The following is a 144,179-nucleotide window of genomic DNA, read 5'->3' on the forward strand; positions in this document are numbered from 1 at the left end:
TGTTACTGTATGCCTGCCATCCCATGACTTCCTCACACACAGAAGCCCTTGAGTATAAAATTGGAATCTCTGAAGGATGAGTATGTAGTTAAGTCAAAGTTAAGAGCTCAAAAAGTAATCAAGTGCATATGAAAAGATAAATTCAAATGCCTTCATTTCATTCAAAGGCATGAATTAAAGTATTTTTTAAATTAAATATTCACTGTGATATCCAACATCGAATGACCTCTGTCTCCAGCTGGTGTCAGCAATCAACTCTTTATTACCTTGAAATAAACTACAGCACTTCTGTACCTCTTACTCATTCTACTACCTAGACCTGGAACTTAAAGTGGGAAAAGTTGGAGGCTAAGACATGGCCTAAAAGGAATGGGCCCTGCCTTCCTAATGCAACCTAGAGCCAAATATAAACAATGGTGAATTGTTCCTTTATTGGGATATGGTAGCCTGCCAATCATTGCCTCCCACCAACCCCGCCTTCTTAAGAGGCTGTTTAGACAAGTCCGAGACCACCCATCGTACATATACCCCTTCATCCCAGCAACAGCTGGGTGGATACATGACTCAGTATTGGCCAAACAGACTCTAATTTAAAAATTTGGAATTCAGAGGCTTGGAGACCAAGACAGTTATTTAAAGTAAAGGTCAGGTAGTATTACGTCGTACCAAGTCAAAGCCATTTGGCAAGCAGTAAATTTGAGAATCTGAAAAGCCAGAGAGCAAGCAAGAAAGCCAGTCTGCAGGTCAGGGCAAGAGAACAGCAGGGCCGCAATGAGAAAAGCAAAAATTCACACCACATGAGAAACGGGGGAACGGTGCACCTTCCTGATCTTCCCGCTCCCATCCCCACGTGGCCTGCACATCCTTGGCTACCCATGGCATTTCTCCATATCTTTTCAGTGATGCCAGTTTTATGTGAGTTCACTTGAGAGGGCTTCTGTTGGGAAAATAGAATAGTTTGGTCAGGACCCTCGCAGCAGTCCCGTTGGGTGTGGTTAAGCACATCCATTGTAAGCAAATTGTGACTGTGATTGTGATTGTGTGTGTGTGTGTGGAGTTAGTGCACATGTGCACAAATGTATCTTTTTAGTTTTGTTGCTATTCTTGTGTTCTGTGTGAGAGTGTGAGAGAGAGAGAGAGAGGGAGAGGGAGAGAGAGAGAGAGTAGAGGTAGTTTTTAGTGAAGCAGGTGGGTGGGCATCCGCCTCGGGCATCCTCCCAGCGCAGCCATGCTTTCCAACCTGCAGCTTCCAAGGACCTTTTGGCCAGTTACCTAGCTCATAGATCTGTGTGAAGGGGTCTGGTGACCCAGCCTGGCATGTGGAGGATCTGGGTTTGTGGTCCTGTCTGTGAACAGGCTTGAGGGGTCTGGGAGCTCCAGACCCAGCCTTAGCTTGACAATCGGCCCAGTCAGTGCAGGATTAATGGCAGGTAAAAGAGCCTGACAACTAGCACAGTCGCCTAGCTTTACAATTGGCGTCACGAACAGGACTAAGAGCTAGACAACTGGCGCTGTGAGCAGGGTTGCAGACACTAGCAGTAGCCAGACAGCTTCTTTCCATTTCACTACAGCCAAATGGTCCCAAAGACATAGTATTTCTCCTCCCCGTTTCTCCTTTTAGAAAAGGTGACTGAAAAATATATCTTCCTATAAGGTCTTGAAGAAGCCAAGAGCTCACAGCACCATTGACGGTTTGAAAGTTGTCATAAAAACAAACCATTGCAAACTTCCTTGAAAAGCCAAATCCCAAAAGGCAGCCATGAGTGAGAAGTTGAATTATCTCAAATGTTAACAGTTAAGTATAACAGACGATATACTTTTTTTAAAAAATTCTATAGTACGGGGAAAACATACAAACAAAAACTTCCCACTGCTTTTTTTGAAGAAGAAAATCTACCAGGCTCTCAGGCTGTTTTAATGCTGTTTGAAGAGAACTACAGGACAAGGTCAGCCTGGTTCATGACAGTTCAAAATTACGAAATAATCCTCCAAGAATTAAGCTTTATTGGTTTCAAACACATAACATACAAACAGGCACCCAGTTAAATACATAAAGAAATCAAGCTAGAATAATAAGTCTAGAAATTGCTGGAGGCAGAGGAATAGAGATCCTTTCTGCTGAAAGCATCTTACTTCATACTGCGAAAAGGAGGACAAAAGTCAAAAATTGAATTAAAATATGAATTAGACAGTCCCTGCCCTCAAAGAATCCCTAGTCTAGCCAAGGAGATAGGCACCCCCACAAAAGAGCTCAAATCCAGGGCAGATAGTGACAGACGCTAATTGGAAGTCTCAGCGAAGTGTAATGGGATCATGGAGGCAGAAGCAATTAATCACAGGCGAGGCAGGCAACACTTAGCCCCGACTCCTACGGGCTGTCATTTCAAAAGTAAATCCACTCTCACAGTTATCATGAAATTGCATCCATGATCTTTGAGTCCTATCAGTCCATACCTTTAATCTGATTAATCAAAATCCCTCCCTTTTCCAGGGAAAAACATCTGTTTATCATTCCCTCCAAGAGTTCTTAATATGACAAAATGACCTTGGATTATCCTTTATCTCTAGAAAATATCCTCCCTCTGAAAAGGCAACAAAAAATGAAGATAATACTCCCAAAAAGTTCAAGACCATAAATGAAAATAACCAAATTGCTTGCTTTCTATCCCATAACTCAGCTACAGAACTCCACATTCCACTCAACTGTTTGCTGTGTTAAAAACAGTCAGGCGAACTGAGCTATGCTAAAAACCATGTGTCTGTAAAATATTTATTATAGCCTTAGTCAGAGTTTCTCCTGCCCATCAAAAGAGACTGGTTAAATTTTACACTAAGTCCTATAAAAATAAAAAGTGCATACAAAAACTGGTGAAACTCCAGTATGGACTGTAGTTTTGTAAATTGTAGTGTGCCCATATCCATACCCTGGTTTTGATAATGCACTATAGTTAAGATGTCGTCACTGGGGGAAGCTGAGTGATAGGTACACAGATCCTTTCTGTAGTATTTTGCAGTTTCTTGTAAGTCTATAATTATTTCAAAATGAAAAGATTTTTTTTTAAAAAAACAAATACTGGACAGACCTCGTGGCTCACTCGGGAGAGTGCAGCGCTGGTAGCGCCGAGGCCGCGGGTTCGGGTCCTATATAAGGATGGCGGGTGCACTCACTGGCTGAACGTCGTGCAGACCACATCATGCCAAGGGTTGAGATCCCCTTACCGGTCAGAAAAAAAATTAAAATAAAAAATAAAAACAAACACTCATGGCATTCATCACTTTGTAAGGCTTTGACAACATCCGGCAGTTTTCTTTTCCTCCTGAATCCTAACGTGTACTTTGAAATGGAGCCTCAAAAAAGTTGCAGATACAATTCAAACACATTACTCCAGTCCTGGGAGGAGCAGCCAGCAAGAGGGTATTTCCACCAGAGCCCAGGAAAGTCAACGTCCTCAGTCAACCCCTCCATGGACCAGCTCCCAACAGAACTCCTAGCTCTGTTCTTTGATGCCCCTTTCCCCAGGTCACCGTCTCATCAACACACACACAACGCAGATGAGAATTTAAACAAAACTTTAAGAAAAGCAAAGCCAAATCACTAGAATCTCTACCACAAAACTCACCTCCTCCTTCCCAAGACTTTAACAAACCTCAACCATTTTTGCTACAAAAAAAAAAAGCCTAAAGAACTGGGCTCCTGTGAAATTAGAAACACAAGATGTACTCAAAGAGCTTGTAGTCATCCTAAATTCTTCTTGAATATCCACAAACATGCAAGCCCCTTGGAGATCACAGCCTTAGTAGGTCTTTATATAGCTCATTCCCCACCCCCATCCCACCTCAAAGTGTCAGGTAACACAAATTGAGTCCCATGACTTAAGATTAAACTTTCAAGAAAATTTTTTTCACCCCAATACTATTTCCAAGGCAATATCCAGGCATCGTTATAATTTATTAAACTTTTCAGATCCTTGGTACTGAGTATATAGGGCTATGATTCAAAACAAAGATGTGATGCTAGAAGGGTCAATGCATATTCCACTATTTATTACCCGAATAACCTTAGGCAAGTAACTTAAACTTTCTGTGCACAGTTTCTGTCTATAAAATGGAGACAATACTAGGATTAGGACCCTACCTCATAGGATTCTCATAAGGATTAAATAAGTTAACTCATGTAAAGGTTCAGAACAGTGCCTGCCATATAGCAGGCACCCTTAAAGTGCTGTCTATTATTATTATTGATGAAATAAACTTATCTATTCTTATGAATGCCTTAAACTTTTATTGAGCACTCAGGTCCCAAACTCTATGAATGCAAGAAAAAAGAGGGCACAGCCATTATGCTGGAAGAATCTACATGCTACTAAATATAAGAGCAGGGAAGGATCAGACCATGCTGGTGTCCCCAGCTCAAAGGAGCTTTCAGCCTGAGTGTTACAGGAAGAACTTATGAGTCACAGATAGTGAAGCCCAAAGATTGAGAAATCTAAAGGTTTGGACAAAACCCCAACAAGGCAGACATGTGAAATGTCAGTGGTATGTATCGCCCTGCCCCTCCCGTGTTCACCTTTCAACTTAAAAATCAGCAAATCCCCAAATACAGTGCACTGTCTCACACAAAGCCCATGCTGTCAGACAAGTTTTTCACGTTCTGCAGATAATTCTATTAAAACACCAGCCACTTCAGTAACACCGAAACTACTGGCCACAACCAACCTCTGTTCCTCTTCCCCAGGACACTTTCACGGTCACCCACCACAGGCATCCCTGGAAAAGAGAGAGGGAGTCCCAGGAAAGCAACAGCTCTTATGGAGAGGCAGAGTTCCATCCCATACAGACAGGTTCACACAACACATCTCTGAGAAGCAGGGATCCTTGTGGTTTCTGAAATGTTGCCAGTGACACAAAGAAAGCCTGATGTGTGGTTTTCAAGCCGGTTTTATAAAACAATTCCAAACCCCTAAGTGTGTGAAACCATAATCGTAAACACTGCTAAAATCCCTGGTGGTGTTTAATATTATTTATTATGATTCCTCTCGGCACCCCCAAAAGTCTCTCATCCTGGGCTTGCGGAGCATTTCATTAATTTACACACCATCTGTGGGGTGTGCAGATGGTGGGACCCAAACACAAAGAAGTCTGAAAGACCTGGCCAAAATCCCAACAACTTGTAAATAAACGTAGCTCTAAAGGACCCAGAATTCTTGACCTTCTGTCCCAAGCACTATTGCTGCCACTGGTGCTGAGGCAGAACTGGACAGACAGCCTGGTTAAATCAGAAAGAAAGTCAATGGCTCGAACCACTGGGAGCAGGCTCCAATTCTAAGGGCAAGATTTTCAATATTCTCCTTTTCAAATGAGTTGCTTGCTCTTAAATTCATCCTTACAAGAATTTTTAAGAAATCAATGAAGAACTGGCCTGCCTAATTTGAACACACAGAAGTACTTAAGAACAATTGTGAAATTTACACGTTTGCATTTGTTTCTTTTTCTCTTTTAACTGTAACATAACTGTGCATATCTAGGGGGTACAGCATTAGGCACGTTTGCATGTGTAAAGGCTCCCTGAAGTTTGGATGTATCTCCCCCTTCCACACACAGAGTAAATCTTAACTTAGGGCAAAGACATCAGCTCTGTTAAAAACCTAGGGTTTAGTTCCAGATCATTCAGAATATTCTTGAAGCATATAGTTATACTGTTTATTATGTGTCTGTCTGGCATTCTTTTGTTTATATTTTATTTATTTTTACATTTGTGGCCAAAATCTCGTATCAAGTATCAGCTTCAAGCAGAAAGAAAAAGAAGAAATGAGGGTTTGTCAACTGAAAATTTAGGCCAATGACATCAAATGGCCACCTTGATATTGAGGACAAACCTGGATGGTGGAAGAAGAGAGCCACTCAGGCCCTTGAATTATCTTCTTTTGTAAATAAAAATCCAAATGAGGGATTCTCTTTACTGAGTCAGCTAAAATTCAAAATTACACAGAGCCAAACTCAGTTTTGAAACACTCTTCCTGTTTATAGTGAATAAATTCCCAAAATGCAGAGGAATTAGTTTTTAATGAAAGTCTCTACTATCACATTATTGCTCAATAGCATTTTGGCTAGACTAGTTTAACCCTTTATAGAAAGTACAAAACTCTGACACAGTAATCAATATGATGGGGATCAAATTCCTGTTCATAACATATAATCAACTTTATTTTTCATCTGCTTACCCTATCTTAGTTTAGTTCTATTTTGAGGACATTATGGGCTTCACAGTTCGTCTCCTTTACACTAGGCCAGTGGTTCTCCAAGTATGGTCCCCAGAACAACATTAGCCTCACCTGGGAACATGTTAGAAAAGCTAATTTTCAGGCCCCGACGGAAACCTAATAAATCAGAAACCCTAGGGGTGGGGTGATCTGTGGTTTAAAAAAGCTTCCAGGTGAGACTGATGTGTTCTAAATTTTGAGCACCACTGCCATTGGAACAACATCCTCTGTGTCACTCAGATGTCCCTGTGGATTCACCAGTGTACACATCGCTCCCCCCACCCATGCCCATCACCCACTTCCCCAAGAGGCAGAAACTCAGACTGGCTGCTTTCTTGGATCTCTCTGGAAGTCTCAAAATTGAGACATCTCACAGGCTGCACCCCTTGGCCCCAGCTACTGCTCCCCACATCTCTCTATCTAGGTTGATGTCATACAGTCCACTGTTGCTCTGTGCCCTGACCTCATGCTACTCAGGTGCTGACACGCTGGTCCTCCACTCTCAGCTCCACCCATGGGTCCCCACCACCCCGCCCTGAGCCCCATGAGGACATGCACGCCACAGTCCCCACTTCCCAAGCACCACTGTGCCCCTCCCTCCTGCAGCCACACCCCTGCTCCTCTCCACCTCTGATCCAAAGGCCCGGCTACTTTCTCCTGGCTTTAGGAAACACCAATCTCCTCCCCAGCGCCTCCTTCTTTGGTTGGGAGAGGCCCAGTTGGTCTCCTTAGGCTAAAAGCTATAAGCCTGGTCCCAGAAGCAATGAGAGCCAGGTGAGGGGGTGAAGCTTCAGAAAGACATTCTTTTTGTTTTTTGTTTTAAGCAGGATTTACAAAGGCTGGTGGTTCCTGTGAAAGAGAACAGGAGATCCAAGTTTTCTCCACCACTACACAAGACAGCCAGGGAAATGAAAGAACATCCTGTCCTGGGAATTGACTGAAGCAGAGTCATTACATCGGTGGAAGGCAGCACTTGTGTGTGTGTGTGTGTGTGTGTGTGTGTGTGTGCGTGCGTGTGTGTGTGTGTGTGTGCATGTGTGTGTGTGTTAGAGAGAGAGAGAGAGAGAGAATGGAGAGACACAAAGAGAGTATGTGTTAGAGAAAGTGAATTTTGAGAGAGAGGGAGGAAGGAGAGAGATAAAGGAGAGAGAAGAGAAAGAGAGAAGAGAAAGAATGAGGAGACAGAAAGAGGAAAGAGAGAATGTGTGTTAGAGAGTGTGTGTGTCAGAAAGTGTGTGTGTGTATTAGAGTGTTTATGTGTTGAGAGAGAGAGGGAGGGAGGGAGAAGAGAAACAGAATAGAGAGAGAGAGAGAGAGAGAGAGAGAGAGGAAAGAGAGAGGAGAGAGACACCAGTCAAAGTGAGTTCTTTATGTCACCGGCAGGCAGAAAAATTATCCAACAATTTCCCGTGTCTGATAGCAACTAAAATGAGGTGCACAAAAGCATGAAGGCAGCTGGCGTACCAAGCACTAAGGACCACCCCATCACTGGGAGATGTTACAAAAATCCCCTGAAAAACTTTAAACTATGGACAAAACCAAAAACCTGTAAACGGTTCTCAAAGCGCATATGCACCTGCCATTGAGGGTGGGGCTGTCCCTCGGGCTGGGGACTATCTAGAACTTCTCTCCCCTTCCCCCAAACCAGTGCTAACTCAGTCATACAAGCCCCCAGCTCAAAATTCCAAATGTGCTCAAGAGGAAAGCAGCAGCCCACTGGGAAATCCAAGGGCGAAGAGGAGAGTCACAAGGAGGGCTGTGGGTTTAATTTAAAATAATAATAATAACAAGCAGCAAATATTAAAAACTAGAGATTTTAAATAAAGGGGATGTCCCAGATCTCACTGTCTGGATAAAGGTGACTACAGAGCAAAGGCCAGCAAACTTTCCATAAGAGGTCAGAGAGGAAACACTCAGGCTTTGGGAGCATTCAGTCTCTCAGCTGTGCCACTGTAGCCCACAAGCAGCCATGGAGAAGAAACAGATAGGTGCGCTCCAATAAACTCTACTTCCAAAAACAGGTGACCAGACTTGGCCCGCAAGCTGCAGTTTGCCAACCGCTGGGTACCAAGTATCAGTACCTAACAGGGGCTCGGATGGTACCAGACAGTGCGTTTCACCAGCTCTTTTAAAGAAACGAGATGATAATCAATACAGTAATATTCCTTTCTCGGCAGCTTTTTTTTAATTTATTTTTTCTTTTCTTTTTTAAAATTTTTACTTTATTAATATTATTTTTTTATGCTGTTGCGGAGCAATTGGGGGGATGGGAAGGGAAAGAGGGAGGGAAATAAGGTGGGAGGAGGAAGATGGAGGGTAGGGCCTGGTCGAGGTCTGTGGCACCCCCCTCATTCCAGCAGGGGAGATCGGGGGATTCCAGTGGCAGCTTGGTCATTGCTGAGCTGGAGGCAGATGTCAGGGTCTCAGCTGCTTGTGTTTCTGGACGGGAAGGTCTCTCCATATACGCTAATTTGTATCTCCCCCTCCCCTGTCTTGTGCACCTCTTCCTGTTTCTACACATCTCCCCCCACTCTTGCCCCTGAGAAAGACATATAATAAAATTGATTATCATCCTCCTTTATCAAAAAAGCAGATGAAATGTACTGTCTAGCACTGGCCAGTCCCCACATCTCATACATGCTTCTATTTGATACCAGCTCCGGATCACAGTTTTGGGGAAGCTTCCAGCCGAGAACATGCAAAGAGACAAACTCTGTGTCATCTCCAGCCACAGGGGTCCTGCCTCTAAATGAGATTCAATCCCCAAGTTCTGAGCGTGACTCAGCCAGCCCCCCTACAACACCAGCTGGGGTTACGTCACCTGCACAAGTTCAACATCTGGAAACCCACAGAGCAACCTGGGGGATGGGGGAAATGCTTGGGAAGCATTCTTCCAAGTTCATGGTGACTGCAACCATGACATTCGGCAGATGGCAAAGGCCTAAAAGAAGACTTGATTTGGCTCCTCCATTCTGCACTTCATCCCCCATCAGCAGATCTCTCCAGAGCAAAGCTCTAGGGAGCCCATAGATTTTGCCACTCTGAAAGCACAAGAAAGAAAATTCCAGAACTGCAGAGAAAAAATGCTGACAAGCCTCACAAATGGTCAGAACTCATTTTCTTTGTAACATAGGATGCACAAGCTAAAGGTCCCAGTGCAAATGTTTGTATCTTCATATGGATTTCCTTAACGGAGAAGTAGTCAAGTGTCCAGAAGAACAGCATAAATATACAGCATTTGTATCAATGTCTCCTGCAGATGGTTTTCATCAGACTTAAAAGAGAAGCTGTCCGTTCTCTTCCCAACTCTAACAATGAAGAATCCCAAAGGAAAGGAAAAGCCCTCAGAATGAATCGACCACAAATGGGAAAAGCTTACTAACAGGGCCAATTGGAGGGGCCAGTTGCAGATGAAGGTGGGAGAAACAGCCCTTCCTATGTGTCCAGGGCAGCTGAGGACCTGTCTCAAGTCCAACGTGATGACTTCCAGAACAGGAATGTAAAAAAACCTCTGCATCAGGAAGTGATACAACCCGAACAGTAAGAGCCTCTGAGGGACAGGTGTCTGGGCGGTTGGACCTGGACCACAGAAAAGAGAAATTCTCTCTTCTGTTGCCACCAGTGCAGATGGATGGATCTGATGATCATCTCCTCAGCAGGCAAAAACCCAGAAAAGAGGAACTGGGAAAAGGTCAAGTCCAAATAAATAGATCAACCAAATTCAGAGTCCCAGAAGGCAAAGGCAGACACACACCACCCAACGAGAAGGAGAAAGCCACCACTGATTTGAAATAGCCAAGCACTCTGAGGAACATTCCTGCAAATGGCCCCTAAGAAAGTCCTAGGTGGTCAGAATGCCATGAAGGCAAGAAGCCACTAGCAAGGGTGTAACCCTCACAGATGGTCAATGTCTGTGTGACTCTTCCAATGCTGAGTCTCCCACCACCTGTAAGACTAAGGCTAAAGTTTAGCACTCCGTACAAAACAACGGTAGAGCCTTGGTCATAAAGGGTCTTCTCACCCTTCAGATGTCTTTCCAAAGTGCTTAGCACAAGGCCAGGAATTCTTAGTAAAGATAGCCAGAATTCATAATAATGTTATTGATTATCTTATTAACAACATTAATAATATTCATGGCTGCCAATGAAGCATATGTTCCCTGCAGGATGAAAACTAAATTGCCATCGAAGCAAAACTTTTGAGTTAGTTAACAAGCCACTTCCTGGAAATCACAGCTATTCAAAATATTCTTTCAAAGTCCAGTACACCCATGGGTAAAACCTCACAGTGGGTGCCCCTCCATCCCCTCCCATCTCTAATCCCGGCATCAGGGACAAGAGTGATCCCTTGTGATTGATGCCAATAACCAATGTCCTCAATGCAACTAAAACACAACACCTTGCTTTTCCCAGGTTGCCTTTCCCTGTCACCAAGATTTTCCTCATTTCCTTCACTCCTCCATGACATGATGGAATGATGGGACTACTGTTGCCTCTTTGGGTTTTAACATTCTCAGCATCCACTCCCTTTTCTTCATAGCACTTTCTTTTCAAGGACCCCATTTTACTGGCCAGAGAAGGGAATTTAGTCTTTTGAGCTCCTGAGTGATTTGGGGAGAAAACTGGCCTCTTGTTCATTTTTGGCCATGACCCAACAGAATACCTTCTTCACACTGTCTTTTCCATCACGGTCTCTTGGCCACTGCCCAGGTCAAGCTCATCTCTAACCTAGTTTATGGCCACAGGCTGCTAACTGGCCCCCCCGTCTTCCAATCAGCTTACCCAATACTACCCAAGGGATTTCTCGAAAAGACAGGTCATAGGTGTCATTCTTCCCTAGGAAAAGACTTTCAGTGCTTTTTCATTTTCTCCTAGTAAAATTCAAGCCCCTTAGTGTTACCTTTAAAGAGTCCTCCATAACATGACCCCAAGTGGATTTTCTCTTTTGCCTTCCCACAGAATCCTCACAAATCCTACATGCCAGCCCCACAGGACAACTCCTCTTGCATCGTGTCCTGCACCTTCACACTCCACCATTTCTCTTCATGCCTTCCCCACCCCATGCCCGCCAATTCTTGCTAAACTTCTACTTACCCCACAGAATCTGATTTAAGTGCTGTGCATTCATTCCACAAAGTGAAATTTAATCCCTGGACAAAAGGGATGCCCTTGCTCATGGCTCTCATGTATTCTGCTTACACACTGACATATATTAAGGCTTATGTTATAACCACTGGTTATCACATCTCCCTTCTCCAGCAAGCTATAAGCTCCCCAAAGACAGTGACCATCACAATACTCCAGCTGCTTCACATGCAGGAAGTAATCAATGAATACACACGGAAGTCGGAAATGAGTAAATTCAAACCAAACACTGGGAGAGAGGACTGAATCCAAATGTACCCTCAATTCCACCTTGCTGATCAGACCCAGCTTTAAACAGCTGCTTGAAGTATATTACGGTTGATATCATAGCTAGCAACCTGCCCCCTGGGATTCATAAGATGTTCTCATTCTATATGAAACCTAGGCCCCAAACCAAGGAGTATTAACCTTCTGTTGGTTTGTGAGGCCTAAATATTTTCTAAAGCCAAGATAAACTTAGAGATTTATTTAATACATGTGTTTCAACACAACCCATCGCTAGTTGGAGATTTAAATTCTACAAACAGGCTTAACAGCCTGAGAGCGCCTCACGACTTGAATCGCAGGGCTCTTCTGACACTACTGCAATTTGCGGGACTCCTTAAACTATTTCAGGACACCTTGTGGTGGCCTCTAAAGTGAATCAAATTAATATCTAATATGACCCCAGCAAAGATCTTGGTCTGGAGCTGAATCGCCATAAGTCACAAGAATGAAATGCATGGTCTCTAAGAAGGATTCTGCTCTAATATCCAAGAAGGAAGATCCTGCCACCAGGGACAGCAGAGAATAGATGTGCACATTCCAGAACATTCTAGAACACATACGGGTCAGTTCATACCTACAGTTGCTTATGGCTACATTCTACCTACAGAGTCCAGGACGTGGAGGTTTTCAACAGGACGACCAGGGACAGCCTCACTGAAAAAGAGACAATACAGAAACCGCACCTAAGGGGGTACACCGTGTACCTACCTGGGGAAGAGTGCTCCAGGTAGAGGACAGCAAGGACAAGAGCTCTGAGGCAGGCATTTGCCTGGAATGTCTGAGCAAGGAGGACAATAGTAGAAGGGAGGGGGCAGCTCCTGTCGCCTAGAAACCACTGTGAGCACTTTGGTTTTAATGCTAGGAGGTTTGAAAAGCACAGGAAGGTACTGAGCAGAGTGACACTATCTCGCTTAACAGGTGCTCTCTGGCCACTGTTTTGAGATAGAATGGTGACAGGGCAAGACAAACCAGAGGGGCCAGTTCAGAGGCAAGAGTAAAACATGGACAAAACAGCTGCTGTCCATAGTTAGGGTTTCCGCACCAGCTGCCAATATGGATTTGAGGAAATTGCCAGAAAAGCCCAGCAGCTGCGGACACAAAGCAAGAGAGAACACACGACTCCAGATGAAAGGCACGCTCTCCACAGCTTTGCAGGCCAACTGCAGGGCAGCTATTATCAGAAAGGTTAGCAATAGCATGGCCCAGAGTTAGAGGGGTCACCCCAAATGAAAAGGAAACTAAGAAACAATCTTCTCTTGGGAGCTTCCCTGGAAGCACGGAGGAAAACACACATGGCCAAAGAAGAAAGGCGCCCAGCAAACACAGACTGCTCCAGACTGCACAGAACTCACTCTCAGAGAGTGGCCCTTTGGAACTAGCAGGGTGGCGAGGGCTTTTAGAACTAACTAACCTTTCTTTTACTGCAGACAAAGGAAAGAAAAGGGAGTCAAGGTCACACACTCAGGTGGCTTTGAAGCCCAGCCCCCCACCAAGTGGTCTAGCCCAGTAATCCCAGTCTGGAAGTGTGTGCAAACTGCTCTTCTCCACTCTTCCCACGGCTTCCACTAGCCGTGGCTGGACAGACCACGGTTGGCCAGTGCCCCCTTGGCATCCTGGAAGAGCATCAACTCTGGAATCAGCTCAGTCAGCATTGTCCATGTCTGAGACCTTGGCAATGAAACTCCTCCAGCCTCCTCAGCCTCCTCATTCCACCTCTGTAAAATGGGGAGTCAGTGAGATCATGCATGAAAAACATTCAGTGCAAACATGGCACTCAATAAAGGGGAGTTGTTCTTGTGATCATTACTGCTAATTCTCTTAACCTGCTCATGAATGCATGAGAAATTCATTTAAAGTAAAATAATGGAAACATTCACTGGTACAATAGCAACAGATGCATCATCATTAAACAATAGAGTGATATAAATAGGATGGTGACACATCTTGCATATTGATGTGCCATTTTAAACATGTATTCAAAGAAGACCTACCTCAAGTTAAACTCCACCCTTCTCAAGATCACGATCTGTCACAAACACAAAATCCTCAGCAGTATTTACAAGTGAACTGTTAAGACTAGTACATTCAGACACTGACATGACAGCACCTAAAACACTTTCTGTACTCTAATTCAGCAATAATATACATTAGAAGCATCTAAAAGTTTATACTCTTCACCCAGTAAATCTGCATCTGGAAATTTTAATCTAAGGATAAAATAAAAGATGCTAAGAATTACATTCAGTAAAGTTCATAGGCCCCACAAGTAGCAAAACAAAAACCAAAAAAGAAATATTGAGCCAAAAGAAACAGTTACATAAACTACATTACATCTCTATGGAAACTACTATGCAATGTTTTTTAAAAAGTGACTTTTGGAAAAATATCTGTCAGGAGAATCTGAGCTACCTGAGAATCTGGCACATGAGCAATCTTGGATTAGAAGCAAATTCCTGATTTTGTCACATAGTAATATGTCATGGTATTGAAAACAAGCCTTAAAATGGAGAAAACACCTTCGGCCACATCAGCCACCAAGCCTGTAGAAAACACCATGGGCCAGAGCCTCCCACTTTCCTGATATCTCCTCCGGATGCTGGTGAATACAAACCCTGCGAAATCTCCAGGAACTAATACGAAGAACCAGCTGACCATTCCAGAGGCTTAATTAAGAAAATTTGTGAAAGAATTTTTCAGCATCCCAGACACATATCAACTAGTAACCCTAAAGAGTCTAAAGGTAAGTAAATTTAACAAAGTCCCTCAGCAAGGCATGCAAGACCATCCAAAATGATGGAACAATTCAGAATTCATTGAAATGACCACCTGGCTTGTTTTGTTGTGGTGGTGGTAGTTGTTATTGTCAGAGGTGCTTTTGACCATGTATATACTTCTTAAATCTTTTTTCAAAAAAGTAAAACTGGCTTCAGAACTCAAACATCTAGACAGTGGGTCAAATAGTGTCCCCCCCAAAATTCATGTCCACCTGGAACCTCAGAATGTGACTTAATTTGGAAATAGGATCTTTGTAAATGTAATTAAGATTAATTCATTCTGAATTAGAGTAGGCACTAAATCCAATGACTGGTGGCCTTATAAGAAGAGAGAACACACAGAGAAGAAGCCAATGTGAACAGAGAGGCAGAGACTGGATGTTGCAGCCGCAAGACAAGGAATGCCAGGGATTCCCAGTGGCCACCAGAAGCTAGAAGTGGCCAGGAAGGATTCTTCCCTAACCCTTTCAGAGGGATCGTGCCCCCTGCCCACACCTGATCTCGGACTTCTGGCTGACAGAGAACTGTGAGAGAATAAATTTCTATGGTTTGAAGCCACCATGTTGGTGGTAATTTGTTCTGGCCACCCTAGAAAACTAATACAATCTACAAACAAATGTAAAGACAAGATAAACACACAAAAGATTATCAGGAGGCGAGTATATTAAGCACACGTTCCTCTACACCTTCATCTTAGGCTGTGTGTCAGGGATGGGGGATGCTTATAAAGGAAAACTGAAAGATGAAATTAATTTTAAGATTTTATTCGCAGTTCTCTTGTTTCTCAGAGCAGTAGTTCCTAAGCATTGGCATGCATAAGCATTACCTGGCAAGACCATTAGACTGCAGATTCCCAAGCTCCTTACCCCAGACCCTGATGCAATAGATGTTGTTTTTCACAAGTACCCACAGATTCTGGTTACGCTGGCCTCCTGATCACACAAGACCTCTGTTGGGAGTTCAACACATATATATCTCCCTGTCCAGTAACCCCAGACCACACAACCCCTCATGCCTGAGCTCATACCATCATGATTCCTGCACCTCCACCTCCAGCCCGCCTTTGCCTGGCTACCCCTGCATCAGTAGCCCAGGCCTGTGATCTCAAGGAAATCTCCTCAACCACCAGTCACTGGCCCATACATTCACCACCTACAAGGAGCCTCCTAAGAACTAAAGTCTTGGTACTAGCAATATAACAGTAAACAAGAAGAAATAAAGGGCATCCAGATTGGAAAAGATGAAGTCAAACTTTCTCTATTTGCAGATGACATGATACTATATACAGAAAAACCTAAAGACTCTATCAAAAAACTCCTAAAACTGGTTAATAACTTCAGTAATGTTGCACAATACAAAATAAATGCCCCAAATCAGTAACATTTATATACTCAAATAATGAATTAACAGAAAGAGAAACAAAGAAAATAAACCCGTTTATAATTGTCACAAAAAAATAAGATACCTAGGGATCAACTTAACCAAGGAGGTGAAAGACCCCTACAATTAAAACTACAAATCACTTCTGAAAGAAAATAAAGACACAAAAAGATGGAAAGATATTCCATGCTCCTGGATTGGAAAAATTAACATTGTGAAAATGTCTATACTACCCAAAGCGATCTACAGATTCAATGCAATCCCCATCAAAATACCAATGACATTCTTCACAGAAATAGAAAAAACAATCTTATCTTTCATATGGAAAAACAAAAGACCCCAAATAGCCAAAGCAATCCTGAGCAAAAAAAATAAAGCCAGAGGCATAACACTACTGGACTTCAAATTATACTACAAAGCTATTGTAACCAAAACAGCATTGTACTGGTATAAAAATATACATTCAGACCAGTGGAAAGGAATAGAGAACCCAGAAATCACTCCTCAGGCTTATAGCCATCTGATATTAGACAAAGGCAACAAAAATCTACATTGGGGAAAAGACCGCCTCTTCAACAAGTGGTGCTGGGAAAACTGGATATCCATATGCAGAAGAATGAAACTAGATATGCGTCTCTCACCATACACTAAAATCAACTCAAAATGGATTAAAGATTTAAGTATAAGACATGAAGCTGTAAAATTACTAAGTGAAAATATAGGTGAAACACTTCAGCAATTAAGTCTGGGCACAGGCTTTATGAACATGAGCCTGAAAGCACAAACAGCAAAAGAAAAAATAAACAAATGGGACTATATCAAACTAAAAAGCTTCTGCACAGCAAAGGAAACAATCAACAGAGTGAAAAGACAACCTACAGAGTGGGAGAAAATTTTTGCCAACTATGCATCCGACAAGGGATTAATATCCAGAATATACATAGAATTCAAGCAATTATATGGTAAAAAAAAAAAAAAAAAAAAAAAATGACCCAATTAAAAAATGGGCAAAGGAGCTGAATAGACATTTTTCAAAGGAAGACATACAAATGGCCAAAAGATACATAAAAAAATGTTCAGCATCACTAGTCATCAGGGAAATGCAAATTAAAACCACACTGAGATACCTCCTCACTCCAGTTAGACTGGCTATAATCAAAAAGATGGTGAATAACAAATGCTGGCAAGGGTGTAGAGAGAAGGGAATACTCCTGCACTGTTGGTGGGACTGTAAATTAGTAAAACCACTACAGAAAACAGTATGGAGGTTTCTCAAACAACCACAGATAGATCTTCCATATGATCCAGCAATCCCTCTTCTGGGTATATACCCAGAGGAATGGAAATCAGCATGTCAAAGAGATACCTACACTCTAATGTTTATTGCAGCTCAGTTTACAATACCCAAGATATGGAACCAACCTAAATGTCCATCGATGGATGATTGGATAAGGAAACTGTGGTATATATATACACTATGGAATACTACTCTGCCATAAAAAAGAATGAAATACTGCCATTTGCAACAACATGGATGAAATTGGAGAAACTTATGTTGAGTGAAATAAGCAAAGCACAGAGGGATAAATACTGCAGGTGCTTCCTCATATGTGGGAGCTAAGAGAGAAAGCAAGAGAGGAAAGAAGGACCACAATACTGTGGTGGTCTTAAAGAGGGAGGGAACATTCTTAGGGCTACAAAGCAGAGTGTGGGGGAGAGGGGGAGGGGAAGGAAGGTTGGGGGATAATTGGATTGGAACACAGGGTACAAAAGTAATTTCTGGTAATCGGTACACCCCCAGTATGAATCTGGCCCTCACATCATGGGCACGAGGGGTGACAATTAACTTTGTATCTCATGAATATTCTTAATAAACTTAAAAAAAAAAAACAGTGAACAAGAGAGACAACGTCCACAGAGTTTACATTCTTGTAGTTTTAGACACAATAAACACACAACATAATGGCTAGGAGCTGTACTCTAGTCTTGAATCCTAGACAAGCTGCGCAAACACTCCTGAGGCTGTTGCCAGGATTCAATGAGTTAACACACGGAAGTGCAAAAGGAGATCTTCATTACTAAATCAACAGGTTAATTTCATATCCTAACATGTTCTGGGAGAGAAATAATGATACCACACGATGGAGTAATTTGGTGAAGGAGGATTATTTAGCACAGACCTTGAAGGAGCTGTATTATGAGGCTTGGCCAATCCCAGGGATCCAACAAAGCCGTTTCAGTTCCCAGATGACAAAATCTCAGGTGTTACAGAGCTATTTTCCAGCATTCCTGCATGCATCCTACTCCTTGGCATGGACATGGGTCTTCTCATTATAAAAGTTTCAAAAAAACAGACCTTTGAGCAGCTCCTAGAGCAACAGGCTGACCAAGGGGAGCCACAGCCAGAGAGGAAGGACAAGGCAGATGCTCTCGGTGGCTGTGACCAACTGTGATCAACCTCAGCTACATCTGATACAATCCTTTGGCAATCTGTAGAAATTCTAAAGGAGTCACTACAGGCAAATAAGAGTTCCACAGGTCCAGACAGGAGCAAGGATGGGACCATTCATTATCAGTGCCAATGTGACTTCTTTGAATCTACATGCTGGTGAGGCCTGCTAACATTGGGACTGTAAGTGTGCACCTTTGTGACTACATTGTGAACTACTGGAGAATGGGAATACATCTGTTCTGAATGCACAGGGAAGAGAACTAGGAACACACAATAAATGAATGTAATGTTGGATGAATAAAGGAAATGAAACTACAAATGGGACTTGATAGTAATGCATCCAAACATAACGTGATGCTCTTACCACAAAAAAAAAAGGTAACTGTGAAAATATGGGTACATTAATTTGCTTGACTGTAGTAATCATTTCATTATGTGTATGTATATCTAAACAGAGTGTTGTACACCTTAAATACAGACAATAGAAATAAATAAATAACATGACATGACAATCAGATTGCCTGGGAATGATCACAGCTGGACCTTGCATGCCATGACATTTTTGGCCACCTTGTAAAGTCCTAGTATCAAGGTGGTTGATATATGATGAAATAGGCCCTAAAGCTGAGGGACATTTCCACGGCCTCCATTCTATTTTCCAGGCAGTATAGAATGACAGTTAATACCCCAAAATGGCAGCTCATGCCATCCTTCTGTACCTGTAAGCTTGGGCCTAGAGCTGCTAGTTCCAGTCAATTCCTTCCTGCCCATCTCCCACCTTCTTGTGTTTCTGTGTCCCAGTGAATGTAAAAGAACTGCCTGATGTGTAGTGACTTCATCACTCTGCTGCTTTAAAGAGCTCTGTTGCCGTCAGTATTGATACTACAGGGGAGATAACCTTTTCCAGAAGATTCTGGTGCCCTCTAGGTGGGCTTTCAGAGAAACATGCCCCCTCTACTCCCACTCACAGTGAATCGCAGTTAGAAGGGAGGTTCCACTGACTTCCTCAGGTGGGAGTAGGGCTACTCGGAATGAAAGGCTGAAAATCTGAAGTCTATAGGTAAAGTTTCTAACTTGTACTTTAAGACACTTGACAAACTGGAACCAACCTGCCCTTCCAGCCTCCTTCCTGTCACTGTTCCCCACTCTACAGCCATGCTAGGCTCCTCGATGCCCCACCACCCATGAACCCACTGAGTATCTTCATACCTTTGTTTGTGACCTCTACTCAGAAGTTCCTTTCCCCAAATGCACATATTGGCTTCCTAAAGAAATTTCACTCTTCTTTCAAAATCCCAATTAAGAATCCTCGCTCAATCCCTAAAGATTTCCTTGAATGCACCCGTATCACACTGGACCAGCACTCAGCACAGAATGTGGGCTGACCCATGACAGAGTGAGCTCCTTAGGAACACAGACCTAGTCTCATTGTTTACTGTGTCATTGTCACCTGGCAGGCATTTAATAAACATTGATTGAAGGGATTTCCTGATTAGAGATCTGTGAACAGCACTATCTTAAAAATGTGAAATAAAAATCAGAGAAGCATCCCCCCTCCTCCCATGTCATACACTTTCAGAGTATCCAAGTTTTCTCTGTTGTAGAAATTAGCACATATATGATTAATATTGGTCAAGGGTTTGGACCCCTGTACAGACCAGCCGCCAAAAAAAAAAAAAAAATTGGTGTAATAATTCACTTAACACCCATTTTCCCCACAAGACTGTGAGCTCTTTGCAGCCAGGGGCTGTGTCTGATATTTCCTGCTGTGTCTCTAGGCCCCAGCACTATAGCTGGCTCACAGTGATAAATGAATCCCCCACATGACTTCACTAGATGTCCTAGAAACTTGTAAAACAACCTTGAAAACATTATGCTAAGTCAAAAAAGCCAGTTACAAAAGACCACACATTTTGTCATCCCATTTACATGAAATGTCCAGAATAGGCAAATCCACAGGGAAAGAAAGTAGATTAGTGAATGTCCGTGGTGGAGAGGGGAAAGTCTGGAAGGAAATGGTGAGTGATTATTGATGGATATGGGGTTTCTTTTTGGGGTGATGAAAATGTTCTAATTGATTGGGCTGATCATCGCACACCTCTGAGAATGTACTAAAAGAACACTGAATCACACTAAGTGGTGAATTGCGCAGTATGTGAATCATATCTCAACTAAACCATTGAAGTTGTAGAAGCTCTGCTGTTACAGAGATTTGAAAATTAGGTCTGCTCAAGAAAGATAAATAGTGTAATTGGGAAAAACCATGGAAATCTCTTAGAAGACATATGATTATCTTTTTTTTAATAGACGCAGATTTGATTTTATTTAGTATCCTCGCTAAATGCTAGGGATCATCTGGTCTAAGCTTCTTATTTTTAACAAAATGCAAGCTGTGACCAAGAAGTTCAGTGAATTGTCTAAGATCCCACAACCAGTTGTGGCAGCTTAAGAATCAAATGCAATCACAGCAGCATTGTTCACAATAGCAGAAGGGTGGATTTGTACAAGGTACCCAGTGTCCATCGACACATGAATGAACAAACAAAATGTGGCATGTACATTCAATGGAATATTATTCAGTTTTAAAAAGGAAGGAAATTCTGACATATGCCACAACATGGATGAACCTTGAGGATACTGTGCTAGGTAAACTAAGCCAGACAGAAAAAGAGAAATTCTGTGTGAGTCCACTTACATGAGGTACCTAGAGTAGTCAAATTCATAGAGATAGAAAGCAGAATGGTGGTTGCCAGGGGCTGAGGAATGGGGCATAGGGGGTTATTATTTAGTAAACACAGAGTTTGTTTTACAAGACAAAAAGTTCTGGAGACGGATTACAATGTAATGTAAATGTACTTAACCCTACTGAACTCTACACTTAAAAATGGTTAAATGATGGATTTTATGTGTATTTTATAAAAAAAATAAATTTTAAAAAAAATTCAGACTCTTAGTGGTGGATCACTAAGAAAAAAAAAAAAAGAAATCCAAACTCAAGTCTCCTAATTCCTATCCTGAGTACTCTCTCACGGCGGCCCTTCCCAGACCCAAGCGAAAGCACAGACAAAAAGGAGAACAGCTCTGCTGGGTGAGACTTCACAAAGGAAAACTCAGAGGGGCCCATGTCACTGCTTCCAAGGAATTCGAGAATTTTAACAAATCTCAACAGGTGCAGTCAGTACGCAGATCAACAAAATGGAGGCCACTCCACAGGTCTGAGTCTCCCCCAAACAAAGCCCTGGCAGAAGGTAAGCAGGCAGTTGCAATAGGTACGCGGTGTTGGGTGCAGAGTAGGTTGGACAGCTTGTCAGACTTAAATGAGCCTAGGACTACACCAGGGATCTGGTGTAAATGCAGATTGTGGTTGAGTTGGTTTGGGTGAGGCCTGAGATTCTGCATTTCTACCAAGCTCCCAGGAGATGCTGGTCCTAGGGACCAATATATGACACTGAGGAGCCAGGATAGAGATGGAACTCCACACCCCATTCCGCCGCCCAAATGAGAAGCTGCCCTCACAGGCTTGGGGCTGTAGGGAATCATTCCATTTTCAGTAGCAGTAAGTACACAATCACAAGCCAATAAATTTCAACTCATTTTAGGTTGAGTTAGAAAACATACATGTTTAAAGTTCATGGTTTATGAAAATGTAAGCTTGATTTATGTTAAAAGTGGGTCTGTGGATTGGTTGCTCGACTATGGAGGAAGGAAAGAAACCAACTGCAGTTTCTTTCTAAAGGGAATATTAAATATGATGTAAAACCCAAAAGTCAGTGGAATTTGGTCTAATAACTGATTCATAAACTCATTCAAGTCCCTTGGTAAGCCATACTGTGAAAAGCCACAACAGAGAGAGAGAGCCCAAACATTCTGCTTTGCATTGAGTCATAGACAACATGGTTTTTTAAACTTGGTTCTTGGGAAGTTTTGGTTTGAATATCAGTTCCTAGTAAAAATTAACTAGGAATGAAAGTCATCAGAACAGTAAGAGAAAGGTTCGTGGGCCGGCCTGTGGCTCACTCAGGAGAGTGTGGTGCTGATAACACCAAGGCCACGGGTTCGGATCCCACATAGGGATGGCCAGTTGCTCATTGGGTGAGCATGGTGCTGACAACACCAAGTCAAGGGTTAAGATCCCCTTACCGGTCATCTTTAAAAAGAAAAAAAAGAAAGGTTTGTAAGGTCAGAGCCTGCAATCAAAAGGACAGATGTTAGAGAAAAAGACAAGCACCCATAAGAAACTGAAATGACACATTATGTTTTTAAGATTAGAGGTCACTAATTAAAATCCAAAGTAGTCTTCTTGTAGGGAGGGAGGAAAACTTTTTTAAAAGAGAAAGTGAATAATTGGCTCCTTTCAATCAAAACTATACCAAAATCCTTTATAAGAACTGAGTATGGTGATGGAGGGCTCTGCACCAAACGAGCTTTTAACTTTCACTGCAGTTGTTAATAGCCCTTCCTATTAACTAATAAGCCCTTCCAGCTAATTAGCCCTCTTATTTTATAGCTATTATGATTAGTAAGTCCCCACAACAGGAGAAGGTAGTGTGCCCACTTATCATATCTATTAAGTGATTCTCTCAAGGTTCAAAGCATATACCTTCCACCACCAGTCTTCGTTTGTTACAAAGTCAATTTAATTAAACACACACACACACACACACACCCTTGTAGAACAGAAATCTAATGGAAACCTCAAGATGTAAAAGGACAGAGGATACAGTGCTCAGTACTGGCCTCGGTGCGGTCAAGAGAAGACACTTCATACCCTACTCCAGTGGTGGAACTGATACAACCTACCTTTGTAGAAAGTAAGTTGGCAACATGTAAGGACTCTCAAAAATGTTCAGTCCCTTTGACCCAATAATTCTCTTCTGAGGATCTATCTATCCTAAGGAAATGATCTCAAATTTAGAAAAAGTGCCACAGGCAAATAAAGACATCCACTGTAGTATTTCCTAACAAGAGAATAAAAACGAACGCCCTGGGGGTTATGCCCTGTCACTGTCGCTAAGCAGGAACTACGTCTCCCTGAATTCCCTCTTCTGAACAGTAGGGGGTTAGAGACGGCGCAGGGAGGGGTTTGCCCAAGATTTGAAGGCAGAAGTGGAGACGCAGGTCGGGTGGAGTTAGGGTGGGGAGCCCACCTAAGGCTGCAGCTATCCACAGCTCTTCCAGCTCCCCAGCCAGTCACGTGTGCAGCCCCTAGGGAAAGGGCGTGGGGTCATCTGCCGTCACCCCCAGCCATCCTGGCAGGAGGTAGGTGACACAGCTGCAGGCTCCAGCGTGTCCTGCTCTCCTGCTCCACCTGCACTTTTCTTCCTGACTCCTGGACCAGCCAGAGGCAGAGACAACAGCCTTCCACAGACTTCTTCCAGCTCCCAGGGTGTCACAGGATCGAATCGCATGATAAATCCCTCTTCCATGTCCCTCTCCAAACCCTAGCTGATGCATCTCCATGCATGCAGATAAGAGTCCAGTAAGCCCCAGTGCTGTACTGCATGGAATGGGGTGTTTGCAAACTATTTAAGAACATCTGCAACAGAAACATTTTAACCATTAAACAGGTGGAAATACCTAGCTAAAATTTAAATGTATGCATTATACATAATAAATTTAAAAACAAAGAAAAAAAAAAAAAGACATAAAGTACACCTGAAAGGTAAACAATAGTTCAATCTAGGTTGAACTGAGTTAGCTTTTGTTTCTTCATTTTTTCTCTATTCTTAAAATTTTCTGTAGATTTTCAGTATGAATTTTTTTTAATTAAAATTCTTTAAGAATTCTAAGTATTATAAATTTGTAAGAATTAAATTCTAAATTCTTCATTTTTTTCTCCACTTTCAGTTTAGGTTTTGAATATATCATTATGATATATTCATATATCATATATAGTCATATATATTCAATGATATATCATATATATCATTATATAACTACCTAATTTTTTAAAGGCAGTGTATTTTTGTGTGTGTATAGTCAACAGAATTGCAAATCTGATATTACTTCACTTCACTGCTAAAAAAAAACATACAAAAACTTTTGGTTATTAACCAGGAAAAAAAGGCAAACTTCTTGGCATGATCCGGCCACTAATCTTGCCAGCTTAGCTCATCTTATGACCCTGACATAAGGATAACGGTAATAACAAAGACATAATGACAGTAATGATCATGGTGGCCCCCAGAGGTGACCAAGCCCTTGGACTGTTCCGCACTTTTGCACGTGTGTTTCTCTTGTCCTGAAATGCTCTCCCCTTCTCCCCCTCCCCCACCTAAAGAACAACCACTCACCACTGAAGACTTGATTTGAAACTGACTCGCCTTCTTGACTACCTCTCAGACTGCTGGGGCCCACACCAAGTTTCAGATTCAGCAGGTCTGGGGTGGGGTCTGAAATGTGCATTTCTAACAAGCTCCCAGGTGATGCTGATGTTGCTGGTGTGGGGACCACAGTAGAAGAATCACTAAGCTAGATTATGAGACCCTTGAAGTTGGGAACTATGTTTTTATTCATCATTGCATCCCAAGGCCAAAGAACAGTACCTGGCACTTAGTTGGTGCTCAAGATTGGTTACGGATCATTTTATTTATTTATAAATTTTATCTATTTCACTGTTTTAAATAAACAAATCCTTTGCCACACATAGAGCTAACATCACCTGAATGCAACATAACGTTATGTGCCGAGTTACATGCAGCAATCTGACACCTATTTATTTCCTTTGTTAAATCTGAAACCTTAATAAATACAGGGTGAAAATGTCAAAAATCTCAGTCTTTTTTTGCACACACACTCTTTGTGAAAAGCTCTTCAGAATACACGTTACCATTGTACTTTCTCTGTTGCTCCAGGCAAAGGGAAATAAAGCCAGAAATAGGAGGAGATGTACAGAAAACACTTGGATGTTTTTTCACTCCAACTTCTCAATGGTAAAGCCTAGACCATTTTCCCAAATGTCCTTCTATATTCTTTATTCTGTGTCTCCTCTTCTACCTCCACAATTATTGTGGGCAGACAGTGCCAAACCCAGAAGCAGGACCCAGGTAATCTGACCATCAGGTTTGTAAATTACCTTCCTCAAAACAGTGAGCATCACCTTCCCAGACACACCCTCCAGTCAGTTTGTGAGAAAGCCATAGGAATCCAGACAAGAAAAGAAGCAATTCCACTTGCAGAGGACGGTAAGATGTCCCAACACGCACGATTTGGGAGGGGAGGGCACAGGGAGGAAGATTTTCCAGGAAAACAGTACAAGCAAATGCAGAAATGTTAAACCCTAAAACATCAAGAAGTTTGCACTGTACCTGAAATGTAATGTGATGGGAGATAGGACTGGAAAAGATTTTGAGGTCAGACTGTAGAAGGTCTCAAATGCCATATCACAAAGATGAGACTTTAATCCGTATGCAGTAACTCCTGTCAAAGAGGAGTAAAATGATCAGACTTACATGTTGGAAAACCAACTCTGGTAGCTGAATGAGTGATAAAGAGGGCTTGGAGGAAGCTTTTGCTACTTTACTTATAAAGAAATGCTCGCTGAAACTGCAAGAGAAATGTAGCAAACTAAAATGTATGTGGGTATGTCTTTATCCACATTAAAGTAAAGATCTTTAATTTTCTCTGTTCATTCTATCACACCTTGTTTCCCAAACAACATAAGGTAGGAAAATAAGCAATTAAAGCAGTGAAGACTAGAGGAATTAACAGCCAGATCTCTTCAGAGCAAGAGAGTCAAGCAAATTTTCCCAGATTTGATCCTGGCCTTTAAAAAATAAGAAAGACTTCACCAGGATGAACGATGCCATTTATATTGATATCATTAGGCACTAAGCACAAGAGCTAAATTTAGCTTGCTCTTTAAAACCAAAAACTTCTAAAATGCTCCTTAATTCCAAATTAACAACAATCAGGTGATTTGATTAAGCAACCAGGGTGTAAACAGAATGAAAGCAAATACATCAGTTATGCCATTTGCAAATACAACCTCTAAAAATAGAGCAGTAATCTGAATTATACTTCAGCTGCAATTAAGTGTTATAGCCCATTCCTTTAGTTGGAAAATTGGGCAATGCATACCAAACTCTAGAAACTCAAGCCTTTCTTTTAGAACAATTTCCCAGAACATATGAAAAAGAGGCAGCTAATAAAGAAAGAATAATCCCCTGATGGCTGAGAAGACAGATTTTAATTATGCTTTAAGATGAGGGTGATAATTGATTTATATTCTGAAACATCTTAACTCAGAGCTCATACACAGACAGGACTTAATGATCAAAGATTGTCAGGAAATATGCTGTTCCACATGTGTGAATTTACCACATAAATGAAGCTTAGTATTTCTAAATGTCCAAACATTTTTTAAAATTTCTTAAAATCCATTTTTAAAGGGAAAAAAAGCATTTGAAAATACATTACAGAACTTCCACATCCAACCAAGATGAAATAACAGGGGCCAGATTTATACTCCCACCTCAAACGATTTTTAAAACAAAATATACAAAACAATGGTTTTCAAACATTGGACCATGGGTAGCACAGCACACTGACCCCCAACAGACTGAAAACACATGAGATGAACCCTTCGATTGCCCTAGTGTCCTATCTGCCAGGCGTTGACACAGGGAGAGGGAACCCAGGTGGAACTCTGCGGTGTCCCAGAGTTGAGCAGTCAGAGCTAAAACAGATGACACGTCACCCTGCCATTTGAAATAAGCATGCTAAAGAGTTTACTGAACACAGCGTCATTTGTTTCTTTTACCATTGAGAAGTTGGGAGTGAAAGAACATCCAAGTCTTTTCTGTCCGTCTCCTCCTATTTCTGGCTTTATTTCCCTTTGCCTGGAGCAACAGAGAAAGTACAACGGTAATGTGTAATGCAAAGAGCTTTTCACAAAGAGTGTGAATGCAAAAAGGGACTCTCAAATTTTTGACATTTTCACCCCATATTTATTAAGGTTTTCAGATTTCACAAAGGAAATAAATAGTCATCAGATTGCTGCACGTAACTCTGTACATCATGTCATGTTGCATTCTGGTGATATTAGCTACATCTGTGAGAAAGGATTTTGTTTATTTAAACTAGTGAAATAAATCAAATTTATAAATAAATAAAATGATCTGTTACTAATCTCGAGCACCAGCTAAGTGCCAGGTATTGTTCTTGGGCCTTGGGATGCAACGATTAATAAAACATAGTCCCCCCCCCCCTTCAAGAGTCTCCTGGTCTAGCTTAGTGGTTCTCCTACTGTGGTCCCCATACCAGAAACATCAGCATCACCTGGGAACTTGTTAATTATGTCATGCTCTCATACTGTGAGGACCATGGCTAAGAGCTGGAAAGTTTTCTTCTCCATACTGTTAAACTTTTAAATTCAGGCATGTTCTTATAATGAATTTTGATTTCCTCTCTTCCTAACAGGCTGTCACCACATCTAACTGCAGCAGTAGTGTCATCAGTTATAGTTCATTACATCTTAGTTTCTTCCGTTTCCCAAATGCAGCAGCACTGTTTGAGTGGAGAGGCTCTAGGTAGGACCCACAGTGACTCTCCAGAGTGAAGCCAAGAGCACTAGTACAGGGACTGTTGTGACATCTTGTCTCTGTGATGTTCCAGGGCACAGAACTTGCAGCCTCTGGCCAGGCACACAGTAGGCATGCAATGAACAACCACTGAATTAATTAATTTGTTACTTAGTAAATGAATAAAGATCATATTATATGAACAATTAAGATCATATTATATAGAGAGTTCCTGATCTATTTTATTTCTATCCCACATCCTAAACATAAAGTATTATGGTTAAAAGTCTCAGGCAACGTGTATCTTCTTTTCTAATTTCATGAGCTACTCAAGTTTGGATCAACCTAAACAGATCAGGTAGATGCCCTTTGGTACCGAGCAGATTCTCAGTAGATTCCTTCACTAAGAGAGATCCCCAAGGTTCTCACCAAGAACTTTGTGGAAACGGGCCACAACTCCTTTGCCTGTGTGTAGAGAAACAATGGAATCCACATTCCACAACAGCAATTTCAAACTTAAAACAGCCTTCCTGTCTTTAAAGCCGACATCCAACTTCATTCAAGTTAGTCTTTGGAAGGCCCTTCATCTTAAGAGTATAAAGCAATAGGTAAAGCAATGAGGTAAAAGGGTTTCTTTAACACACCCAGGAATTTAAAGTTGCTCTAAAGATAAGTGCCTATAAGGTTACAAAATGCCTTGTCAGTGGATGCAAACAAGATTTTATTTAATTCAGGGAAACTGATTGATCTAATTGTTACATACAGGTTGAGTATCTCTTATCCAAAATGCTTGGGACCAGAAGTGTTTTGGATTTCTAATTTTTTCAGATTTTGAATATTTACACAACACATACTGATTGAGCATCTGAAAGTCCAAAATCCGAAATGCACCAATGAGCATTTCCTTTGAGCATGATGTTGGTGCTCAAAACATTTCAAATTCTGGAGAACTTCAAATTTCAGATTTTTTAATTAAGGATGCTAACCTGTAAAAAGTGTCAGGGGAAAATGAGCCTTGGGTCTCTCACACACTTCTGCTGCATGTAGCATTAGTGATGATAACTTTGATTTTCATAGCAGTTCATAGATTACATGACAACACTGAGCAGGCAGCTCCCATTCACAGTTCAAGAAGCAACTGAAAGACTGGCCTGCTGTTCCTCAGCCCTTCTTTGCTTCATACACTTCAATTCTGCCATCAAGATCTTTCTCACATGCCACCTCTTCAGTAAAGCCTTCCTTCATATCTGTAAACAGACTTTGCTATTCATCCTCTGTGGTCCTGTAGAACTTTACTACCATCTCTATCGCAATTCTTTCTGCACAGTGGTGGAATCAATCTATTCATGTATCAGCCTCCCCTATTGACTGAGGCCCCTCTAGGATAATAACCATGTAATACACACGTGTATTAATCTATTTCTGTTGCTTATAAAAGAAATACCTAAAACTGGATAATTTATAAAGAAATAAAATTTATTCCTTACAGTTTCAGAGGCTGGGAAGTCCAAAGTCCAGGGAACACATCTGGTGAGGGCCTTGCTGATGGCTGGTGACTTTTCACAGCTATACAGGGTGTCACATGGTAAATGGCATGAGCAAGAGAGACTAACCTCCTTGCTCACTCTCCTTATAAAGGCATCAGAACCATGCCCATTACTCCATGAATCAATCAATCCATTCACAGTGGCACAGTCCTCACAATCTAATCACTTCTTAAAGGCCCTGCCTTTCAGTTCACATAATAGGATATCCTACTCTCTTAACACTGTCACAGTGGGAATTAAGTTTCTATTACATGAAACTTTGGGGGACATATTTGACCCATATCAACATGTATCCCTGAATCACCAGCATCCACCGCTTTCCCTGGCACATAGCAGCCACTTGATAAACAAATGACCCTTGTCCCCAAAAGATAAATCCATTTGTTGCAAACATGGAAACTTCACCACTGTAGCAAACTCTGAAATATTTACATTTTTCTCATTTTGAAAGTAAGCTGTCTTCATTAAAGAAAATTTAGAAAATATATCAAAGTACAGAAAAAAGTCTTCCACTATTGAAACTGTAAGCTTTCCAGTATATTTTGATGTAAATATATCAAAGTTAAGATCATATTATGTATAGTTATTGATCTAACTTATTTTACATCCCATATCCTAAATATACTCCCATATAACCCCAAAATTCTTTAAATTATGTTGTATAGATATTCCATAATTTACTTAACCATTTCTTTGTTTTGGAACAGTTAGATTACTTCCAATAGCTTGGAACGGACATTAGTGGATAGATCTTTGTCAAAATCTCAGCTTGCTTTCTTATTCAAAGGATAACCTTTCAGAGTGAAGGTGCAGGAACTTACGAGTGGAGCAGCTACTCTCGTCAGCTACTCTCTACTAACTCCATTAAGCATCAGCCAACAGTAGGGTCCAAGAAGTGACTGTGTTACTAAGACATATGTAATTGTATATTTGTGATCTTTTCCATGAGTTGACACTCTATGCCGTGTTTGTCAAACAGGGCACTGAAGAGAATTAATAGATCTGTGCACAGACTACCTTAAGCTGCTGGTTAAACTGTAACCCCTTTCTCTCTTTTTCTTCCAGGTATCCTGCTCTCTCCCTCAATTCCTCTCCGTATCCCACTTCTTACTCCCAACTAACTGGTAAGAAGCCTTCCGGAGATCAAATAAGCATTTCTCAGTCTTGGCACTATTGACATTTTGGGCTGAATGGTCCATTGTGATAGTGGAAGGGGGGCTGTGCCATTCATTGCAGGATGTTTACCAGATTCCTGGCCTCCATCCTCTAGATGTCAGTAGGAAGCCCACTCCCACCCCATCATGACAAGCAAAAATAATTCCAGATATTGCCAAATGTCCATCTCTTGCAGGGTTATTTTATTCCCAGTTGAGAAACACTGATCTAAATTGATCATTTATGTATTTGACAATATAAATACAATAAGGCAAAGATATGGTCCACTAGAGGTGAGAATTAAGTTTCAACTTACATGCTAACTATAACCCACTGGTAGTTTTCACCTGACGTCATGTCCAAGGAAAAGTGCTACAGTTGACTGGTGATGTCTCCCACTGGTTGGAGAATGGTAGTTTGCCATCTCCGTTAACTCACCAGAAGCAGCAGGATAGAAGTAGGGGCTTGGCACAATGATTAAAACTGGACCTGATGCCAAAGACACCCAATACCATCTTCCCTTGACTCCACAGAAGAGTAATAGAAACCTTAAAAGCATTCTATTCTTTATAATGCATTTGACTAATAACATTCTATGAAATAATCCCCAAAGAAATTATAGTTGACCAGTTATTAATATGTATAGAAGGGCCGAGCCCGTGGCGCACTCGGGAGAGTGCGGCGCTGGGAGCACGGTGACGCTCCCGCCGCGGGTTCGGATCCTATATAGGAATGGCCGGTGCACTCACTGGCTGAGTGCCGGTCATGAAAAAGACAAAAAAAAAAAAAAAAAAAAAAAAATGTATAGAAGCTTTCTATTCTATCTAAGAAATAAGAAATAGAACTGACTTTACCCACATCCTCAAAAAGCCAACAGCACTGAGTACTAACCCAGAAACCATAATTATATGAAAGAAAATGGAACCACTTTCTTCTGAACCATGTAATTTATATGTAAAAAAGGTGCAGGGAGGGGGTTCTCTCCAAAAACCACTGGTTGTCCAAGAACACAACAGCTAAGGCAGAACAATTCTAACCAAGATGAAACAAAACCATTGGTTACTTATTATGTTTCTGACTGTCAACAGGGTCTTTTCTTTTCTTTTTTTTTTTTTTTTTGGCTGCTGGCCAGTATGGGGATCCAAACTTGTGACCTTGGTGTTATAAGACTGTACCTAACCAACCGAGCAAACCAGCCAGCCCCCAACAGGGTCTTGGTCACCCACAATGTAACTGTGAAGTTACTTAACCTCTCTATGCCTCAGTTTCCCTCATCTGGTAAAACAGGGATAAAACAGTATTCACACCTCCCAGTGTTAGGATGAAGAAATAAGATAGTAACAAAGGACATATGCAGTAAGTATTCTATAAATGTTAGCTAATATTGTTTGATGTCGAATTGTGCTCAGTCTAGGAAGCATCCATCAGCCTATGTTGTATTCGCCAGTAACTTAGCACAGTATGAAGAAATTAGAGGCTAAAAAAGAGTCTCATTCAAAGACTCTGTACTCACAATCTAGTTTTTCCCTTACAACTGCCATTTGCTCAAACCACTCTCATGCAAGGCCAAACATTTCTTCTTAGTAGAATTAAGGAAAACAAAGTGAAGAAAAGATGGAAAGGAACGGGTTACAAAAGTGCCCAACGTGGGACATGGCCAGGCCTGTCGGATTCCCCAACTGCTTTTGGTCATCGGGAATAATTAAACGCTCTAGTAACAGGCAAGAAATAATGAATAGGCATTTCAGGGCCAGCTCCCTAGAAATTATAAAACCATGGAAAGTTGGGGGAGGCAACTTCTTCCCACAAGACAGTTACCTTAGGGAGCCAGAGGTGCTACCACAGCCCAAACTGCTCTTTGGAATTGGACTCAGTTTCTCTGGGCCATTCTGCTATATATCCTCACTGGTGTAATTCTTTCCCTTTGAGGAAGAATCCGATTTTTTTAAAACGGTTTTTAAAAAGTAATCATGCAGAGCTAAGTGTTAACATTCCTTCCATGCATTCTCCTGCCTCTTAACCTCTTTTCCCTTCCTCAAGTATCCGCCTGGTGAAGCCCTCCTTACCATCAAGAGCCAGTTTAAATGCCCTCATGGGAGAAATCTCACCTGACCCACCATCATCTAGATAAAACCCCCAGATACCAGACTCCTGTGGTCCATCAGTTGTGAATCTTTCAGCTTCTGAAATATAACTGCTGAGGTTTATTAGGAACAAAAAGAATCATATTTTAAAGCTATGGTTTCTATAATAAGCCCTTTAACGACTGTGGTTTTCCAAGTTTTCATTCTCAAGTAGGCTAACAGCATCTCTATCCCTCTTGCAAATTCTGAAAAACTGGGATTTGAAATTCATTGTATGCAACATAAATCTGACTGGTTACATAATATAAAACATCAGACAGAGCTGGCTCCCATGCAAGTCATTTAGAACATATTTCATAAAAGCTGGACCTCATGGGATGCAGCCTCCCAAAAGCCAAAGAGAAACCAAAGCAAAGCCGCAGTCTCAGTAAACTGTTCATCCTTGGACCCTCCTCGGTCTCAAATTAAATTAGCCAGGAGGATAGAAATTGATGAGATTTCATTAAGTGAAAAATTTCATGAAAATCAACTCTAACCTCTGTAGCTCCCAGCTGCAGAGCTTGTGTTTATATGAACAGTGTTAAAGATAAGCTGTCCCTCAGAAATTACAACAGCAGTTATTAAACAACTTTAATACACTCTTAAGTGGAGGCACTAAAATTCAAAATTTGTACTGGCATTTCTGTCATCCACAGTGTAGCGCTGAGTCAGCCTATATCCACACAATAAAACAGCAATTGAGGAATACACCTTCCTGTTTTACAAATAAATCAATAAATTTCTACTGACAATGCCTACAAAATTCCTTATGGCATTATATTTCAAAGGAAAAGTGAGATATGTAGAATACCACAACAGTTTTAAAGCGTAAGGGGTCTGGTCTGATGAATTTCATGCTTGTGCTCTGGGAATTTACAAGGAAAAAATAGGGGATAGATATTAATTACAGTATTAATTAATTGCAATATTAATTTTACAGTTACATTCTCCATAAAGCATTGAAGCAAAATATGGCAGCTGGAGGAAAATGAGACCGGACTATTTTTCAGGACCTCAGCAAATAATGATCCAATATCCAAATCAACTGGAGGCTACCTTTATACATTTAACAAATAATAAAAAAATAAATCAGCAACCTTTTCTAAGAAATAGGAGAATGCAAAAACAAGTACTGCTTTTGTGATAGGCAATTTTATGATCAGTAATAAGTGGATAAGTTTTCTGTGGGATGTCACCTAGCATATTGGATGTAACGACGACTGTCACAGGCTAATGTGGGAAACTGTCTGTGGTGATGAGTGAATCCTGACTTTCAGCAAGACACTTAAACTCCAAGGCCTTGGGATTTTTTTAATCTATACAATGAACAATCTAGGGCTGGCCGGGTGGCTCAGTTGGTTAAAGTGTGATGCTGAAAACACCAAGGTCAAGGTTCAGATCCCTTAACAGGCTAGCTATCAAAAAAAAGAAGAAGAACCTAGACTCATTACTATGCCCATGCCAGCTTTCACATTCTGTAATGCTATGGCAAAGTCATTACTCTGTTTAGTACAAGTGAGTTCTAGAATGTTCTTTAATCATAGTTCTTTTATATAACATTTTCACTAGTTTTGCTGAAGGAAGGGCAGTGCTCATCCCAAAAGACTCCTTTACGTAAGGTGCAAACTTCGTGGAAAGTAATCTAGTAAACCCAGGAGATTGTAAGCTTCTTCTTGCCTTTCTGGATGTTGTCTGTAATTCCAATTAAAAGAGAAACAGACCTTTAGTGACTTTATAGAATTCTGACTATCATTTCAAATGCTGCCCTGCCCATGCCTACCTGGCTGAAATCTCTGGCATTCAAACTCCTGGCAACACACGCTGGCTTGTTCTCTTCATAAGGAGGTCTAGATATCCCAGATCCCTGTAAAAGCCAAGAAGTAATTTAAGACTATCGTCCATTACTTCCTCAGTTGGAACATATCCATTAAAATGTGAACAGCCCTCTCCGACCCAGGGAGATGAATGCAGTCAGAACGAGGAGGGAAAACAAACAGGAGACTGGGGTTTTGTTGGTTGTATTTTTGGTTTGGGTTTTTGGGAGGCTGATCTCATGGTTTTGTTTTTTGTTTGTTTTTTTAGCCCCACCAGAGCTGAAATTTCTGCAGCTGAAAAAGATAAGCAACCTCGAGCTACTTTTTATTGAAGGAAGATACATATAAGTTCTGGCTATACCATGCCTCATGACCCGGACACCCATTCTAGGGGCACGGGCAGCATGCATAACTCCATCTGTCCCGTGCTAAGACTCACTGGTGGTCACCATCAGAGAGCGCACTGAGCCTCCAATGAAACCTTACAACTCACTTGCAAGGTGAACTAGGACTGCAAGATCAATGTTTACGAGCATTACTGAGTGAAGACCAGGGTGTGATGAAGTGTGAACAAGAAAGATACAGAGACGGCAAAGGAAACAGGCAAGAAAGACAGAGCACTCCCAGCATACCAATGGGAGATATTCATTCACCACAAACGAAAAAAGGACAAGAAACACATTTTGCCACAGTGACGAGCTCCACAGCAGCAGCTGGGCCACCCTCAGCCGGCCCACCAAAGCCTTTTTAGAACAAATGTTATAGACGTTTATACAGTTTGGATATGTTTGTCCACTTAAGCTCACGTTGAAATCTGATCCCTGATGTGGCAGTGTTGGGAGGTGTTTGGGTCATGGGGTAGGATCCCTCATGAGTAGATTAACGTCCTTCCTGGGCTGGGAGGTGATTAGAGAGTGAGTTCTCCCTCTTCTAGTTCCCATAAGAGCTGGTTGTTAAAGGAGCCTAACACCTCCTTTCTCTCTCCTGCTTCCTCTTACCAAGTGATCTTGCACCTGCCGCTGCCTGCCACTTTTCACCACGAGTAGAAGCAGCCTGAGGCCCAGGTCAGATGCAGCTGTCCCAGAATCGTGAGCCTCTTTTCCCTACAAATTACCCAGTCTCAGGTATTCTGTTATAGCAACACAAAAATGGACCAATACAGATGTGCTGCACATCTTTGATGGGAACAAATGCTAAATGCAAACAAGTTGCAAATCTTACAGTAAAATTAATGCAAAGCAGTAAAGTTCAAAAAGAAATACTGAATTCATCTTTAAAACTAGTACTTAAAAAAAAAGATTTAATTTGAAGAAAATAGGTGGCTGAAGACATTCTTAGAAATTCTAGAGTACGCATGAGAGACCAGTGACCCTGTCTGTTATGAACAATTTCATGTAAAGACCAATAACATCAATATTACTCTCACCCTTATGAACCATAATTATTAGGGCTATTCTGGACCCCAAATAGGATAATAAGAAGGACAGAAAAGCAAAGGAAAGGGAAAAATGAAGAGAAAATGGTTGAAGAAAGCAGAAAGGATGGGGAAAGCAATAGAAAGAGGAAAGAAACTTTCCTAACATCATTGAATAAGAATCGGAAAAGAAGGAAGAATGTGAGAATGAGCTGTCTGCATTACAAACTGAGCTGTAAGTTCAAAGATAAACGGGGAAAGAAAGCAATGGAAGTGAAGAGACTGCAGCTCAAATGCTTCCCTGCAACACCCCTGGGAACATCGGTCAGATGACTGCTCACCTGAGAAATAAGGAGAGGCACAGTGGCCCAGGCCAAGCACTTTACTACAGAAACAAAACCTATATATATTCATGTTCCTCAGCTCACAATGGGGTTACATCCTGGTCAACCTGTCAAAGTTGAAAATATTGCAACTCAAAAGCGCATCTAACACACCTAACCTACCAAACATCATAGCTTAGCCTAGCCTACCTTAAATATGCTCAGAACACTTACATTTGCCCACAGTTGGGCAAAATCACTAACAAAAACTGTATTTTATATTAAAGTGCTGAATATCTTATGTAACGTATTCTACTAAAAGCATATTGCCTTCATATCACTGTAAAGTTGAAAAATCGTCAGAGACCATTTGTATACATAAAAACATACATTCATAACACACATATATATATAGTTATGCACCACATAATGACATTTCAGTCAATGTCAGACCACATATATAACAGTGGTCACATAAGACTATAATGGCTATACCATATAGCCTAGGTGTGCAGTAGGCTATACCGTCTAGGTTTGTGTAAATACACCATGATATTTGCACAATGACTAAATTGCCTGACAATGCATTTCTCAGAACATATCGCCATCATTAAGTGACACATTACTATATGTAAACATAAAGAGTTTATAAGGAATTTATTTACGCAGTTATGGTGGCTGACGTGACATGTCCAAAGATCTGCAGTTGGCAACTGGAGAGCCAGGAGAGTGAAGGTGTGGTTCCAGTACCAGGCCGAAGGCAGAGGGAATACAATGCCCCAGCTCCAAAGGCAGTCAGACAGCAGAAATTCCCCCTTATTCAAGGGGAAGGGCAACCTTCCGTTCTATTCAGGCCTTCAGTTGACTGGATGAGCCCACCCACACTAGAAAGGGTAATCTGCTCTACACTGTCTATCAATTAAAATGTTAATCTCATCCAAAACCCTTACAGAAAAACCCACAATGTTTGATCAAATACCTGGGAACCCCATGGCCCAGTCAAGTTGACACATAAAATTAACTCTCACAGCACTGTGTCATAGGCCCCAACAGAAACAAAAGAGAGGCACTGGTCACTCCTAAAACATCTATACTGGCCAAGATTAGAGGACAGAGTGTAAGTTAGAAGTGCAACTTGGAGAAGCCCAAGGAATGAGCCAACCGTGGTAGTTCATTTCTGACTCCATAGGCCTTAAGCTACAACTTCCCTGTCACTCAGGACTTCACATTAAGAACTGGGACAGCTCTCAGAAGGCATGAACAACCTCTGCAAGACAGGCTGGCAAATCCCCAAATTCTGGTCATGGGTTTTGGGATCAGAGTGTCTATCTCTACCAAGTTGAGTACCCTGGCCTCTACCACTGAAGGTCCTGTGACCAAGGTACTGACCTCTCCCAGCCTCAGTTTCCCCATTTACAATAGCAAGTATGATAACAGCACCCATCTACTACGAGTGTTCTGGGGAGTAAATGAAACAATGGATATAATGGAACTAGCCCAATGCCAGGCATATAGCAGGTGCTCATAAAAATAGTAGCTGTTGTTTTGCTTTTAAATTAACTGCTAGTTCCCTCCACAAAGTGCCCACTCAGAAAAATACCAGCTGCTTCCACAGAAAAATCTGCCTGGCAATTGCCACACTCCCTTTTCTTTCTTGGGTAGGGCTGGGTTTGGAGTCAGGCAATCTACTATGTAAAGTACCAGGAGAACTCCCTGCAGACTGACCAAGACTATGGAAAAAATATTCACACCTAGGCATAATTGAATTTGGCAGAAAAGCAAATATCTGGTGAGCTGAAAGAAAGGAGGGCCAGCAGGGCTTGCGGACTTCTTTGGTCAGCCAGTGTGTCATCAGCCAGCAACCACACCCCTGGTGTTGCCTCTTCCCTCCCCACAAACAACAGAGGTGACGGAAGGAACTGCTTGCGAATAACACAGCTGCAGAAAACAGGACTACCTGGCCCCTGAGAGCACTGCTACCCTTTTCCCCACTTGCTGTTATTAGACAAAGGCAGAACTCAATTTCACTTCTTCCCAGAATATCCAAAGACAACTCTGCTTCTTATCATGATTAGAATCTCCATAAATGACCTCTTTACAAAGGGACCCAACTTTTCTATCATTAACAATGGTGTCCCCGCCTATTCCAAAGAGAAACAAATTCAAGATGCTTCTCTGAAATGCTTCCTTGACTTTCTATGGAACCACAGCTCCTCCAGTAGCTCAACTGCTAGGAAGTGTAGCCCCTTCTCCAAGATCTAAGTTTGTTCAAGGCAAAACAAGTGCTTTCTCTCTGCATATTGTTTTCCAAGGCTTGGGAAAGTGCAGAGCACATGGAGGGCACCCAAAAGGCCCTGATGAAGAGCAGAGTTGATCCACAGAGGAGCCAGGAGGAAAAGGTGGCCTCTTCCCTCCTTCGGAGTCCATCAAAACAGTCCTTGCAGGCTTCAGACATCATTAAACAATACCTAATCCATCCAGCAGTCAATTAAGCTAAGAAGCCAAACTGAGAATTTCAGAGAAAAAAAGTTCACTCAAGATGGATATGACCAAGGCCACATATGCTAGGACAGGCCTCATCTTCTGCGTCATACCATGGAGTGATTTGTAGCTCTGAGGTGAGCATAAATCAGGCTCAGAGCAGCAGGCGCAGCCAGTCAACTGGTCCACAGGCACTCTGGCGCTGGCCATCCATCACTCCTGCTAATATCCTAGATGCCCAACCACAGGCAGAGCCAGCCAAAGGGACAAGAGGACTCGATGACTCAGACTGCCAAAGAGCAGCATGTTTCATTTAGTCTACCATATCCTTCTCATGAATTTTTTTAATTCAGATAATTCACCCAACACTACTTAAAAAAATATATACACTGTCTGTAGGGAAGTTAGCCACGTCAGCATATGGCTAAGTAATCCAAGTCAAGTGATCTTGATGATTCCAACATGAAGAAAAGCACCAGGTCTAAGCGGGCCAGAGTCTGGCATTCAGAGAAAGGAGTAAACATGGAGGCTTGGGAGGGGTGGGGGAAATGTTGAAGATATTCCTGGAAGGGCAGACAAGCTCAAAACCAACACTGCAGAAATGCAGCAGTGAAGCAATTGGCTCACGGGGAACAAGTGGGACAATTGAGCGCACATCAGTATCTGGGGAAGTTCAATGCCAGAGTGAGTGAAAGTGTGTGCATGAGTGTGTGCACGTGTGTGTGTGTGCACGTGTGTGTGACAGAGACAGCAAGAGATATAAAAACCATCAAAGGATATCTCAAGGAAAATCTTTGAGTACTTAATAAGAGAAAAGTTAATGAAAATTACAAAGAAAAAGAGGTGTTAATGCTAATCCTCAGACTAAAAATGTGCTGGCTGGAAGACTGGTGGTAACACTAATGGACATCAGGAAGCTGGGAAAGGGAAAAGGGTAAGCTCTGGTTTCAGGTTGAATTTGCCATATCAGAGGGCCGTCCTGCAGAGGGCGCACCCTAAGGGAACCCCTAATGAGCCAGCCCTTGTATAACCCCTCCCTTGAATATGGACAGGGCCTTGACTTGATTTTAACCATGAGATCATGTCAAAGATGATGAGGTATCCATGAATTATATTTCATTACATAAGACTCCATCTCCGCAGACTGAGCCTGGACAAAGCAAGCTGCCATGCTGGGAACTGCCCATGGCTGTGAGGCAGGAACTTCGGGTGGCCTCTAGGTGCTGAGGGTAACCACCAGCTGACAGCCAGTAAGAAGCCAGGGCCCTCCTCTCAGTCCCATACCTGCAAGGAAGTGAATTCTGTCAACAAGCCAAAGGAGCTTAGAGGCATTTTCTTCCCCAGACCAGCCTCCAGAAGAGAAAGCAGCCTGGCCAACTCCTTGATTGTAGCCTTGCAAGATCTGCTAAGCTGTGCTCAGACTCCTGACTCGTGGAACTATCAGACAATAAGTATGTGTTGTTTTAAGATGCTAAGTTTGTGGCAATGTGTTATGAGTCAATAGAAAATTAATACTCATTTCTTAGAAACTGGAGCAACTAGGCTGAGGCCCAGGAGAGGGGTCAGATATGGACAGGTGTCCATCATATACGGGATGAGAGCCCACATGCCTGAGCTCCACAACCTGGGATTGAGACCCAGCACTTCCTAGTTGTGTGACAGTGGTACCTCAGTTTCTTCATTCATAAAATGGGAGAAATAATAGTACCTATCACCTCATGTTGCCATTGCTGATTAAATTAGTTAGCAACTACAATCATGCATCACTTAACAAGGATACATTCTGAGAAATGTGTAGTTAGGTGATTTCATCATTGTGTCAACCTCACAGAGTGCACTTACACAAACCCAGGTGGTATAGCCAAATACATACCTAGGTTACATGGTATAGCCATCATAACCTCATGGGACCACCATCTTATGTGTAGACCGTCATCAACTGTACTTAGCACTTAGAAAAATACCTGATCCAGAGAAAGGAGAGAGTGAGCAGGAATGGGGGGGGATGGCAGGTCATGTTCTCAAAGGCAGAATGTGCTGAGAAAGGTGGGGGAAAAAAGACAACACCAACAGCAACTGAGGAAAGACAATAAGCAGGGGAAAGCTGAAGAACAGTCAGATAGAAGGTGCCCAGGACAAGGAGCAAAATCATTCCCAGGTCTTGCTCATCAAGGCAAGAGAGAACTTAGATGGGGGGTGGCAAGAAAGAGCAAGAAAGAGCAAGAAAGGCTGGGACCTGGGAAAGTCATCAATGAAAGTGCAGTAGAATAAAGACATTTCCATGGGTTACAAAGAAAATGGCAAAAAAAAAAGTGGGGGGGGGATTAAATGTGCTACAAATACCATCATGACCTGGCCCATCTTACCTTGCTGAACCATCTATATGCTCCCCCTTGTCACCCTGGTCCAGCCACACTGGTCTCCTTTCTGTTGCCCCCTCTCCGGGCTCTTGGCACTGGCTGGCATTACCTCTTCCCAGAATGTTCTTCCCCCATATCCACATTTCCTTCCAGTGTTTGCCCAGAAGCCCCTTCTCATGGAAGCCTATCCTGACAAATGTATTTTAAATTGTAGTCCAGCTATACTTTTACCTACAGTATTCATCATCTTCTACCATGCTATAAGATTTACTATTTATTATGTTTATTGTTTTTCTGTCTCCCCTCACTAGAACACAAGCTCCACAAAGATTTTTGTCTGTATTTTCTTGCGGATAAATTCCAAGACTTTAGAACAATACACTGCCCATAACAGGCACTCAGTAAAATATTTATTCAATGGCTCACGCAGTCCTTAAGAAATGAGATGGGTATGTGTATGCTACTGCACTAAGTTGCCCATGAGACTTCATAAGTTAAAAAGAAAAAAAGCATGTCAGAAAACAACACATGTAGTGTGATGATTAATTTAGGTGTCAACTTGTCTAGATTAAAAAATACCTGGAAACCTGGTAAAGCATTATCTTGGGGTGTCTGTGAGAGTGTTTCCAGAGATACTAGCATGTGAGTCTGACTGGACTAGGTGGGAAAGATCTGCCCTCATTATGAGTGGGACCCAGAGAGAACAAAAATGGGAAAAAGCACATCTCTCTTTCTCTTCACTGGAGCTGGGATACACTCTGCTCTCCTGTCAGTAGACACAGAACTCCAGGCTCCGTAGACTTTGGGTTCCAGAACTTACACCAGCAGCACCTCTGGGCTCCTAGGCCTTTGGCCTTGGACTAAGAATCATACCAGCAACCTCTCTGGTTCTGAGGCTTCCAGACTTGGACTGAGCCTCACTAACAGCATCCCAGGGTCTCCAGTTAACAGTTTATGGTGGGACTTCTCAGCCTGCACAATTGTATGAGCCGATTCTCCTAAAAAATCCCCTCTCAAATATCTACCTACATATCCTAGAGGTTCTGTCTCTCTGGAGAACCCTGACTTAATACATGTTATATGATCCTTTTTATGTATGTATAAAAGAAAAAATCTTCCTCCTCCCCAAACGATCCAGTCCTAAAGCCTTAAGGTGGAGCAGAGCAAGGTAGGCACTCACATGGCAGGGGGAGGCCATGGTATCAGAGTGGGTGTCAGACCCTGAGCCAGCAGGGTAAGGCAGGGGGCATGTGGAGTGGAGCCTAGCATGGCATGTTAGAGTCCATGGAGGACAAGGAAAGCACCCACCAGGGAGAAGCTAGAGTCAGGAAAGACCAATTGGTTACATGCATGTGAATTGATCAAGTAAGTAAAGATATTAAGGATAACAAGCACTAGAATTCTCCTTGCTGGAGAAGGCACTTAGATATAGAAAGAGAGAAAACTAGAATGAATTCTGTGGTGCTGAACCAGAATGGAAGGCACTGAAGTGAGCCCACGGATGTAAATATATAACTACCTAGTGAGAGGCTTAGGACAGTGACACCTCAATAGCAATGAGCACATCTAATGCCCAGATTCTGGCTTCTACATCTCAGTCTCTATTAAAAGAAACCATGACCTCTTGGAAAAATAGCCGGTTCTCCTGCAGGGCAAGGAAAGTATAAGATGAGCCTAGGGAATCTTGTTTATACCTAAAGTACTGAAGAATGACAGCACAGAGAAGCCAGCTGGAAGGGGCTCCTCCTGGCCAAACTAGTGACAATATGATTACTAAAATAATGACAGTAGTAATGAAATGTGGCCCATTGCAAGAAACAGTAAACTATGAGTCAGCAGGAGGACAGTTCAAAATCAAATAACATAGCATCAGTTCTGTGATATTACTGCCAAAGATGGGGAACCCAATTCTAATCATGAGAAAGTGTCAGGAAAACCCAAATTGAGGAATATTCTAGAAAATAATGGCCTATAATGTTCAAAAGTGTTAAGGAAAATCTTGAGAGTTAAGGAAAAATTGAGGAACTTTTCTAAATTGAAGGAAACTAAAGAAACATGACAACTAAATGTAACACAAGATTCTGAACCAGATCCTATTGCTTATGGGAACAAAAGGAGGAATTTGATTGCAGTTTGAGGATCGTGTGTCAGTGTGTCATTGTTAATTTCCTGATATTGATGGTCATCTTGTGATTACGTAGAAGAATGTTCCTGGTTGTAGGAAATACACACTAAGAAGGCCAGGGTAGCAAAGTATTAATAGGTTACTTACTCTCTATTGGTTCCAGAAAGGAGTTGTGGGGGGGCGAGAGAAATTTCTACGACTTTATTATTATTATTATTATTATTATTATCAAAAAAAAGTTTGACATGATTGGCAGTAACAGCATAAGACTGAAAAGACACTCATGCCCATTATAAAGGGTTACTTCTAAAGAAAGCAATGAAATTGACAGGAGGGAAGACAGAAGAAGAAAGACTGTAACTTTTACTCTGCACGGTTTTTAAATGTGTCTTCATTGTAGATTACTTAAAGACCAAAAATATTTGTGGAAAAAAAATAAGTTGGTCCACAGATCATTTCTGAGAGGAGCAAAAGGGAGGCAGGATGCTCAGGAAGACCTTACGTGTCAACTTCCCAGGGACACTGCAGGTTCTCTACTGGCACAGAGAGGGTCATACCTGGAAGGAACCAGCAGCCAAATGCACGCAGAGAGGCAGCCTCCCTGCTGCCTGGCAAGGACAAGCTTCCTCAATTCCTGTTCCCACATCCGCCCGTCACTCAGGGCAAAGGGACTTTGCCAGGAAAACGGAAGCATCTGCTGGGCTTGGAAGATTCTCTTTAAGATAAGACTTAAAAGTTGGCAAATTTCTCACCGTTTCTTTATTTCTTTCCAATTGCAAAGAAGTTTATGATTTATTGCAGTTGATCAACTTTCAATTTTTTAAAACTTTTCACTACATAAATTTTTTTCGATGGGGGCATAATCCCCAGGTACCCACAATCCAGCTTCAACCATTCGATTCTGTTTCAATCCACTTCCCCTACCACACTGGATTATTTAATTTGAAGGAAATCTCAAGCATCATATTATTTCAACCATAAAGACATCAATATGTATTTTTAAAACAGAAGGACCATTTTATTAAACATTACTCCCCACCCCCAAAAAATCCTCAATACCACCAATTAATCATTGTTTTTAATGTCCCTGATTTTGTCTACCTCTCTCTCCCTCTTTCACAGTTGTTCTGTTCAAATAAGGATCCAAACAAGCTCCGATATTGCACATGGTTGACTGGGTTCTTCAGTTCCTTTATCTAGGGATTCCCTCTTCTCCTATTTCCCCCCTTCACAATGTCTTTCACACACAGTTTCTCTTTTCCAGTTAAATGCCTGTGCGGTTTAAGGTACTACTCTCTCCCTCCTTTTCTCTGATTCCCCTGGTCTCCTCCATGATCATCTTTTTGAAAAACTTTTTGTTAGCAAATCCTCAATGAGCCCAGAATAGTGGCACTTTATGTTCAGGCTCCAGCAGGGAGTTCAGTGGGGGAGGCAGAGAGCTCTGCTAATCCCAGCATCAATCTTCACAGAAAACTAAAGCACCAGAAAATTCCCCAGAAACACCCAGACAGTCACTGCGCTACCTACCATTAACCATGACTTGGGAGAACTACCGTCCCTCTTTGAACCTTGCTTTCCTCATCTTTAAAGTAAAGGGGTTTTACAAGATGATGATGATGATGACCACAGTGACGACATTAATAGGACATTTACTATTTGCCCAAAGATTCCTCAAGATTCCTTCCAGCCAAGACCTTCTCTCACACTTAATGTGTTAGAACAACATCCTTACTAGTTAGGAGGAAACATATTCCATAAATGGCAAAGGGGAAATAGAAACAATGATGACAAAGAAACTGAGACCACAGATGTAGATCACAAAACAAAACTTCAGTCATCAACGTATCTAAATTTGAATAACATGCTATGTTTCAAAGCGCTTTCTTATACATTAGCAAATCTTATCCCCCTGAACAGATAAATGATAAAGAATGATATAAAAGGTTAATGGTAGAATCTTAAATATATAGATGTTTCACTAAACCAGTGGTTCTCAACCAGGGAGATTTTACATTCTCCCACCCCCCAACCCTCCTGGGGATATCTGGCAATGTTTGGAGATATTTTGGTTGTCACAGCTGTGGAGGTGTACTGGGATCTACTGGGCTAAGAATGAGGTTAAACATCCTACAATACTCAGGACAGCCTATTCCACAAAGAATTATCCAGCCCAAAATGTCAGTAGTTCTGAGACTGGGAGGCCCTGATATAGGCAAGTCCCCTTATCACCCAAGTGACACAGTACTGTGATGGGGGGACTGGGGTGGCTACTGAGGTCAAAACCACAGGAAGCCAGATACCCTGTGTTATAAAAGCCTCCACACTGTGGACCACTCCAACACATGAACTTTAATCAGGAAACTGTCTTGGTTTGTTTTGGTTACCAAGATAGATCACAACATATATTTCTGCATCTGAACTCTTCCCTCAATGTAGTCATCTTGGGAAACTGTGCTTACCAGACACTATTCAATGGAAGAATTTACCCTGCTGAGCAGACCTGTCTTAGAACGAGAAATCCCATGCTGCCTCGGGTAATGGGCACCTGTGTTTCTGGGAACCCTTCAACTCTAATGGTAGGGACCGACAATGAACACGCCATTGAGAGAGTTCCAGAGGCTGCAAGTGCTATGATGGGACTAGAGCAGTGTAAGAGATGGATGACGGAGGGGCGGTGGGGTGGGCCGTGGCGGGGCTGCTACTTCAGACTTGGTGCTCAGAGAGGTGGTCTGGGGAGGCCACATCTGAGCTGAGACCTGAAGGGAGCAGATGGCTGGCCAGGCAGATTGGCCTGCAGCAGGTAGGTCTGAGGCTGGTTGTGTTCCAGTCCCAGAAAGAAGTGCCCTAAATTAGGAGATTCAGTGAGAGAGAGGTGGGGCCAAATCACAAGAGAGGCCTTGCAGCCCCAGCAGGAAGTCTGGTTTTCAAAGCAGCAGTAATGCGGAGCCACTGGAAGTTCCAAGCGGAGGAGTAAAGAAATTTGAATGGCATTTAGATCCTTCAGCCTCTCTGTGGACAAGGACATCATGCAGACAAGAATGAAGTAGAAAACCAACTGTAAGGCAACTGCATTAGGAATTTCACCAAAAATCAAAACGACCCAGAAAGACAAAGACTTGCCATTGACAAAGACAGTCCAAAGAAGAGGCCCCAAATGTTTAAGCAGTAGTACTTTCTTTCAAATATGTGCACTGGGAGTACAGCCCCACCCCACCCCCCACGTCTCCTCCCAGGAGAAACCCTCCTGTGGCAGCCTCTTCAGTCACACAGAACCGACTTCCCCCAGCAGAGGGCGATAAGGAGCAGCCACCACCACCATCACCTTTCAGAGGCGCCTGTACCCAGGGAGTGGCCGGCAAGGAACCCTTGAACCAAAGGAATAGTGAATACAAGTTCAGATCCGCCTGGTGTATTCCCTCCCAGGACTTTTATTTGTGTTCTTGGGTGTTCTGGTCTCCCCATCTTCAAGGATCCAATTGGAGCCAGGGGCAGGGGGATTATGGGGAAATTGAGGCTCAAGCTCTAAGCCTGGGAGTCCACATTCTCATCCCCTCTTTTTCCACATGGTGCTTTTCCTTTTCCTTGGGCTCATTAATACTGGCCATCAGAGCAATAACAACCACTAGGACAGGTTAGGGTGTGGGTCTGGAAAATGAGCCAAAGAGGCTCCTTAGCTGGTTTTAAGCAACAAGCCCCAGGCCAACCTGACACCTGGGCAAAAAGGCAAAAAGGAGCCTCCACTGGTCTTCTCCACTACCCAGGAAATTACCCTGTGGTCTGGAGTAAAGCCACTGCCTATGTTAAGGAGTTTATACTCTCCTCTCTTCCCTTACATACCTGGGGCAGTAGTAGGTAGCTGGTCAAGTACTGGAAGATCCCACATCCTAGCCCTTCTTTTATGATCTCTCTCTGACCACCAAAAAAAAAAAAAAAAACCAACAAGGCGGGCAACAAGACCCTACAATCTATGCACAGATTCACAAGTGCTACTATTAGAACTAACTCAGACATTACCATTACCACCTCCTAAGAAATCCCCTCTCTGCTCAAACTTAAGCTTCACACTTCAAAGAAAGATTGTTAATTGCACATTATGATATCAATTATATCCAAATGCATTATGAAACAGAATCTTTGCTAAGCAATTTTACTGTTTTAATTCTTTTCTTCTACCATTTTTAATAATTACACTCTGGTTTTTATTACATTAAGATGCAATTAAGAAAAAAAAGTTCTTTATATTTTAAATCTATCTCAATTTTTTTTTACATAAAGAATTCCATAGCCATCCATAATAATGTAACACACAATATAGGCAAAAGACTAAAGGAATGGCCTAGATAAAACACGACGAGTTGTGCTTGGGGGAAAAAAATACAAGCCAACTTATTCTGAAAACCCTTAGCATAAGACATTCTCTAAAAGGATGGAGAATTCCTAATCAAAGAGAAAACAAAACACATACCAGCACACTCATATGGATCAGAAAGCTTTTATACTATGTAAGAAGGAGGTATGGCAAATCAGATCTCAAAATGCTGAATTTCAAGATTGCTAGCATTCAGCCATCTACAAAGTAAAATGAAAACAGTATTTAATATGAAGCCGCCCTTGCCGAATTGCATTTCATCTAACATGTTGGAGAATGAACAAGAGAAACAATTATTTTAATAATTTTAAGTCACAATTTGTGAGCTACAAACTTCACAGTCACACATAGTAAGGCTGACCAGTATTTCAAGGATGTGGAATATCTTTGCTCAATACATACACTACTAGCCTTATTCATCCTCTGCTTAACTTCTAACCCAAAGGTCAGCAAATGCTTTTTTGGTAAAAAGCCGAATAGTAAATATTTCTTCCTTTGCAAACCAGTGCATTCTCTGTCACAACTGTACAACTACTGCTACTGTTGCAGCAAGACAGCAGCCACGGGTGTGGCTGTGTGTTCCAATAAAACTTTATTTACAAAACTGGCCCAAGAGCTGTAATTTGCTGACCCCTGCTCTAGTCCCCAGAGTGCTAGGAAGGAGAGGTGAAGTACAAACACACTTAGGACACTACTATAACAATACAGCATGCATAAGCAAGAAGATCCAGTTTATCTGAATCTGTCTACCAAGACATTGGGCATCACACCCACGAGTATTCTTCTAAGACCAAAACTAAGTCTCAATGCACCAGGTAGGTATCATTTCTCAACAACCATTATTCTTAAGATACAAGTGCTTCTCCCTCATGACACAGCCGAGTCAAAAGAGGTTACTGATCCACCAGGGAATCAACCTGCCCAAGAACTCATAAACTCCTCAAGACTGAAGAGCTCAGTAGATCAACCTTCTCACCCCCAGCTTTGAACTCCTACCTGCCAAGTGGCCAGGAAGAGCCCAGGGATCCTGGAGCAGCTAAGATTCACCACTGTCACCTATCGTCCCCCAAATACTTGTGGCTGTTCCCTCTCCTGGGCACCTTTTCTGCTCATACTACCCACCCACGCAGAGAAAATTCTGTCAACTCTATCTTCAGAATCTGCTTTTCACCAGCTCCAGCACCCTAGTCAATGTCACCTCTAATTGGTCTCCCTAATTTTGCCCTTGACCCACCCTCCGCACACACACACACAGAGTATATTCTCATGTTAACAAAGAAAATCATGTCCATCCAATGGCCCCCAAAGTCATTACAATGGCCTGCAAAGCCCTACGCAATCTGGATGCCGACGTAGCCCCCCAAGACATTGCTTCCCTAATCACCACTTAGTCTTCTCCTGCTCATTCACACGGGAACAGCCACAACAATGCCAGGTACATCTGGAATCCAGGGCCTTTGCACTTCTCTTCCCTGGGCCTGGAAGTTTCTTCCTCCAGAACAACACTTGTCTAGCTCTCTCACCTCCTGGTCTTTGCTCCAATGTCTCCTTGGAGAGGACCTCTATTAAATCACCCTATTAAAGTCTCAACCCTACCCCCCAACATCATCCCAGGGCTCTCTACTGCCCTTCCTTGCTTTGTTTTTGTCCACAGCACAAATCTCCATTTACACTACACATTTCACACAGCTGCTTATGCATCTCGTCTTCACACACACTAGAATGCAAACTCCACAAGGGCAGGAATTTTGTCTTCGTGCCTAAAACAGAGACAGGCATGGAGCAGGTGGTAGACAAGCACTTCATGAATAAATTAATTCCCTCACACTCATAGCCCTGGAGTAGCTCAAAGCATTCTCCTTTTTTTTTTTTTCTCTTATTATTTAGCACAGTTTACTTTGTCCTACTTCTATCCTCTTTCAATTATGATTGTGGACTTCTGTTCTCTTCCTTTCCATTTCACATCTTCTCTTCCCTCTCTTCTCTCACTATCTAAAAACAATTATTAAGTAGAATTTAGACATCTAAAAAAAGAGGCTGTTTTTTATTACTAAGTTTCTACCAAATCTTAACCCCAATATCAAATATGTTAAAAATCCAAGAGTTCATAACAATATTTTTTTTAAAAACTCATTGATCATCCTTGAAGGATGCTACGGAACCGACACATTATTCTGATAAATAAAAGGAAAGAATCAAGCTGTTATTCTGCCTTTTATATACAAATTATACATCAACGTAATCAAAAAAAATAAAAATATAAAAGGCTGAAGTAATGTTCGTTATAGAGGAAGAGATGACAGAATTAGAATATCATCTTTTTGTAAGCCCTAAAGAAAGAACAGATCTAGACATATCCATTAGGGATCATCAATGGCTACTAAAACCATTTTTTAAAAAAGCTGATGGGGACCCTAATAATGGATGGATCAAACTGACAACACCTGCCAATGTTAACATTTCAAAAAGAGACAGAATGTGCCACCTGACGAAAGTTACAACCATCATCTAAAATATTTCTGCCCCAAAATTTGAAGGTCAGTCTGATCAAGTCTTTAGTTTATAGGAAATTTAGGGGACAATCAAACATGTTAAATGACAATACAGGGCAGCAAGATCTACACTTTTGGGAACTCACAGGACAAAAGATCCAGCTTCTTTGACCAAAAATATTGCAAGAGAGAAAAACAGAAGGACAAGGAACATACATGTTAGAAGAGACTCAAGAGTCGTATCGAGCAAATATGTGTGGACTTTGTTTAGATCCTTTGATTACCCTGAGGTAGTTTTAACCATCTGTGAAACAATATTAATGAGACAGTCAGGGAAATATGATCATAAATATTCAGTGATATTAAGAAATGAATTATTGTTCATTTTTTATGTGCGGTAATAGTATCATGTTGATGTTTAACAAGAAGAACCTTTATCTTTTTTAGACAGTCATACTGAAATATTTACTAACGAATCTGATTTTCTTCTTCATTCCTCAGCCTACTATTTTTCATGCAAACATACAAATTGATCCTGCAGAAGTCACTGCTTTTCCAATATATGAAAGAGATGGTGAAGAAAAAATAAGGGGTGAAAAATTAAAAATCAGCAGGCCCATATTTGAGGCCATATGATATACAAATAAACAAAAAATCAAATTTATTTATATACCTTGATGCACCAAAAAAGTCCCTTCAAGCATATGACAGGGAGTACAGGAGAGTATAAACTGCTCACCACATGGGGAGGTCAGACTTCTGACAGTGTAAACATCTGGAACACAGCCATCAACCTGAAAGTTAAAAAAAAAAAAAAGAGAGAGACCTCTGAGTGACAAACAGCTTTTAAAGCCCGTGCATTTTATTCCATAGAAGAAAAAGCAGCATGTCATTTATAAAACTGTATCAGAGGAGACATCAACAAGTGCTAAGAGCAGAGGAAAGAAACAAAGGATGTTGAATTAGAAGCACTCAGAATAAAGACAGAGAGTCCACACAGAGTCAACCCCAGGGCATCACCCTCATTCAGACTCTACAATAACAATATCCCCAAGTCAGCAACACCACCTCAACCAGGCACAGGATCCTGTTAAAGAAAGCAGGAAGAGCAATACAGATGCATTTTTATTAAGGTGGTTAAAAATTAAAAAGCTAATATACAGTGTTCTCTTAACAAGGGAACACTTTTCAAGGAAAGGCAGAATTAAGATGAATGAATAAAAGTTAAGGCACATTTCAGGCTTGAGATCAAGGCAGGGCTTCTTAACAATGAGAACCAGCTTGCACCGGGTCTGACCCTACCCCTAACCTTTGTAGTGAGTAGTGAGCATAGCTTTTGATATTGGGTGAGGGTTGGACCAGAGATTCTTGAGGATCTCAAACAATACCAAGGTTTTATGATGGGTAACATTAAAGAAAAAAATTATCCTAACACTTCTCAAAAACAGTAAGGCAGACTTTATTCAGCACTACTGCAATAGGTAAGTGTCAAGGCTATTGCATAGGGAGAACGACCAAACTCAACTCTGAATACAGCAAAGACAGGTGGGGATTTACTGCCAAAGAACAGAATAAGGGGGGTCAGTGGAAGGAAAAGCCCTAAGAGGAGATGTCATGGTTAAGGGGATTCTTGCTAAATCAACTTAACAGGACTCTTGCTGAAGGCAGGTCAAGGACAACAAAGGTGGGGGATGAGTAACTTGATCAGATGCAAAGGTGATCGGATATTAAGTGTTATTAAGTGTTGGGGATTCTCTCTAAACTAATCTAGCAGGATTCTTGCTTAAACCAGGCTGGGCAGGCCAACCAGAGGACAGGGCCAAAGTCAAGGCCTAGATAAGAGGGATCCAAAAGCCTGACTCAAGTTTGGTCAGGGAGAGAGGCTTTGTCAGTAATAAATAGTAACTCCAGCGTACAAACTGAGGGTCCTGATACCTAAAGAGGGTGCCCACGGTCACAGAGAAGTTCGATCAGGAGGTAGGAGAGAATGCAGACCTCCCCACCCTGAGCTCAGTGCTGTCAGTTACACCCGGTGCCTCACAATACCCTGTACTGCTTAACACTTATTAATTTCTCAAACGTTTCCCCACAGATAATTTCCCTATTTTGCAAAATCTAGAAAAGCCCATTTCTATACATCAAGCAACCACGTGATCGGGGAAAACCACTTTTGAACATAATGCCATGTGAGCAATTTACATACAATTCTCTGTGATACTGAGGCAGACTGGCTCATCACATGAGGTGTAATGAGGCCTTTGCAGGTGGACTTGTAAAATGACAGGCATAGAAATAAAATGGGGAGAATAAAAAAAAATCTAAGAGGCTGGATTTAAAAGCATCTGACAAAAACCAGGGAGTTTCAATCATTTACACAAATCGCAAAACTCCCCCAGCACAAGCTAAGCAATTGCCCATTATGCCCAAATCCCATGGTGGGCCATCTTAGGATGAGCAAGCTGCCTTTCTTACTCTCAGAAGTGCCATCTACTTATTGCATAGAAGTTGTTTAAGAATCTAGAAAGGCATGTGCTAGATAGTCTGTTTGCCCTTCAGGTTACTTTCCGTCTCTTTCCTCTGTGATCTGTGCCCTGAAAGCCTAACTCCCCTTGCCATTTGGCCCCTCTGGAGGTAACAGCAGAAGCGAAGAAAGTAGGAAAAGGGTGAAGAAGGGTCACCTGCGGGGTCCCTTCATCACAGGTCCCGGCTTCTCTCAGGCCACCCTCTCTTTCCGTCTCCAGTTCTAGGGGAAGGAGGGACTTCCTCCTGTTACCCAGGTCTCTCACTCGCTCTTCCTGCTTTTCTTACCCCTGCAGCTGCACTCAACTCTCTTCTGTCACCTCTTTGAGTGTGCCATGTATTTTCCTGCCAATCCTCCAGCGCACAACGACAGAGAGAGAAGGGGCGCAGACAATGCAAAATTCAATTTTCCGTCCTCACCCTGCATGGAGAGGGAAAAAACAGAGAACCCAATTTTTAAGCTAGATTTCATGGTTTCATGGTCTGGGGGGGCCAAGACAGGAGGGTTGTGCAAAGAGGCTCTGAATGGAGGGGTGTCAATGAAAACCCAGAATTTCTATACAGAATTTTGTGTATGTCTGTATTTTTCTGAAAAGAGAAATCCAGAAAGAAAAAGATCAAAAATGCCATTGGCTTCTCAAAAGGTTACCAAAATATGTTAAAAGGTTATGCTGCAAGAGACACATGGCACAGGAACGACCACTGTCCCCCCAGGAGAAGAAAGATGGACAGGCAGACGGTGGGCACCTATGGCAGCCACATGGGCAAGAACAAAACCTCTTCCCTCACCAAGGGCACCTGGGGCTGGAGGAGGAACCAGAACCCACTCACCCACCCCCAGGGGACAGCTGGGATGGTGTGTTCCTGCCAATCGCTCACAGCTCCCTCCCAACAGTCAAGTGACATTTGAAAAGCTCATCAGCTCAGCAGGTGCTCGGATGCACAAGCAATAGCAAAAACCATTCCGGGGCTGAGGAAAATCTCATCCTGTCGTTCTGAAAACATCTAGGTTGCCAGAGAGCATCCACACAGCAAACCAAGAGGGGAAAAATACTCCAGAGACAGCAAAATAGCAGAGCTGACCCTACAGGAAATGTCCAGGTGGCAAAACTAAGCCCAGGAATTGCAGCAGGTGACCTCGCCTCAGGTGGCAGTCAGCCCTATGGATATGTGGCCCCAGAGCCCAGGTCTGCCCCTCCCATACAGTGTGACCAAGGATAAGGGGCTCACCTCACGGCCCCAGTCTCTCCCTCGGCAACAGGAGCTGATCATTCAGTAGGAACTTCATAGAGCTGTTGTGGGGACAATGAGAAAAGATGCCTCGTCCATCACCAAGACCCAGCAAATGCCCTCCCAGGTCTGCTTTCTGATTCACATCAGAGCTCTCCTCTGTTTCCTTTGCTACTGGGGTGGTCATGGGTACAAACAAACAGAAGGTGACAAGAGACTGATGAAACCAACCTCCCAATTCCACACCAGGGGAGCAACGTGGGCAATGGTACCTGAGAAGAGCCAGAGCCTCCAACTTATGTGGAGCCCTGTGATTGTGTCTGTTTCCCCTGCCACTGTCCTTTCCCAGTGCTATCAGGGGCCTTAGCTCAGAGGCAGAAGGCCATTGTGGTTAAGAGCCTGGCTTGGGAGTCTTGGTTGACACTTGGTCTTGACATGTACTGACTGGGTGGTGGTGGGCAAGTTTTATTACCCCTCTGTGACTCAGTTTCCTCATCTATAAATCAGGTATAATCATAATTAGGGTACCTTTTTGTAAGGATGAAATAAATTCTTGCAAAGTTATTAGAATAATGTGTGGTGCACATTAATAACTCAATAAGTTTTGGCTTTCATACTGCCCACATTTCAGCCAGTTAAGGGCCATTTAACAAAGAAGCCTCTGTGCTCCAAAGAACAGCCAAATACTGGTACCACCAGCCCACAAGCCAACTACCACCATGTCCTTGCTTCTAAGATGTGTTTCATATTTTCATGGCCCTAAAATTCCAGTAGACATGCACATCTAACATGGATCTTCTCACCTGTTAAACCAGGATAAAAACAGCACCTAGCTAATGGGATTGGTGGCGTTAAGGATTAATACGTGCAAAATGCCTTGAACAGGGCTTGGCATGGAAGACATCAGAAACTGTTCTCCACAGGTATTTCCATCATCATTATAGTAATTCAGCTGACGTGCTGCAGGCCTTCCCATTCCAACCACATGTGAAAATTCTTCCTCATCCCTCACTTGATCCAGCGATCACCTGACCCTGGTACTAAAGACACTATGGTTTGGCGCTGCTGAGTGGATGGCCAAGGCCTTGGTAAATACAAAGATGCTGCAGAGTTTCAGGCATTTGCTGGAGCTTCACCATTCTGTCGGCTTCCCAGAACCAGTTACTTAGAGAACATTGTTTAGAAGTTGCTGAGTTGCCTCATATCGGACGGACCCGGGTTTACTGACGGTTAATTTTTCTCACCCATGGAGTAACTTGCAGATCACTCTTGGCTTCTTGCTGGCCCCTGGAGAACAGGTAGCCTCCTGTCAGTCTCAGAGGGCCCCATGGAAGAAAAACCTTCAGCAAGGGCACACAAAGAAGCCAACCAGAAGTAGAGAAAAGGTGGCAGGAAGGGCATCCCAGCAGAGCCAAAGGTCAATGAATAAGCCAAGAATTGAGGCAATTAATAAATCAATGGCCTCCACTGTCCATACAAAGTCTGAACTAAGTTCCATAAAAACCACCATTTCCCTTTCCTCTGTCATATTAGCTGCCTCCTTGCTGCATTGGAGGCTTGGGGAATATTAAACAAAGTACATTCAAATAAAGGTAGACCCCTAAGAACGTGAGCACTGGGTGAAACTACCTGGATTCATATCCTGATTCCTCCAACTATTAGTCATGTGACTGTAGGCCAGTCCCCAACCACTCTGTGCCTCAGTTTCCTCATCTGTAAGATGAGGATGGCAATAGCTAATAGGCGAGTAAGAATTAAATGAATTAAAATACGTGAAGCTCATGGAGAAGTGTCAGGTATGCAACAAGCACCCACAAACCTTCAGCCACTGTTATCCTATAGCACCTGCACCCCAGGAGCTCTGCAGGGGAAACCTGTTTCAGTTGAAACTGTGTGTGGCTACAAAGGTTGGGAGGAGGGGTCTTTTCCAGCTTCCAGGAGCCACTGAAATGGGAAGACAACTGGAAACCAACAGAACAGGATACGAATTGCAGCCACTCCACACACAAGCTGTGTGTCTGTCCACTAGTTGCTATGGTCTCTGAACCTCATCTTCCTTCCCAGCTATATGGGGCTTTAGCTACTACAAGGATTGTGGTGAGAAATGAGAACACATCATGTAGGCATTAAATGAATGTGACTTTTTATCATCTCTTCCCCTCCCAGGGGTGTAAAGAAGGCAACAAAAGTAAAAACTGGATTCTTACAATTCTCAGGAAAGTTCGTTGCCCACCCAGATCAAAGCCCCCGGATATCTAGAGATGCCACAGCCAGCCATTACTGGTGATGTTGTCCAACCAACAAGGCCTATGCCACTTTGTGGGGTATGCTCAGTAGCCTGTCTCCCAACACTAAGATCATCATTTTCCACCACAGGTCCAGACAGCAGCAGTCACAGTCAATGAAACCCAAAAGAAAAGGGAAAAAAGGCTTAAGTGTTAGAGTCCTCCTCAGCCAAGATGGACTCTACCCAGTAGTAATGGGAATATTTGACAGCTACCTCATGAGGTCGTATCTGAATCATCAGCAAGAAAGGCTAGGGAAGGTCGTTCTTGTATAAACATCTGAGGGATAACGAGTGTAGATAAATGTCAAAAACAATGCCTAAAACGGCTGCAGACTGCTTGCTTACACAGCTTTTTCCTTCTTCAGACAAATGATAAAACATCAGCACTTCTGAATATAAATCATCTTCAATTAAGACATTTCTGTTGGAAAGCACTTTTGGCAGGACAAGTGAAATATTTGCCACTGTTCTCCAACTTGGATCTTTCAAGGTTGGCAGGGCAATTTATTTTTGTTGATTAAACAAAATACAAATGGAAAGGGCCTAAGAATTGATTAGCCAATTAAACTCAATGATTCTCAACAATGAAATGTGCGTTATTAGCCTTGCCAAAGTTATAAAAATGCCTCCTAATGTTACTGCCATTTTGGGGATTTACACCATTGATATTTGTGCTGACAGAAAGATTAAGGACTGGATTATGCAAAATTTGTCTTCTCTTTTACTGGAATGGAAGGAAAAGAAACTATTAAGGGTTTGGTCCCTCTCAGGAGGAACACATGCACTGCATTCATAATTCTTGAAAGAATGACTTGGGCTGACAAGGGAACTGTTGTCACTGGCTTTGTGTGTACTTGTTCTCTAGCAAATTACAGATTCACTAATCGGCACCAATTTATTGAGATAACAACAATCATAAATATCCAGATTCTTCATTTTCTCTTTTCATTTTCCAAGGAGATGAGTGTCCAGACAGGCAGACAAACAAACAATAGGCTCAGATGCTTTTGCAAAATGGATCGATGCACCATAAGCTACCACAAGGTCAAGACTACAAGTGCAACAAATTCACTTACAATAGCCATAAACCCAGGGTGGCAGAATGCAGACACTTTTCGGTGGTCAGAGCATGAGTCTTGCAGGCTGCTATGCATTTTTAAACTTGATTGTACATAATTGTAAATCACTGACCCATTCTCCAACCCTCCTGGGCTGGAACATGTTGCTAGGCAACCAATTTTGCTCTAGATACTTTCTGCAAGCTAGGGAGGCAACAACCAAGTGTCAAATAAGTAAACACTAACCATGAGAGACAGGTCCAAATAAACAAGGGATGCCCAGCGTCTTTTTTTTTTTTTTTTGTCTTTTTCGTGACCGGCACTCGCCAGTGAGCGCACCGGCCATTCCTATATAGGATCCGAACCTGCGGCGGGAGCGTCGCTGCGCACCCAGCGCTGCACTCTCCCGAGTGCGCCACGGGCTCGGCCCATGCCTAGCGTCTTTAAAGGACATCCATCTCATGATCTTTCCTAAAGTAGACACGTATTTCCCATGCCTTACAACTTAGCAAATAAACTATCTTGGGTTGAACTGGATGGAATTGCCCTTTTGGTAGCTCAATTTGGCCATTCATACAGCTCAGCCTAATAACTTAATAGAGGAAGGTTTCCACAGACTACAAAATTGGGAACTATTTTCCTCCACTCAAGAAATCACAATTGTGCTTTGCATCAGTAACATATCATTTACCTAGTCCACGCATTTCCTGAAATTCTTTTTATAAGAGACAGTTGGGAGAGGAAACCTGCTTGCAAATGGCTGAGTAAGAAGTCACATTTATTTTTCCATTTTAGACTATTACAAACTGATTCGACTATTTCCTGTACAATATCCACACATTCCCTGCCTTTTCAAATGCTCAGAGCCACAGGGAACAGCACTAAATTTATTGCTCCTAATTTGAGATCAAGAGCACCAGAGGACATCCTGAAGATGAGGACAGAATTGTCAAGTGCGTGAAAGAAGTTCATTTCGGGGGAAAGAGGAGGGAAGGCAGGACAGCCACAATGATGGAACATAATGCTGTTCCTGGGAAGCAAAGGAAATCTAATGACTCCCTATGTCTCAGGCAGCAGAGAGCCCCTCAGTCATGAAGTACGAAAGAAACATAATGGCCCTATGTTAGTTCATGGAATATCTCCAGGAGGTTTTTCAAATCTCTGTTGCAAGTCCTGAGTAATGAAAGGCTTAGACAGTTATACACATAGATGATTTAACCTCATTAAGAAAGAATTGGTAAAAATTATCAGGTAAAGAGAGAATTCACAGTGAAGTCCAAGTTTAGATTTCTGGCCTTGTTGAGCAGGTTTGAATACCTATGCAACTATAATTTTCTAGCAACCAAAAATTAATTGTATCTAAGAGTATTAAGTAACAATTTATAAACTAGATACATGTAAACTTTACACTGGGCAAGTGGTAAACTGTCTTAAGAAGACAAAAGAAAGCATATCGCCCATGCCCCTGATGAGTCCTATTAAAATACAACCAGGCTTTCTAAGTCTGGATTTGCTTTATTATATACTTGTAACTTAAAAAAAATTTTTTTTAAATCAGACAATATAGAAACATATAGAGTTTAAAGTAAAAGTTTTCTCTTAACTTCACAGTCACCCTTATTTTCAATCCCCATAGGTAACCTCCAATTTGTTTGCTTCCTGCCTACTTTTTACACAAGTAGCACCCTAATACGTATCCTGGCAACTTGCTTTTTTCACTCAGTGTTACAACCTGGAGGCTTTTTACATGGAGTCTTCTGGAGCATTCAATGTTCACAAGCTGGTCTGTCTACAGTCTCAAAGTAAAGCTTCTTAGAGAGTAAGTATAACCTTCCCACTCTCTGAGTTTACAACAATAGAAATACCACCAAAAGCACGATCAATTATTCATCTCCCCAAAAGCTCCAAGGCACACTGCTTTGGAAAGAAAGAGGAAAAAATGCTCAAACCCACGGTTTGTCCGAGGACATGGGCTGACCCAATACAAATGTGGTGCCCAAAAGGCGGCAGGCAAGTGAGGACCACAAATGGGTGGCTTCCTCTGGAGTCCCAACAGAGAGATGTCTATATCATCCAAAAATAAAAATGAGATACATGGAATCCAGAAACACCAAAGACTAAACAAATATCAAGAGCCAACTGCTAAATTAGATTCTGAAGCTCACTGCTACGTGCTGGGAGCAGAATATTATTTCAACAGGGACAGTCTGAACTACCTGTGAAGGAAATTGTGACCCTGCTGGGACCCAGCAACTGTTGAGATGGGGAACAGCAAAAACACCGTCATGAGCATTAGGACTCTCACAGAAAAGCAAGGACTAGCAGAACCGTGCTGCGAGCAACTTGGGGTCCCCATTGCTCCAGCTCGGGAATACCACGCCATATCAGAGGCTGTGTTGTCTTTACTCCAGGCACGCAGCTGCAGACTCGAATTCTGAAGACCACAGTCCTAACCTCAATACAACAAACAGACTTTAAGAAAGTTACTTCCCGCCTCTAGACATCAGTTTTCTTATCTATAAAACAAGGGGAATTGGCAGAGTGAACTCTAAAATCTGTAATATGATTTATTCCTGTGATTCTGTTTGGTTAAAACTATGTAGGTGGGGGATGGATGGATTGATCAATCAATCGATGAATGAGGCACTGGTCTGCTAGAGTGAGATTGCACAGGTTTGTGACCAATCGTCATAGTTTTAGGAATTTTGAGGAACAGTTGGATAACTTGGAATTAGCCATCATAGAAAAATTTACACTATGGAAATCGGCAGACACTACAAATCAGGCCTTTTTATTCACCTGGGAAAGCGAATTTACCAATACAACCTGATGGAAGAGAAAAAGGAAGGATAAGAAAGGGAGAAAGGGACAAAGGGATAATACCTGCAAGCACAAAGTCCTCCTGGCGGACTATCCTCCCACATCTCCATGTTGATACACTTGATATATGTTCTCTGCTTGAAACACCATTCCCCACTGGGACTCCTTGCCCAAACACATCACCTCTTTCAGGTAAGCCCCAATGTCTTCCCTCCATCTGTGAGAGACTGATCTCACAGCATGCTGTAAATACCACTTCTGCCCTCTTAGGTAACCCTACAATACAGTGTGGTCATCGTCCATGTATTCAGCCCCACTAAATCGTCAGCTAATTCAGGACAGCAACTACACATTTTAGCTCTTGGTGTCTAATGCCCAGCACAAAGACAGGCACATAGTTGCCATCCAATCAATATATTTTGAATTAAAGCCACGGGTTTAACTGCAAGGCAGAGTAAAAATGTTTGCTGATAAAAGGTTCAGCCTCAAAGAGCGGCACTTATTCAATCGCAGTCCTAATAGGGCAGTAAGAGATTTTTCAAGAGCTTAGGCTTTTCAAGTCCACATTCCCTTAGATTCTGGCTTTCCATTAAATCAGTTAACCTACATTTGTCACAAAAGAGTGCAGTATGTCACTGACCCACTTTGTTTCATTTCTTTGCTACTCAATGACATCCACACGTCAGTATGAATTGCATCTGTAAATAAGGTATTAAATATATTTGTCCTGGATTTACCCAAGCAAGCTCTGAGAGCACTGGGATTCACCCTCGGGTTCCACTGCTAATCCACTAAAGTGACTTTGAGCAAGCTGCTTAAGCGTTCTCATCCTCAGCTACCCAGTCCATTAAATAAAGACAGAAGACTAGGAACAGCACAGACAAGAAGCCACTACTCTGCCCCATGCCAGAGTAAAGGCAGGTTCACCAGCCTTGACCTCCACAGTGGCCAACATTACTGCAAACGGAGCTGCACATGGCTATCAACTTTGGAAGGAAAGAATGAAGGTGTCTTAGTATCCTTGGGCTACCATAACAAAATACCATGGACGGGGTGGCTTAAACAATAGACATTTATTTTCTCATAGTCCTGGAGGCTAGAAGTTCATGATCAAGATGTTGTCAGGGTTGGTTTCAGGTGAGGCCTTTCTTCTTGGCTAGAAGAGAACCACCTTCTCTCTGTGTCCTCACATGGCCTTTCTTCTGTGCACAGTCAGAGAGAGAGAGACAGAGCTCGGGTGGCTCTACCTCTCCTTAAAAAGACACCAGCCTAATTGGATTGGGGCCCCACCTCAATGACCTCATTTAACCTTAATTATCTCCTTACAGGCCCTATCTCCAAATACAGTGACATTTAAGGGTTAGTTAGGGCTTTAACATATGAATTTGGTGGGGGGGGGGGGGGTGCACAATTCAGTCCCTAACAGAAGGAAACTAGTGAGCGCCTACTGGGCACTAACACATATTCCTAACAAGAGAAGGAATTTTGCTCCACATTCCTGGAAGGAAATGTATAGAAGGAAAAAAATTAGACCTCTGTTATGGGTTGAATTATGCCCCTCAAAATTCATGTTGAAGTCCTAATCCTCAGTACCTCAGAATGTGACCTTATTTGGAAATAGGATTGTTGCAGGTGTAATGAGTTAAGATGAGGTAATACCGGAGTAGCATGGGCCCCTATCCAATATGAATAGCGTCCTTATAAAAAGAGGAAACTTGGACACAAACATGCACCCGGGAGAATGTGTTATAAAGATGAAGACAGGGATCAGGGTAATGTGTCTACAAGCCAACGAATGTCAGAGATTGCCAGCAAAGCGCCAGAAGCCAGGGGAGAGGCCTGGAATGGATTCTCCTTCACAGTCTGCAGAAGGAATCTATCTTGACCTGCTGACACCTTGACTTTGGACTTCTGGCCTCCAATACTGTGAGACAATAAATTCCTATTCTTTAAGCCACCCAGTTTGTGGTACTCTGTTGTGACAGCCCCAGCAAACTAACATGGGGAAACTTCAACAAGTCCTTGGAAAAAGAGAATTAAAAGATAATATGAATCTGCTAGGGATTGAATTGTGTACCCCCCAAAGTTTAATGTGTTGGAGACTTGGTCCCCACTGTGACAGTGTTAAGAGGGTGGGAAATCCTACTGGAGTAGTTGAAATGTGGGGCTTTGGAGAGGTGATTAGATTGTGAGGACCATACCCAAGTAAATGGATTAATTCATTGATGGTTTTTTTGTTTGCTTTGTTAATTTTTATTGAATCAAAATTGATTATACATATTTTGGGGGTTCAACATTGAGATATGTTGATCAAATCAATATTACTAGCATACATATTGTTACAAATTGTACTTATTCTTTATGCCCCTTGTCCAATCCCTCCCCATCCCCCGTCCCCTCTCCCTCCCGCCTCCAATCACCCTAGATTTCTTCTCTCCCTCTGAAAGAATAATGGTTACTCTGTTGATTTGCTGCCCAAATGATCTGTCCAATGCTGAGAGGCGTGATCAGGTCCCCCAATACTATCATAGAGCAGATGTCTCTCCCATCACTATGAAATGGGCTCTGTGGAGACACACATCCTCCTCCTTTCTTTATCTCTGCTGGTGACTCTCCTTGTGTCAACTCACTCCAGTGGCTGTCGGACCATCTGCGTGGTGGTTGTGGCATCTAGCTACCCTCACGGCAGCCATGGTTATCATGGTGGCTGTGGTGGGCCACCCACATGGAGGAGATGTTTTTGGCCTGCTCCATGGTGCTGGCAGTGTGCCTGGTTGTGAAGAGTGTCCAATCCCCGGCTCCATACCCTGGGTCCCCAGGTGGGCCCCGAGGTGCTGGTGTGGGGTTCCTGGTCGTTGTGGGGGGAGTCCAGTCCCCTTCTCCATGCCTTGGGTCCACAGGCAGACCCAAGGCACTGGTGCAAAGTGCCTGGTTGTGGGAGGGGGATCTGGTCCCCTTTGCCTTGGGCCCTTGGGCAGGGCCCTGATGCACTGTCCCAGTGTGCCTGGCTGTGGGAGGGGGTGGATCTGGTCCCCACCTCCTTACCCCAGGTCCCTAGGCAGGCCCCAAGGCACTGGCAATGTTCCTGGTTGTGGGAGGGGGGTCCAGTCCCCTTCTCCATGTCCCAGGTCCCCAGGCAGGCCCTGAGGTGCTGGCATGGTGAGCCTCATTGTGGGAAGGGGGGTCCGGTCCCCTTCTCCATGCCTCGGGTCCCCTGGCAGGCTCTGAGGTGCTGGCATGGTGAGCCTGGTTGTGGGAGGGGGGTCCCTTCTCCATACCCCAGGTCCCTGGGTGGGCACCGAGGTGCTGGCATGGTGTGCCTGGCTGTGGGAGAGGAGTCAAGTCCCATTCTCCATGTCTTGGATCCCCAGGCTGTCCCCAAGGCACTGACACAGGGTGCTTGGTTGTGGGAGGGGGTTCCAGTCCCCTTCTCCATGCCTCGGGTCCCCAGGTGGGTCCAGAGATGCTGGCGTGGTGTGCCTGGTTGTGCGTGGGAGGTCTGGTCCCCTTCTCCATGCTTCGGGCCCCCTGGTGGGGCCCTGAGGCACTGTCATGGCATGCCTGGTTGTGAGAAGGGGGTCCAGTCCCTGGCTGCTAGCCCCATGTCCCCGGGTGGGCCCCTAGGCATTGGTGGTGTGCCCGTATGTGGGAGTGGGGTCAGGTCCTTGGCTCCAATCCTCAGGCTCCCAGGTGGGGTCCTGAGGTGCTGGCGGTGTGAGTGGTTGTGGGTAGGGGTCCTGCCCCTGACTCCATGCCTCATGTTCCCCGGTGGGCCCCAAGGCATTCATGGTGTGCCTGGGCCAGAACTAAGTTTTTGTCCTTTGCTTGCTTCTAAAATGGGGGAACTTCCTGTGGGAACCAGTACTTGAGCTGCGTGGTTGAGGTAAATTGCTACTTTGCTGCTATTTCCCTAGGGAACACTTTTTGTGCAGCTCACTGTTTAATGATTGACCTTATAGGTACTTCCAGCTCTCCAGATACTTGGTGCACGTGGGTTGTGTAGAAACTCTGATCTGGACCTAAGTTTTTTCGTAGAACTGCACCTCATGCAATTCTGCATTCCTGACCAGTCTCCTCTGAGTGGTCCTGTGCTGATTAAGCAGTGGATCAGCTGTCCTTGCTGTGTCCCAGTGTTCTACTGGTGGGCCCATCTCGCCCACCCCCCGTGCTCCAAACACTTCCCATAGGGTGGGCCCTGTGCTGGTCCTTTGCAATGACTCACCAGCTTCTGAATGGCTCCCCTTTTTCAGCTGTTCTGGTTCCTCACTCCTACGTGGGTCCACAGGAACCCTGTTAGTGGTCTAGCCATCCTGGGGGCCACCAAAGTCCTCTTCTACCCTGCCGCCTCCAAGTAATTCCATCTAAAGGGCACAGCTGCAGCTCCTGTGGGCTCCTTCTCCATGTGCTCCAGTGTTAAAGCGGCCGTGGCCCAAAATGCTGAGAGCAGTTTTTCTTTCTCTCTTCGTGGTTTCTCCTGCCTTCATGAGTTCCAGAGGTCTCTTCTCCTCTTCACCTGAGCTCCAGCGGCCCCAGCCTGGCTGATGTTACATTTTTATAGTTGTAAATTCGTTGATTTGTGGGAGACAGTGATGCTGGGGACCATCTATTCCACCATCTTGACTGGAAGTCTTGCCATTGATGGTTTAATGGTGGTCAGTCATAGGTGTAGTTCTGAGAGTTTACAAGGAGAAGGAGTGAGGAGTTAGCTCTCTTTCTGCTTCTGCCACCTGCATGTGACACCCTGTTTTGCTATGAAGACTCGCTACCCACCAACAAGGCTCTCACCAGATGTGTTGCCTGGACTTTGGACTTCCCAGCCTCTAAAACTGTAGGCAATAAATATTGTTTCTTTACAAATTACCCAGTTCCAGGCATTTCATTATGTGCAACAGAAACAGACAAAAACAGAATCTTTCCATGAACGTTTTGAAGTCCCCTCATGTGACCTCTCATTCAACATCACTAGCTCATTCCTCGCAGGGAGGAAGAGGACTTTCCTCACTGGCAAAGTTAACAGAAGATGCTAAGCACATGTTGCCCTTCTGGGTTCTCCATTATGGAAATTGACCATGCTCAGCACTTACCTTCCCCTTCTTTGCCCTATTCCTGGGGTTGGCCAGCCTTGCCAGCTGGGAAAAGTAGAGAGCAAGCCCATTCAGCCCTCACTTCTAAGCCTCCTCTTCAACTTTATCCAGGTTTATCTGTAATAATGCTGATCTTTTCACTTCTATCTGTCTGAATTCTGTGTTGAATTCATCAGTTGGCTCTAAACTCTGGGAGGAGAAGGCAGCGATTAATTATCACCATTCAAACCCCTAGAGTGACTTTCATCCCCAGAGTTCCATCACTGCATCCCTCAGAACATGCCTACCTAAGCAGCTGAGGCTCATGAGGATTTTGTCTCTTGGCCATAGTACAGGTCTACTGGGTAGAGGAGCCAGAAGTCCAACCCAGCAAATCCTGCATTCTTTCAATAAAATCACTACTGTGACTTATTACTGCAGGTCTAGTATAGTACACAACAAGAAGAAAAAAGGTACATGTCTTTGGTCTTTACCAAAGTGTCTTAAGTGGGATAGAAGTGAAAGTTCAGTTGGTTACTAGTGAGAGGTAAAAAAACTAAGTCAGCCTGTGCTCTTCCAAGCCAAATACAAGGGTCTTCAAAAACTTCATGTAAAATGCATACCATAAAAAAATTATGCATGAACTGCAAAAATGTTTTGCACCATAATAAACTTGTACTAACTTGTTATAATATGTCTGAACAGGATCTAGTTTGAGGTACTAAGAAGGATATGACATCAGTTTGAAAAGAGCATCTATCAGAGCAACATGAATTCTGATAAAATTGAAGCAGGAACAAACTTCAAATTGACGGTGAAGCTTGGATCAAAGAATGATGATATAATCGATGCTTTACAAAAAGTTGATGGGGACAATGCCTCAAGAAATCAGCAGTTTACAAACGGGTAATGCATTTTAAGAAGGGTCAAAAAAATGTTGAAGATGAAGCCGGCAGTGGTAAACCACCCACAAAATTATGCAAGGAAAAAACTTATCTTATTTGTGCCCTAACTGAAGAGGACTGATCATTAACAGCAGAAACAAAAGCCAACACCATAGACATCTCAATGGGTTCAGCTTACACAATTTTGACTGAAAAATTACAGCAATCTTTCCACCAATGGGTACCAAAACTGTTGTGTCCTGATCAGCTGCAAACAAGAACAGAACTTTAAATGGACATTTTTAACAAGTGGGATCAAGATCCTGAAGCATTTCTTTGAAAAATGTAACAGCAGATAAAATATGGCTTTACCAGCACAATCATGAAGTCAAAGCACAATCAAAGCCATGGCTACCAAGAAATGGGAGTGGTCGAGTCAAAGCAAAAGTGGACTGGTCAACAGCAAAAGTCATTGCAATAGTTTTTTGGGATGCTCAAGGCATTTTGCTTGTTAACTTTCTGGAGGGACATAGGATGATAACATTTGCTTAGAAAAAGTCAGCCAAAGCTTTAGCAGAAAAATGCCCAGGAAATCTTCACCAGAGAGTCCTTCTCCACCACGACAATGCTCCTGCTCATTCCTCTCATCAAACAAGGACAATTTTGTGAGAGTTTCAATGGGAAATCATTAGGCACCCACCTTATTGTCCTGATTTTGCTCCTTCTGACTTCTTTTTGTTTCCTAATCTTAAAAAATTCTTTAAAGGGCATCCATTTTTCTTTAGTTAAAAATGTAAAAAAGACTGCATGGACATGGTTAAATTCCCAGGACCCTCAGTTCTTTAAGGATAGACCAATTGGCTGATATCATCAGTTACAAAAGTGCCATGAACTTGGAGTTCATGCTGAGAAATAAAGTTTATATTTTTTATTTTCATCTTTTGATTCTATTTTTCCAAGAACTCTTTGAATCCCTTGTGGTGCTCACTCACCTGTTAAACTAGATGAGAGGAATAGCTTTTCCATGCTGGGGAGAAACCCTAAGTATTTGAGGCTTATTAATGAGACTGGTTGAAGTACAGTCCCACGTGGCCAGAAGCTACTGGGACATGAACAGCGTTGGTTGGCCTGTAGCTCCAATGAGCCATCACTATGAAAAACCTTGGTGGGAACACACCATTTTCCACTATATACCCATTTATCCTCTCCCTCTTTTCTCTTCTTTCCTTGTACCTGTCAACAGTCTAGACTTGCTGGTGACAGTAAGTAACTTCAGATTTAAAGAGGTGAGAATACTTTGAAATGAATGGCTTCTTAAGAAACTATCCTAAGTATAAACTTAGGATATATTCTATATGTTCTATATTCTGTCCAAATATAGAACAAAAGAACACCATTATTTTTAACTCGTTAACTAGCCTCATAGAGGCAATGGAAAGATTTAAACACATTGGTAATAAAATTTAATATAGATCTATACAAACTTCTACACATAAGTTTAAATACAGTCAACAACACAAGAACGGGTTGGGAAGACTAGTGGAAATGCGATCCCACACTAAATTGCTGACCAAAAGCTAAAGGAAACAATAAAGTCATGTGGCTGCAAAAAAAGAGAAAAAAGAAGCTAAGAATGGATTTACAGAAAAGGAGGTTAATGGTCAAAGCACAGCTGGAATAATGGAATCAGTTACAGGAAACCAAACCCATGTCAAGGGGGTCTTTGACAACCTGGAGAACAACCCAGAAGAAAAAGCAGCAAAGGTCCTATCTGGTCTAAACATGAAGTCCAAGAAACAAGAGTTAAAGAAAAAGGCAGTTAAATCTGGAAACAGAGATATAGGGAAGACCTGGCAATGGTCTTCAGATACTTGCGGACTCTTAGGCCAACTGGGAAAGTCACTTGAAGAGGGATTTCAACTCAATATGAATTAAAATGAGAGATGTCCCACAAAATGGAAAGGAGCCGCTTTGTGATACAATTTTGATCACTAGAAGTACTGCGGAGGGACAGATAGAGGCCCACTGGTCAGGAATGTGTACAAGGAGTTCCTGCATTAAGAAGTAGTCCAGCTTGGATGATCACCATTTTCCTTCTCAGCTCAATAAAACAAACAAACAACAACAACAAAAAAAAAACCCCACAATAAAAGCAGTAAATTGACCACCCAGAGTGTGGTCAATTCCTCCAACTTGAGCCATAAGCTCCTTACTGGGGACCTGCTGCTAATCACACACATGATGAGCCGTTTTTACTCACAGCACTCCTGACACCAAATGCGTGGAAGTTTTCCTCACACCAACCAATTCTCCACGGCCCTGGACACCAACTGGGTGTCCTACAATTCAATTCAATACTGACACTAACCACCCGGTGTTAACGCAGACCCCACTGGTTAAGGGTTCAGTCCCACCAGACTGCCCCCACTTCAGACGCCAGCTACAAATGGGGTGCCCAGGGTACTCACAATCCTACTTGGCCAACTACAAATTCTAGGGTTCCCACAACCCCCTCCCCAGGTTCAATAATTTGCCAGAACAGCTCATAGGACTCAGGAAAACAGTTTACTTACTATTACCAGTATATCATAAAAGGACACAACTCAAGAACAGCCAAATGTTAGAGATGCATAGGGCGAGTGTGGAGGAGGGGGACACAGAGCTTCCATGCCCTCTCTGGGGGTGCCACCCTTCCAGCACCAACTTGTGTTCACCAACCCAAAAGCTCTCCAAACCCCACTGTTTAGGGATCTTATGGAGATTCCATTACATAGGCGTGAGTGAGTAAATCGCTGGCCATTGGTGACTAACTCTGGAGAGGAGGGTGGAGCTGAAAGTTCCAACTCTCTAATCACATAGTCTGGTCTTTTTGGAGACCAGCCCCCAATCGGCCCAGCCTCCAATCAGCCATTAGCACACAAAAGATATTCTATTACTCTGAGATTCCAAGGGTTATGGGTTATAGTAGCTTCGTGCCAGGAACCAGGATAAAGACCAAATAGTATTTCTTATTGTCACATACATCTTGCACACAAACGTAAAGATATGATTAGCCTGTTGCCTGAGCTAATCAGCCAGGCATGAGGAAATCAAAGAAGGGCTTATTTTTTAGTCCCAAGCTGTGCCAGTTTGTTTTGTTTCTCTTTGGGGATGGCTGCTGATGGCAGGTGGGAGGAGGGAGAGCAGAAGCACAGCAGAAGGGGGATGCAACATACAAGCTGACATTTGGGGACACGCCCACCTGCCAGCCCATGGGCATCTGGTAAAGTGAATTTTAGCCTTGCCAGTCCTCAACTAAACCAGAAGCATACCCAGTCAGGGCCACCCTAATGCTAAAACATTATGGGAGACCTTGGCAGGGACCCAGAGCAATGTAAGAACTGTATCCACCATTAAATTATAATAATAATGGATACCATTTATTGAGTGTTGAGATCTTTTACCTGTCCATAATCCTGCCAACTGGGCCAACTGTCGAGCTATGGCTGGGTCTCGAGTTCACAGACCCCTCAAGCCCATTGTCCAGACTGTGTCACAAACCCTTCACATGCCAGGCTGGTCCCCAGACCCCTCACATGCCAGGCTGGATCACCAGACCCCTCACATGCAGGTCTATAAGCTAGGTAACCAGCAAACAGTCCTTGGAGCCATAGGTTCGCAAGCATGGCCACGCCACCCAGACACCTGTGGCAGATGCCAGGTCAGGGCACCACTGCAGGCGCACTAACTCCACCCACACACACTTTCTTTACAAAGAATGTGACGCACCACCCCCAACCAGATGGGCAGGTGAGGGGGTCTGATTAAATTATTCTATTTTCCCACCAGTGAGCATCTACTACACCAGGCACTGTGCACGCATAATTGGTAATCATCATTGTCAAACTGGTAATGAAGATGCTCCACATATTTTACAAAAGAGGACAAGGAAGTTCACATGCTAAGTGGCCCTCCCCAGGCCATGCAGCTGGTAAATGAAGAAGGACACGGACTCAGGTATATCTGGCTCCAAAATCATGGACTTCGCATCACACCATGCCATGCCACCTCTAGTGTCTCCTTCCATTAAGTCCTCAGACTTCTGTTCAGAAAGAAGGTGTTTTATAAACATACATAAACATAAGTAGGCCAAAACCAACAGGTCTCAAAGCAAATGGCACTGCAGTCCGTACCACGCTGTGATGAAACACGCTCTCTCTCCTTTGTTTTATGAAGTCTGAGGTCTTGAAGAGACACATACGCAACTGCTCCCCACGCTTCAACCCAAAGGATTCAGTGTGTAAAAGCAGAGTGGGTCTTGTGCCAAGAAGTTGAAGTTGGTTTATTTTAGTCTCAGTGTTAAGACAGCCAGCACCAGGTTGAGACTGAGAAATGCTCCTTCTAATTAAAACTTTATTTTCAAACACATGTCACAGTTTCAACATGGTGAGAGTCATTTCTTTCTATGTGGATTTCTAAGAGTAGAAGCAGCTGCTTCTACTCAGAGTCTCTTCCATTCATTTTGGGACAACCAGAGGACCCCAAGGAGCAAAAATTCATTTTTATACCCAGTGCAAAAGCAACGTGAGCCCTGGCAGCACATAAGAGAATTGCAAATTCAAGGACAGGCTACTATTATAAATCTAGCTGATAATGCAAGAGGCACTTATTCATGATGGAGTCTGAACATCCAGTTGAGGAGCAGCCTGACAAATCTGCATGTCAGATTTGACATCAGAAATGACATCACCAGTCCCCAAGTTGTGGTAAATGACATCACCTGTCCCCAAGTGGTTGGAAAGCAGAGTCCAGCATGAGAACACCCAAGCAGATCCAAGGCAGCCTTAGAAAAAGGGAGTGACAGAGTATTATAGATCCCTGATCATTGCTGAAAATCAGAAAACCCACTGCTATAGACTTTTATGTGCCCCCACAAAATTCGTCCGTTGAAATCCTCACCCCCAAAGTGATGGGGTTTGGAAGTGGGGACTTTTGATGGTGATTAGGTCATGAGGGTGTAGTCCTCATATATGGGATAAGTGTCCTTATAAGAGACCCCAGAGAGCTCCCTTGCCATCCCACCATGTGAGGATACAGCAAAAGTTGGCTGTCTATGAACCAGCAAGTGAGCCCTCACCTGAAACAAGTCTGCTGGTACCCTGATCTTGGGTTTCCCAGCCTCCAGAACTGTGTTGTTTATAAGCCGCCCAGTCTATGGTATTTGGTTATAACAGCCAGAACTAAGAAGCCACTGTACCCCAACTGCCTATCACTCTTCATGTCCCCCACTGGACTCCACAAAGAGAATACAGGGTGGGGACTGTGTCTACTTTGTTCCCTGCTCCATCTGGGTACACATACCCACATCTATGAGCTTAATACATCAATACATCAATACCTACTGGTTGAATTACCGCCATGGATCTAGCGCTGTGGGTGGCCTCCAAACCCAGCTGCCTCCTAGGCAGAGACACTACTTAAATAAAAGCCCTTGTACCCCAGTGTGAAAATCAGGGAAAGGAACAAAAAGAAAGGAGCAGAATACTGCGGGTTTCAAATCCTTCACCCACTACTTTGTATCCAGATAAACCTACTCAAGACCCAGCTATTAAATCAGCCCCCAAAGTCCACAGAACTGGGCATCCTATAAACTCAGATTCCTGCTCACCCAAGAAGGGGACTCTACAGACTGTCCAGAACCCTGACCTCAGCCATAGTAATCTTCATATTCTGAGGTTTCTCTGGTATGGCTGGTGCTATGGTCTGAATGTTTGTGTTTCCTTAAAATTCATATGTTGTAATCCTAACACCCAAGGTGATGGCATTAGGAGGTGGGGCCTTTGGAAGGTAATTAGGTCCTGATTAGCTGATTAGGCAGAGCCCTCATGAATGGATTTACTGCCCTCATAAAAAGAGGCTTGAGGACGCGGAGAATAGAAGCCCTCTATGAACCAAGAAGCAGGCCTTCACCAGACACCAAAATTGCCAGCTCTTTGATCTTGTTAGACTTCACAGCCTCCAGAACTGTGAGAAATACATTTGTTATTGATTACTGATTATTGTTATTGATTAGCTGCCAAATTTCCGGTATTTTGTTATTAACCCAAGTGGGCTAAGACAGCCCTGTGATCAGTTAGAAAAGGATATTCCATCCATCTACCATTTGTGGCCAGGAACAGAGCCTCCAGGCAAAACTGCTTCTACAAGATAAAGAAGAGACCATTAGTGGAGAGGTGGGTTGTATGAGCCACAAAGGTTGCCCTCGGGAACAGCACCAATCGTGGGATAATAAATCCACAGAACAGAGATTTAAGAGCAAGTCTGAAGCCCAAGCTGCCTTCCCAGAAGCCAGGCCACTCACCACTCCACAGCTCACACACATTCCAACAGATCCCAGGAAAGCAGTGGCAGGTGTTTCTGAGACATGGGCCATTCTCATCCTCCCATCTCTTACAATAGAGAATGTGCAATGATTCAGATACCATGAGGTTGCACCATTGGGTGAACATTTTATAACTCACTGTGGCATTTTCTAGGAGCCTATACAATTCAGGTGGTAATCCCACAGCAAAGAAATGGAAACATTTAATGTCACTGTTGCTTGAGAGTGTAGGGACGGGAGGTGGGGAGAAGCCAAAGGGCTAACTCTGGGATTACGGGTCAAAATTTAGACCTGGAATCTCAAACTTCTAATGACCATATTATCTCTGCTGGACTCTGGTAGCCACCATTACAGCTGGAACCTCAATACAGTTCTCACATTCCCAGAGACAGCCTGCCCTGAAGGGACAGGGGTTTGCACAGATTGTGTCCCAGAGAAGCAGCACAGTGCCACCAACAACAACACAGACAGCTGCTGAGTGCCAGTCATGGGCCAGATACTAAGCACCATGTATATTAGCACATTCGATGCTCAGAACTTACTTGAGGGTGGATGCTGCTATTATCCCCACTTTCAGATGAGGAAACTGAGGCATGAGGAGGGTAAATCCCCCATGTAAGGTCACAGCCCAGCTCCAGAGCCTGTCCTCTCAGCTTTGTGCTGCCACCTAACCACATGCTATGGTTTGAATGTTTGTCCCCTCTGAAATTTATGTTGAAACTTAATCCCCATTGAACAGCATTAAGAGGGTGGAAAAGCCAACTATTGTACTTCAGAGGTGGAAACTTTGGGAGGTAATTAGGATTAGGTAGAGCATTAGTGGTTTTTTAAGAGGAGAAAGAGAGACCCGAGCTCACATGCTCAGCTCCCTCACCATGTCATGCCCTTCACCACCTCAGGACCCTGCAAAGTCCTCACCAGCAAGAAGGCCCTCACCAATGTGCCTCTCGACTTCGGACTTCCCAGTCTCCAGAACGGTAAGAAATATAGTTTCTTTATAAATTACCCAGTTTTAGGTATTCAGTTATAGCAACAGAAAACAAAGTAAGGGCTGACCCTGTGGTGCACTCGGGAGAGTGCGGCACTGGGAGCGCAGCAGCGCTCCCGCCGCGGGTTCGGATCCTATATAGGGATGGCCGGTGCACTCACTGGCTAAGCACGGTGCGGCCGGTCACAAAAAAGACAAAAAAACAAACAAAAAAAAGAAAACAAAGTAAGACCCCACATATAGTTCGTGGTTCATGATTCTCTGATGCTCAGATTCCAAGGGACCATCTTCAAAAACATGAACTGGTCCTACATGAGTTCAGGAAGCTGCACACCGATGAATGGAAACCAACAGCACATCCCATCCCTCCACCCCGTGATGATTCAATATTCAAAATGATTCTTGCCCACCATAAAACATGAACTGTGTGGAGAGAGGCACCATGGGGCGCTGTTGACCTGGAATCCCTTCAGGAGGATTGAGGGCCTCTGCCATCCAGCACAGGGATAGCAAACGCTTTTCACTCCGGATCATTTTGGCAGAATGAAAACATTTGCCCTCTGACAGCTGGTCAGTGGCCTCTGAGAAACTCCCATTGGCCCTCTGGAAGCCAGCTGTGCCACCATCATCCTTCCACTAAGCCCAAGGCTGGCATTCAGAACAACGAGCAGGAGAAATGACAATCCTGCTGTCCTGGGTCGTCCTTTGGGGTCACGACAAGGGCACAAAGGCAGTGTTAGCAGCTCAGGCAGCCCGTGCCTCCTTGTGCAAGCTTCATTAATGTCTGACAAATACTCTGTGTCCTGAGGTGCTGCTCCGGGCTTGGTCATGTTTTTTAACCATCTGACATTATATTCGACTGCCCCTCAGTGACCACTGCCCGATCAGCCATTTCAATGAGCTTAGCAGTCAGGCCAGGGTGGGGGCGGGGGGCTTCCCACTTCCTCTCCTCTGCTGAGGGGGGAATGCGGTGGGCCACCCTTCCTGATGGGAAGCCCAAGGACCATTATAGCCCAGCAGTCTTTGATGTGGAGGAGTCTCGGGACAGAAGCACTTTGTGCAAAGCTGCCTCATCAATGGGTGGGACATCACTGCTCAGCCCCTTGGATGCTACCTGAGGTGGCACTGAGACCTGCCTACTGTGTGGCCCCTTCACCAAACTCCTCACCCGGGCCACAGGAGTCTGGACATGGAGTCAGGAAAGCACGGGCAGTGGCCCTGGCATGTAGTGACACAGCCACGGGCAGGTCTTTCCCCAGATTCTGAGACAGCTGGATCCTGCAGCTTCAACCCTTCCAACAAAACATGTGACAGATATTCGGAGACTGGGAAAGGGGACAGTCAGAGCCTGTGCCTGACCGTCAAGAGTGCTGGTCAACCTGGCTGCCCACCAGTTTTGTTCAGGATGGCTATGGCTAGCCCCAAGTAACAAATCCTGATTGGTCCAGACCAGGAGTTCAAAACCCAAGGAGATTGTGCCCCCCCAGGGGGTATTTGGTGATATATGGAAACATTTGGGAGGGGGGCCTACTGGCATCTAATGGACAGAGCCCTACAATGCACAGGATGGCTCCCACAACAAAGAATCACCCAGTCCAAAACGTCAATACTGCCAAGGCTGACAACCCTGGCCTAAGCTACTTATGACATCCTGTTTTCCTCTGTCAAAAACAAGGTCTTTCAGTCCCACTCCACAGCTTAGGAAGGACGTGTGACAGACTTTGGTCACCAAGATGTATGAAAATGTCTACCAGGAAACATTAATGCTGGGTCCCAGACTGATAACTCCAGAGATCTTCACAATTAGTCCTGACAACTGCCCTTATCCCCAATTCAGAGGTTGGGAAACTGAGTCATTTAAAGATCACACACTGATTAGAAGAGGGGCTGGAATTTGTATCCAAGCAGTTTGAAGCCAGAGTGTACTCACGGGGGAAAAAATACAAAATTACATCTGTTCTCTGTGTTATCCTCATTATGTACTGACAGAAAAAAGAAAAAGGGAAGGGGAGAGAAAGAGAAGGGGAGGGGAAAGCAGGGGAGAGGAAGGGAAGGAAGGTGGGAGAAGGAAGGACATAGATATATATGAGAAAAAAGACAGCAAAAAGATCAAATTGTTAACAGCAGCTATTAACAGTGATGAAATTATGGGTAACTTTTGTTTGCTTCTCTGTACCTTCCTGTACTTTCTATATTCTCTCCAGTGGAAATACATTTTACGATCAGAAAAAAAATAATGAAACAAAAATACCTCCCAAGCACACATTTCAAGACTGTCGCCAGCACCAGGCAACTATAAGGTAGTAATGATAGCTGAGCTGAGGAAAGCGGCACAGGTCCCCCTTGGCAGATGGGAGGGGGCACCCTGATTGTGCAGACCCATCACAGCCTCGGTGACAGCTGGCGATGGGAAGCCATCCCCAAGAGGCTGTGCTCACAGCAAACGTGCAAGAGACTCGCTCCTGAGCAAAGACACTGCCCTGCATCTAAGACAGCTTGTCAGTTCCTCATCCATCTCAGAGTACAAGGTACCCAGAGAGGAGAGCCATGGAGATGGGAGGGCAAACCCCTGCCCCCCAACTGTTGTTATTATTCTTTTTAACTAAGAGAAGGCAGGTCGTTCTCCCCCTGTGATCATGGTTTGGGGTCATCATGAGGCCCTCTCTAACTCCACCTTGCGTAAAATGATTAAGTGGCTTCATAGTCATAAAAAGTTCTCGCAGATATCCTAAAATTTCAGGAAGAATCTCTAAAGTTTAAGATATCACACCCCCAAATAAAGTGATTCAAAATACCCAAATATCACCATTGGGTAAGGCGAGGACTAAAATGATTGTTTTTTAGGCCATCAGCAGATCTAGACCTGTCTTTTTAAAAAATAATAATAAATTCCTAGTTGCCTTCCCCAAGAGGCACCCCTGGACGCCTCCCTCTTGCCAACAGAACACTGTGCTCTCCACCCCCAGCCTGAATAAGGCCTGATATAAACCAGTGGGAGAATCCCTTTCCCCTTGCCTGTGATTGGTTGGGGCTGGCCATGTGACCCAGCTGCAGCCAATGGAACAAGAGAGGAAGTATGCTGCGCAGTTCTGGGGAGTTCAGTTTCTTTACAGATCAAAGGAGGTGAACTAGAGGAAATGCCTGTCTTTTCTGGCCAAGTGTTGTTGCAATTACTAGCAGTGCTGCAACTCCAGCTGCCATTCTTGCCACTGTGTAGAAATAAGCCCAAGGATCTAGCAAAAAAATGGGGGAAAAAATGCAGCAAAAAACTGGAAAGAACTCATGATTCTAATGCCATCAACTAACCTTGGAACCATCATGTGAGAGACTAAACCCCAACTTGTTTAAGGTATGTTTAGTTGGATTTCTTGTTTCTAGCTGCCGAAACCATTCTAACTGATAAGACCCTATACTAAAGCTCATTACTAAGAGTCTGGGATCTTACAGACACCTTAGAGCCAAAAGAGAAGGTGTTAGAGTTGGCTGGTTGGCTCAGCTGGTTAGAGCGCAGCCTTACAACACCAAGGTTCGTGGGTTGAGATCCCTGTACTAGCCAGCCGCCAAAAAATAAATAAATAGTTTAAGTGGGTTCCTGGCACTTATAACAACAACAAAAAAAACACATTATCAAATCTCATTTTAAATCAGTTTCTTGTTGGGGGGAGGGAGGAGGGAGGGAGGTTTTGGTGATGGGCAACAATAATCAGCCACAAGGTATATCAACAAAATAAAATAAAATAAAAATAAAAATTAAATTAAAAAAATAAATAAATCAGTTTCTTGTTAAAAAAAGAGAGAGAATGTGTCAGACTGTCCAGACCAGATCCTCAGCAAGGCAGGAAGAGGACAGGGGACTAGAACACTTCATAATGACTTCCTGTCAATTACCAATCTGTTTCCCAACTCAACCTCCTCCACACCCTGACTATAACTCACTGGAACCGAAGGTGAAGCAACTGGCATCCTTTAAGGCATACTCATGCAGTAGAAAACGGATGGTTTATAGCCACCCAAGAGGAGTGATAAAAGCCAGGATTCAAAAGATCTCCTTGCTTTAGCAATTCACTGACTATCAACTGCTGAAAGTCATCCCCAAATTTAGATTTTAAATAAATTCATTGATAAATCTGTAAGACTTTGGAGAAGAACTATCCTCCAAAGCAATTTTTTGAAGGAATGGAGGGCGAGGGGAGACACAATCGGTAGGTAACAGTACATAAATCATCTTGTTAAAGATATAAGTTTCATGTAGGACTCTCCCTTCTCAGAAAACGCACATAAACAAATGGTAACATCATTTGACTGGATAGAAAATCTCTCTCCTACAAGCTTGCAAGTTTATTCTTCAAGAACTAACTTCCTGAGACATCATCATTAAAAACAATTACTTTTAGACACACATACACACGAAAATGTTAAAGTGAAAAACATCCATCTATCACATTACATATACACTGATCACAAAAAAATAAAGTGCATATGTGCTCAATGAAAAGACAAAAGGAATTTGGACAAAAAAAAGATCCTTAGGATGTGTTTTAATGAAGTTGATAATTAAAATATGTATGTTCTTTAATCAAGTTGTTTAAGTCGATAATGAATATATTATGTTCCCAGACTCTCCAGTACTTGAAACTGTAAATTCACCAAAACCACAGTGACCTTCTTATCCTTACTAAGCCCAATCCTGTAAATATCTGAGGGACAACTACATGCGAGGTATGATGCAGGTTCTGAGATAGGAAGGGCTCAGTTTCCCAGAGACTGGGTCTCAGACCACTTCTCTGATTCCCAAACCACTCTCCTGGAGCTCGGGCCACTCCCCTGGGCCCTGAGCCAGAAAAGAGCTACTGTTGCGTGTTGCACCTATTTTCAAGCACCAGGGCAAGACCGAGACCCCGGGAGGCAAACTCGATCAAAAGGGGTGGTTGAGCATGGGCAGACTAGGAGTTACATAAGAGTTACAAAACTGGGAACCACCCCCTTAGTTAAATATTCATAGAGGGCATGAAAATAATGCTTTCACTTTCTACTGATTCTTCCCTTGAATTCTTACCTGCAGCAGAGTCAAGAACCTGGTAGGGGACAGGGTTGAGAGGTCAATAACCTAACCTACCCCAGACCCTCTCCTCCGTTATCAGTTCCACAAAGAATTCAACTGTATTTCAGATACAGGGAAGGTAGGAAGGAGGATGAATTTAACCTCCTAAGAATGTGTGATCTAATTAGGAGAGGGAAGTATGAGAAGGGTAAATACCCACATATATAACATAAGACACACAAACAATGAATGATTAAAAAGAGACATGAAATAATAGAGGGCTTTAAATGAGGAAGACATCTTATTAAATTTTGATAATTTCAGGAAAGGCTTTGTGAAAGATGTAGCATTAGAAATGGATCCTTAAGGATGGAAGAAATTAAGTGGACTGGTAGAGGGTAGCAGTAGCTTAAAGCAAAGGCAAAGAACCGAAAACTTGAAGAAGAATTTGGAGAGCAGTGCACAGTACCAAGGTGGGCTGGAATGCAGGGTATGCATAGGCATACCCTGCATGGATTAAAAAAAAAAAAAGATGGCAAGAACTAACAGGACTAGATGCCAGGCTGAGGCTCCTGCCTTGGTTTGATAAGCAATGGATGGTTAGTAGAGAAGAGTCTGTCTTGGCAGCCACACATCAGAGCTGCACTTTAGAGAAACAAATCCAGCAGCAGCAGGCACCACGGTCCGGAGCTAGAGAAGGGATCAATGGAGGCCTCTGCACTAATTCAGGACAGAAGTATGGAGTGGACACCAGGGCTGGCAGCAGAGCTGGCCCAGCACAGGCAGCTCCACAAATATTGGTTAAACTGAATTAGGTATATTATGGACAGGAAATGGATCTAATTTATTTCTGCAGCCTTTTAGGGCTCTGAACACACATTAGGCACTAACTAATTATGCTGGTTCCTCCTGCCCCCTTCTCCCTCTGCAAGTGATCCAGTCCAAGAAGCAGAGAGACAAAGCGCCAAGGATCAAGGAAACCCTCCCTCTTCCCATCTGTAGAGCTACGGCTGAGTCTGAAGCTCATAGACCCCCTCGAGTCCATTCACAAACCTGTCACATGCAGGTCTACGAGCTAGGTAACAGAAAAAAGGTCCTTGGAGCCATGGTTGAAGAAAGAATAGTCTTTATTTCTAGACACGAGTTCTCTGCCGAACAGCAGTTCAGAGTCACTGCCTCACACACCCTGAAGAACACACAAGAATAGCAACAAACTAAAAATACATGGGCCCGCCTGCGTACTAACTCCACCCCTACACAACTTGTTTACAAAGAATGTGCTGCACCACCCCCAACCAGACCTGAGATGAGGGGGCCTGACCAAACTATTCCATTTTCCTCACACCATCCCATGAAGAATGCTCTTTCTCTGGAAGCAAACATGAAGAAAGTACAGAAGCTCAACAAACACTACAGAAAAGGCTAAAGAGGGAGGGGGCAGTGGGTCCAAGAAAGAAAACCTTATCAGCATGATATGAAAAAACTACAATGCTTTCCACCTCTTTGCTCCAACATGGGAAAAGTCACTGTAGATTAGTCCTAAAAACTAACAAAAATGTATACCCACACAACAAACATAAAATAAGGCTTGGAGAAAAGTGTAATTGAAGTGCAATGTAGTTAAAGGTTCTCAGAGTATGTGTGAGGATGTCCTATCCTTAGGGACGACACCCTCCAGTGTGAAGTACTCAGGTAACAAAGAGATATGATGTTTCCAATGTACTCTAAAATAGATCAGAAAAACATAGTGTGTGTAAGTGTGTATATATGTGTGTGTGTGAGAATAAATGTGTCAGGTGTAAATGTGTGTGAGTATATATTTATATACATGGGGAGAGAATTATAAAGCAAATGGGACAAAATCCAAACAAGTGGTGAATTCAGTTAAAGGGTATATGTCTTTGTGTCTTTGTGCTGCTACAACAAAATATCTGAGACTGGGTAATTTACAAAGAACGGAAATGTATTTCCTCACAATTCTGGAGCCCAGGAGTCCAAGATCAGGCACCAGCAGGTTCCACTACTTCATGAGGGCTGCTCTCTACTTCCAAGATGGCACCTTGAGGTTGTGTCTTCCAGAGAAGAGGAGCACTGTGTCTTCACATGGCAAAAAGCAGAAGGGCAAGAGACAGCAAAGGCTCTGTGAAGCCTCTTTTAAAGGGTCCTAATCCCATTCATGAAGGACGAGCCCTCATGGCCTTAAAGGTCCCACTTCTTCGTACCATCTCATTGGCAACACCGGGATTCTGGAGGAGCCACATTCAAACCACAGCAGTATATAAAAGTTTTTTATACTATTCTTGCACCTTTTCTATAAGTTTGAAATAATATCAAATCAGATAGTTACAAGAGGGAGGAAACGATATACTAGTAAGATCTTCACAATATACTAAGTGAAAAAAAATGATGCAAAATGCGATGTAAGGAATGTTAGCATTTGGATAAGAAGAAAGGGGGAAAAGATAGATATAGATATACAGTTATTTGTATATATCTGCAATGACACCAGTAACATTAGTTGTTTCTCTGTAGGGGCAAATAAGATAGTTGGGGGACAGGGATGAGAGGGAGACTTTTCACTATAAACACTTATATATTTTGAATTTTGAACCATGTGAATATATTGCCTATTCAAAATATAAATAAAGTAAAATTACTTTTTAAAAAATTTTGAAGGCAAACAATAGTGCAAGCAGACAGTTTGGGGTAGCTTAGACCAGAGAAACACGAGAAATGGGATAAAAGCCACCTGGCAGGGTGCTGCCCAGATGTGACCCCATGGGCCACTGTGCTTGGAGAGCTGCCTGTTTAGAAAGGGCTCATTCCAGACAAGCAAAGCTAGAAGCTTGGAAAAGCGTGTTCTATTAGGTTTCAGCCTAGACTGGATAGAATTTTCCCATAAAATAAATTATGTGATTTACTTACAGCAGACGATTCCCTGTAGCCCTGTTCCCAAGCTGATGTTGCTTGCTCTAAGATTTAATCATCTGACACACCGGTACATCTGTCCTCCATCTGACTGGCACAACCTGCTAAGCCCTGGTGATACAGTCATGGGAGCAGGTGGAAACCCATTCCTCAGTGGAACAGACCTGAATATAAACAGCATCCAGTCACCTTCCCCTGGAGGTAACGGTCAATAAGCCATTCGGTGCTATGTCACTGAAGTACAGAGACTCTTGGATCTAACCAATATCTTTAAGAGTTTTCCAAACTGATCATAGATGATTCCAATGATGGGCAATTCAGAATGGGGAAAATGAACCTTCTCCTTGCTAGCTTACACCCACCATCTGTTAAACTTCGTGGGAATTGAGCAAGTTCTCAGACAACAATAGAAAGAGAAGAAGACACTACGGTTTGGAGAAGCAAGATTGAGAGGTGGTGAGCTCATCATTCCAGCTGTCAGAGCACAAGCAGGGGGGACCCCGCGGTACCTTCTCTCCCTTGAAGATACCCATAGCTGCTCTCAGAGACAAGATCCCAGCTCCATTACTCACTCTCAAGTGTCTGGGGGAATATTCCGTTGGGCACACCTGTGTATGTTTATGCCTGAAAACTGCCACATGAACTGTCATCAGAAATGTATTTGAAAAGGGGTAGGGAAATAGTGAGAAAGCAGGACATGGGTTAAGAAAAGAGGCTCCTTCTCTCCCAGAACATGAAGATAATGGGACCCAATTACTGAGCAAAGACACATTCAGCATTGACTCTGTCAGTGACAAAGCCCTGAAAGACATAGCTGAGGAGCTCCCCGGTCCAGCAGGAGGACATAAACATCAATGATTAATAACATGAGAGGGGAACATATTTGCCCTATCTCCCTGGGGTGCTACAAAGAAGGCACACACTTGTGGGTGATGCACCTTAACAAAGAAAGACAGCAAAGAAGCAAAGAAGGAGGGGCACTGAGCTTGGGTTCCAGCCCAGCCCCCCACTGACAGGCTGCACGTGATTGGGCCAGTTACCGGATGCCTGTGACTCAGTTTTCTCATCTATAAAATGGAAATAACACCTACCTTCAGAGGGTGACATTCAAAGTACCTAACACAGCACCTGCCATATAGCAGACCCGTGGTCAATGAGGTTCCTCTCCCTTGTCAACTTACACCAGGCTCAGTACATAAATCCTCTGTCAGGCGTTGAATTGTGTCTTCCAAAAAGATATGTTGAAGTTCTAGCCCCCAAAATCTTAGAATGTGACCTTATTTGGAAATAGGTCTTTGCAGATGTAATCAAGTTAAGATGAGGTCACACTGGAGCACAGTAGGCCTTTGATCTGATACCATTAGTGTCGTTGTAAGGAGAAGTGGGCAGAGACACAGAGACCCACAGGGAGAAGACAGCCATGTGACAATGGAGGCAGAGATTGGGGTGATGCATCCACAAGACTACAAGGAACTACCAGGACTGCCAGAAAACCACCAGAAGCTGGAAGAGGCATGAGACAGGCTGGCCCACAGAGCCCTCAGAAGAACCAACACGCTGACACCTTTATTTCACACTTCTGGCCTCCAGAATGGCAAGAGAATAAATTTCTGTTGTTTTAAGCCACTCAGTTTGTGGTATGTTGCAATGGCAGCCTGAGGACACCAACACATCCTCCTCCTCTCCCCACCTTTTAAGGAAAAATGAAATTCCTGACTCGCCCGAGGAAACAGGACACTTTTACAGACACAACTAATCAAGAACATCCCAGGAAAGGCTCCCTCCAGTAACGAGCCTGCGCAGAAGAAAGCAAAAGGGGAGTCTTGGTCCTTCTTTTTGGTTTTCCTGCCTCCTCCTCCCCGCCCCACTCCTATCGAGAGCCACCACCATTTTTGGTTGTTCGTGCTTCCCAAACAGATGAGGACACAGCTAAAGAATGACCTTCAGATGCAGTCCAGGAGGCCAGGACCACACACCCCACCACTGCAGAGGCTGGCTCACACCCCAGAGGCCCCCCAAGCTCTGCCCCCTCAGCAACAGTGGGGGCAACCTCTTGGGGGTGGGGAGGGGCAGGTCAGATTTTTCCATAAAGTTCACTCTCAGTAAACCTCAGGTCAATCAGAATGGGAAGAAGCGGGGAAAGAGTCAATCCAAAGCAGAAAGTTGCTTTTTTAGATGTCTACACAGCAAGAAGGAAAAGAGGCGATGCTTGGCCTGATTCACCCTACCAGAGTCACCCAAGCCCATTGCCTTCCTTTGGACCTTTCGACTCTACCTGTTATCCAGCAACACAAAACTGGAATTCTCACTGGAACCCACCAAATCCATGAAGTGGTTTTTACCAGTAACAAAGAAGCCATCTTCTGGGAAATGAGAGTCCGACAGGCTGAATGCCCAGTCACCAGCCACCAGAGAATTCAATTAGAGTAAGACTAACGAGGAGTGGGCACCACCTTGGCCGACTTAGATGTTCTCCCCCCGCCCCATCCCAACAGATTTCCCAGGTTCCACCCAGCTGTTCTGACAGCTCAGGGGAAAGTTCCAGTGTCAAGGAATTCAACTGTACAATGAATGACTCAATAGCCCCAGTTCTAATAAGGTTACCAAACCAGTTGGCCAGGTGACATACCTTAGAAAACAGTAAAAGGAGAAATACCCAAGAGGATGCTTTAGGGCCCACAGTCCCTGTCAGAAGGAAAGCAATTGTAAGAAGGCATTGATTTCTGTGTCCACTACTACCACCCACCCATCCGCCCCCGACTTCTGACCCCCAAATCTGGGGCAGCACCATGAACTGAGGCAAGGATTTCAGCTAGAGAAGAGAAGACCATGATGCCTAGAGAATGGGTCACGTGAGAGAGGTTCTGCTTCATTCAGAAAGCTGCCTTCATATGTTTGTGTTTTTTGCCCAGATCATGTGTCTTTGGTTTCCTGGATCAGCCTGGAGTACACCTTTGACACATTTCGTAGCTTCCCCTCACGCTCAGATCCTAATTATTCAAGGGTTGCTAATCCAGGTGGCAGAACTCTCCCATCTTGGCTGCCTGCCATTTCCTGCTTAGGGGCATCTCCATCGGAGAGAGAGCAGAGGAAGTTTAGAGAAAGGCAATCAGCCAAGCAAGAAACCCTCACATTCAAGTTTCTTACTTGAGTTAGGATGGTGAACTTGCCTTGGCTAGAGCCAACTCAAAAATGAAAAAGAGAAATATAAAGGAAGGAGATCTCAGAGAGGAGAACTCGGGAATCTTAGAGTATTTCATTGCTGGGGATCATCTGAGTTCCCTACATGTTTTATAGTTAAGAAATCTGGGCATTGAGAATAGCCCAAAGTCACAAAGCTGGTTGCTGTGAATGGACTCATCAGGCCTTCTGTCCCAAGATGGGCACCACCTGCCTGTGATGAACGCACAGGGATGGCAGGAAGCCCAATCATGACTGAGGACAAAACGCATTCAAGTTGAGTCTTTAGAAGACAGAATGAACAGGGCTGGCCCATGGGTCACTCGGGAGAGTGTGGTGTTGATAACACCAAGGCCACGGGTTCGGATCCCATATAGGGATGGCCGGTTAGCTCACTCGGTGAGCTTGGTGCTGACAACACCAAGTCAAGGGTTAAGATCCCCTTACCGGTCATCTTTTTTAAAAAAAAAGAAGAAGACAGAATGAACACTGAAAGAGGCCTTGCGAGCTGTGGTTCACTTTGATGACAATAGTCAAATCTTGGTCACACGCATTCAGGGAAGAGGACAATTAAACCAATTACAGTACATTGAAAAATCTGATGCTTAGCTTTGAAAAGTGGCACATACCCAATTCCACCCCCCCGCAGAGAGGTGATCCCTGTTCCCCAGCGTTCACACCACAAGGGCCAGCGTCACCCGTCACCCATCACCCTGCCCCAAGTCTATTCTGGTGAATTCAGTTAGTGCAAACACACTCTCCAAATAAGCAATTCCATTTGTCACCCTAAAAAGACAGAACCCAGACCCTGAACAGGAAAATCCAAGATCTGCTGAGCGTGAAGCAAACATGTGTGTCTCCTCGATGGTTTTCCAAGGGTCCCCGTCTGGACCTCCAGCACCACTTCCGGCATCACAGTAAAGTCCACTATCAGAGGACTGAAGGAATTGAAGGACCAGCAGAAGCTCTGCTATTTGAGACATCACCACATGAGATATCACCACCATTTGAGACATCAATAGCCTATAATAAATGAGTTAATTTATATAAATAAATAAAATACACACACACACACACATGCACACACACACACCAGAAGGGCCTGCCCTTGCCTGTCGCACTGCCCCAAGTCTATTCTGGTTCCATATACATATGAGGCCAAACTATGCACTTCCAACTCCAAATTCTAAGAATACTTTGGTAGGCTAAATATTCCAAATATTCCAGTGGAGGACTTGGGATCAGCCCATCCACTGTTCCAGAGATCTCTAATGCTTATCAGATATCACTTGTGAGTAGATAAAGGATGACCTGTGTCTCCTCTCAATCCCTGCCAAACAGTACAGCAAACAGGAGCCTGGATCTTCCAGAAGAAGCATGACCCATCTCCAGGTTAAGTGTGAGCAAGCTAAGGGTTGGCATGTTGTCTGTCTTGACTTGCTAGGGAGCTACAGGTTCCTGCTTGCCGACACACATATGATGGGGCAACCCAGGACTACAGTGAACACCAGTCTGAGACGAGTTGAATTTGCAGGCAAAAGGGAGGTCTGATTTAACCTTCCCAGAGATACAATGGATCAGCCAGAAAAGTGCACATACCTGCTGAGGAGCAAGGAATCCAGTTGTCTGGAGTAACTCGTTCTCTTATACTTTTCAAGGATGGGTTGTCACTTTGCCAAAACGAAGGTGGCTCTGAGGAGTTCAAGTTCCCTACCTGGCCATTTCAGAAGCCACCCTGAGAGCAATATACCACTCCTGCAAGTTCAAAGATGCCAGTATAAGAAACAAAAGCAATATGGGTGGCTGGGACTGAGGGCCCTCTTCTGTTAGTTTTGAAATGATGACAACATGAAAACTTCCAAAGTTGGGAAACCTCCTATTTCCCAGTTAATTCAAACCAGTGGAACTAAGGCTACTTCTCCAAGAGAGTGTCTCTGGGTGCACAAGGGCTGATGAGTTCTGCAGCAGAGGGGAACTGCAAGAACCCAATTCAGTTTTTCTACGTTCAGATCCTGAGTCATCTCTTCCTTCTTCAGATGTTAAGTAGAACTCATTAGCCTACATTTTTTGCAGGATTTGATATTTACTAATAACCGCTCTTCTGCCCAGACAGGAAACTTTTAGAGGAACCTGACCCTTGTCTGTTAAAGCTAAGAACTCAGTTGCTGATTGCTATGGTCTTCTCCGCACCATAGATATTTCTCCCCTGACACGGAAAGGAGTGATCCCATTTTTAAAAATTAGCAAGTACCCTCAACAAATTTTTTATTAATCTCTAACAGCCCTGCACTGGAGACCTCAGCAGTACCAAAAATGAGAAGATATAATCCCCGCGATAAAGGGCCTTAGAATAGAAAAGGAATGAGGACTGCATGGGCCTGGAGCAGTATCCCATGGTATATAGCTAAGAACAAACCAGGTTCAGTCCCAACTCAGTCACTCAGTAGCTGGTGACCACAAGATCAAGCAAGCTACTTAGGCACTCAATTTCCTTATCTATAAAATGAGATCATGTATCCACCTCACAGTGTTGACATAGGCTTCAATGATATAACTTATGCAAAAAAGCTTAGCTATATACAGTAGATATTATCAGCATGAATAATTAGAATACAGGACCAAGCAGCATACGTCTTAAAAGAAAGATATGAAGGGCCAAAGAAATTTTAAAACTACAAGACCTGGCAACTGAGTAACTTAAGGAGTAAAGGACGATCAAGAAAAAAAATTTAAATATATTCTTCTTAAGCCAACTAACTGATGACATTCACAAACACTGAGAATCCTTGACCTAAAAGATGATTGCTTCAAATCAGGCACACTCTGGAGCCCTCAGAATTAGGAGAGTACTCACTGAGTGTACATGTTGTAGAGAATCGTGGAAAAAAAAAAAAAAAAACAGCAAATCAGCATTACCTTGTTTTTTTTTTGTTTTTTTTTTTGTCTTTTTGTGACCGGCCGCACTGCGCTCAGCCAGCGAGCGAACCGGCCATCCCTATATAGGATCCGAACCCGCGGCGGGAGCACTGCCGCGCTCCCAGCGCCGCACTCTCCCGAGTGCGCCACAGGGTCGGCCCAGCATTACCTTGTTAGATGCTTGAAACCTCTGAAGACTTTTGAGCTGGAAAGATCTTCAGAGGTTACTAGGCCCGCTCCTTTTAAAAGCTGATGTCAGCAAAAGGAAATGATTGATTTGTTCGAGGTCCCTCAGCTTGTGGGAGACAGAGCTCTGATTACAACCCCAGCACTGAGGGCCACCCTGGTGGTTTTCTGCCCAATCCAACTACTTCTCTCCACAGCAGACAGCGGGCAGCTCGGGCTGCCTCTCCACCCATCCTTTCCTCTGTAGCACACTCTCCTGTATCACACTCTCTAAACACTCTCTCTCTCACACACGCTCACACACACGCACGTGTGCATGCCTGCAGCTTTTGTGTGTGTGTGTGTGTGTGTGTGTGTGTGTGTGTGTGTGTGTGTTCTTCTACATCTTTTTCTTTAATTATGGTAAAATGCACACAGCATAAAGTTTACCATTTTGACCCTTTTTAAGAGTACAGTTCACTGGTGTTAAGCACATTCACATTGTTGTACAAACATCACCAAACATCAGAACTCTTTTCATCTTGCAAAACTGAAAGTCTGTGCCCATTAAAAACAAACTCCCTTGAATTCGACTACTCTAGGGATCTCATATAAGTGGAATCAGGCAGCATTTGTCTTCTAGTGACTGGCTTATTCCATTTAGCATAATGTCTTCAAGGTTCATCCATGTTGTAGCATGTGTGAGAATTTCTTTCCTTTTGGGGGGAGAGTGGGAGAGGAAGTGGGGAAAACAAGCAATTGGTAAAAGGACACAAAAATCAACTACATTGTATATTGATAAATTAAAATATAAAAAATAATAAAAATTTAAAAATTAAAAATTAAAAAATAGTTTTTAAAAAATTTTCTTCCTTTTAAGGCTGAATCATATTCCACTGTGTGTATATACACATATTCCTTATCCATTCATTTGCCCATAGACACTTAAGTTGCTTCCACCCTTTGGCTATTGCAAATAATGCTATGTGCATGGATGTGCAAGTACCTCTTCAAGCCCCTGCTTTCAATTCTTTTGTGTATATACCCAGAAGTGGGACTGCTGGATCATATGGTAATTCTATTTTTAATTTTTTGAGGTACATGTATCTTTTCAAAATTAGATCACACTCCTCCGTAACTACAAGTAAATGAAAAATAAGTTTTCTTTTTTATTCGACTAATGTTTATTCAGCTCCAACTATAAGCTAGGCCTCAGGCTAGGAACCAGGAATACAATCAATCATGAGGTAAAGTCGTGGTCCCCTGTCTTCTTGGAGCTTACAGTCTAGTGGGACAGACAGGAATCAGATCACAGGCAAATATCTGGGATAGAAAGATAATAGTAAAATTGATGCAGGCAGCAGTAACTCTGACATCAATCATATCATGGGAAGGAACTTTAGAGTGGCAACCCAGGGTGGTCCTGTATTGTGGGTTGAATTGTGTGCCCCAAAAAGATACATTGATCCTAACTTCCAGAACTTGTGAATGTGACCCTATTTGGAAATAGCATCTTTGCAAAAGTAATCAAGTTAAGATGAGGTCGTACTGGATGAGGGTGGGACCTATTCAAATGACTGGTGTCCCTACGAAAGAAGGAAATTTGGACAGAAACAGACACAGGAAAGATAGGAATATGAAGAAAGAGGCAGAGACTGGACTGATGCAGCTGCAACATGGGAGCCACCAGAAGCTGGAAGAGGGAAGAAGGATCCTACCCTAGAGCCTTTTGAGGGAGCACAGCCCTGTCCACACCTTGATCTCGGACTATGAGCCTCCTGAACTGTGAGAGAACAATCTCTGTTGTTTTAAGGCACCCTGTCAGTGGTATTTTGCTACCACAGCCCTAAGAAACTACACAGGGTGAAATGTGAAAACACCAGTTGTCAGGCTCTTTTAACTGCCAGTAATCCTCTAAAGACTGGGCCAATTGTTGAGCTAGGGCTGGGTCTGGAGCTCCCGGACCCCTCAATCCCATTCACAGACTGGGTCACAAACCCTTCATAAGCCAGGCTGGGTCACCAGACCCCTTCACGCAGGTCTATGAGCTAGGTAACCGGCAAACAGGTCCTTGGAAGCCCGTAGGTTAGAAAGCATGGCTGTGCAGGGCGCCTCCGAGGCAGACGCCCAAGGCAGACACCCGCCCGCCTGCTTCACTCAAACTACTCTCTACTTCTCTCTCCCCTCCCTCCCTCCCTCCCTCCCTCCCTCTCTCTCTCTCTCTCTCTGTCTCTAAAGAACACACGAATAGCAACAAAACTAAAAATATACATTGGTGTGCATGAGCACTAACTCCACACACACACACACACACACACACACACAATTTGCTTACAAAGGATGCTGAACCACACCCAACTGGACCCCAGGTGAGGACCCTGACCAAACTATTCTATTTTCCCAACAGTCCTAGATTGAGATTCTTTTCGTCTTTTCTTGGGAGTGGGGAGGGAAGAGATAAGAGAAATAAAAAAACAGAATTTCATCTGGAAATTCTAACCAACTACCCACTTATGACTCTGGCTTGTTGACCTGAGTCTGAGCTTCCAAATTTGTAGGATAAGTGGGTCCCTTAGAGGACATCTGTGATCCCAATGTTAAAGGGATCTGGGACTCAATATCCCCAGGGAGTCTTTTTCAAACTGACCTACCAGGGGCAGACATTTCCCAATTGTCCCTACGGGAGGGGAGTGGGGACACTACTGGCATTTTGGATGTGCTGCATAGCAGGACGTTTAGCAAACTGAGCTAACTGCTAGTAGCTCACCCTGCCCCTGCCCCTACCACCACATTATAATGAACACAAAGGCCTCTACACATATTTCTAGCAGAGTTGCCAGAGTTGAGACCCCTGGGAGGGATGTGTATTGAAGCTGTGTTACAGAACAAGCCCCCTAATTTTCCTTAAGATTTGCATTTGAATGCATTGGGGCATATTTGCGCCTCAATGATAGAAAATATGGAACAATTCTTCTGGACTGCCACTAAACCCTAACTGCTAAGATGGGGGTCACCAGGCAGAATCACCCCCTTAGGGAGCCACCATGCGGCTGGGCGTGTCCTACCAGGGGTGGTGCGGGGAAGCCCTCTGCATGTGGCATGGAGGACAGAAGCGGATACCCCCAGAACAGAGAAGCAAATCCAGTTCTTCTGGAGTCCTGCAAAGCCCCTGGGACCCGCCCAAGAGCCATGTGAGCATCAAGTCACCTGCCTGGCTCAGGCACCAACTTCCCACCCACTCCACAGGCACCCAAGTGTTCCAGCACCCATCACTGTGCTCCCCCGCTGCTGTCAACACAAACACCCACACCCAGGCAGGAAGCAAAAATAACCAGCCATTTCATAGCATGCCTCATCCCCTTCCCCAGGTGTGCTGCTTCCAGTCCCCTGAGACATGGGGGAGTCACAGAGAGCAGGGATGGGGGAGAGGAGAGGGGCGCAGAGTGACACAGATCAATCCCGGTGCTTCATCTCTGCTGTCACACCAAGATCATCATTAACAGCAATAGAAATCAGAGGCTCTTGTCTTGCAGCGGAGCCCGCACGCCAGTTCCTATTCATCAGGCAGCCCCACCACCTGGAATGACAGTTCTTTCTACCAGCAAGTTCCCATGTGCCCTTAGAGACCGCACGACTTCAGAGATGAGTCAACCTACCGCAGCCTTAATACCCACCTCCAGACCCCTCCCCAGCCCACGGGACATGTGTTTATTTATTTCCAGCACGTATATTAGTGCCCAGGCAAGAAAGAAATGAAAAGCAACCACTCTCCACCACCAACGTAACCCCAGACCAGAAGCAGCACTCCTGTGAGGCAGGGTCATCAAAGGACCTCCTAACCTGCAAATCAAACCCTGGTGATATGGGGTGAAGATATGTCAAAGTCCCAACCCCTGGAATCTGTGAATGTAACAGTATTGGTTTTCTAGGGCTGCCATAACAATATACCACAGACAGGGTGGCTTGAACAGCAGAAATTTATTGTCTCACAGTTCGGAGCTGGATGTCCGAGATGAAGGGGACAGAAGGGTTGTGACTTCTGAGGCCTCTCTCCTTGGCTGGCAGACAGCTGCCTTCTTGCTGTGTCCTCATCTGGTCTTTCCTCTGTGTACTTACACCCCTGGTGTCTCTGACAAATTTCTTCTTCTTAGAAAGATACCAGTCAGATTGGATTAGGGCCCACCATACGTCTTATCTTAACTTGGTCACCTCTTTAAAGGCCCTATCTCTAAATACAGTCACATTCTGAGATACTAAAGGCTAGTTAGGGCTTCAACATATGAATTTGGGAGGGAGACATTTCAGCCCATAACACAACCTTATTTGAAAATTGTTTTACAGTTGGGTCTTGCAGATGTAATTAGGTAAACTAAGGTGAGGACATATTAAAGTAGGGTGGTCTCTTAGTCTCATATGACTGGTGTCACAAGAAGAGAAGAGACAGCCACGTGAAGACAGAGACACACAGAAGAACACCATGTGACAACAGAGGAGAGACTAGAGTGATGTAGCGGCAAGTCCAAAAGTGCCAAAGATGGACAGCAATCACCAGAAATTATGAAAAGGCAAAGAAGGGTTCTACATAGAATCTCAAAAGTAACCAACTCTGCTGACACCATGAGTTTGGACTTCTGTCCTCAGAACAGTGAGAGAATAAATTTCTGCTTTTTAAGACACCCAGTTGAACTTTGTTAGGACAGCCCTAGGAAACTAAGTCCTAGGAAACCCAGATTGAGCAGTTTGAAAAGCACCAGGGATTCAGATCACTGAAGCTTCTTAGCAATATATAGAAAGCCTCAATTAAAATTATTACCTTCTTATAACATTCAAAAATTGGCCTGAGACACAGCCTAGCACAGGGATTTCCAGCACTGACTCTATAGCCAGACTGCCTGGCTCCCATCCTTGCTCTGCTACCTACAAGCCACCCAGCCAAGTCAAAGCCTCAGTTTTCCTCATCTGTAAAAAGGGTATGATAATAATAGTATCATACTACTATGAAAATCACATGAGTAGTATTTATAAACACTATGTGCCTGGCACAGAGTCCAAACTACAAAAGGATTTGATCAATCTTAACAAAGAATTAGGTCACCAAGGCATGCTTCTCTCAGTTGTATGTGACATCCCTAAACATCCTGGGTCAGGATCCCTGATCCTAGACTGATCACATGCAACCCCAAAATTCACCAAAGTTCCAAGAAGAGAAGAACAGTGTCTTAGTCCATTTTCTACCGCTATAACAGAAGACCACAGACTGGGTAATTTATAAAGAATAGATGCTTATTTGGCTCACAGTTCTGGAGGCTGGGAAGTCCAAGAGCTGGCACTGACATCTGGTGAGGGCCTTTGTGCTGTATCATCACATGGCAGAAGACAGAAGGGCAAGAGAGGGCAAGAGCAAAGAGGGTCAAATTCACCTTTATAACAAGCCCACTCCCATGATAATGACATTAATCCATTTGCGAAGGCAGCCCTCATGACCTAATCACCTCTTAAAGGTCCTACCTTCCAATACTGTTGCTTTGGGGATTAAGATTCCAACACATGCACTTTGGGGGAAGTATTCAAATCACTGCAGGCAGTAAGGGAAAATTTAATAATACAAAGGAAACATTTCTAAATTATTAAAACCCTAAGCTTACACCTGGTTGCTTGGGCAAAGGAAAAATATTTTTAAGAAAATCTAATTTCCCCACCCACAACCAGGCACACTGCCAATGCCTCGGGGCCCCTCCTGGGGGCCTAGGGCAGACCCCCCACCCACCCACAACCAGGCACACCGCCAGTTCCACATAGCTCCACCCACGGGCTCGGGGCATCAAACCAGAGACCAGACCTCCCCCACAACCAGGCATACCACCAGTGCCAAGGAGCATGCCAAAACATTACATCCATGTGTGTGGCCCACCACAGTAACAATGGCTGCCACAAAAGTGGCTAGACATCAAAACCACCATGCAGATGGTCCGCCAGCCATTGGAGTACATTGACACAAGGAGAGTCACCAGCAGAGACCAAAGAAAAGAGGATGTCTCTTTCCACAAAGCCCATTCCAGAGTGACAGAAGAAGCATCTGCTCTATGATAATATTGGGGGAACTGAACACACCTCTCAGCATTGGACAGATCATCTAGGCAACAAATCAACAGAGTAACCATTACTCTTTCAGAAGGAGAGAAGAAATCTAGGGTTATCAGTGGTGGGAGGATAGAGGGAGGGGGGATAGGCAGAGATTGGACAAGAGGCATAAAGAATAAGTACAATTTGTAACAATACACATACTAGTAATATTGATTTGATCAACAGATGTCAACATTGAATCCCAAAAATATGTATAATCAATTATGATTCAATAATAAAAATTTTTTTAATTTAAAAAAAAAAGAAAATCTAATTTGAGAATCCATTTGAAAAATCAGTTGTAACCAGCAGGCAAAAATAGACAAGAGAGACACTGTCCCAGCCATTGGACACAAAGGGGGAAGGCATGTTACACCAAGTGATAAACCACAGACCCCAGCAACCTGCGACACAAACATCCAGGTATGTAATCAAAACAATGTTTTACAAGACACTTACCTTATTATGTAAGATGCACTAAATTTTTTTTATTCTACTGCAGTTTTTTTAATGTTGTCACAACAGCACTAAATAAAGTAACAAACGGCTCATGACCACAGTTTGAAAACCGTGAACACAGTTCTCTGCAAGACCCTTCCTGTTTTATTTTTCCAAAATATTTAACTTCAGGGACTAAATTCTGAGGAGAACTCTCAGGATCTTCTCTTCTTTTCCAAAGTCTAAGACCATTTTTTCTAAACACAGGGGAAACTCTGTTCTAGAATAAACCACATAAGACTAGACATTAAAGACTGTGAGGAAAAAGGGTTTCCAGAGGGCTAACAGCTCTGTACTAAAAAGTCAGCAAAGTTAAACATTTACTCTTTTTCAATAGCATTCTTAACTTCTAGAAAGCCACTTATTTTGTTTAATAAACACTTACACACGTGCTATATATATGTTCCATACATATGAAGGTACTTCAAAAAGTTCGTGGAAAAATACAATTAAATGATAACATAAATCTTTCCATGAACTTTTTGAAGACCCCGCATACATACATACCATGCACCAGGAACTATTTTAAACACTTCACAAATATTAACTCATTTAATCTTCATAAGGACCCTATGAAATAGATGAACTATATTATACCCATTTTACAGGTGAGGAAACTGAGGCTCAGAGAAGCCACTTGACCAAACTTCAGAGCTGGGGTTCAAGCCTAGACAACTTACCCATTAAAAAAGGCTGCTTTAATGATCTCTTAATCAGTTTTCTTACTATCTCAGATGCCTCTTTTCATACAGTCTTCCTTTTGAGTTCCAAAGCTACCATGATGCAAAGTACAAACTCTTAATCACTACAGCACAGCCATCCAAGAGGGTGACCCCCAAGCTCTCACACTCTCAGTAGTCCTCATTCCTTCATGGTCTTTAGCAGGAGAATCAAACTGCCAAAATTAGCTCCTTAGAAACCAGACCACACCTCTACTGGAAGAGCGAATTCTGATTTTGTTTTAAAGGAATCTCTCATACAGGAATCACACCTGTTGGTTGTTTCTTTACAATCAAACCAGACCTACCTACAAAAAAGAGGTCCCAGCATGTCCCACAAAGGATTGCAACAGAGAGACATTTCTGCAGGGGTGGGTGGGGGGGAACCTCCTGTATTTCACAAGCTGCTCTTTCCCCACCCTCCTCCTCCCACCCCACCCCCAGTTCCTTCCACTCTAAAAGGTAAAATTCAGTACAGACTCACCGACTGTAGAAGCAAAGATGTTGGTCCCAAAAGGTAATGCAAACCCGCAACTAATAAAAGTAAAAACTGTTTTCAACTGAAAAGGCAATTATCCAACCAAACTGGTTTAACAAGAGACAGTTTGCAAATTCTAGGTTCTTGCTTCTAAGGTTCTAAAGATAAGCCACTAATTCCTCAGGGCGAGGAATGCAGCCATCAAAAATGTTAAATTACAAGGTAGAAAGAAAGTAAAAAATCATTTTGATTTGAATTTTGATACAACCACAGACCTCAAAGCCTCCAGGATTCTGAACTGCAGAGCCCGCGCCTGGAGGTCTGCAGCATGGTTGCTGCTGGTGGAGCTGAGCCGCCCTCTCTCTGCAAGAAATAGGCCTCCTGGAGCCCGCTGCTGGGTGGAAGCACAGGACAAAGCTCACTTTGTTGAGTAGAAAGCCCATGTTAGAAGCTGGGAGAGATGGAAGGTGAGATACAGCCACTTTTTCTTGCTTCCAGCTCTCAATATTTCTATCACACATGTACATGCAGCCTCCAGACCCACTGTGAGGTTCCGACACAGAAGAAGGTGGAAGCGCCTTGCCTGGTTCAGCAACTCTTTGCCAAAGGACACCAATAGCCTTCCATAGACATGACTACACCTGTACAGAAACCCAAGATTCCTGTGCCCCCAACTGAAAACTCCTCCTAAACTTTGTTTTCCATCTTTTCCCTTTCTTTGCTGTCTACCCACAAGCCACCTCTCCAAAATCACGACCCATCCTCACACATACCCTCTTTGCTTGGAATGCCCCTTCTTCTTTTGTCTATCTAGCAAAATCCCACTCATCCACTAAGCCCAGCTGGGAAACGCACCTTCCTGACTTCCAGTTAAGTTAGCTACTCTGTCCTCCATTTCACTGCACAGTGGTTCTCAGGGTGTATGGCCCCTGGACAGGCAGCATCAATATCATAATTCTTGCACTTCACCTCAGACTTGCTGAATCAGAAACTGGGGGTGGACCAGCAATCTGTGTTCTAACAAGCCCTCCAGGTGGTTCTGATGCCCATTCAAGCCTGGTGCCCACTGAATAACCATAATCAATACTTTACCCCTGCCTACTTAGCTCGAGTCTATTGTAAGCCCCTCAGAGGCCGGCACAAGCTAGGTACCCTATAAACACATACTTGTTGAATTAACCTAATGAACCTCTTCTAGAACCAGAAATGGCAGGGTGAAATCAGCAACTTTACAGGCTACCAAACCTCCACCATGTTGAGGCATGCAATGGCAGCAACACCCAGGAATCCTGCAGAAAGAAACTGGAGTTGGTCAGAGTTTCCATGGAGCAAGCAATTTAAGAAAAATAAATGCACGGCTCCTATTCATAGCCATTGTCCAAAGTAAGATTACAGAACACACCAGGGAAATGTTGGAAATGACACTGGTTTGTCTCAGAAGGGATCATTGCTGGCTCCATGGGGACAGTAGAGCTCAACCACTCTCACAGGAGCCCTAAGAAAGGGAATTCTCTAAGTGTAATTAATCCAAAATATTTGGTGTGATGTCCTATTGTCTCATCAGAGCCTCTGATTCCAAATCCCAACCCTGCAAAACTCAACAGGCTACCAGTGCACACACAATTAGACCCACCGAAGAAAAAAAAAGAAGAAAGGTTGGACCAAAGTACATTAGCATAAAACTGAATGAGAGGCAAGGTGGCACAGCACAAAATTCTTAGAAATATAATAAGTGAGTATGTACTGGGCTTCTCTCTAGACAGGCACTATACTGGGGGTTCAAATGCTCACAGTGCAGTGGTTAAGGTCATAACTCTACAGCCAGACCACCAGTGTCCCCTGCTCCATCCCACGACCTGTAGTGATCTATGTAAAGAACTTCAAAATACTCCCATTCCATAAAAATATTAGCAGACGATACTATTGCTATGATTGCTCATTGCAGAAGGCTAAAAAATGACCCTCAAAGATATTCCCAGGCCCTAATGAGGAAGATATGCACAGAAAAGGAGAAAATAACATGACCACAGAGGCAGAGATTGGAGCGATGCATCCGTGAGCCAAGGAATGCTGGTATAGGCTGGCAGAATAGGCCACCCCAAAATATGCCACTTTCACACAGGACTATTTGGTGTTACAGATAGTGAAACAGCAGATGCAAGAAGGGCAGTCTGACCTTCATTTTATTCCTGAAAGCAGGAAATAAAACCATGCAAAAGGTGATCTTCCTGTAGCAGGAGGAAAGAAACGTTATCACCAGAGATGGGGCATCGAGGCTGAGAGAAACCTATACAATCAAACCTTGTTAAACTAATCCCTGTCTTCCTATCACTTCTCCACGATTAACTGCCCTAGCCCAAACCCCTTTGCCCTGTCATGTTTTCACAGCTGACTATGCTTTGTCCAAACCAGTGTAAGTTTTCAGCCCTCACTGCTTCTTTGAGCCTTTGTTTTTCTCATGAGGGCTCTAATGTACATGTAAATCTTACTAAATAAAATTTGCATGCTTATATCATGTTGATCTGTCTTTTGGTAGTCTAATGCACAGGGCCCCAACTGAAAAATCTAAGATGAGTAGAACAAAGAGTTTGCCTCTCTTACTCCAGAAGCTGGGAGAGGCAAAGAAGGAACTCTCCCTGAGAGTTTTGGGAGGGAGTATGGTCTTGCCAGCACCTTCATTTGGGGCGAATGGTACTGATTTTGGACTTCTAGCCTCAGAACTGGGAAAAAATAAATTACTGTTGTTTTAAAACACCAAATTCATAGCTTAGGAAACTAATACCCTCATTAATCACTTCATTTACTTTTCTCAGCAACAATGCATGCTAGCCACTTTTATCCCCATTATATGGACGAGGACGCAGACTTGACAGGTGGCACAGCATGCTCACAGGCACAGGATCAGGCAAAGCCAGGGCAGACCACATCAACCTGACCTTCCCAACACGCCTTAGTGGCTCCAATCAATCCACATGGGGGTTACTTGGCCTTTACGGAGAGTCTGGGAAATGATCACCCCAGTAACATTGTTTTTATAAAAAATGTACTCCGGGTTCCGAATAAAAGACAAAAGGAAGTTTAGAACAACACCATTCCTGGGGAAGAAGGGTAGGATCATCCCACAAATACTGTTTTTCCGCTTAGAAATCCATGCGGTGCAATTAACCCATTCGTTGAAGGGCCCAAGTTACACGGTCATCCGCATCACAAATAGGTTGTCCCCTAATCTCTGGGCATCAGCATCTAAAGAAAAGTTGTAACTACCCTTAACTGAGGCTGCCTTCAATCTGTAATAAACCCCAGAGGCTTCTACTGAAAATCCAGAAGAGTATTCATGGTGTGCATGACCCTGTGGTGTTACAGATGGCTGCTAAAATCCCAGTCATCTGGGGTTCCTAAGGCTGAGAATTGTAGATGGTGGGAATCATCACTAAATACGTCACCAATGAGGTAAGTCTGAAATATACATACTTCACTCTTTGTTGTAACACTAACCCTGTTGATGGTGATGGTTGTGGAAAATACAAAATATACTGAACATATTCATGTGTAGACCATGATTACATTCATGAAAAATTAACCAGAAGCAGAAGTAAAACACTGGAAGAATATACTATTTTGTACAACACAAACAATAAGCACACAAAAGGATGCTCAACATCACTAATCATTAGGGAATTGCAAATCAAAACCACAATAGGACATGCTTCACACTCATTAAGATGGCCATTATCAAAACACAGAAAATAACAAGTGGGGCTAGGATGTAGGGAAATTGGAATCCTTGCGCCATTGCTGGTAGGAACCAAAATTGGTGCAACCGCTGTGGAAAAGAGCACGATGGTTCCTCAAAAACATAAACATAGAATTACCACATGATCCAGCCATCCCACTTCTGGGTATATATACAAAAGGAGTGAAAGCAGGCACTCGAACAGATATTCGAATACCCATGTTCATAGCAGCATTACTCACAATAGCCAAAAGGTGGAAGCAACCCAAGTGTCCACTGACAGAAGAATGGATAAGCAAAATGTAGTATATACACACAGTGGAATATTATTCAGCCTTTAAAAAGAAGGAAATTCTGACCCATGCTACAACATGGATGGACCTTGAAGACATTATGCTGAGTGAAATAAGCCAGTCACAAAAAAACAAATGATGATTCCACTTATGTGAGGTCCCTAGAGTAGCCAAATTCATAGACACAAGAGCAAGTGGTGGTTTCAAGGGGCTTGGAGAAGGGCGGAATGGAGAGTTACTGTTTAATGGGTACAGTTTCAGATAGAGAAAATGAGTAAGTTTCGGCGATGGATGATGGTGATGGTTGCGAAAGGTGAATATAATTAACACCACTGGAATGTACACTTAAAAATGGTTAAAATGCTAAACTTTATGTTTACGTATTTTACCACAATTAAAAAAAAAGAAATAACAATAATTGTTTAAGAATAATGGGTTTATGGGTAAGTCTTTATTTTTCCTCTTTTGAGTCCTTAATTTTCACTCACAAAATTTTTCTTAAAAATAAAACAGGCATTTGTGTTAATTTGGTATTAAGTACCAAGAAGAAAGAAATGTAACTGTCTAAGGCAGGTCAACTCATTTAGGACCCACTGCTTTGGGGATTAATGGGATTCCCATGGTAATGACCTTTCCCACTTCTGTAATATGAATGATCTCAAAGTGAAAATCCAATTCCCGCTCTGTGTTTATGAAAGCCATTCCTTTCAGACAGCTGAAGCAACAAAGCCAGCCAAAAGCACTTCCCAGCCATCCAATTGGAGATTTATATTGCATATAAACATAAAGAAACATTATGAAACATTAGCCGGGGGGGGCCAGGAGTCTTGGAATCAGAAGCTGAATTCAAGACTTGCTTCACACTTTGATTCCCGGCACTGGACCAATTAAAAACTCCCCGGGCTTCTGCTGCCTTTTCTGGGAGGTGAAGAAACACCTGCTTCATAAGGTAACAATAAATCCTGAAAAGGACCCACACTTTACAGATGTCAGGGGTGTCGACATAGCATGTGTGAAAGAACACAGCTTGCCATGCATGAAGCAGGTGCTTAATAAATGAGCAATGCTTACTTCCTCTCGTTCCATTCAAACATGCATTTGTGCATCAAGTGGCTTTATGCTTGCTTATCCCTTAACTTCTTAAGAAGGGACAGATAGCGAGATTCACTCTTAATTACCTCAAATCTGCCACATTCTCTAAAAAGAAACCTCATCATAAAATTCTTAATGAGGTTGGCTTGCTAATTTATAGCCAGATAACTAGAAATGACTGGAGAGCTGGCAAAATATCAATCTGGAAGTCTTCATTTAAGTTAGAAAAAGGTTTCTAAAATTTCTCTTAAAGATCGTAATCTAGAGATTCTGGAAATCTAAGGCTCCAGCACTCATGAGCTATGTAATCTTGGGCAAATTACTTAACCTCTCTGAGCCTAGGTTTTCACATCACAAGTGATTTGGAACAGAGATGTATAACTGAGACTCTTTAAGAAGGAAAGGGGAGCAAAAACTCTAATAATTAAGAAATTCTTAATCATGTCCCTACCATGAAATTATTAAACATACTTGTTTATGCTCTAGAGGAGACCTTGTTCCTGGGCTTGCCTGTGGCTCCCTACCAGAGTGGGTTGGACCACCAGTTCTCTAACAAAATGCTTGTAGCACAGATTGTTCCATATTTAAAAGGCCCATTTTTTCAACTGAAGCAGTCCTTTGCAAATAGTTTTACCCAAACAGGATCATTGGTTATAACTCATCAAGAGTTGAAAATAGTGATGAGAAAGAAGTTTCTTTTGAGTTGACCAATTTAAATAATAAATTAAAATGTGTAACTAATACTAGCCAGTATCTCGACATGACAAGTTTTTAAGCTACAATCACAAATTCTGTCATTTAAATTTAGGGGTAATTGCTATAATTCACCATCTAGCTGTAAAATGAATTTTAGCACAATCTCAATCATTCTCAACGGACCATCATCATTCACAGCTTTAAATAGCTTTTCCATGGCATCCAACACCATGTTTTTAAGCAGCACTAACTCCTTCACAAAACAAGATTTTTCTTTACAACTTTTCACACCCTACAAAAGGTACCTGCAAAGAGAGGTAAATCAAACAAAACATGAAAGTTACATTATCTTCCCATTACAATTGGTATCAAAGAACAGAGCTACAACACCAAGACATAAGAAGGATGCCCTGAAATTTTACTATGTACAATTTTCACTAAATATAGCTTAGTGAACTGCATAGTTAAATAGTTCAATGCATTTGCAGAAAAAAAGTCTCAAGTAGTGCAATTAAGAGGGGGCTAAAAGAACACAATGCTTTTATGTAAGCAGCAGAAATCTTCCCAACTGAGGACAACCCCCCAATAAAGACTCTTTTAAGAAAGATGTCTGGATTTTCAAAGTGAGGAAGGAAAACTGTTATGTCAGAGCAGCAGTTGAAATAACAGAAGGTCTCCTGGACAATCCCAGCCATGGTCCGAAGTGCTTAGGGCTCCAGTCAGCTGTTCACTAATCTTGTGACTGACTGTGGGCAGATCTCTTTAACTCTGAGCCTCAGTTTGCTCATCCACAAAGTGAGATAATAATACATACTCTGCCCACCCTCCAGGCATCATAATCCTCAATGTCCAGATATAAAAAAGCTAAGACTCAGGATCCAATCCCACAACTAGTGAAACCCAGCACCAGGACTCAAAAGTCTATTTCCTTGCTAGATGGCAACAAGTATTTGCTGGTGGTTTTGATCCTAAAAGCTTTGAAATGGGAAAATGGGAAATCAGGAAGAATAATCAGAGTTTACTTTCTGCCAAGGTTACAAGCAAACAAGCTAAAACGTATTGAGCCTATACTATGCCTGAGAGTTCTATATCCATTTTATCATGTCATGCTCCTTTAACTAGATAGAGCAAAAACTTACAAAGCATTTAGGGTGTGCCTTGCACTATACTAAACTTTTGACACATGTGAGTCATTTACTCCTCCCAACATCGTGGTGAGACAGGTACTATTGACATCTTCATTTTACAGATGAGGCAACTGAGGCAAAAGTCAAGTGACTTGCCCAAAGTCACACAGTTAGCAGCTCTGGGCCAGAATTAAAACCAGGCAGTTTGGTGCCAGAGTCCATGCTATGAACCCCTCCACCACAAATTCTCATCATTTCCGTTTTCCATATGAAGAAATAAAATGTCTCACTTAAGTGCACACAACTTGTTTTGATCCTGGTCTGCCTGGTCTCGTCACCTGGGTACTCACCACCACACTATGCATCAGGCCTGGTTGGCAGAGGTGCCACCTACACAGCACCACTGGGTGCCTGGGCAGAGGTGTAACTAAGTGGGATCAGATCTGGGTCCTCTGTGCAGCAGACTAAGGAGGGAAGGACAAAAAACAAGTGACCAGTGAAGATGGAAAGCAGTGGAGGGCAGGGAGCACAACCACAAGAGGTCAAGGGCTTAATCACCTGTTTCTGCTGACTCTGATGAATGCATGTATGGCGGAAACTTCTGGACACTTCTGGTTTCCGTGATTATTGTGTCTGTGGTCAGGGGCTCTATGAGCTGAGTTTGGCAAATTAATGACCTTCTTTTTTGTCAATCTGAATAGAAAAAAAATTTCTCAGCAGATCACTTGGAGAGGAAGTCCCACAAGGAAACTCCCCTTCATTCTAAGACAATATGATTGATGCTTTTCCAATCTCACACACGCCTCCCATGCCCACAGGAGGGAATCCTTCCAATGAGTGTGGGGTCACACAGATCATCACGGATGCTACCTTCAGAGCATATCTATGGGAACCTCAAATGCTGGTGGTCTGTTTCTTCATCTTCCGTCAAGCTTCCAAGAACTTCCAAAGATATTCGGGCCACTCACTCAGGAGCAGACCCCCGAGAAACTGGGCTCCAGCACAGAGAATCAACTTAACACACTCCTACTTAACATGCAGTCATCCAGCAGCAGCTGGAGTCTAGAAGATCTGCACACCAAGACAGAGGCTCCAAAACCTCTCCTCACCTCCTGCCTCTGTGAACCCAGCAGCCGGGGCTTCCTTCTCTTGCCTTAAACTGAAACTCCTCATCACATCCACCTGGGCTTATTCATGCTGACACACAGTTATTTTCTAGAAAACACATTTTGGAAGACGGAGCCCAGATTGTTAGACTCTTTGACGAGGCCCAGAGACACTCAAAGACAATATTTATGTGCCTCTGAACTTTGCAGAGAGCCTGTGCCATACTTACAATGCCTACAGGGAAGTTCTAAAAATAAAGGACTTGACTTCAGGCAGAGATGATTTAAACTACAATCTATCATTTAAATAACGAATACATTGAGTAGCTACTTAGATCAAAACAAAGACGAATAAGATATTCAAAGTGCATGCTGGACCTAACAGGCATTTTTATCAGCTCCCTATTTGCACTGATAAATCACTAAATTTAAAGCTCACTCTCCAGCTTTTACCGTTTACTCCTGGGCAGGTATTAAGATTCTCCCCCGAGGAAAGGCACTGGGCTAAAATTACCCAGTTATCAGCTACCTGTTCCCACCCTATTCCACCTTGTCACTTATCACGAAATCCTAAAACATTGAAAGGACAGTAGAGGTCATCAATTCCAACCCAAAACTGGAATCTCCTCAAGTCCCACCTCCCAGGCTCCAGCCTCCATCTGCTTGTGGTCAACAGTCTCTCAATGGTCAATCCCCACCACCAAGCCCGTCATTACCTTTCAGAAATAAATTTTGTTCCAAGGAAATGTCTCCTTTGCCCTACCCAATTAGGAACAGAGTGGGAGAGCCATGTCTCCATTCCAATAGGCTCATAGGCTGTGGTTGACACAAGTGCCACAGTGTTACCATATTTGAAATGGGAAGCCTCAAATTGGAGACTCTAAGCTTCCCAGCACATAAGGAGGTTGAAAAGACCTCAGCATTTAACTAGGAAGAGTAAAAACTGAAGTGGAGGAAGACGTTGATCCATAGATATTTCTTCCAGAGAGTAGGCAGCAATATCAATGCACTAAGTAGGTGATTATCTATTTAATATATGAATCACGATAAAAATTCAGTTATATTTATCATGGCAACAGGAAGAATATAAATTATGGAAATTAAATACCTCTTTAATCTTTCCAAAAGATATTTTGAAAATGGAAAAGTAAGTCAAAAACCTGTCCCCAAAAAGCCCTCAGTCCTGTTACGTTGGGGAAAGAAAACTAATACAGATAAAACAATTAGAAAGCAATACCCAGTGTAATTATGGTTGGGCTTGAGTTCCGAGGATAAAATTTTAGAACAGGAGGAGTAGGGTCCAGTCGCCAGCTCTTTAGTACCTTGACTAAACCTAGAGTCAGGAAGAAAAGGAGGCAGTAAATAAAACATTCTCTTCCTTATCTCTTCCATGTATCTCTTTTATCAGCAAATGGATTTCCTTTCAGAGAGTTTAAGACATTGCGGGTCAGGGCTATCTGCCCAGTTCAGGCCAGAAGGAAACAAAGAAATAAATTAGGTCACCCATCCTGCCTGGTTCTTCTTCCCAAAATAGTTCCTCCTCAAATGCAGAGAGCAACTGTCATCACAAGGCAGCTGTACAGACGTGTGTTTATAAACCTAAAGTCCATAACCTCTAACCTGGTGTCATCTTTCCTCCTTTAACCCTAAGGGTAATTTCTCTCATGCCCCTTCCCTCTTGGGGACTATCCACAGGAGACCGTGTAAGATGCGCTCCCCCAGGGAAGATTCAACCCTTCTCTGGCCCCTGTCCTTTTCCATGACCTCCGGTGAAGTCTCCTGGACATTACATCATTTATCTGTTGCCACTTTTGCTTGAGCAAGGACCCATTTTTGCTTTTGCAAGCCCCCTGCAAATGTTTGTTTCCCCTAAAATGTCTGAAGGCAAGAAGATAACTTCGCATTCAAACTACCACATCAGGAAACGCAAGTGTGAACTTAACTCCTTTCGTAGGGCCTGGTGTCACCATTTTTCTCCTGGTTCCTATTGACAGTAAATGCCATCTCCCAAGATAGCCTCATCTGGTAAGGTGTCCTTTGCCCTCATAGTGAAAAGGTCTTGAATATGACCTACACATATTTCAAGAACAGGTGATGTTGGTCCAGCAGAAGTTTATTACCAACCTAAGTTCTCTAGGTACAACTTGTCTTTCACACTATTACTAGCATTTTACAGATAAGGAAATGTAGGCTGAGAAATTCAGCAAGTTGCCCAAGATTGTTCAGAAGCCTGAACAGAGATCTAATTCCAGAAAACCTGCACTTCACCTTCAGTGCTATTCTGTCTCCCATCACGGAGTGTAGTTTTTCAAGCTGGCACATGGAAGCCAGCTCAAAGTCCTAAAGTCTATTTGTGTGACTAGGAAGCTCCTGAGAAGAAACAGGGCCACAAAGGCAAGGGAGATCTATATATCTATAAACTGAAGGGCACCCCAGAGACCATCTGTAGGTGCCCCCCCAGTGGACACACACCTGAAGAGGAGGAGCCTTCTGATCCGTGCTGAGCAGTCAGCTGTCCCCACCAGCTGGTCATCCGTACTTCCAGTCCCCAGAACCAACCTCCAACATCCTGGACCCTCGGCCATCCTAGGGGTCCAGAGCCAAAGGACATATAAGTAGACCAGCAAATATTTTTGGAGGACAATGATTTCTTATCTTTTCACCTGAAAGGCCAAGCCTTATAAATCCAGAGTACAGTAGGAATGGTTTTATTTAGGGGTTAAAAAGATAAATGATGACTACTGACTATCAAGAACAAGAAACAGGACTTAACAGTTCTGGCTCCAAGTCAATTACAGCGCCGCTGACTTAACGCCCCACAGAGCAGCAACCGTGGCTAATTTCTCTCCAGATGGCGGTTTGTACTTTTCCAGGCAGCATCTCATCTCCCCGAGCCTCACCTCACCTTTCCACAGCTCTTCATGTTTTCCCAATGTCCTCTCTGTGCACAGAGGGTTTTGCAACACCTCCAAATGTACTGCCACCTACAGATTTAATTAGCAGACTGTTTACTCCCCCCACACCGTTTGGAATATCTTAAGCAAAACCAGACCTCCACTGAGCCCAGGGTTACTCCACCCCGGGCCACTGTCCAATCAGCTCCCCAGTGGAAAACTGTTTGCCCAGCTCCAACCCTGGCAGTTGGCCCTGCTGGCCCAGGCCCAAGGCAGGTCTGTGCTGTGAGCCAGCCACTGGGTACCACATGAAGGCTTCAACCCCTGGGTGCTGCCTTAGAGAAAGATAGTGTGGAAGGAAGGGCAGAGGTGGCAAATAAAAAAATTAAAAATGATACCCAGGAAAAGCAAGGCTTTACTGGCAAAAGAAAGGGGACAGAGACAGGCCAGCTGAGCACACATTTTTCAGGACTTCTCCATGTGATCCATACCATACAAGAAAAGGAGGAAGAAAAAAAAAAGTAGAATAAAATGGAGGAAGAAGAGACGTTAAAAAAACAGACAAAGGGGGAACCCAGGAGGACCAGAGGAGAAAGGAGGGTGGGAGAGGAGGAAAGAGAATGATCTGCTTTTCTTTTGTTATTAACCACTAACTATATCAAGTAAAAAAACACTGAATATCCATTTTATGTTCAAGGACACAGGAGTTAAATAATACAAGATCTCTCATGGCAAGGATCTGGGCATGCAGTGGGAGAAACAAATCAGCAACAACAGCAAGGGAAACAAACGTGAAGCCAACAGCAACCGATGCAAACAGGCATATAGTTTATTCTCCTACAGAGCCTCCTAATGGTGCAGGGACTGACGAACTATCCTGGCCTCAGAGCAGGATTGAAGATTGTACAGCAGCCTCCCCTGGACCGATTAAAAACAGCCTTGGCTGCATACACCAAACCAGTGCAACGCTGATGGATAAGTATGGAGATGATAAACCAACACATGAAATGTCTTCTTGATGTGCTAAGACTTTCCCCCTCTGCCATGCTACTGCTTTTATGCTCTTGATTTATCTCATATAAACTATCCTGGGGTTTACAACTACTCTTACTTCTTCATTCTTAAGCTTTTAAAGGGGAGTCAAGCAATTAAATATGCAGTGCTATTATTATTCACAATAGGTACTGATATTGTGTCTACCTGATCTTCTAAATTTGCCTAAATTAATTTTGCTGCAGAGAAAATTCCTATCTTTCCAATAGGTTAGTCATGAAAACTCATTTTTGGAAATCACTCACCCTTCCACTTTATTAATCTCCCCACACTCTGTCTTCAAACATTCTTGGCAGGGGAAGGGGTCAGAATTAAGAGGTTCCTGAAATAAGATAACTTTACCCACCATAGCATCTTATGCCAGGAAGTTACGTGGACAGCCTTATTTTCAGGCCAGGGCTGTGCAATAAAAACATAATTTTAAATTTTCTAGTAGCCACTTTTCTTTTTAAAGTTAAAAAGTTAAATGGAATTTAATAACTTATTTTATTCAACCTAGTATGACACAAATTTTATCATTTAAACATATAATCAATATAAAAAATTACTGAGATATCTTACATTCTTCTCTTTCTTACTAGGTCTATAGTTTATGCTGACGGCAGATTCTAATTCAGACTAGCCACACGTCGTCACCATAATGGGCAGTCCAGCTATGCACCCTCTGATAGTAACATGTGGCCAGGAGGGAATAAAGTTAGATCAATAATTTAAAGTATGAGGGATTCTGGATCGCTTCAGTGCCCACTTATAGGATGTGTGGAGCTTTCCTCTCACATAGCCTGTAGAAGGGACAACACATCCTTTGGTCTATTGAAGTAGCTGCGTGGAATCAGAAGGGGGCTCTGAGTGTCAGATCCAAAAACCTAACACACTCAATGTAATGGAAAACACAATATTTAGACAGAGTGCCTCCTGGGTACATGAAACCATGTGCTACTGTTTGAATGTTCGTCCCCTCCAAAGCTCATGTTGGAACTTAATCCCCAATATGGTATTTGAAAGGTGGAACCTTTAAGAGGTGATTGGATCATGAGGACTATGCCCTTATGAATGGACTAATCTACTCATGGATGAATGGGGTAATGATTTAGCGGGTTATCAGGGAGTAGACCAGTTACCACTGGACTCTGCAGAGAGTTCCCATCAAGAAGAAGGCTCTCATCAGATGTGCCCCTCAACCTTGGACTTGCCAGCCTCCCAAACTGTAAGAAATAAATTTTGTTTTTGTGTAAGTTACCCAGTTTCAGGTATCCTATTGTAAGCCACAGAAAAGTGACTAATACACTGTGCTTAGCAGCTTCCACCAGACATGTTCAAACTCACCATTAACATCTGAGCCTAATACATTAGCCAGGAGACTTTTTTGTGGATTTCCATGTCTTATTAAAAAGTCATTAAATCTTGTGCCTACACTGAGAGAGCAACCATACCTAACAACAGGAAATTGAGCTCCCTGGGTTAATGGCCTGTCCTGTTCCAAGTTCTAGTACAAACCAAAGAAGAATCCAAAATCAGCCCTTAAGAATCTTCATTTCTGCTGCCTGGTCAAAACTGCTGCCCATCACTGGGTCATGAACACCCTAAGGATCCTAAAAGAATAATCATTGTTAGGTACTTACAGCGCTTGACATATTTTCTGAGTCTTTGTTATAAGTTGATTCAGAAAGTTCTCATTTCCCCAATTTTTTCTCATATCACCCGAAAACTAAAGCATATATACATGAGCTCTGATTCCCTAAAATTCATGAAAGATACAGGCCCAGCTCTGTTGGAGACCCTAGAGCTTTGCGACAGTGGCCAGTCCCTCTAACTGATTCCCTATCCTAGTTTCCTATCCTGGTTCCCTATCCTGGTCATTTTCTCCTTCCCATTGCCCTGGTCTGTGATAGAGTCCGACACTCTCCACACCTTCCCATGAGAACAGAAATGCCCCCAGACCAGCGGTTTCTGCTGACATGAGTTTGAGGTCCAGCCTGGCACATCCACCGTGTGATGCTCAGGACAACACTCAGCTCATTATTCATTATTTTCCCAAGCAAGCACCCAACTGAAGTCCTCCAGGGTGCCAACCCCCATGCCAGGAATCAGATCTAGAATGGGCCTGCCCTAAAGAATTCCAGGGCCTCAACACGGGCAGGCAAACAAACAGAAGGATGAAAGACAATAGGTTCTTATGCCAGCGAGAAGGTCCCAGAAGACTTTCTAGAGAGGATGGTGGCTGTGTTGGGCCTTAAAAAATAAGCAAGAGTGGACCAGAAGGGGAGAAAATGCAGCACTGGCAGAGAAGTGGGGGATTGATGCTCCTGAGCCCTTACCACATGCCAGGCCTGTTTGAAGCATGTCCAGGAACCAGGTCATTTACCCCTCACAGCAGTCCCTGTGAAGTAGGTACCATTACTGTCCCCTTTGATAGTTGAGGAAACTGAGCAAGGGAATAAATTATTCCAGTCATTCTGTTAGTAAGAGAATGAGGAGTCCAAACCCAGGGAGTCCAATCAGGTTGGAGTTTCCCTTTGGTCTACCAGATGACTGCCCTTAACACTACACACCACTATGCATGTGAGTGTATGTTGAATTTGTGAACTGCAAGCAAACTTTGCAACCTGGACCACCTGGGAGGCCAAGAAGGTCACCTAAATGCATGAAGCTGAATGAAGGGGAGCCTTCAGGACAGTGGTGCTCCATAAGAGCTCAAAACCTTACCCGATGCTCTTCAGTTCAAACTTGGCCACCCTATTGCCAGCTGCCAGTATGTGCTCACCTCAAAGCTGAGTGGGCAAGTGGGGAGGTGGAAGGGGTGGAGCACTGGACATGCACCATGCCACAGAGCTTGGATTTTATCCCATAAACAGTGGGAGACTCTAATGAGTTCTAAACCAGGAGTGACATTACCAAACTTGTTTTAGAGGGACAGCTGACCTCCACAGAGAAGACACATTGGAGGGTAAGGCTGGGGTGGCAGGGAGCAGGAGGCCAGTGAGTCCAGGAGAGAGAACCAGAAGAGTGCATTAATTTCCCAGGGCTGCCATAACAAGTCACCACGATGTGGGTGGCTTAAAACAATGGAAATTGATTCTCTTGCAGTTCTGGACACTAGAAGTACAAAATCAAGGTGTTGTGGGGCTATGCTCCCTTGGGAGACTCTAGGGGAGAATCCTTTCTTGCCTCTTCCAGCTTTTAGTGGCTTCTGGTGGTTTCTTGCTTGTGGGTGCATCATTCCAATTTCTGCCTCCATCTGTAAAATGGGGATGATTCTGCCCTGCTCACAGCAAAGCTCTACTGCCTGAGGCTGTCAATAATTCTAAAAAGGGTTAGAATTGTCTACCTAAAGCTGTCACCAATGAAAGTTTAGTGTCATGCAATCTCATGAAACACAGTCCACATAACAGGCTTTAAAAGATCTTTTTTTCCAAAAGAAATGTACATACAACAATGTTTCCATTGGTGCTGTCTTGGTTTCAAAAGACATTTGACCTCTATTGTCAAAGGCTGAAATTTTAGCTGCAAGCAAGGGGGAGGGGGTCCTTGAAAACATTTTTATGTGTTTCTCACTGAAACAAAAGACCAAAAATGGATTTTCCACAAGAAGTGGCAGGAGGAGGGGCAGCCTGCACACGTCGTTCCTGCACAGCCGCTTGTTCCAGCCACCTACTGTGCCTCCCCTAATGGAAACACCAGATTTAAACAGGTGTCATAACAGTAAAGGGGCCCCATAAATGAAAAACCCAGAAGGCCTTGCAGAGCAGGACAGCTGGTGTGAGTGAGGGTTCCAGACCTAAGTGGTCCCCAGACTTCCGGAGTCTGCTATCCTTCACCTCACACACACTTAAACATCCATTTGCCTCCACGAGCACACACACACCACATACATAAAATCTCTCAACAGGAAATGTCTTCCATTCTGAAATGGTCTCGCCTAAATAAAATACCTTTGACAGAGTACTCCGAGCTATTGGATTGTATTAAATGAGAGGGAAAAAGAGAGTGGGTTAGTCATTCTATAAAGCAGTCTGCTCAGTGTAGCAGAGTCACATGGACACACTGGGATGCTCAGCAGCTAATTTCAGAACACAAAATTAGAAGGGGGTGAGGAATGTAATGACCTCGACAGAGGCAGAATGCGGGGTGGGGAGGTGTCAGCCCACCCCAGCCCCATATCCACCCAGGTGCTGTCATCAACTGATGACCATGGCTTTTATCACATCCAGGTTGTGTGACCTTGGACGCGTCATCTAATCTCCCTGCTTCCCTTTTTTTTGATCTATAAAATGAGATAACAATACTGACCTTACAAGGATTTTTTAATAATAATGTATGTGAAGTATCAAAAAGGCCCCACACAAAGGGGAGGATCGATGAAAGGTAGCCAGTATAATGGTCATAGTTGTAAACACTCCTTATAAAAGTATTCATTCTTTTCTTGGAAAAATGACTCCTCATTCTTTGCCCAGAAGAAAGTATAAAATGAAGAACAGCATTTGATCTGCAAATCTCATTAATCACCCCCTCCAAAAAAAAAATTAGTAAAAAAAGTGTAGAAGGGGCTGCAATAAGATACTGAAAATGAAAAGAGGTAGGAAAGATGGGGATAAAACTGAATTATTTTTCAATATTAGTTTGCTGGGGCTGCCATTAAAAAAAAAAAAAAACACCACTTATTGAATGGTACAAATAAAAGAAACTTATTTTCTCACAGTTCTAGAGGTTGGAAGTCCAAGATCAAGGTGTTGGTAGGTTTGGTTTCTCCTGAGGCCTTTATCCTTGGCTGGCAGGTGGCCTCCATCTCTCTGTGTCCTCACATGGTCTGGGATCTTTCTGCGTGTCCAAACTTCTTCTTGTATGGACATTAGTCCTACTAGATTAGGACCCACTTTTATGACCTCATTAAACCTTAATCACCTCTTTAAAGACCCTATCTCCAGTCACATTCTGAGGGACTGGGGGTTAGGGTTTTAACATATGGATACGGTTGGGGGCACAATTCAGCCCATAATACTTCCCTATACCAAAATTTGAAATGCTGATTTGAGTGTTCACAAAACTAAAAAAATCCATGTCATACAAAGGACAGGTGAAGGAGTGGATAAGTTTTGCTAATGGAGGGAGGTAGGGGGAGGCATGACAATCAACCACAAGTGGTTAAGGGCAAGGGAGGGTTCACACCCATGGCTCTCTATCAGTGGGGGAAAGTTTCCGGGAGGCAGACCTCCATTCCCCACAAGGAACAACTTTCTGACAGTGCACTTGGCCAACCAAGACCAAAGCTGTCCAGCATCAGCCCCTTCCAATTAACTTCAGTACCCTCCTTCAGTGTTAACAAAGGCCAGCCCACACATGGCTCCCGTCACACCTGCAACCTGACAGTAGGTACTGCTACATCCTGCATCACTCCACAGGGACTAGAGAGGACCAGACTCAGTCAGACAAATGACTTACCAAAGGTGATCAGCTCACGTGAGTCAGTGCCACACTGGAGTCCAGACCCTCGGACTCTGGATCTTCTGTCCTTCCCTCTGTTCCAGAATGAGAACTGCAAAAAAGCCTCAGGTGACATTCCTCAGCCCAGATGTCAGGAGTAGATTCCAGGGTCACAGGGGGCATTATCAATCCTTCTGACCCTAGAGTCCCAATCTAAAGCCAATCCCAATAGAAGGGCAGGGAAGGGTGAAGGAAGACCCTCAGGGTGATGTCAGCCTCTCTAAAACCAGCCACAGCAGGCCACCTACAACCAAAGCACCATCAGACGGTCTCTTCATGCTGCATCTTCTTCTCCTCTTAAACTTCCGTTCATAAAATCAGACACAGAACTTTGGAAGCTAGAAAGCCCCTCAGAAACAATGTGTTTCAACCTCACTGCCTCACAGATGAGGCAAATCCAAAGACAAAATCCAGACAGTTGTTCCTAGTTTTTGTTTGTTTGTTTTGCTCTGGGGTATGTTAAGAATTTAAGAGATAAGATAATGATAGTGTTTTGTAAAAGCTTAAAACAATGTTCAAAGTAATAAACACAAAAAGTTCAGTCTACTTAAAAAGTGAAGAATAGAGAGAAAGAAATTCAATTAACAGCAAGAATATAAAAATAAATGATTAAGACCCAGTTGCTGGTTGGGCTGTTGGTGAGTCCAATACATTCATATACTAATAAACTCATATACTGATATATTCATATATATGAACTGATCAAGACTTTTGGAATGCAATTTGGCAATTGAAATCAAGAGCCATGTTTTTAAATGTCATATTTAATACACATGCCACATCCTGTGAATTTATCCTGAGAACAATATGTTTAAGAAAGCAATATATACATAAAGAACTTCAAAACAATCTTAAAATAGTGATAAAAAGAAAACAACATAGATATTCAATTACAGGAGAATGGTTAAGTAAATGATCAATTCACTGGAAAGTGTGAACATTATAAATGATAAGCAGGAGGATGAAGTGGCTACACTGTACACGTTGATGATGTAATGTTACATGAAAAGAAACAAAATACAAAGCTGTATCTATGCAAGTTACAAAGATGTACAAAGAACGTGAAAAATATGGATAAGAAAGAACAGAGAAAACCAAAAGCAACCAACGTGTTCCCACAGCAAGAATGCAGAAAAAATGTCTCCTTTTAAATGTACTTTATTGTTCTTACAAAAATCATGCAGTCAGTAAAAGTATATTTTAAAAGAGTACGCTGATCAGTCAGCAGACAAAATCCTTCAGAAGCCACCACTTGTCCAGCTCTCCTTGCTGACCCTGTCCAGAAAAATAGGTTATGAAGGTCATGTGGGGGCCTGAACCCTTTTCAGATCTCTATTAGCAATCTTATCAGATCTCAATTTAGCACACTTTGCCTAAAACATCGCCTTCATCTTGCCTGTGGCCATTCACTGCCTCTGTGGCCATTCACTTGCCTCTGTGGCCATTCACTGCCTCTGTGGCCATTCACTGCCTCTGTGGCCATTCACTTGCCTCTGTGGCCATTCACTGCCTCTGTGGCCATTCACTTGCCTCTGTGGCCATTCACTTGCCTCTGTGGCCATTTACTGCCTCTGTGGCCATTCACTTGCCTCTGTGGCCATTTACTGCCTCTGTGGCCATTCACTTGCCTCTCTGGCCATTCACAGCCTCTGTGGCCATTCACTTGCCTCTGTGGCCATTCACTGCCTCTGTGGCCATTCACAGCCTCTGTCCTCACGCCCAAGGAATGCTATTCCCTCCACCCCTCCCCAACCACACGCTAGCAAGCCACCTCCCCCTCCATAAAGAGCTCCTTCACCATTCTTCCATCAGCTTGTAAATAGGTAACGTAGGATAATCTTACCTCCCAGCCAAACAGCGTTCTCCTTGAAGTTAAGGAACTAAGCCTCTTCCTGTTTCTATCTGCCCCCAACCCCTTACTATCAACCTCAGGATACCTTCCATTATTTTCAACACATAGACTTTCAGTACCCAGGTACAAATTCTTCTGCAACCATCTACAAGTTAGGTCCTGAACTGCTCAGCCCCAAGTCCCTGTGACCCTCAAGAAAGCCGAGGTCCAGAAGGACTCGCCTCAGAACCAAAGGCATATTGGTGCAATGCCCTTGGATTTTGTCTCGGTTTTCTGGTTTCTGTTTATCTGCTGGTTCCACACTGCTTACCTGGCTGCTTGCCCACCCTCCCCCTCCCACCCATCTTTCCCCTTAGAGGGCATGCTACCTAATTTTGGCGCCTACCATAGCATGAGATTCACAGATTCATCCTGGCCAGAGGTTTCTCACTCACCAGTAACTAAGAGAAACTTAGCTCTTGCTTGTGGATCCACAGGGAATTTCCCTGTCTCTAGTCTCTCTTTAGTAAAGACCTTTTCTACCTTGGGCTTCTCATCCCATAACCGCCGCCATTCGCAGTTTAGCCTCTTGTCAGTGACCTGTGCACTATGAATACACACTGTCTGCTAACATTCCAAACTGGGGGCAAGTTCATCTAAACATTTATCAAACTCCTCCACTGTAGTGCCACGGGCAAAGCCAAGATAAATTTGGCTGAGACCCTGCCGTCTAAGAGCTCGCAGTCTAGGAAAGGAGTTCACTGAGACACAAACTAGACTATGATAACACACTTAAAAGAGTCATTAATCACCATGACAATTCAGAAAGCAGGGAAATGACTTCAGGTCATAGAGAAATCAGAGCATCTAGGAAAACTGTAAGAAGACAATGGTTGATTTCAACCAGACCTGGAGGAAGAAGTAGAGTTTGGCAAAAAAAAAAATGGGAATGTTCCAGATCTAGAGACAGTGTGAGCAAAAGAATAAGAAAAGAGAATTAGATATACCCCCAAGCAAAAATGAGTCCTCTTTCACTGGCTCAAAGCATTTTAACAAGGAGTCCTGGCAGATGAGATTGAAAAGCAGGGTTGTGACCAGAGGGCTAGAAAGGGGCATTGGAAGTTTAAAACACATGGTGACATATCAGAGCTAAGCTTTAGGAAGATCAAGTCTCTTAGCATTAAGTACACATCCATATTGCATGCCATTAACTGCTTTAAACAGGCTCTCTAATGGAATAGTTGGACATGATTGCAGATTGAATTGTGGCCCCCAAAAAGATTTATTGAAATCCTAACCCCCAGTGCCTGTGAATGTGAGCTCCTTTGGAAACTGGGTCTTTGCAGTTGTAATCAAGAAAAAAATGAAGTCATGCTGAATTAAAGTGGTCTTTACATCCAGTGACTTATCTTTATAAGAAAATGAGAAGATTTGGAAACAGACGCACAAGCAGAAGACAGCCTGTGAAGAGGGCAGAAATTGAAGTGATATTGTCACAAGCCAAGGAACGCCTGGGGCCACCAGAAGCTAAGAGAGGCAAGAAACGAATTTTCCCTAGTGACTTCAGAGTGAGTGTGGCCCTGCCAACACCTTGATTTCAGACTTCTACCCTCCAGAACTGTGAGAGAATAAATTTCTGTTGTCTTAAGTCAGCCAATTTGTGGTACCCTGTTACTGTAGCTCTAGGAAACTAAAAGAGACATGAATTAATTTGGACTTGAAAATCATCAGAGGGCCAGCCCGTGGCTCACTTGGGAGAGCGTGGTGCTGACAACACCAAGCGTCAAGATCCCCTTACTGGTCATCTTTTAAAAAACAAAAAGAAAAAAGAAAATCATCAGTGCTCTAGGACCTTCAGAGATGATGGATGGTTCATGAACCAGAAGGTGATCCTGGAGAAAATCTGAGGTCAGAAGGCACAACCATTATTGGAACTGTGCATAAAAGACCAGCATCTCAGGAAAAAGGAGTAAAAAGAAAGGAAGGCAGTCCAGCCCTCTAACGTCAACAATATTCTGATGACTGAGGTCCTTGCTTCAATCAAAGCCTGAATGGATCTATCAGTGGAGCTAATCCTTCCATTGAGATTTAATCACTGGGTTCCTTGGCTGCCCCGTGGGCTTTCTCATCTTTGTTCATTCCTGAAAGAGTCCACATAGTCTTTATTCTTCCAAAGGTCCATATTGTTGAGACGAGCACTTTGCTATTAATCTCCATGTGTAAGTGGATTACAGAACAATAAAATTTGACTTAGGGCCTTAAGTTTCCAGTAATCATCACTTACTCAAAGATGAATATGTACATTCATTAATGTGATTTTTCTGATTATCCAAGTAACCCCACCCATTATAAAATCTTTCAAAGTGAGAGAAAATTACACAGAATGAGAACCAGCCTTTATCTCAACACTAAAAAAAATATTTAGAGTGGGTATTTTGGCATACCTGATATAATGAAGAGAAGTAGTTTGTAATTTTTTTTAAAAAACTTGTTTTTGATAGAATGTGCCCTAAGAATCACCTTGGCATCAAAGAAAAGAAAAGAAGCATACCTGAGAAAAATGGAGAAGTTTGTGATCAGGTAATCATTTTAACCATTTTAACACTGGTAGAGGTGAGAGAGATTTTATTCATGTCAAAGGAGAAAATTCAAAGATACATATCTCATAGCACCTATAGTCAGGATACTAAACAATTAAATTTAACTCATGTCCTAATTAAGCTCAGAATCGCACAAAGCAACTTTTCCAAGCTAGAAAAACCATACCTTATTATTTCCTTGAGAGATTTCAATTTTATCCCAAATTAAAGTTCCCTAGCAACCATAACATAGGTACCAAGACCATATCTTATGCCCTTGGAACCAGTATCCCCAAACCCCTGTAATTTTAGGCTGTGGGGCTGCACCCCCAGAAAGGTGGAAGAACTGGCCCCATTGTGCTACAATAAAGATAAGGTCCAGACACTCTGGATTGCTAGTTGCTAGGAGGCCCATAAATTCACTTTTCCTGACTTGGATGAGATTCAGAACTGCTGTATCATAGGCTGAGAAGACATGGATTACTGCAATTAAAATTCAGAGGCTGTCCATGAGGAATAATTTTAGCCCTTCTCAGTCTAATAAGCTACATTAACTGGTCCTGGTTTAAAGAATGGGCAGTTAACTGGGACCTCTAAAGTCTTTGGCATGAAGAGTCCAGGTTTATAGTACTAACCAGAAACTTTTACAAATAAAGTCCATCTGGTTTTGATCCCGTCTCTGGAAGAAGAGGACCATTTGGGTATTCTTACTTGAAGTGAGCTGAATTCTGGCAACAGGCTCCCATAAACCTTTAAGGTAATTTGAATTGTTTGATACAATTGGTGAGGATTCACAGGGCCAAGGTTGCAGGCATATTCAACCACCAAATTAAAGCAATTAATCAGGCGGGAAAAAAGAGGGGAAAAAAAACACTGGGTGAATTTTTTAAATCTATTTTTAAATAATTAGATTGTTAAATTGTTTAGTTAACTGAAAACCATAGTTATGAGGTTTTACTTTTTTAGATTTCAATGAAATATTAAAGTTCAATTAATATAATTGTAGAGCTGAAATGATAATTTCTAATCAGAGATTTCAAGATGAGATCATTATTCTAACATTCATAAACCTTTTTTGAAATGTCATGTAGAGCTTGCACTGCACTTGGAATATATTCTAAAATATTTTCAATGCTCAATAAATTGCTTAAGAGGAGTAATATTGTAATGATCACCCAGCAATATTTTTCCTCCATAACATTAACCACAACAGATTCGAGGTTAGTTAAGGATGAGGCTTTTGTGATACAGTTGTTAGCAATATTCTGAAGTCACTAACTGAGAGAACTTGCTCAAGCACAGAGAAGCTCAAAATGCCTGAAATTATTATGTAGTTTTTAAGGACTTACCATCCTAAAAAAGAAAGATACTTTATTAATTTAATTCCGTCTGAAATAATAACCAAAAGCTGATGCCTGAAGATAGCTCATTTCTAAATATCTAAAAAACATAAGCTTCGGGCCAGCCCGTGGCTCACTCGGTATAGTGTGGTGCTGATAGCACCAAGGCCATGGGTTCGGATCCTATATAGGGATGGCCGGTTAGCTCACTGGGTGAGCGTGGTGCTGACAACACCAAGTCAAGCGTTAAGATCCCCTTACCGGTCATCTTTTAACAAAAAAAATAAAAATAAAAAAATAAAAAACATAAGCTTCTTTCCTAAGTAAAGAAAATGTGTAGTTTTTAATAGTATTTGTGTCCTTTAAATGCAGGATTTCTCAACCTCAGCACTATTGACTAAGGGCCAGATAATTCTTTGTCATGGTGAACTGTCTTGTGCATTGCAGGATGTTTAGCAGCATCCCTGTCCTCTACCCACTAGATGCCACTAGAACTTCCCCAGTAGTGACAACCAAAAATGTCTCCAGACATTGCCAAATGTCCCCTGGGGGCAAAAGTGCCCCCAAGTTGAGAACCTCTGTCCTAATGAAACACAGCAAAAAACCCAGCAAAAGTTTAACACCCAAAAGCTGATACCCGAAGATAGTTCACTTCTAAATTATATTGCAAATGTTTCTTTCAAGTAGCTCTGGTAAATAAAATAACTGTGTCATTCAAACAGAGTGTTTTTAAGCAAACAAACATTTCCTGTGTTTCCTTCTCAATTTATATCTTAATTAGTTATACCAGCAGAACTTTAGAAAAGAAAATGTAAATCTAGTATACCAGCTAGCTATAAACTGAAAAGTATTGACAGAATCATAACTAGGTAAACATTCTTTATTGATTTTCAGCTTTTAAAAGCAAATGATATGCAAAGGACATCACCAAGAAAGTAAAATAATAACCCACAGAATGGAGAAAATGTTTACCAATCATATATCTGGCAAGGGACTAAGGGACTTGTATCTAGAATATATAAAAATTCCAGAGCTGGCCGATTAGCTCAGGTAGTCAGAGCACCAGACCAAAGTCAAGCCAGCAACAAAACAAAACAAAACAAAATCCTATAGCTTAATAATAAAAAGACAAAAAAACAATTGAAAAATGGGCAAAGGGTCTGAATAGACATTTTTCCAAAGAAAATATAAAATCAGTTAATGAGCACATGATACAACACTGAACATCATTATTTACCAGAGAAATGCAAATCAAGAAGATACCACCTCTCACCCAGTAGGACGGTTAAAATCAAAAAGACAGATAATAACAAATGTTGGCAAGGGTGTGGGAAAATTAGAATCCTCATACACTGCTGGTGGGAATGTAAAATGGTAAGGCCACTTTGGGAAACAATCTGGCAGTTCCTCAAAAGGTTAAACATAGAATTACCATATAACCTAACTCCACTCTTAGGTTTATACCCAGATGAAATGAAAACGGATATTCAAACAAACATTTGTACACTAATGTTCATAGCAATAACTAGTTACAACAGCCAAAAGGTGGAAATAAGTCACATGTCCATCAACTGATAAACGGATAAACAAAATGTGGTATATCCATGCAATGGAACATTATTTGGCCATAAAACGGAATGAAGGACTGACACGTACTACAACCTGGATGACCCTTTAAGACATTATGCTAAATGAAAGAAGCCAGTCACAGAAGACCATGTATTATATGGCTCCATTTATATGTAATAGCCAGAATAAGCAAATCTGTGAAGACACAAAGTAGATTAGTGGTTGTCTGAGGCTGGGAGGAGGGCTAGGGAAGGGGAATGACTGCTAATGGGTACCAGGTTTCTTTGCAGGGTGATGAAAATGTTCTGAAATTGATTGTGGTGATGGTTATATTTATAACTTTGTAAATATACCAAAAACCATTGAATTGTATACCATAAAGACAGGTGAATTTTATGGTATGTTAATTATATCTTAATGAGGTTGTTATAAAAATAGAAAAAATCTATAGATGAGGCATAGAAGACTTAATCATGATCACTGAAATGCAATATACTAACACAGTGTTACCAATCCTGACAGCTGACAGAGCTGGGGGTCTATCAGGGAGGAAAGCTAAGGCAGAAGATCAGGAAACCAATCTTCTCATTTTACAAGGTGGGGGGTAAAATCACTGTCATCAATCAGTTAATGGACCTAAATTAAGGTCTATGTAGTAATACAAAGATTAAAGAATAATCAATTCAAGGACCATAAATATAATTATCAAAAATGTGGAGAACAAAGGAAGTAGGTGAGATGTACTAAGCAAGCTAAATTGTCATTTATCATAATAGGAAGAAGAAATAAAAGAGGTATATTCATACTATTTAGAGATAAAGATAACCACCAGAAGAACTAAAAACAAAAATGAACAAAAGTGATTGGGGACAGTGACAGTAACTTTTCATGATAAGCCCATCTGTTCTATGACTTTCTTAATACTATTCGGAATTACTACTTCGCACATTGTTTTTACAATCGAACCACACTTGGCGCTATTTGAGTGGAAGAATCTGCAAGAAATAAGAATATATATCAGGAAAAACATTAAACTGGATTGGCCTTACTGAGTGAAATTGGAATTTAAGTGGATTTGAGCAAAACTGACTCATATTTGATAGACTGACTACATCCCTATTAAGAAGGCAGCTTGAAAATGTATGTTAGATCCTTAAGAGAATGTCGACAAACCTATATAAAGTCCCTACTATGTTTAAGTCCTAATAACTTTGAGATCCGAAGAACATTTTAGATGAAAAAAAGGTGCATGTGGCATTTCCCCCCACCCCTACCCTCCCCCCACACAGCAGACCCCAGTCAGAACACACCTTGAGACCAAAAGGAAGCTGCTCACCACCAGAACACAGCAGAATTTGTAATCAAGAAAGTACTATACGGTTATTTAAAACATTATCAGGGTTACAACTGGGACACTTGGGACTCAGGATTCCAGGAGGCCAAAGTGGGACACTTATTTTGAGAATGTCAGGTGGTAGAATTAATAATTACACCAGGACACAGGCATAACCGGGAGTGTCCCAGGGTACCCCAGAAAGCTCAGAGGGCTCAAAAGCGTGGAAATAGACCCCTGTGGTTCTCAGGACCCCGGGAAGCCTACACTATGCTAAAAAACTTGCCTTCCAAGTTATCACTTTCCAAGGATATCCTTGTGTCGGGTGAGGAGATGGAGATGCATATTTTACAAAGAAGAAAAGAATTAACACATTACTTCAGTTAGCTGGGTCAGGCTCCTATTAAGTCACAAAGCAAACAAAACCCACATAAGAAGGTTGTGATGAAAATAAACCCATGGTCTGAGCCTCTGCAAACATTGCCTGAAGAGTGGCAAACCAGCTCGTGAGTCCCAACCCTCCTGGACTTTCCTACTGAAAATCATCTTTGCCTGGAATGCAGCCAAGCACATCCCACTCAGCCCAGGTGATGTGGGTGGATCCAAAGAGATCTTGTGTCCAGGATCCAAAGAAGTCCTGGGAAGGTCAGACCTTGGGCTACAATGTCTCCCCGAAGACCCTGGAGGCCAACAGGGCAAGTAGAAAGCAGAGGCTTTGCCAGGCAGAACTCTGCCCCAGATCCCCCAGACTGGGCATGCAGACATTGGGCACACCACCACAACTGCCACCACCTCTCTTCCCATCCACTCCATTTCCACGGTCCTGACACTCCCGCGGGGAGGACTTTCAGACCCATTCCTCTACCTGACCTCCCGCTCCTTGGAGGTGACCTGGTGGCTCTCTGGGGTTCATTATCACCTCTACAGAGTGAGCAGAGGAAACCAGGAGCAGGAACTGGAATCAGTCTACGATTACAAGGTTAGTAGCTTTTGGAGAGGGAGGAAGGAGGGAGATTGGGAGGGAGGCAGGGGCTTTGCAAAAGCAGGTTTTTTCTGCAGGATATCCTGTCTCCCTCATGGCCACAAGAACTGTGTTTTAGGTTTTTAAATAATCTCTATAGCCTAACCTCCCATCCACTCCCCACCCATTCCAAGCCAAGCTTCGGCCCCCAGGCCCACCGTCTCCCTGTGACATACTTCTCCCTCACACACCTGTATACTAATCCTTTGGTCTTTAATAAAATCATTCTCTATGGGAACAGATGCTGGAATAAATAATACAGGTGTTGTGTTTTTGCTAAACCAAAGATACTCCCCCCTCCCTTTTATTTCTCTTTTGTGAATTCTACAGAAAACATGAGGTACTTTTCATGATACTTCAGTTTTGCTAGACTCTAAAATGCTAGGATGCCCCCACGCCCGATTTCATGCAAGTCTCCCTTTATGGAAAGAAAGACTTTGTGACAGGAGCGAGCCTCGAAGGACCTTGGCCCATTCTGGAACTGAGGTTGTGCTCGGCTGAAAGAACCCCCCTCCCAGAGAGCTCTTGGATGACTCAACACTCTTTGTTTAACATCCTTTGAATGCAGACAATTGATCGGATCTCATATCACACCAGCGTGGTGCCTCCGCCCCCTCCACATATGCTACTGGTTCAATGAACTGCGACCCCCTTCCACCGCCTTGCAGCAGAATTCCTCAGCTCTGCCTCAGCCAGCTGGGAGAACCTCTTCACCTAGCAAAAGGGCTACAAGGTCTTCTAGAAGAATCTCACACAAGCACTGGAGGAATCTCTCTAGCTTCCATACCCACAGTCTAGGCCTTTATGAATTTCTTTTTTTTTTTTTTTTTTTTTTTTAAAAGATGACCGGTAAGGGGATCTTAACCCTTGACTTGGTGTTGTGAGCACCACGCTCAGCCAGTGAGCGAACCGGCCATCCGTATATGGGATCCGAACCCGGGGCCTTGGTGTTATCAGCACCGTACTCTCCCGAGTGAGCCACGGGCCGGCCCCCTTTATGAATTTCTTAATGAGGTCCCTGGAGACCACAGGAACAGGGAAAGTCTTGTGCTGGAGGGGTGTGTAGGAAGGTGCTGGAGGTTTCGAAGGGGATGGAAAGGGAAAATCTGCCTATTAATATCTTGTACCCTTTTACACTAGAGCACTGTCTTATTTTGAAAGCACTCTGTTCCTTGCTGAGTACTGCTTTATTTCTAAGTGCCTCCTTTTTTTAAAATTTTTTTTATTTTTTAAATAACTCATTTGGCCTACAATAATGATGAGGGAGTTTTTTGTTTTTGACACAGGCGTTATTACATAAAACAAAACATTTAGAGATGAAAAGACCTGAAATTTGGAATTGTGCAAAACAAAAAGTTTGCTGGGGCCTGGAAAATCTGATTTTTCTGGTCCTGGATTGAGGAGAAAACAAAAAACAAAGACAGAGAGGCACATTCAGAAACATACTCTCTATCCATTTGCTTAATTTAGTAGGGAAAATGTATACGTACATATATACATGTGTACACGTACACACAAACACACACCCAGTGGAACTGTTTTTGATACAGGAGACCAAACAAGTGGGGACAGTGAAAGTAAGGATCTTTCTCAACCACAGGCCTGAGTCTGTGGTGTTCAGGACTTCCTTAGGAATGTGTTCCCACTCTTCATTCCCCATAGGATTTCTACGCAAGGCTTGGATGTGATTCCTACACTCTCACCTGCGTTCCTCATTTGGGAAATCATAGGCTTGTACTGCACATCTATTAAAGTGTTGTCTCACAAAAAATGTTTCTCCTTCAGAGAGTAAGCTCCCTGCAGAAAGCAAAGAGAGAAAGCGTTAAGATGCATACCTACTAGGCCCTTGGAGATGCTTTCCAGGAGGAATTCCCGCCAGGGCGCTCCAGAATGCCTGGGGTCAGTCAGCTCACCAGAACTGCAGAAACTTGGCCGGGGGAAGGAAGGACCAGCACTGCTTTTCCTTTCAGGTTTAGAGAAGGAGGAGAAGAGAGGGGAGCTGGGAGAGGAAACTGCAGAGGGAAGAGAGAGGAAGTCTTTGTCCTAGCTCCTTGAATGAGCATGAGAGTGGAGTTAAATTGTCAGCTAATGAGATTTCCTAACCACATGTTCCCTTTTAAGTCTATGCCCCCAACTGATTTGATCCCCAGAAAGCAGCAGGGGCAAAAGGGGTCTCCATCATCCCTAAAGGCCTGAGAATTCCCAGAACAAGTGCAGGAAGGGTCAGAGTCATTTCTTGGTTTGTAACTTTAAATGGTTAACGTTTATTAACTGGTATCTAGCAATACTGCAGGAAAGTGCCTCCACTAAGGGATGACCCAGGCAGGCCCCAGGGAACGGAAGGGATGGGGAGCAGTCCTGTGGGCTTCTACGACCACTAGGCAAGACTACAAATTTTCATTTGTTTGTTTGTTTTGGATGGTGAAGGCCCCTGGGGTCTACATTCAAAGGATGTGTTGTGGAACCCACTCAATAATTTATCCCAACAGGCATAAAGGTGTCAAAACAGGAAGACTTTTTCAATAATCTAATCCAGCGTCGTCTGAGATTGTCTTTTTTAACCCTTTATCTGATCATGGGTTGTTTTGTTGTTTTCCATATGAAACTGGCTTCTCTTTTGGGGAGGAGGGGATGGAGGGTGTGAGGGAGTTTTAAAAGAAACTGGCTTCTCTTTTTGCCCAAAGAAAATAACCAGTGCAGACTTAGTGGAGCAGAGGAAAATCAAGTCAAAACACATTGACAGCATTTTGAAGATATTCAATGAAATCAATTCAAACTCTTCCATCTTCACGCTTAGTCAACAGCCTCCTCCTTAAGTTTATTTCTGCTCCATCCAAAGATAATTACTTAGCAGCTTTGGTGTTTACTACTGAAAAGCACCCTCCCTCCCAGAGCTCTTTACCTTGAGACACAAAAGAGCATATTCTGGAAGCCTGCGATCTGCCAGACTTCTGCTACAAGACACAGGTTAAATTTCACCTCTCCTGGGAAGCGCTCCCTGCCAGCCTCCAGATATCTCTTTGTTCAAACCTCCCTCCATCCCGAAGTTAACCATTTTGCAGGGCAGCCATTGGTTCACCAGCAACTGCTTCCCACCTGGACGGGTTTTCCTCCTCCAAGCCCAGATACCGGCCTCAGCACGGTCTTGAGGAAGAAGGAAGAACTAAAACCTAATGGAAATTCAAACACATAAAAAGGAGCTCCGAGAGATTAGATAAGTGTAATTAAATCTAAGGCCAAGTAAAACAAGTCCTGTTTGAAGCTAAAAACAGCAGTCCTTCATGCCTTTTAAAATAAAATGGGACTTGGGGGAGTGGAGGACGCAAAAAAGGGAGGCGACATGGGGCCATCTTCCACAAGATTTCCTCCAGCAGAGAATCAGCCTTACTCCAGCGTTTCCCATGTGGCCGTCGCTGCGCTATGCAACTAATCTATACAGTCGTTTACACTCATTATCCCCACTTCACAGACGCGCAAACCGAGATTCAGGGAGATTAAGTAACTCGGCCAGGATCACCTGGCTTGTGAGTGACACTGGGCAGGTACTGGAACCCAGGGGTTTTTTGTTGTTGTTGTTGTTTTTACCTCGGCGCCCAGGCTCTCAACCTCTACTCCAGCTCAAACACAGTGTGTGCCAAGTACACAGGTAACCCGATCGCGACCGCTCTGCCTCAGCAATGCCGCACAGCCGCTCCGCGAGGCCGCGTGGCTTCCACCGAAGCGGGCTCGGACTGCACAGTGTCCCCAAGGGCTCGCGCGCGTCCTTCAAGACCTGCCCACACGCAGGAAAAGGCAGTCTCTGAGTCCACCTGGGCTACCCCGAGGCAATACCAGAGGATGCGACTGGAAGAGGGTGAGCGTAGTCGGGTCAGTGCCCCGACGGCTGTCAAGCTAATGGCCCCAGGCCGGGATGCCGGCTCCTCGGCGTGCAGGGGACCCGCAGGCGCTGCAGGCGGCGGGGGCTGGGCGCGAAGGCGCCGAGACAGCGTCTTTTCCCTGCAGCATCTCGCGCCGAAGCCGGGGGAGGGGGCGTCACCTGACAGCGCGCACCAACTTCTCCCGGCTCGGAGGGGGCACGCGGCGGCGGCTGGGGCCGGAGGCGAGTGGCGGGGGGGGCGCAGCTCTCGCCCAATAGCGAGATCTGTAAACAAAAGCGGGCCCCACGCGGGTCTCCAGCCGGGTGGCGGGCGGCGCGGCGCAGCAGCATCGGAGCGGCAGAGCTGGGGACAGGAAAGAGATGGGACTCGGAGACCCAACGCACAGCTCCCGGGAACCCTCGCCGCCCGGACAAGTCATTGTCTGCGCACACGCAGGATTCAGCTTTAAATGCCCCCTCCTGGGCCCGCCGCGTGTCCCCCGCCCGGTGTGCCAGCAGCCCCCGGACTCTGCCCCGAGTACCCGGCCCTGAGGGCGGCATGGATCGCCAAGGCGAGCATTCAGGCAGCGTCGCCGAAAAGCCAGGCCCGGAGATGCCCAAGTCAGGGACCGAGACACATGCATAGACCCAGGCACGAACACGCACGCCCTCCATGAAGTTGATAAAAATCGCCGATAAATACAAAGTGCCGCCGCCGCCGCAGGTCAGCGCTGACCTCCTGCCGCCGGGAAGAGCGAATGCCAACGCCCGGACACTGTCACTTTTATTCGGTGCCGGGCACCTGGGCTCCGCTGTCTCGTCCCCCTCCTGTCTTCTCTCGCCTCCCCCCCCCCCCAGATCACCCCACCTCCCAAGTGTGTGCACACGAATACAATACGAGTAAAGCCCAATCGGGGGGAGCTAGGACCCGCCGGGAGGCCCAGTGTGCAGGAGACGGTGGGTCAGGACGTGCCCGTCACGGGCACAGCAGCTCCGGCATCCTCACCACCGTCCCTCGGGGCTCCTCCGGCAAGCTGGCCCGCACCCCCAGGTCCGCAGGACTCACCCGCCACGTTCGTCCCGGATCTCGGCGATCGCGCCGGGCACAATGTGGGGCCGCGGGCTCCCGGGGCTGCGGTCGCCGAGGCGTTCGCGGCGCTGCAGAGCTGCGCGCCCGACGGCGGCGGCGCTGCTCTGCCCGGCCGCGCTCTGGGCCGCTGGCCGCTCTGCCAATGGGAGCTGTCAGGCCGCCTCCGCCGGCGGCCTCGGGGGCGGGGCCGTGGGAGCCCGTGGGAAACCGAGCTCCGATTGGGCCTCCTGACAATCGCTCCGCCTCCGGCTAGCCAATCAGAGACGGCTGATACAGGAGCGGGGCGTTCAGAGTTGGGCTGGAGAGTGACAACAGGCGCACGCCGGGTACCCGCGCTGCATCCCGGCCCCGAGCGCCCTGCTGGAGGGATGCGGGCGTCACGCGCTCCGGGGATGCCTCCCCACGAAGCTCCGGCGGCACGGCCGGGGGAGATCGCGGGAAGGCAGTGGGGGCGCGGCGAGACGGGGAATCGCAAGGGAGTCCCTAACAAAGCAGCTTTGGGCGGGCCGAACGGCCTCCGCCTCCTCTGACAATAGGTCCGCGAAGCTGCCTGTCACTCTGCAAAGGTGGAGGTGGCCAATGACGTGCACAGAAGGAGCTCGAGTTGGCGCGCGCGCGCTCGGCTCGGCATCAGTGGTATTGGTCGGAGGTAAAGGATTTTCCTGCCACCTAAGGCGGAGAGGAAGGGGGAATGGAACCGGGTAGGCGAAGAGCCAGAAACGTTGTACCTGCGACACGTGGTGTGGCTCGGGAGGCGTGTGCCCGGCTCTACGGGGAGACAGGAACTTTTTTAAGAGAGAAAGAACCCTAACGTAATCCCTTCCTGTGGGTGCCGGATGTGTTAGACACTAAGAGAGCTCTAGGTAGGGCACGGGGGCCTTAACCGAATTCCGGAGAGTCCGGGAATCACTGGGTGGGCCCACCTTGCCCAGCAAGGGAACTTGGAATCACGGCGCGGGGCTTTGGCCTCACGTTCACCTCGTGGGCAGAGTACGTGACTCGGACAAGGTTCACACAGAACTGGTCTCCTCTATACAGTCGGGAAACGATAGTTGCAGCTCACCTTTCGCGAGGTTGTAAGGGACTCGTGAACAGACGCCGACGGTAGAGCCTTTAGCGAAACCTTTTCCCTACACACCAGGCCTGAGCTTCCTCCTCACCTTGAGAGCTTTAGATTTCACCAATGACAAGGGCTGGGGTGAATGTTCATTACACCCTGGTTGATGAGTCACGTTCGCCCCTGGAGGTGGGAAGGTCTGCGCTCCTGGGGTTATCTTGAAAACACAAGGAACCACAAAAGGGATTGCTGGGCTGTGGCAGGTAAACCTAAATCGGAAAATTAAAAATCATCATTGACTCTTCCTTCTCCCTATTCTCTCTCCATCTATTCTTACTAACCTCCCAAATTCATCCCCTCCTCCCTTCATCTCTTACCCGGGCATCATCAAAGGCCTCCCATCATCTTTCTGCTCCAGGCCTTGTCTCCCGAAATCTGTTCTCCCCTTTGCAAAATGGTCCTTCTAAACCAAAGAATCTCATTTTACGCTCTCAACTCTTGAGTCTCTTCTCTTTGCTCAGGACACGCCCACCCCCAAGCCCTCCCTTCACTTGACTAATTCCTATCCATTCCTCAGATACCAGCTTGGTGGGCAGTGCATCCCAGGAGGCGCTACCTGAACTACTGTGCAGCGGTTGCTCTTAGAGACACTGGGCAGCCTCCTGTACCCAGTCAAGGTCATATGCCCACATCCCCAGCCCCAGTGTTCCCACAGCTTCTGTACTTTCCTCCTGACCTGTACTACCCGTGCCGAAATTGCCAGTTAATTGTGTCCTCCTCATCCCCACAGCACTCTGTGGGAGCAGAAATCTTACCGATCTTCACTGCTGTATCCCAGTGTTTGGCACATTTGGGTGCTCAAAAATATTTCATCAATGAATTACAGAGGAGCTGTAATGATAAGCAACAGTTTTAAAGATGTGAAGTGCTTCTAAAACATCAGTTTGAGAAGAATGATGTTAGTCCATTTTGTGTTGCTATAACAGAATACCTGAGATGGGGTAATTTATAAAGAAAAGAGGTTTATTTGGCTCATGATTCTGGAACAACTGCACCTGGTATGGGCCTCAGGCTGCTTCTATATATACCACATGGCCAGGTGGAAAATTTTCCAGATCTTTACACTCTGCTTCTCTTTTAAATTCTGGCTTTATATCATGCCTTTGCCACCATAACTCAGCATAGGCTGTTAAAAGTAGCCATGCAGCTTCCTTAATGCTTTGCTGCTTAGAAATTTCTTCCAAATCCTCTGGTTCACAACTCCTAAGTTCCAACTTCCACTAAGTCCTAGGGCATGGACACCATGCTGCCAAATTCCTTGCCAATTTATAGCAAGGGTGATCTTTGACTTAGTTTCCAATAAGTCCCTTCTCATTTACATCTGAAACCTCCTCAATATGGCCTTTGCTGTCCATATTTCCATCAGCATTCTGCTCACTACCATTTAACCAGTCTCTAAAAAGTTCCAAACTTTACATGGTTTTCTTGTCTTCTAAATTTTCACCAGCCTCCAGGCTTTTTCTAGCCTGTTCCTCCAATTTCCTCCAGCCTTTGCCCACTACCCAGTTCCAAAGCTGCTTCCACATTTTCAAGTACTTATTATAAGCAGCACCCCACTTCTCTGGTACCAATTTTCTGTATTAGTCCGTTTCACGTTGCTGTAACAGAATACCTTAAACTGGGTAATTTATAAAGAACAGAGGTTTATTTGCTTATAATTCTGGGACACCTACATTTGGCACAGGTCTCAGGCTGCTTCTACTTATGGGAGAAAGCAGGCAGCCGGTGGGTACAGAGATCACAAGGTGAGGAGAAGGAAGAGAGAGAGGAAAGGGAGGTGCCAGGGTCTTTTAAACAACCAGCTCTCAGGGGAACTAATAAAGAGAGAACTCACTACTCCCCTACCCCACCAGGGGAGCATTAATCCATTCATGAGGGATCCGCCCCCACGACTCAAACAGCCCCCAACACTGCCACATTGGGGATCACATTTCCACATGAATTTGGGGGGAACAACAAGTCCAAACTCCATCAAATGGTTAGGATAGGAGATCTCACATTGATATGTCTACCAGGTTCCATGATGGGTGTTATTGGGAGGTTTCTGAGTCAAGTCTGAGAAATTTCCCAAAAGGAACCAGCTTTGTTTCAGCTGATACCTTGCCCAAGCTTCTCAATGGAGAATCATTCCTTCTGAAGCTTTTCATCCCAGGAAAAAGCAATTTCTTGACCTGTTATAAGCCACCATCTTCAAAGGGGATATGTGAATGTGTGTGTGTGTGTACACACACATATATACACACATGTATATGGAATATGTATATTTGAAAATGAGTGGAAGGTTTTTCCCTAAGGATGTTCAGAAGTGCATTTGGCTATGCTTAAAAGCATAGACTCTGTAATCAGGCTGACTACTTTCAAGCCTTATCGCTTTCTAGCTGTAACCTAGCTCAGACCTCTGTGCTTAGTTTCCCCACCTATATAACTGAAGTAATTTAAGTGCCCATCACATAAGGTTGCTTGGTATGAGGATGAATGTGTTAATATTAACAGTGTATTAGAAGAGTGCCTGGCACATAGAAGCATTAAATAATGTTTACCAAGTAAAAAATTTCCACTGAGACATGTGCAGTGGGACCTCCAGAGGCCTCATGGGTTAGTGACAGGTTACTGGAGGGTTACCTAAGAGTAGTTGGATCTTTCTTCCCTGCATCATCTGAGGGCTGCTGCCAAGGGGCCCTCCTGTTAAGGAGGTAACATTGTTGGAGCGTGAGCTTCAGATGAATCCTCAGAGCCCCCATCTGATTGCCTTGCTCCTATGAAGTCAAAAGCAAGATACAGAACCCCAGAGTTAGGCTGGCTGGTTTGAATCCAAGCTCCACAACCTACCAGCTCTCTACCTTTGAGCAGGTTACTTAATCCTTCTTAAGCCTCAATTTCTCATTTTCTACAATAAGGGTAATAACACCTAATCCATAAGGATGTTGAGAGAATCAAAAGATTACTCACAGCACATAGTACAAACTCATTAAAGTTAGCTCTTGGGTTTGCTAAGTTAGCTAAACTCTGAACCACAGTTTCTTCATCTTTAAAACAGGATAATAGTGTTTCATTAAATGATCAGAAAACCTGGATGAGACGATGTAAGAGAAGTACCTAGCCCACTGCCCAAAAAGGGGAGGTGGAGACATGGGAAACTGCCCTCTGGGCTCTTTCCCTCATTCACCGTCTCGCAGAACCCCACTTGTCTCCACACATCGGGACTTTGCCTCCCAGAATCTGCTCACTGCTGACTGTGGGTGGCTTGGTTCCCACAACCATGGTGCTGCCACTGACGTTAACAGAATTAAGCCGATCCAGCCTTCGGGTACATTTCCTGACCTCACAAACCTAAAAAGCTACTGCAAGCTTCTGTGCTGTTTCCTGTCTCCACTCGGCACTGTATGTTACTGCTTCACACTGTGGCAAAGAGAATGGAGCATTTTGATTAAAACACAGACAAATGCCATCTGGCAGTATATTCTGGCATCTTGTCTCCCGAGGGCACTGTTGACATCTAAAGAGAGCATGGAATTGGCATTAAAGAAAAAAAAATGGAGTAGTCAAAGGCAGAATTAAGGGTTTAGGGCAGGAGACATTACATTTCTAGTACATGACTCCACCTTCAGTAATGAGTCAACACTTCCTTCCCCACCATTTATTAGAAGGCTCACTAAGTACAATCATAGCAAAGTCACAGCAAGTGATCTTCTGTAGTCTGGTGGCATGATGTATATGAGCCCATACCTGCCATTCTGGGCAGCCCTTCCTCCCCTCTGTTCCTTAGCTGGTCCTCCATTCCAGCAGATGCTCCCTGAGGGCAGAACTTTGGTCTCTTTGATTTGCTGCTGTGCCCAAGTATGTAGAACTGTGCCTGGCACATAGTAAGTGCTCAACAAATATTTATGGCATGAATGTAGTTTAGCCTTGTGCATGCCTACAGGAAGTGTGGCACTTTATTTCCTTCTGTCATCTACTTGTGGATGCCCTATTTGAAGAAAGGACATGAGGTAGCTTATAAAAATAGCTCTCTCTAGCAAAGTTTCATGAATGGTAGAGAGGACAGCACTAGTAGAGTCTTGTCTCCAACTAAATATAAGCTCCTGGAAGGTATGCTTTACTCTCCTGGAGCTCTCACACACTGTATGTGTTCCGTGAATATTTGCTGCAAAAGCACTTCCTGGTTGAGTCATCATTTACTTGGGAATCTACCAGGAGAGAGATGAGAGTTTGGTTTTCCAAAGCAACTGTTGACAAGTTTGCTCCTAATCTCTTGCTAAAACCCCTTCACCTCATTAATCCCCCCATGGATCAGTAGACAGAGTCCAGGCTAAAATCTAGAATAAGGAAATTCTAATTAGCCAAATGTTACTGTCACGGACCTCTAGTTTTTTTTGTTGTTGTTGTTGTTTTGGGTTTTTGGGTTTTTTTTTTTTTTTAACTTTCAGAGCTTTTCTCTAACCAGCTGTCCAAGTCACTAATGAAAACCAAGGCCTGACATTGCCCCACCTTCAGATCCAAGTGATCCATTCTTGGGATGGTTTCCTTCTCACTTACACTCCTCTGGGAAAGAGGCCCAAGTCAGTACCATGGCATTTCCAGCAGGACCTTTGGATCCACCCATCTCCCGAACTGAGTCTCCCTCCTCTCCTTCCCCTTCTCTCACACCCAGGACCAGCTCTGTGCATGTGTGACCTTACAGTCCCAAAGGGCTGCAAGCTTGGAAAGGCCCCACACTTGATTGAATGCTCTGGCACTGCTGTCTTGAATTTTTGAACAAGGGGCCCTGCATTTCAATTTGCTCTGGGCTTCACAAATTATGTCCTGCCACATCCCTTCCAGCCCAAGGTTTCTTATCCTTAGTCGTCCTTGACATCCAGTTTGTACCTTCTACATACGTGGTACTCAGTAGATGTACATTAATGGGTTCAACATAAATGTAAAGTATTTTTTGTCCTTTATATGCCAGAGCTGATGCAAACCCAGGCATTATATGGAGAGAGGCTCTTGAGAGCTTGGATATCCAGTGCAGCAATGAACATTCGGCTCACCAGGGGACACACCTAGATCTTCTCACTAGAGAATTACAAGAAGACAAGCATGTACAACCCAGGGGCCATAAAGACCCCAGGAGAGGACAAGCACTCCCATCCTGCGATGGTTTATTTTATGTATCAACTTGACTGGGCCATGGGGTATCAAGATATTTGGTCAACCATCATTCTGGGTGTGTCTATGAGGGTGTTTTTGGATGAGATTAACATTTGATTGGTAAACTGAGTAGAGCAGATTGCCCTCCCTAATGAGAGTAGGCCTCATCCAATTCATTGAGGGACTGCATGGAACAAAAAAGCTTACTCCTGCAAGTTATTGGAAATTCCTCCTGCCCAGCAGTCATTGAGTACGGACATTTGTAGGGACTTTCCTTCTTTGGGACTCAAACTGAAACATCAGCTCTTCCTGGGCCTCAAGCCTGCCAGCTTTTGAATATATACTGCTGGTTCTGTTTTGTTAGAGAAGCCTAATACACATCCAAATAGTTTCCCCCACAACCATTCAATATTCTTCTACAGCCTCATTACTCAAAGGGTGATCTGCAGACCAGGAGCAATGACATCACCTGGTATCAGAAATACACAATCTCAGGCCACATTCCAGACACACTGAATCTGTACCTACATCTTAACAAGATCCTCAGATGACTCATTTGCATACAAAGTATAAGCACATCATCCCGTCTACGAAAATGCAAAACATCTGGGAAGAATAACAATATTAACAAAAACTACTTAGTAAAGGAGTTAGTTTAACCAAGGCTTTCTTACCTGAGGACAGATATTGGGAATGGGGTGAAAGAGGACCCAGAAAAGGAATTAAGAGGCCAGTAGAGTTTCCCAGCCATGATAAGCCTTCAGTTATTGGAGAAAAGACCAAGAAAGCCTCAGTGTGCAGACAAACATAGCCAACTAGCACAAATAACCTCAAGGTCAGAGAGACACAGCCTGACAAATCAGACCCCTTTGCATTCAAGGAGCTTAGCAGTGCCTCCTCTTTGTAATGTGCTCTACTGCATTTTATTTTCCGTGTTTTCACTGAAATGGCAGTTTGTGGAGAAACTCTCCCACTTGGCTGCGAACAGGCTCTGAGCAACAGCAACACTTCTGCGGAATTGGCAGGGACAGCGCTATGGAATATTTCAGAAACTTCAAGGCAAGGGGACAAACAAACAACTCCCCCCACCCAAAAAAACCTCTCAAAACGGGTTTTGAGAGGAAAGAACTGGGAATCTAAAACAATTACTGGGAATGTACCATGGGTCTCCAAAAGAAAACCAATTTGATTTTATTTGTTCTGTTTCTGCTGGCTCCAGTCTGATTATTAATTCATCAACATGGGAAGGAACAAAAGCTCCTCTTAAAGCAAACTATAACTACTGCATGCTAGTGGGTGTCTGCAATGATCTCCCAGATCGTAGCCTGGTGAGCTTTCTCTTCACTTGCTCACAACATTCAATGCTCCTTGCAGCCCAGCGAGGAGAGAGAGAGAGTGGAAGCAGTCTCCCTTGTCATTGCCAGCACCTGAGCAAAGCCCGATGCAGGGACCATGCCAGAGCACGTGCCTGCAGCTCCACCTGCCTCCAACCACACATTTATTCTGTATTCTATAGAAGTGTCATCTCCCCCCTGTCTAACAGTAGCACGAGAAAGGCTGGAATGTAGCCATGCTGCTTCAGCAAAACCAGTGGTAGGCTTAGAGATGCTGCTCTCCCCAGGAAGGCAGACTGGTGCAGTGGCACCACGGAATCAGTTTCTCTTCTTGAGAAAGGGTGGCAGCCCAGTTTTCTCTCTATCCATATGTAGTTATAGCCCCTACACACAAAAACACAGACACAGCCTAGAGAGGCAGTAGTTAAAGGCAAAGAGGCTAGTGATCAAAGGCAAAGATTCTGCTCTGAGTCAACCCTTTCCTCTGTCCCTTACCGGCTGTGTGACCTTGGGCAAGTTACTTAATGTCTCTGTGCTCCATTGCCCTCATCTGCAAAATGAGGCTCATAGTAGTGTCCTTCTCATAGGGATGTTAGGAGGACTGAATGAGTTGATGAAGTAGAGAACTTAGAACAGTACCTGACCCAGTTACAGACACTACAGATCCCTGACTCATCTACAAGGAGCCAGACCCCCTTGTGAAAGGCTTATTAGTCATCTCTCCCTAGAGAACCGAAAAGTCTCATGAGCTCAGTATGTCCATCATCTCATTGTATCTACTCCACCACATTCCCCAAACAAGAACAAACAAATCCCACAGATCTCTTCTTTTGTTTCCCAGGCAGTTCCTGGCCTTATCTAGGGAGACATTACCCAGGCTGGAAACACGGGAGGCAGCTTTGGCTTAATTTCCTCCCCCTCCCCCTCATCTAAGGGATGCCCAAGCCATATCTGGATCGACCTTCCAAATGACCCTGGAACCCACCCCTCCATAGGCCCTTGCTCTCACCGTAGCCTGCACCCCCATCTGGGAAAGGAGGAGCTTTCGAATTCCACTTTCTATCCACTCACTCTGAAAGCTCTCTCTACTAGTTACAGGATAAAGACCATTTATTTGGCTGGTCCTCAACCCATCCTACCTTTCTGATTTCCCAAAATGCTCCCAAACTTGTCCCCCTCCCCACTACACAGAACAACCCAAGGCTCCCCCTAAAGAGCCTCTTCTGCCCTTGGCCCTCTGCCTGGAGCACTTCTTCCCATCCATGTTCTCCTCTGCCCAGGGATCCCACTCACCCTTCAAGGCCAGGCCAGACCATCATCTTCCCTGAAAAGGCCTCTTCTTTCTCCAAGGTTACTGCGCACCTGCAACATGTGAGGCCATACATCATGGAGTTTCTAATTCAAGTTTTCATTTAACAGTCACATTAACTTTCGAATATATGTTGTACACTTTCCATTTAAAATATAGAGAAAAAGTGATCGAGTAACTTGTCCAAAGTCAGAAAGCTAAAGAATAATCCTCCCAGACTAGATCTCTTGATTATTTTTTCTAGCCCTTGTTTCCCCGACCTCCCAAACAGAGTCTGTACCTCTATGTTCAGAACCAGCCCACATGGCACAGTCTGTCATGCTTTCACATTGTGTTAGAGAGCTGGGGACAGCTCTAACTGCTCGTGAGATCACTCCTTAGGGCACACCCTTGCCTCCGTCTCCAGGTTCCCATGGCCCAGTTCAGTGTCTGCCAAGAGGTAGAAGATTGATCCATTTTTGGAGGAATAAAACATGGAATGTGCTGTGTGCAGGAATCTGGGAGAGAAGGCCTGCCTCATTTCTCATCCTGACCCTGTCTCCCTACTTTCCCAGGGGGGTTGTCTGGCCTCTTTCATGTGTACAGTACAGAAGGTAAGGAGATAAGGACTGTGCGCCGATTGAGAAGGTGCACTGACTTAACAAGCATCTGAAACTGCCTGCTCTGTGCAATGTAACACGCTGGCACTGAAGGAAGCAGAGAAATGCAAGACGGAGAAGCCCCCGCTCCTTCAGGCTGCAAACACACGGTGCAGCAGAGAGAGACACACAGGGAAAGAGGACCCGAACATTGACGCCCCCAGGCCAGGCAGGGCCGAGCTGAGCATGGGCCACATGGCAGGAGCCAGCTCGGGTTTGCCATACCAGCGGTGTCCTCCCAACAGCGGTGTCCTCACAGCACATTAAAATCCCAGTGATGTCCTCGAGGGGTACCAGACTTTGAGTCTGACTTTTTAAGTACTGTATGAGGGGACTTCACAAAGTTCATGGAAAGAGTTGTGTTATCTTTTAGTTCTATTTTTCCACATAGTTTTTAAAGTACTCTCATATTACGTTGCTTGGGCTGCCGTAACAAAAATCGTAACAGAATTCCACAAATGGGTGTCTCAGAAATTCATTGTCTTACAGTCTGGAGGCTGGAAGTCCAAGATCAAGGTGTGGGCAGGGTTGGTTTCTCCTGGGGCCTCTCTCCTTGGCTGGCAGGTGTTTACTTTCTCAGGGTGTCCTTACATAGTCTGGGGTCTCTTTGTGTGTCCAAACTTCCTCTTCTTATAAGGACACCAGTCAGATTGGATTAGGGCCCACCTGAATGGCCTCATTTTCACTTAGTCACTTAATCATTTCTTTAAAGGATCTATCTTCAAACTCAGTCATATTCAGAGGAACTGGGTTTAGGGCTTCAACAATCAATTTTGAGGGGATAAAATTCAGCCCATAATAAGTACCCACTGCCCCACCATGTCTTCTACATGATATAAAGAATAAACATACAACAGCTGAATATTTAGAACCAGTGGAGACACCCTTTTTCCATCATATTTGTGTCACTGTTCTTAGCTGAGTAACTGTTGGATTGAATTAAATTCTTCGGTTAGGGGCCGAGCCCGTGGCGCAGTTGGTAGAGTGCTGCGCTGGCAGCGCGGCGACGCTCCCGCCGCGGGTTCGGATCCTATATAGGACGGACCGGTGCACTCACTGGCTGAGTGCCGGTCACGAAAAAAACGACAAAAAAAAAAAAAAAAAAAAAATTCTTCGGTTAGTTAAGGGTCACCGAAAGAAGAGGTCCCCTCTCCTCAGGAGCATTTCTTCTCTTCCTTTTGAAAAGGAGAGGAGGGGAATGCATTATTGAGATTTCTTAGTGTTTCTTTTAAAAGCCTGAGAGTGAAGGAGCTTTAGTATCAAACAGGAGAGGAGCCCAGGGAAGGGTGCAGGAGCGCTGTGCCCAGGGCAGCGAGGTGCCGACTTCCTCTGCTCAAGAAAGGAGCCTTTTCTCACCGTCTTCCACATATCCCGCATTACACCACTTCTGTGACCCTGCTTCCATCTATAGGTGCCCTTCAGTAGCTGCTTTACTCATTCCTTTCGGCATGTAAGTTAATTTTTTTCTTTTTTTCCCCTCTAAAACAAGTGTTGCTATTATCCTCTCAAAACTCATGGTTATGTAAGATGCAACATTCCAGGCCCTGTTACTGCAAATGATATTCTTTGATTGGTCAAACCCTAATTGTCTAAGATATAAACTAGTAACCGAAAAATATAATAAACTGTAGCTACCCGGGCATTTTCCCCGGTACTTATCACTGATATGTAATTTCTCTGGCCAGCTGACGGAATTAAAATGTTAACTATTTTTTCCCCCATTTCCCACTCCAAAAGAATTCCTGATTGGAAATGAAGAACTTGGATGTTACTGTGATTCATTTTAATAGCTAGCTAATAAAGGACAAAATAATCCCTCCTTTTCAAAAATAATTGCTTTCATGTAATAAGCACTGGCTCTAATCCTTAGAGAAAAATGTATACAAAACAGGACTAACAGGTGCTTCTTGGAAGTGGGTCACATAGAACCAAATATCTGAGCATAGAACTGTATATCTTGACCATCTGATAAATATCGTGTTAAAAACTAAATAAGAGGGCATTTCCAAAGTGAATTTAGTTTCTACTTGACTGATCTGCTGTATTAGTTTCCTGTTGCTGCTATAACAAATGACTACAAACTTAGTGACTTAAAACAAAACAAATTTATCGTCTTAAAGTTTGGATGTCAGAAGTTGGAAAGGAGTCTCACTTGGCTGACAGCAGGGTGTCCTCTGAAGGTCCTCAGGGGGAATCCATTTCTTTGCACTTTCCAGAATCTAGAGGCCACCTGCATTCCTCAGCTCACAGTGTCTCCTCTGTCATCAAAGCCTGCAATGTCCAGTTGAATGTTTCTCACATTGCATCACAGTGACCCCGATTCTCCTGCCGCCCTCTTCTACTTATAAGGACCTTTGTGAATATATCGTGCCCACCTGGATAATCCAGGGTAATCTCCCCATTTCCAAGTCAGTTGATTAGCAGCCTTAATTCCACTTGCAACCTTCATGCTCCCTTGCCACATAACATAAAATATTCTTATTACGACACCTGTTTTATGGGAAATGATGAAAATAAGATGCATTTCAGGGGCTGGCCCGTGGCTCACTCAGGAGAGTGTGGTGCTGATAGCACCAGGGCCGCGGGTTCGGATCCTATATAGGGATGGCCGGTTAGCTCACTGGTTGAGCGTGGTGCTGACAACACCAAGCCAAGGGTTAAGCTCCCCTTACCGGTCATCTTTAAAAAAAAAAAAAAAAAAGATGCATTTCAGGAGTTGTGTGTGCATTTTTTTTTTTTTTTTTTTTTTTTTAAAAGATGACCGGTAAGGGGATCTTAACCCTTGACTTGGTGTTGTCAGCACCACGCTCACCCAGTGAGCAAACCGGCCATCCCTAAATGGGATCCGAACCCGCGGCCTCGGCGCTCCCAGCGCCACACTCTCCCGAGTGAGCCACGGGCTCGGCCCTGTGTGTGCATTTTTAATAGGCGTATGTGAAAGGGGGATTTTTTTCAAATTACCTCTCTTGAAGATAATCTTCTTTGATGTGATAGGAAAATGTCCCCATCAAATATTGCTACTAGGTTGGCATTCTCATTAAAATACACTTACTTGGGACATAGAAAGAAGACAGAGAGAGGAGCCAAGTGTCCCAGCTCGTGTTCCAGGGGAGGCAGAAGGTGAGATGGAGATTAGCATAAAGGGAGAGAAGAGAGGATTTGGGAAGAGGGAGAAGTCGGTCTGCAATGCAGGCTCAACAAAGACCTCAGCCAACCCCATGAGGAGCTCCAAAGCTGGACTGGTCCTCCAGAGCCAGAGGCCTCACCAGAGGTAGGCTGCCCCTGGAAAGGATATGTGTTTGGCTGAAGCAGCTTTCTTGAATGGAACCAGTTCCAAAGAGGCCTGATGACTGAGAGCTGTCAGTGCACAATCTTCCCAGCAGCTGGGGGAGAAAATTCTCCAGTCCTAAAGAAGGAGTCAGGATCCACATGAGCCTCTGCTCACTCGGACAAGCCCCTTACCTTGAGGGAAGGGGAATGCCTACCTGGAGAGGCCCCAGTAAACATTTGTCCTTCTGGACTTGCTCCCTTTCTTCCCTGGTCCTCCCTGATCTCACCTCTCAAAATGAGGGGCTTCTATTGAGGGAGAAAAGGGGCAGCTCTCTGTCTGAATCAGACCTGTAAACCTGTTTTGGTTGGGCCCTCAGTGTTTTAAAATTTTTATACTTTGCTGCTAATATTTGAAAAACTGGAAGACTTCTCATAATGTTTCAGATTTCCAGTCTCTCTTGGAAAATCAGAAGATCCAGCCATGCTCAGCCTAAATCCTTTCAAGGCCATGGTCATCAGGCATGGCACAAGCCCACCAGGGTGCAGAGATCCCCACCCAACCTACAGCCCCTGTGAGCATCTTCTTGGGTCACCAATAGATTTTGTTTTCCAATTTTTTTTTGGCAGCTGGCCAGTATAGTGATCTGAACCCTTGACCTTATAATTTGTAAACAAGATCGAATTATTTGAACATGCCTTCTACATTAACTCTCCTTTGTTTTTAATGTCAACAAATCAGATAACTTTTTAACTTAAAAAATAAACTCATCTCTCAATTACACATACTTTGATATGTAGTGAATATGAGTTTTAAAATGAGGAGAAACTCAATGCAGCATATTCCATCCAGCACAACTATTCTGTATTTGGTGCTGGTGAATATGGGTAACACTTTCATTTGTAAAGAAACCAACCTCAGTGACATATGTGACATGTTACAAAGTAATTGCATGTTTGTTATGGATCCAGGTCTTTCATATGAACCAACCATAAGAAATGTCATTTTAAAATAATTACTCTTTTTTCTAGAAAGCACTATATCTGCAAACCTAAGCTATTCAAATCACAAGTAGGAGTTTTGATGCATTCCCTAGTGATTTGTGTTGAAATATGAATTATTCCAAATCTTAACAGAGTTTGATTTGGGAACATGATTCAGCATCGTTTGTCTCTACTGTGAGGAAACTCACCATTCAAATGGCATCTCTAATATAGGTCTGTAGATGTGGAAGACACTCACAATGGTTTCACTGTTTCTTTCATGTTAATAGAACATGGATTTTACTTGGGTGGTAATGTGCCCAATCCAGGTATATCCCCAAGGCATGGATCCCAATTGGGCTAAGTCTGTCATGGATATCACATTCCAATTTTACAGATAGTCACATTCCCAGCTTCCCTTGCAGCTACATTGGGTAAGTGAACTAGTTTCTTTACTGAGACATAGGGGAAATTTACTGGGATGTTTCTGAAAAAGATCATTTTTTCTGCCAATACAAAGGGACAGGTGCAAGAAGAGAGCTTGCTGGTGCCACTCTTCCACTTTCTGCTGGAGCTGTGGCAGCTATCCTGAAGTTCTGAGGTGACAATTATATATAAATGAAAAACCAACCAGTAAGGGTGAATTGAAGAATAGAATCTGGATCCTGGATGACATATTTGATCACCGGAACCATCCCTGGGAATGCCTACTTCCAGTCTTTACACTGAGAGAGATAAGAAATGTATTATCTAAATGGTTTTAGTTAAATATCCTATTATGAGCAGCTAAGAACATTCCTAGTAAAGAGTTTGCAGGAGTAAACTCCATTTAATATAACAAGAAACAAGAAAATTCCCTACAGTTTAGAAAAGGCCTTTCCTGTGTTAATAATAATCTCTTCAATAAAGTTGGCTGCTTCTTTTGAACTTTAATTTATTAAGAGTGCCTTTTCAACTCAAATCATATTCGACACATACTTCCTAGTTTTTCTGAAGTATAGCAGAGTATTAGGACTTAATGTTTATTTAGGTAGCAAGTTGAGGACTTACTTCCACCTATTTTTAACTTAATTAGCGGACAGTGCACTATTCTGGAATTTCCTATAATATGGCAGAGCAGAGAGCACAGACCATGATGCCCAAGCATGGACCAAGGCTTCCCATTTGTTGTTTCTGACAGTCCATTTCTTCCTTTCATTCTGTATTTTTCCATTCTTTCTTCACCTCCCCCCTTACTCTGCCATCAGTTTCTAGCACCTCCTGAAACTGCTTCCTTGAAGGTCACTAAGGCCATTCCATTCGAATCGAAGGGTCTTACTCAGCTTCTCTCCACTTGACTGCCTACATTTAATGCTTAATCAGTGTATTAGTCCATTTGTGTTGCCATAACAGAACTACCTGAGACTGGGTGATTTATAAAGAAGAGAGGTTTATTTGGCTTATGATTCTGGGACAGCTGCATCTGACACAGGCTTCAGGCTGCTTCTACTCATGGTGAAAAGTGGCAGGCAGCCAGTGGGTACAAGCAGATCACATTGCGACAAGAAGTGAGAGAGAGAGAGAGAGAGAGAGAGAGAGAGGAAACATGAGAGAGAGGAAGCAAGAGAGAGAGAGGAGGTGCCAGGGTCTTTTAAACAACAAGCTCTCATGGGAATGAGAACTCATTCATTAATCCCCCCTCTCCCAGGCAGAGCATTAATCCATTCATGAGGGATCCGCCCCCAAGACTCAATCAGTTTCCAACACTGCCATATTGGTGATCAAATTTCTGCATGAGTTTTGGAGGGGACAACACATCCAAACTCCATCACTCAGGTTCACTAGAGCCCCACCTCTTTCTTGGACTCCCATCCCACAGCCTTGTTCCCTCAAAGAGCTAACCCTGCTTTGGGCTTTGTCACCTTCTCTTCATTAGACATGATAGAAAAGCAGTGGTCAGAGCATGTGGGTCTAAGGCCAACCTTTACCTCTTACTGGTTGGAAGGCTTTGCATGAGGCATTGAACTTCTCTGAGTTTTAATTGATTAACCTGTGAAACAGCTCTTCTACCTATCCTTAAGAGGCATGTTTTGGGGTGCCTGCTCCTCTGAGACTTCCTCTCCACTCCCCATGGCCTGGGCAACCATGTTTGTTCTACATGACCTGATGGACAGATTATTGGATTAATGGCAGATGCCCAAAGAGAGCCAATACATCAACTGGTCAGAGCCCAAAGATATTCTTTCTTTCTCAAAAACCTGGACAAAGAGACCAAGAGCATGTAGTTTATTGGTTGGCATGGGAACTAAAAGGTAATGATACCCAGCTAAGGAGTCATCTTTCCCATAGAGCGCATCATTGATGAGTAATTAGATGATAGCCCCCTGCCAAGAGAAGCAGGAGGACTGTGTAGACAGAGAGATCAAGGGCAGGAAACCATACTGGATCTCAGTGTTATCCTACTCCCTGCCTGCTTCCATGTTCTCCTGAGACTCAGCTTCATTCTATGAGATGCCCTCAAATACTTTCAGTCTACCCCTTTTATTTGTACTAACTCATCTATCTGATGCTTTCAACTAAATAGCCTTAATTAGCACAGAGTCTCACATAAGACTGATGAAAACAGGTAGCTAGAATAGAGCCAACTAATTTCAATTAAATAAAACATCGGCCTCCCTTGTGAAACCTCTTCAGTGTTCCATCAGCCCCCAAGAGTCCATGAAGTACTTTTTGAGCATTATTGTGGGCTCAGCCTTGAAGATCCAGTTGGCTGGATTTGGTAAAGGAGGAAGAGGTAGGTGATTAGAGCTAGACCAAGGCCCTGAGTCAGATATAATCAGAGTGTGGAAGGAGAGGAGGAGGCAAGGAACAAGACAGGGAGGGCACAGCAACTTAACAGTTGTCATCTTTTTCTGCCAGACTGTTGGGAAAATAGAATAATTTAATCAGGCCCCCTTGCCTTAGGTCCGGTTGGGGGTGGTGTGGTGCATTCTTTGTAAATAAGTAGTGTGTGGGTGGAGTTAGTGTGCATGGGCAGTGCCGCCACCTTGGCTCGCATCCAGTGCCT

The sequence above is a fragment of the Cynocephalus volans genome, chromosome 1, assembly GCF_027409185.1.
Source record: "Cynocephalus volans isolate mCynVol1 chromosome 1, mCynVol1.pri, whole genome shotgun sequence".
NCBI classification, from domain to species: domain Eukaryota; kingdom Metazoa; phylum Chordata; class Mammalia; order Dermoptera; family Cynocephalidae; genus Cynocephalus; species Cynocephalus volans.